General features: G+C 44.3%; 1 protein-coding gene across 1 annotated transcript; it reads right to left on the bottom strand.

Moving 5' to 3' along the window:
• Window positions 1–25,742: 25,742 nt before the first annotated feature.
• On the bottom strand, window positions 25,743–67,663 carry TRMT9B (tRNA methyltransferase 9B (putative)). Its single transcript, XM_045821171.1, has 6 exons — window positions 67,532–67,663; window positions 66,594–66,742; window positions 42,461–42,657; window positions 34,441–34,595; window positions 31,438–31,611; window positions 25,743–27,978 (listed from the first exon to the last, which is right to left on the bottom strand). The coding sequence occupies exons 4-6, from the start codon at window positions 34,592–34,594 to the stop codon at window positions 26,942–26,944; spliced, it is 1,365 nt and encodes a 454-aa protein (XP_045677127.1). The 5' UTR covers window position 34,595; window positions 42,461–42,657; window positions 66,594–66,742; window positions 67,532–67,663; the 3' UTR covers window positions 25,743–26,941.
• Window positions 67,664–134,917: the final 67,254 nt, after the last annotated feature.

The following is a 134,917-nucleotide window of genomic DNA, read 5'->3' as shown; positions in this document are numbered from 1 at the left end:
GCTCACTGACAAACAGCCACTTCCTTCGAGAAGCCTCTGCAGCTGGTGGATTTCCTCTTCGGCTTCTTTTGGCACTGGGACATATCTCCCTGCCCTCGTGTACGAAGCTGCACTGAATGTTGAGTGTTTGTTGGTTTGTTTTTTAGATTTTATTTAAAGGGAGAAAGAGAGAGAAAGAAACGTCCATGTGTGGTTGCTTCTCAACGCCAGCTGGGGCCCTGGCCTGAAACCCAGGCATGTGCCCTGACTGGGAATCGAACTGGCGACTATTTGATTTGCAGGGTGGTGCTCATTTCACTGAGCCATGTCTGCCAGGACAATGAAATTGTTGTTTCAACTGCTGCTCTCTCACCCAGTCTTTAAGTTCCTTGAGGGATAAGAGCATGTCTAATAAGGCAACCTGATATCAGCGTCTACAACCATGGTGCACAGCAGAGACTCAGTAAAGTTATAAAAGGAATGGATGAATGGATAAATAACATTTCCCGCCCTGGCTGGTGAGTGGTTGCGAATGAGATTTTGTGCACCGGCTTTGTAAGAGGGCGCCTGGGTTTTTAGCAGACTCCCGTCTCTCCCGGGTAGACAGAACCCCCGCTGATTTTCACAGCCATGTGTTAATGTGGGCTACTCCTCTCTGCGCTGGTGCTCTGGGCTGGGGAGTTCAGCTTGGGGCTGAGACCCCACACTCCTCCGGGACCTGTCCCTCTGGATTCTCTGCCCCTGCATGTGGTGCAGGGCCAGCCCTTTTCAAGTCTTTGACCTTCCTACCAGTCTCGGAGTGGCTTCTTCTGCAAATCCTCAGATATAAGATCTCTGTTCAGTTAGACTTCTGTTGGTTATTCAGATTGATTGTCTATATTTTAGTTGTAATTCCAGTTTGGTCCGGGGAGGAGATGAGTGTGACTTCCACCCGCTCCACCACCCTTTTGGATCTGCTTTTGCTTGTTATTATTACATGAAGTAAAACAAAGTTATACAACATTTTTATCTACTTTTATTTTTAATTGTGGATGTATATATGTGTGCATTTATATATATAAACATAAAATTTATCATCTTGCTTATCTTTAAGTGTATAATTCGATAGTGTTAAGTCCATTTAATTGTACAACCCACCTCCAGAACCCTTTCATCCTGAAAAACTAAAACTCTTTACAGTTAATCAACTTTAAATTACCTGCCCCTATTTCTTTCTCCCCTCAGCCCCTGGCAATAATCATTCTACCTTCTCTATGAATTTGACTGCTCTAGATAGCGCCTATAAGTGGAATCATGCTGTATTTGTCTTATTGTGACTGCCAGTTTCACGTCACATAATGTCCTTGTTTTGTCCATGTCGTAGCACGTGGAAGAATTTCATTACCTTTAAGGCTGAATGAGATCTCATTGTACATATATATCACAAGAAGGGCCAAGTTGTTTCACTTTCCCGAGTTTCATCTTTCTCTTCTTTAAAAGGCAAGACTTTTCCAGAACTGGCATTTTTTATTCTGAAAAGTGCACACATATGATGTATAGAATTGACTGTCCCCAGGAAAGCCTTCCCAATGTCCTCTCTGCTCTCAACAGGGACTTGTTCCCATTTCCGTCAGAGCAGTCACCCCGTGATATGGTCTCTGGTTCCCTGTTTCGATGAGCATGGCCTCAAAGTCGTGGGCTTACTCATCTTTGCAGTACCCACGGGCACAGTGCTCGGCATACTTGTTGAATAACGTTGCCAAACCCAAAAGATGTGTGTCTGTTACTCATCTTCTTAAGAGCAGTTACTCAAGAGAATCAACTGACCACTTCTTCTTGTGGCAGTCAGGTCCTGTCTCTTGCGTCGGGGACCCCACACTCTCTTGCCATTTCTCCTAGGTTCCTGGCTCTTCCTTTTCCTTCTCTTTTACAAAGTCCTCTCCATTCTCTACATGCCTTCTATTATTAGAAGTCTTGAGCCCTGGCTGGCATAGCTCAGTGGATTGAGCGCGGGCTGGGAACCAAAGTGTCCCAGGTTCGATTCCCAGCCAGGGTAAATTCCTGGGTTGCAGGCCATAACCCCCAGCAACCGCACATTGATGTTTCTCTCTCTCTCTCTCTCTCTCTCTCTCTCTCCCTCCCTCCCTTCCCTCTCTCTAAAAATAAATAAATAAAATCTTAAAAAAACCCAAAAACAAACAAACAAACAAACAAAAAAAAGAAGTCTTGAGCGCTCAGTCCCTTCTCATCCTTTTTCCTTCTATGACCTCATCTATTTCCAAAGCTTTAATTCCGGCCCATATACCGATTATTTCAAACGAGCCCATATATCTCTTCACAGCTCCAGACTCTGTGTCCAATAGCCTTATCACATGTGTTTCTGTTTGTCCTGCTAGGTCCACTCCACTCTTGTTGACCCTCTGCTCTGGTACTTTGACATTTATGGGCTTCTTCAACAGACTCCGACTTCCAGCTGGGCTTGGCCAGTAGAAGCTTCCAGCAGAAGATTGAAATCAGGAGGAGAGAGAGTGTGATAAATGTCTTTCCCAGTTCTCCTTCTTTGCGGTTTACCTCAGGTTGGCTGTATCTCTCCTGAAGGCCACGGCTGCTGTCAGAGGTCCCTCTCGCTCTAACTGATCTGCTCTTCATCTCTCTCGCTCGCTCACTCGCTGCCCCTTTCACTTGCTCCTGCAGGCCTAGTCATGGTAGTGCCTCCCCATTGTTACCAGCTTCAGGGTACTGCACCATCTCTCTTTGCTTTCCCTAAACTCTGCGCATACCTTTGTGAATGGGCCTTTTATTAAACAGTGCTCACATTATTCTGATTTCCTTCCAGGACTCTGACTCTTGGGTATCTGCCTTGCATCACCCCTTAGAATTCCCGTAGACACCAAAAACATATCATATTCAAAAGATCACTTTTGATTTTCCTGTAGGCTTCTTCTCCCCACTCTTTGCTCTCTCTGTGAACATTAGCACCACCAAGCCAGGTGCACGGGGCAGGCGCGTGGGGTTGTAGAGGAGTTCTCCATCTCCCTTACCCCGCTATCCTTCATCTTACTCTTTCCCTAGGTGGATAAGTTCAGCTCCACAAAGCTGGCTTCTTGTCATTCTTTAGATCGCAGCTTAATTGTTATCGTCTTTAAAAACCTCCCTTTATGCAACCCAAAAAGGGTCATCCGTTCCTTTATTCTCTCTACATGTAGCAGAGAATATCTACAATATCCCTGCTTAGTACACTTAGAAAGTGATGATCTGTGTTATTTGCGAGTTATGTCCCCTCGGTAGAAAAGGCTAATGAATGTAACTCTTAACACCATGTAACTTGGAGGCCGATAATCCCTGGGTTGAATCCAACCTGGTAGAATTAATCTTCGAAGTTCCAGCTCTGTATCCATGCTAACCTCTTTAAGGTAGAGAACCCTTCAAAGCCCCATGGAAAACAAGCCAATGACTTCATCTGTCTGTTCTATGTTGGTAGAAAAAACTTACATGACATCTAAGGTTTCATACGAGACCAATTCTATTTGCTACAAGTTCAATAATTTATCCTTGACTACACATTTGTATAGACTCTCATATAAAAGCAATTTTTAAAAGATGTAATATAGACCCTGGCTGGCGTAGCTCAGTGGATTGAGCTCGGGCTGCGAACCAAAGTGTCACAGGTTTGATTCCCAGTCAGGGCACATGCCTGGGTTGCAGGCCATGACCCCCAGCAACCACACATTGATGTTTCTCTCTCTCTCTCTCCCTCCCTTCCCTCTCTAAAAATAAATAAATAAATAAATCTTTTTTAAAAAGGTGTAATATAAATGCCTAAAATGGCAGATTTGTGACTTAATTACTTGGTTCAACCAGTGAAGTAAAAGTTCAAAAAACAAACAAAAACTTAAACTAAAGAAAATACTTCTAATGCAAACTGCCTTCTTTGTGTCAAAAGTCTTCATATGCATGGAGCCAGAAGACAAAAATAGATCTTTGTGTTATTAGAACTTAACAAAAATATTTTCCTCTTTTCTCCCTGCGGAACATCGCCTGAAAGAAACACCCATCGTGTTTGGTGTGTGGGGTTAGAGCTGAGGAATCACCGCGGTGTTAAGGTCTACTGTGTGCTGGCTTTATCACCTTTACACCTTGGAAATGAACCCAGAAAATGGAATCAGTACCCCATGTGATCTCTCTGGACAGAGGTTCGGGAAAATATATAGAGCTGGGGAAAGGGTAAAATGAGACAATAACGAGTCTGTTCCACAAACAGTTGAGTGTTACGGGCAAGGCACTGGTTTAGGTTCTGGGTGTTCAAAGTACAAAGGACGGGATTCCTTCTCCCCAGGAGATTATCATCTGATGTGAAACTGCCTTAAAAAATATAAAGCACTATAGAAGTGCTCGCTTCCTGTGATTATGTTTTACTCCATATACAGTAAGGGGGAATTCACAGCCATATGCAGAAAAGAAGTATAACGGATTGGATTGTGTTTCCTCGAATTCACAGATGGAAGTCCTCATCCCAGTGCCTCAGAATGTGGTTGTATTTGGAAATAGGATCTCTACAGAGGTGATCAAGTTAAAATTCTATCGTTAGGGTAGGTCTCTAACGTAATATAACAGGTCCTTAAAAGAGGAGGAAATTTTGAGACAGACCACATGAGCATGAAGACAGTTATCCATCACCTAGGGAGAAAGAACTGGAACAGACCCTTCCCAACACCCTGAGAAGGAACCGGCCCTGTGGATGTCTTCACTTCCGGCTTCTAGCCCCCACAACTGTGAGACAATCAATTTCTGTTGTTCAAGCCACTGAGTATGTCGTACTTGCTACAAACTACCAAGCAAACGTATACAACAGACTTGGGTGAAAAAAATAAGTAGCAGCCTGGTTGGTTTGGCTCAGTGGATTGAGCACTGCCCTGCTTATGAAAGGGTTGCAGGTTCGATTCCCAGTCAGGGCACATGCCTGGGTTTTGGGCCAGGTGCCCGGTAGGGGATATGTGAGAGGCAACCATGCATTGATGTTTCTCTCCCTCTGAATCAGGCTATAAAGCAGAGCAGTTGCTCTGTTCTCAGCCATGTAATTGATAACATTGTTGAAGAATAAGTGCTTTTTCCTCACATGATCACACATCCAGGTTTCAAAGTGGCAATGTTAAAGTGCCATCCTGCAAAACTAAAATGAAATCTATCAAAATGCCTTGGAATGTACTATTCTTTCCAGGCGCCCACACTGTCTCTTATGGAGGAAGTATCCTCACCAAATCCAGGCAGTTTATTGGTGAAGCCGCCCACCCATCTGCTGTCCTCCCGGTGTGGAGGTCGCGTGTTTGTCACGGCCACTGGACTCCTCCCACACACTGGACCTCTCTATTCTGGGAATCGGGCTGAGGAAAGTTTCCTCTTCCTTAACAGCAACTGCTGAGCATGCTCGCTTTGGTGAACAGTGTGAATGCACTCGGGTGTTCTCCGGGAAGCTCTCAGGATGCTTTGTTCTTTGGGTATGCAGAGCCAAAGAAAAATAACCAAAGGTGACGTCTCAGCTTTTTTCTATCTAACATTATCAACGCTTACTGTTCTCTTTGAAGGCCTGGGGTAGAAGGTTACAACACAGGATAAATTTTCATCTAAAAATAAGGGAGCTGATAGTACATGAGAGAAATTGTAGGTTGGTTAGGATGATACTGGTAGCTCTTTTATTTCTCTTCTCCATGCACCTGGTTCAGCTAAACAATCGAAACGGAAAAGTCAAAGGAACACATTTGAACAGTTTGGGTCTGGGCCACAAGTGTGCCTTCCATTGTGTTCACTTCATACTGGCTTTAAGCAACGGCATGTGTTAGATCAGATCTTTCTGCCTCGTCTTCTCCCGCATCTACCACGAGCTTCTGGTTCAGGCGGGGCTGATGGAGTGTCTAACAGGGCTCTCACAGGATACAAGGGGACACTCAAAGTGAGGGACTGAGCAGGCTCAATGAGACAAGAGAGCAAGCTCCATTTCAAAATGCTAGGAGGTAAATCAGCTGTTTGCAGAAACCGTGGAGCTGGAGCTGAGGGCCGAAGCTGGGTGAATGCTCGTGCTCCACGTAAGGACAGTTTGGCCAACAAATTAGACGGTGGTCCCATAGAACTGTAATGGGGCTGAGAACTTCCTCTCCCCTGGCGGCTGCCTAGCCCCGCCAAGTCCTAGGACAGCATGACACCGTTTTGTGCTGGTTTCAGTCTATCCGTGACGATGTTATCTGTTAGCTAGAAATGCCCGGGGCACCCACGCAGGCTGGTGACCTGCCCAAACATCTCCTTCTAAGCCAATGTGACAACAGGAGGGACCCTCGGAGTTCTTTTTTAAAAAAGATTTTATTTATTTTTAGAGAGGGGAAGGGAGAGAGAAAGAGAGGGAGAGAAGCATCAATGTGTGGTTGCCTCTCACATGCCCCACACTGGGGACCTGGCCCACAACCCAAGTATGTGCCCTACCAGCAACCCTTTGGTTCTCAGGCTGGCACTCACTCCACTGAAACACACCAGCCAGGGCGGGACCCTTGTAGTTCTTATCAGCATTGCAAGATGCCCTTCAGTAAGAACCATCAGGTAACTTTGAAGAAAAAAAATCAGGCACCTGGGAGCATGCAGCCAATTGGAGGTGGAGGGAGAGAGCCCGGGGTTCTGCTCTTACTGGAGTCAAGCTTGAGGGACCAGGGTTGAGGGGGGCTGGTTCTTTACTGGTGAATTTAAAACAGAGGGATGAGAATGTAAAGTACAGAGAAGAGAAAAACAACGAGTAGCCCAAATGGTCAGTTTTCAAAGTCAAGGTCTCTGAAGCAAAGGAACCTGGGTGGGGGGAGGTGGCCTGGCTCTCTAGCTCATCCTGTGGCTGCAGATGTTCATTCCAGGTGGCCTTCCTGGAAGTGGAGCTCTCTGAAGTCAAAGCCCAAGTCAGGCTCCTGCCTTACGCAAAGAAAAGCCAATGCCAAGGCTGACTCCCAGTTCCTCACACATCTGTGGTGACGCTGGTGTGACCAGGCCTGCTGCACTGCCCGTTGTGTCACAGTGTAATTACAGCAGTAGGCTGTGGCGCCTGCGTCTGTGCACGAGCTCCCGGGGGTGTTCACACGTGGAAATCGCCTAAGGAGGAATTTCTCAGAAAGTGTCCCATCCTTAAGCAGCATGTGACTGTGAAACTGACTTTAAATTCTACATAATATTCTACTCTATGTCCCTCATTTTAATTTGACTTAATTTTTTACTTTATAACCAACATTCTAGAGAACATTGTCGCACATCCTGATTTTGGGTCCACCTTGGTTATTTTTGGGTTGCTCATTTCATGTTCTTTATCCATTTCTTCCTTGAGGGTCCCATTGTTTTGATCACTAATTTGCATAATAAATATGTAAACCCTTTAAGATAAAAAAATGAAGAAGAATCTGGGACGAATGGGGATAAAGCGACCAGCGAGAACGCACCCCGTTCTTCCCAGCCTCACTTTACAGTGAAGGAAGTTACTGCCAAGCACAGTGGCCCCCGCCCACCTGTGGGGGCTTTCACCTTCCACAGTTTCAGTTGTCCCTGGTCAGCTGAGGTCTGAAAGTGTTCCATGGGCCATTCATACATGCACAATTCCTACGTTTTACATTGTGTGTCGTTCTGAGTAGTGTGAGGAAATCCAAAGCGGAGTTACTCCATCCCAAGGTGGGGCAGGGGGCAGCCGGATGTGACTCATCCCTTTGTCCAGGGTCTCCGTGCTGCAAACACTCGCTCCCCTCCCCCCACCAGTCACCTAGCAGCCTTCTCTGTTATCAGATGGCCTGTCACATTATCACAGTGCTTGTATTCCGGTCACCTCTCCCTTACTGAATAAACGCCCCCAAGCAGGAGAGTAGTGATGCCGGCCATTCAGATATGCCCGAGAGAAGCTGGAAAGCGCTTCCTGCAAGTGAAAAGGTGAGTGCAGTACAGTAAGATATTTTGGGAGGAGGAGAGAGAGGAGAGAGGGGGAGAAAGAGACTGCATTCACATAACTTATTGTAGTATATTGTTACAGTTGTTCTATTTTATTATTAGTTATTGTTGTTTTCTCTTACTGCGTCTAGCTTATAAATTAAACTTCACCATTGGTATGTATGTATGGGAGAGAACGTAGTCTATATGGGGTTCAGTCCTGTCCCTGGTTTCAGGCAGCCGCTGGGGCTGTTGGGACACATCCCTCAGGATAAGGCGGTACTACTGAATGTGGCTTTTGGCAGAATGGACAAAGGAAAACTGGATGACTCTGCTCAAGTTGTTTTTAATCTCTATGATTTTGTAAAATTGTATTTATTGATTTGAGAAAGAAAGAGAGAGAAACATCAATTTGTTGTTCTGCTTACTGTAAGTAACGAATGTGTAGCATTCATTGGTTGATTCTTATATGTGCCCTGACCGGGGATTGAACCCATAACCTTGATGTATCAGAATGATGTTCTAACTAAGTGACCTACCCAGCCAGGGCCTTTATGATTTCTTGCTAGCTTCTCCCAGCCTTGGCTGCTACCCACCCCCAAACCGAGCCTGCCCGTGGGCGGGCAAGGCTAGTTCCTCGTGCGTTACTGGTGGTGTAGGGCGAGGTTAGCAGCTGTGACCACCTTCCAGCTCCCTTGTGGCTCTGACTGGCCTTTTCCTTATTAAGATGTGTCGTTCCCCTGAAATGTGTCCAAGGGCCCCAGGAAAGGCTTGCTATGATTCATGCAGTTTTTAAATGTGAAAAATGTCCCTGTGATAGAAATGCAGAACCAACTTGTTAAGATTATATTGGTGGGGGGAGGGATCTACTTTTAGGAGACAAAATGGAGCCAAAACACACGTCCAAGTTCAAAAAGGACGGAACAACAGTGACGGGGATGGGGTAGGCAGGACAAGAGGGCTCAGACGCCCAGCACCACACCATGAAGCCTTTCCTGTATCTAATTAGTGAGATGCGTGTGACGAGATCCTGGAGACTGGCTAAATGTGGAATACAAATTTGGCTTCAAACCCTTTGCAGGCAACTTGAAAGGGGACCATAGAATAAGTGACATGATTAGGAAAGGGTGGTTACAGAAATGCTGTTGCTTTAAGAGGGGAAAAAAGAAAGGAAAATAGTGTTGTTCTTGGAATAGAGATAAGAGAAAAACCTGCCCTCCCACGACCCTTATCAGCGTCCCCACCCCAACTGCCTCCGGGAACATCACCAAGAAGACGCCTAGGCCAGCGACCCCCTCACCGTGAAAGCCTCAGCCATCCGCCAGGGCTGGGATGCTAGGGGCATAATCACACACCACAGTCACTCACTCCAGAATTTGATAATTTAATGAGAAGGGGGGATAGTCTGTGATTCTGTGGGCAGAGGGGGTTGCATGCATGGCCTCGGATGAGCACTTTGAGGGACGAGAGACTTTTCACATCTGAAACAGACTATTCGCAGTCTGTCTGAAGTGCAGGGCTCTGCATGGAGGCCTTCAGCCACTGGGGCGTGTCCCTTCTGAAACACATGAAGTGGCTCAAAGAGAAATGACCCATGAAAGGGATTTTTAAAAAGTGCACCTTTGTTGAGGTACCCATCATTCATTCTTATGGGAAAAGCGTGAAACCCATGAAACGAAATCCCAGCTTAGCGGAGCGTGCAGGAAAGAGCAGTAACTCAAAGGAAACAGATCCCAGGGGAGGAGAAGCCACAGGCTGAGGCCCAGACCAGCGCAGATCGCTCCCGGGACGGAGGAGAGCAGCAGGGAGGGAAGCGCTGGAAACTGGCCTGGGGGAGGCTGCGCCCGGCTACAGAGGACACATTTCTTCAGCACAGACAACAGCAGCGTGTTGCTAGGGTAAAGGGGAGAGGAAAACAAGGCAAGAATGTACTTATTGATTTATTTTTATGTTTTAGGGAGGAAGAGAGAGAGAGAGAGAAACATTGATTTTTTTTTTTGTTGTTCCACTTGTGGATGCATGCATCGGTTGCTTCCGGGGTGTGCCCAGACCGGAGATCGAACCCACAACATTGGCGTATTGGGATGATGATCTAGCCAAATGAGCTACCCGGCCAGGGCCACGGCAAGGATTAACTCTGCGAGAGAAACTTTCTGAGGCGAGCGGCACACGTCCTCCACGGCCAAGTATTTTTCCCACTAGGGCCTACAAGCCACTCTTTCTAGGTGTGTGTGATTTTTTTTTATTTGCTTGTTTTTGCCCTAGACGCCTGGATTCGGTGAGTACTGGAATTGATGAGAAATGTTATTGTATTCTAGAAGTGGCTCCGTCATACTCTGAAGCAGAAGTGACAGGCAGCTTCTGGATGTCAGCGTAAACGGGTATTGCAGCCAGGGTAATGAAAACACCTTAGCACAAATAACCGCAGTTCCATCCTTGCTCCCTGCGGCCTCTGGGCGGAACAAGCAGCAATTGGCAAGCTCGGCACGCCTGCACTGGCCCTCGTGGGGCAGGGGGGCATCTCATCCCGGCCCCAGCCGCTCTTCTTCAGCCTTGCCCCCAGGGCCTGGCTAACCCCGGACCACACAGGTGGGGTACTGCCCTCCCACAGGGGTAAGGCGCCACCATTTGAAAATCCCCCTTCTCCTCCCAGCTTTCCGGGGTGTTCCAAAGCTGCCCTGGCCGGATTCTGGTTCCCATCCCCACGCCCATTTCTGCCCGAGAACTGCCATCTTTCACACTCGGCGCACAGACTCGCCACCTCTCATCCGGGGGCCACCAGCCACGTGGTTTCATTCTTTATAACTGTGGTCCTTGTTTTTTGTCATCACAGGAACACAGTTGCTTCAGATTCTCTTGTACGGTAGTTTATTTACAAGTTTATTTTCTGTTCTTCCCCCTGGAGGAAAAAGGGGTCACAGAAGCAAGGACTTTGCTTGTTTTGTTGATGACTATATTTTCAGTGCTTAGAACGGTTTTTGACATATAATAGTTGTGGAATAAATTTTTTTATTGTTGGAAATAGAGGGTATAGCCGACTGTAAAGTAGGGAACTTGGGGCAATGGGACATTCTATCGAGTGCCGTGCTAGGGGAACTCAGGGTAGCCCGAGGCCCCTGGGACCCGGGCAGCCGGAGGAGGGCGCTGAAGAGCACGAAGCACGGTGGTTGGTTTTCTCGAGGAGAAACACCTGGCGGTTGAATTGCGGGGTAAACCAGTCCCCTCTTTTGTTCAAGGGACACCATTTGTTTTTTAAGATGGAAAGTTATTTTCTCAAAACCGAACAATGAGAGCTTGCCACCTCACGTAAACTGACTGACAGTGCCGGTGACGGACGCTGAAGTTCAAGAGGAGGAAATTAGGATGATGGCAAACCGTCCATCACCGAGAGCTTGACAGCTTCCTCCTCGGGACTCTTGTGATGCGACTGGTGGTGATACAATAATAACGTGATTTTCTGATGTTGTGTCATAATGTGTGTCAAAATTGGGAAGATATTTATAACTCCGTGAACCAATAGTTTCCAAATGTTACAAAATGCTGCATGGGTGAAAAATAGATCCATTCAAAAAGCCAAATAGATCAACTGACTTCAAGTAAGAGTTTAAGAAGTTTGTTGATAAATGTGCAGGTTCCACATTGTATTTAACTTCTAAGAAACTAATACTTACTGAGTTTCAGTGTAGTATCCAAGAATGTGTGCAATTAAAAAAACTATTAAAATACTCTTCCCCCACAGAGAGCTGATTTTTCTTTACAAACTGCAATCAAATCAAGATAATGCAACAGAGTGAGTGTGGAAGCAGAGGAAATATGAGGATCCCACTGTTTTCTGTGAAGCCAGACATTGCAGAGACTTGTAAAATGTAGATGCTATCAGTTTCCTCACTAAACTTTTCTTGTATTGGAAAATAATTATCTGTCATAACTGAGGTTAACAGGTAATGCATTATTATTGTTACTTTAAAACAAACACATAATCATTAAAAAATTTCTCAGTATTAATTTCTAATATGGTAAATATTGATAACCCACATTTTAATTTTTTTAAAAGATTTTATTTATTGGTTTTCAGAGAGCGGGGAGGAAGGGAGAGAAACATCAGTTGGTTGCCTCTTGCATGGCCCCTGGCCTGCAGCCCAGGCATGTGCCTTGACTGGGAATCAAACCAATGACCTTTCAGTTCATGGGCCAACATTCAAATCCACTGAGCCACACCAGCTGGGGCCATAACCCACACTTTAAAAAAAAACTACTTAGAAACCTTAGTTTTTAAGAACGTGAGCAGGTGTGGAGACCAACATGTTTGAAGAACCTCTGTTTAAATTAGTCTGAGGAGAACCCAGTGGTGGCTCCAAAGAAAAGGAAGCATTTTCTTCCCACTTTTCTCCTTCCTTGAGGCCTGGTCCACACTGATGACGTGAATTAGAAAATTAAACTGAAGGAAGGGAGCTGATATTTACAGATGCTTCTTTGTGCTGTAAGGAACCTACCCTCGCCTTAGCCTCAGAACTGTCCTGTGCAAAAACAGTTATTCAATCCCATTTGACAGCAGAGGCTCAGAGGAGTTAAGTATCTCTCCCAAGATCACACAGCTGACAAGTGGGTGGCAGAACCACGGGACTCTGCCCAGCACCTCCCATCAGACAAGAATACATCCGGCAGTTTTCTCAAATGTTTAGGCCCAAAATACTTTCCTCTCAAGTATAAGCACAATGGAGTAGAATCTGGCCTTCGTGGATGTGAATGTTGCCCGGTACGCCGCAGCGCCTCTCTCCCCAGCTGGCGGAGACGAGGCAACGGCAGCACGAAGTGGTTCCCAATTTCCTGCAAAGCTCTACGAACCAGCTGGGCCTCTCTTTAGACTTCTTGGAGTAATTCTTCTTCCCAAGGAAAAGGATTTTTTTTTCCTTCTGTTTTCGTTCTGGCATTCCTCGTGTGCGAGCATGGAACTGATTACTAAACAGGGTCAAACAGCTGGAGGTGCGCTTCCTGCGAAGGGGAATGGGCAGATTTCCAGCCCTGGGTTCGAGGCGTTATCTGCGGCCGCGGGCCCGACGCTGCCGTTTCGGATGGCTCCCTTCGGGTTCCTGTACTGCGAGGACGGTGTCTGTGGGTGCACACGGGCGCACGGATTTCCTTGGGGTTGGTGAGGGGTTTTCAGCCAGGCATGACAAGGGACTGCACGTGTTCACAGAAAGAGGGAGGACTGACTGCTCAGCTCGAACGCAGCGGGTCCAGGGCTTGTCTGCCGCTAACGATCGATCTGCGTGGGTCTCGGCAACATCCAGTTCTGGGCCCAATCCCGCTTCCTCACGGGGCTCCTTCCATCTCTGAAATTTTGTAGCTCTGAGTGATACTCCATGCCTCCCTCTCCAACTCCCCGCGCTTTATTGACCGGAACCATTTGTTTTCTTCATTCTGGTGTTACTGTCCACGTGTTCTTTGCTCTGTCCCATTTCCCCGTATTATTCTTAAATCGTAGCCTCTTGTGTTCAAGTTCTTCTAGATGTGGTTGTCCCCCACCAGCTCTTACTATTAAGCACCCATCCTCTCTAAAACAACATTACAGATGATCAACTTATTCTGAGTAAAGAAGATCCAGAATGTGTCCCCTTTTGTCCTGCGAAGGGAGTGTCGAGTGCAAGGAGATTGGATTATGTTGGGACCCACCCTCCGCCTGTAATATAGCCCAGAGACGCCGGGCTGGCAGCCACTTCTCTGGCTCTGCTCTATTTTTATTGAACTCAGTTCGATTTAAGTATGCAGGATAATGGCAGATTTAACTCATCTGCTTTCGTGTCCGAGTATGAACATTTAAAATGGGACCAGGACTTGAAACTAGTTCTCCCCACAGTTGGGCTGTCCCGCACCCTGCTGGCTTCCCGGATCCGCCACAAGTGGCTTAGCGCCACCTAGTGACGGGATGGGCTGATGCTTTGCTGCCTGATTCCTGCAAGGCTTGGTGAAGAGAGTTTGCCCATTGTGAAGTACCGGCAAATAGGGATTTAAACAAAATACTGGGGACATTTGCGGTAGATCACTTTGTACATTAAAAAGTTCAATTTTGTTATTAACCAGGCAAATGTGTGTAAGTTATAGAACCCCTGGGACCATGCAAAGAAGATTTATGGGTCTGTTTGCTTTAGATAGGGGTCATGTTCAGTTTTTAACTTTCCATCGCGGTTTTTGAGGATCCAAACGTTAGGTGTTGGTAAGTTTTGTCCTGTGGAAAATACTGGAAAGTTGTTTAATTTTTCTCAGCCCCAGTTTCTTCTTATCTCATCTGTCAAAGATAATCTCCGAGAACCCTTCCAACTCTTTAAAAGATTCCCATCAACTGCAAACACTGCAATTCTGTGATTAACTCGAGTGACTGTACATACTTTGAATCCATGATACTTTCCATCCTCTAAGAGGTTAATGCTACCAGGAGATAATAGAAATAATACCAGTAGTTTTCATCTATTGGGTACAGTTACATCTTTGGTATTGTTTTAAAAATTTTTCCTACAGACCACACCTGGCTGGTGTAGCTCAGTGGATTGAGTGCTGGCCTGAGAACCAAGGGTGGTGGGTTTGATTCCAGGTCACGGCACATGCCTGGGTTGTAGGCCAGGTCAGGCCCCCAGTAGGGGGTGTGCAAGAGGCAGCCACACACTGATCTTTCCTTCTCTCCTTCTCTTCCCCTCTCTCTAAAAATAAATAAATATAATATATTTTAAAAAAATTTTACTTACATGCATTAACCTTTTTTTAGTCTTTAAAAATTCTAGCTGACAAAACTCTGCAGCATAAATATTACTACGCTCGTTTTACAGATAAAGACTATAAGGCTACCACACCCTGCTCTCCACGTTTACAAACTACTAAAGCAGATAAAAGAGAAACAAGTGAGAAATATGCTAGTGTCGTTGTAATTCATCATAGCACCGTTTACAGCGTAGAGCACAGTTCGGGTTGACATGTTCCAACGACTCCAAATATTCAGGCTGCGTTAGAGGAGATAATTCCCTTATCTTTCACGTGTGCTTAAAGCTGATGTCACGGGCGATTATTAGAGAAGGAATTTAGAAACTACCTTTTCCAAGGACCCAGGGGGAAGCACATATATTAAGCTCTAATGTGGCATCCACACCTCTTTAGAATCAGGTCCTCGAAGGTGACCCCATGTCCCAGCTGTTGATATGAGGATGGCAGGTGGCAGAAGCCATCATCACCTTTGCAGGAACACCTCCAGGGTGACACGGTTCTACCTGTTTTTGGTGATTGGTGTGTTTGGATCTTCCTTTCAAAAACCGGGCAACCTTTCCCAAAGTGTGCTTTGTAGGGTGTTAACATATTTTATGTAGAAAACAAGCATCTATCCCGGCTGATGTAGCCCAGTGGATTGAGCGTAGGCCTACAAGCAAAGGGTGGAGGTTTGCTTCCCAGTCAGGACACATGCCTGGGTTGCAGGCCTGGTCCCCAGTAGGGGGCGTGCAAGAGGCAACCACACAGTGATGTTTCTCTTTTTCTTCCTCCCTTCCTCTCTCTCTAGAAATCAAATAAATTTAAAAAGAAAACAATTTATTTAAATTAATGCATAAAAAAGAAAAAAAGAAAACTGGGTCAAATAGTAGGGAACCCACTGGACTGAATAAAGTTCAATGGATTTCTTGGCTCCAGCCTAGGAGTTCTTGAAACGTTTTGTATATCAATGCCTACTTTTTATTTATTTTAGAAATTAAATGTACTTTAATATGTAAATCCAATAACCCCCAATAACTGGAGATAAAGCAAAAAGTGTAACTCTTCTAATGCTAGGAACCCTGCCGCCAAACTCCTGTTGATTTTTATGTGTGTTAATTTCCAGAAGACTCCTAGTGGCATCTCCTTGGTTCAGTGGGACAGCACCTGAATTCTGGTGACTGTTGTTACCAGTGGCTTTGATTAGTGATTAACCCCACACTGACCAGTTGGACTTTCCTATATTACAGAAATTAGCCATGAATTAGTTTATTTGAGGGCATACATTGTCTGATTAAGAAGTCGATTAATATCTAGGCTGCTCAACACTTTGGGAAGTTCTACGTCTTGACTTATGGAATCTCACTGTTTTAGACATAACATTGTCCCTATGTGCCGGGCACTTTATGCTTACTAAATTATTAACCCTCCCAGCAGCCCGATACGGCTAGAGCAGGAACTGAACATGCTGATCTGATGCTGGCCCCTCTGCCCTGTTCGGTTCAGTTGCCCTCAGCCCCTCTGGGGCAGAGGGCAGGGAGGAGGGGGTGCTGTGGGCTCCCTGACGGCTTGAGCACGGGGCGGGCTCTGTCCTGACTGATGAGAAGCTTCTCCTCCTTGGCGTTTTGTCTTCTCAGCCACTTCCTGGCCCTTCCTTCCCCTCACTCCCGTTCCTCTCTATTCTTGCCTGCAGCTCAGAGTTTCAGGCAGTCAGTTCTGTTGTTTGGATGCTCTGTGTGCTCGTCTACAGTCCGTGTGTGTGTGTGTGTGTGTGTGTGTGTGTGTAGGGTTGTTAGGTTGTGGTGAACCCTGCAGGAGGAAGGCGATGTGAAAACAGGCCTCTTCTTGGTCTGGCCTCAGGGTGGAGTAGCTGGAAGACAGTGAGACTTTTCTTCCTGCCAATGTTTATTGTTCCTTTGTCACACCAGGCTACAAAGATATCTCTCTCTTCATTTAGATTGCTTTCCAAAGCTCTCTTTTATTATCCTTACTTTGGTTTAGGCAAGGCCTCCGAAAGTGGGTGCAGTGTGTGTGTGAACCCAGGAAGGAGAAAGTGACATGGTAGTAGTGGGAACACATCTGCCACACAAATAAGTCATTGCAGTATGCTGTGATAAGCGGGTTACCTGTTGACTGTCTCACAGGCCACCAGAAAAACTTGTGGATTTGACAAAGTTGATTAGATCTACTGCACTGAGGAAGAACATCCATCACCTTGACAGTCTTACTGGTGTCTCCAAAAGGTACTTGGGGCAGGGTCTTCACGTGAGCCCAGGGCCTGGGCGGGATCCCCCTGGGCTGGGTTGCGAGGTGGGGTGAGGACCAGGCTGTGTTTTGCCCTCACTGCCTCCTCTAGATGGGTGGGTACAGTGAAGCCAGGGCACTGGGGCCGCTCTGGATGCCCCGCAGAGAGTCATGGTAAGTAAGCTGTTCAGTTGGTTCATGGTCTTGTCTTCTAAGAACAGGCACGTCCTGAAGCAAGCAGCCAGGTTATTTCTGTCTGGTCCTAATATTACCGAACACAGGCACAGGGCGTGTTGTTGGTTTCGGTTCTTGCATAGGACGAGCTAGGTGGCACAGAGCCGGGAGGAATGCACTCCTTCAAGGAGAGGGCGGGAGTGGGGGATGTCGGGCGAGGCTTCACAGAAGAGGAGGAGCTGGAGCGAGGGATCGAAGTGTGAACATGACTTTTTCAGAGATGCGAGTGGGGAGAGAAGCTGGAGTCTTTCTGCAGCTTTAATGTCCGTCCACAACGGCTGGGGATGTTGCTAACAGGCAGGTTCTGATTCTGTGGTTCCAGGTTCCCAGGTGAGGTGGGTGCTGCTGGTCAGCGGACCACACTTTGAGTGGTTAGGCCCCAGGCTGACTGAAGTGTGCAAGCATGACGTGTCCAGGTGTTTTCAGTGAACACCATCTGCAGGTTTGTGCAGAGAGTTGGGGGAGGGGGCAGTGAGGGTGGCCCGGCTATAAGGAGGCCTATGAGCCAGAGGAGGACTTGGGGCTCTGGGAGCCCGAGCTCCCAGCCACCCCTGCACACCAGAGCTGACTCAGAAGTGGAAGATCTGAGTGGGTCCTGCTCACTGCTAGGTCCTAGAAGCTCCAGAGGCTTTTCTCGTCTGCAGCTGGACCGAGAACCACTTCTGCCAGCAGAGAAGAGCCCTGGGAAGGTTTTTAAAGCAGGCTTGCAGGCTGGGTGATTGACAGCCACAGGGAGGGACAGGGGATGAAACGGCAGAGGAGGAGGCCCAAGTTCAGCCTAGTGGGGAGCTTGGGGAATTTTTCTTAGCTGCTGCATGAACGTGGATGAGGAAGCTGGACCTGAATGGATGAGATTGCCTGGCCCGGTGAGGAGAAAGCCAGGTTCTAGAAAGGTGCTTCTCTGGGCTTGAGATGTTTCCCAGGGATGCATGGCCTAGTGCACACTTCGTGTTCCTGGACTGCTGGAAATGCATGGGACCACCAACTTGTGCTGGGGCAGAGGTACCCGAGTGGGCCCAGTGAGGACGTAAGGGCAAGGATGATGAAAACCAGTGCAGACACTTCCCAGGTTTGCCCAGACCTGGCCTGGACCTGGTCTTAGTCTTTTAAGTGTATTTTTATTTTTTGTTTTTTTCCCTCTTTTCTCTCTCTCTCTCTTTGCTCAATCCCTTGGTGTAGGAGTTAGAACAATGGATAAAAAAACAAAACGACAAAATAAAATCTGTCTTCTTGACGCCCTACATTTTAGGGCAATAGAAACATATACAAGTAATGTGATATTTGAGGATGACAAGGGCTGTGGAGAAAAATGAAGCATGGGTGGGAAGCATGGGGTGTGTGTGTATTTGTGCGTGTGTAAGAATGTGGTGTGTGATTTTACGTGGGTTGATCGGGGAAACCACTTTGCGAACATGAAATCTGAGCGGAGGCTGAAAGGAAGAGAACATTGCTTATACTTCAGGGGACAGCAACAGCGAAGTCCCCGAGTCGCGAAATGTCTGAGGAATGGCAGGGGGGCAAAGGTTAAAGCTGAGGAAGGCGGGAAGCCAAGAAAGGGATGAGATTAGAGGGAAGTAGGGCCAGTGACGTAGGCCCTAGGAGGCCGCCGCCAGTGTTCTCGCGATGCTCAGGCGAGCACAGACAGGCCGCCCACCGTCCTGAGACCCGCTCACCCAGCGCCGGACCCCCCCACCCCGTGGACAGCCCCCTCTTTATGGCCCTGGAAAACATATATGTCATGGGGGCAGATGTGAAACTGGGGGGTTGGGTGGGGAGGTGGACAACCCAGCTGGGTGGTGGGGTGTACCTAGCGAAGAACACCCTGGGGATCTCCCATTGAGTTGGTCACCCCCCCCCCCCATTCAGTTTAGTTTTCGGCTCCCAGGGTTATTTCTGTCAAATTGCACAAGTAATATTTTGAAGTTGTTCAATTCTCTCCACGTTGCAACAGTCGATAGCCTTAAGTATTCCAAGGTAGCATTAGCAGCTAAAGATCCCAACTGCAGTCCCTTACGGTCTCTGAACATACTTAATAGTCCCAAAAGACCTGCGTTCACCAGTCCTCCACAGGTTACAGTCTGATCTCCTTTCACTTCAGTATAATTCTCTTCGTTATCGCCAAACTCCTTCTGACTCTGAAACATTTTGCCCTGGGCGATATAACAACTTGCTTTGACAGCCTCGCGTTGTCTCTGCACAACGAAATTTGTCTGAATTGCTACCCACGTACCAACTTGTTAGCGACCATCAGCATGGACTTCAAAGTCAGTATGGGTGAGTTCTGTAAAGACTTTAACCGGGAACTAGGGCAATGCTGACGTCACAGGTCAGCAGCGGCTTTCATTCTCCAGCAGGGGGCGCCCTCGTTCCACTTCCTGGGGAGGCCACCCGAGCACGGTTCCTCCGCGGGGGCTGCACAGTTTGTGGCAGGCTTCGCAGCCTCCCTGGCAGCCAGGTGGGGACGTGGGAGCCATTTTTCCGTTTTCTTCTCCCTGGCTCTACTCCCATTCCAGTGGGTTCTAGCTTGGCTCTGCATGCACCGGGCGTTCATTTCTAAACCTACTGTCCCTGCTCCTCAGTGTCTCCACCACCCTGCTGCAGCCACCTCTCAGTGCCCCCACCCACACCTTCGCTGGGTTCCGTAATCTTTCTGAAGCACCTGCTCAAAAAGCTTCAACTGTCCTTTTTGTCTAATTAATAGGAGAGAATAAAGGGAAAAATCGTGGGTGATTCAGGAAAGTTTTTAATTGCTAATATTGCGAGTAGCAATACCCTAAATTTAAAGGGTTGTAGGGTGGTGAAAAAGTTGAAAATCAAGGTGGAGCAGGAGAATTGGGGTGATTTCCCTTGAAGATGGGGGCTGAGCCGGTGGCTGCAGTGTGACAGAGACCTGGATGGGTGCAAAGGGCCACAGCTTCCCCAAGGAGCACAAACAATGTGGCATGGGGAAGAAAACAGTTTGGTGCTGGTTTGAGCAAATCCCTCCTACTTGGAGTCACCGGCAACTGAGGGCTCTGGCAGCTCAAACCCCTGGCGGTTTTGCACCGACGGAGCCTGGCCAGGGGTGCACCTTCGTGGGGGGACCTTCTGGGGACTCGGTGGGGAGTGACCGGTACAGTAATAAGGCAGTACTAAAGTTGACAGTTTACTTCTGATTCCAACCATGTAGAAAACTGTAAGACCTGCAAAAAGAAAATCTGTTAAGCAGATAGCTTTTAAGCTGAATTTCTGCTTAGATATTTAAAAAATGGAAGATGACCACAAAGATGGAAGTCTTAAAGACAACAACTAGTGTTTTTAAACGGACAGATCTTCTGCCAGCGAGCACACAGCACGAGACTGAGGTTTCACTGATTCTTTCCGAAAGACTGACACAGAGTCTATTTCGTTTGTTGTCGGTACTGTTCATTTTTGTCTCCCAAGCAGCCCCTGTGAGGGGCAAACGGATGCTCTGGGAGATGCTGGAGCTCCTCCCTCCCAGGGAATGGGTGGCAGGTGCGGTCAAGGCTGCACCATGCCAGGCCCCGTCATCTGCTGGGAGGCAGCCCTGCTGAGCTGTCAGAGCCACAGCAGAGCCCACGCCCCTCCCCCCAGCCCTGCTGCACACCCAGCTCCCACAGTGAGCTGGCAACCTGCAGGTGGAAAAGGTCAGCAAAGATAATGGATGCCCTGCGGCACACGTACACAGAAACGGTGTTCGTCAATGTTAGAACCGTATTTTCTCACACAGCCACCTTCAGATTGTCTGCTACATCTTTATTCATCTTAAAAAATGTTTTTGTCAATAATATTCCTTTATCAACCCATTAAAGACAGTCTATTATTAAATGGCTAGTTTGGTTCCCTTTAGACAAAGGTAACAATTCCGATATGGATTTGCCCGGTTCTGTGGATGGATAAGGAACGGGGACAGGCTGAACTGACAGAGGACGGCACCTGTCCTGTCTCGCTCCGAGTGGAGACGGAGGGCTACACTCTGCTCACCAAGTAACGTTTCTGAAAAGTGCAGTACATATAACTTCAATAAGCTATGTAATACATTTCATAAGCACACAAATTACACCACTTAAATAATTATTATTACAAAAAATATCCTAACATCATTGGTTGATGCAAATAAAATATCTTTAAATGTCACCACAGTAGAGATATTTTACATCAATTTGTGCTTTTGAAACTATTGCTAGCTTCTCCTGGGAAAAGCTAAAGTAACTATACACTGTAGGAAAACATGAAGAGTTTTTGTAGTTTTGATAAAAAAAATACATGTCAACACCAGAAAAGCCACCACAACATTTAACAATTATCTTTGAATTTCTGTAAAACAACAAAAATCAATTCAATGAAATCCAGTTCTATGGTAATCACTAATTTAGCGTTTTGACAAGAGGGTAAGAGGCCTGCCTTCTCTTGGTCAACAACAACAGCCAACACCAGCTGTCTAAGAATATATATAATTTACATCATACATATTTAAGAGAACATCTGAAGAAAATGTTCTCTTAACAGTTTTCATGTATATATTCAAAGTGTCTCAGAAATTCCACTGGGGTCTGTATCAGTGAGATTTAAGAAGTACCAGGGTTTGTATAAATAGAGTAGAAAAGCAGTCTTTTACTAATGTGCTAAATACATGAATTAAAAAAGTAATGGAAGCAGTATGATTAGCTCACTAGAGAAATGCCTATCATTCAACAAAATTCCCTGCCAGGCAGCCATAAATATTAACATAACTTCTTCAAGGAATTCAACCTTCAACACTGGCTACAGATGAATTGCTGGGACCCACTGTCTTTCCTCTCTGGTGGTAACATCCAAAGAAAAATAAATGTTCCACATAGAGAAAATAAATTGTTTCATGGGGATCCCTTAATAATTAATTGGGTTGGAGGAAACTTCACTTTTCTCAGCTTTAGTTGAAGAAAACACAAAGTATGTATATAATTGCCGAGTGAGGGATCCGTCGAATTGGTCATACAGATTCTATTACAGTTCAGATCCCACCTGGACAAAGTGGTTACTCCTGCATTCAGTGGGGAAGGCCCAGAGCTACAGGGGCCAGAATGTGTGTTAGAACTGAGACGACGCTCATCCCTACCAATGGTCATCACATACTGTGGGACCAGCGGGGAAGTCCAAATAGGGCGATTCGGTATTCTCTCTGTGCTTAGCTTTCTTAGGTTTCTGTGTCTGTGTTCTCCGTGCCATGCCTAACGCTTTCTGTTTGCATTATAATTTTAATTCTTGGTTGGTGAGAGTTCTTTTAAAAATACCCTCACTCCAGTTTTGTAGGTAATTGAGGTGGCAAATACAGACTCTCGAATACCAAACCATCACCAACTGAAATGTTGAATTAAGATTGGGATGGGAGGAGCTGAGCATTCTGGTTTGGGGGCTGCCGATGCTTCTGTAACCCCCTTCCATTCCTGTGGTTTTTCCCTCTGTTGGATGGGTGTATGATAGCACTTAATCTCACGTGACCTTTGACCTGACGGAATGAAGCCTGTTTTCTGCCCTTTTTCTTTGGAGAATGACTGCAGTGATGACATCTGAAACCCAAGTTTGTATCTAGGGAATGTGACAACTACCTGTCACGGTGTAATTCCTAACGAGTGCACTGTTTAAGACGGCAGATTGCAGGACAGAAAAAATTGCAGTGCCATTGCGAGAGATGAGGCAGAAAATAGCAGAGTCAGTTTATGAATGCCCTCCTAAGGAGTGTGAGTTCTGCTCTATCAGACACGTCATTTGCTGAACTGTGTTCCACAGAACGCTTGTGCCAGAGGATGTTAATATGTCTCGGGCAAACTTGGTAAATTCAGTCCAAGTTTACTTTATTTATGTCCAAGGCCTTAAATATGCTAACGTGCATTGTGACTTTCTAAGAAGGTGTTTTGTGTGTTGCTTTTCTCAAACTAAACAATATAACTTGGTGGTATGTATGTAACAAGCATGAAGACTGTGCCAGCTGGGCCCTTGGAGTTAATTCTAATCTTCTGTGTACACACGATACAGCTGATACTCGCTGCCTGACATCCTATGTCACCAGGAACTCGCAGGTTCCGTAAACAAGCAGGAGTGAAATGCCTGAACAGCCCTCAAGGTAATACGGGTTTTAAAGGATTGAAGATTTGGAGAAAAGTGACCACACAACATTTTGCAACCGAGACTATTGTTTTTTTCATTGAAGTCAAACTGAAACAGACTTGCAAATTTAAAAAATAAGTATAAAAGATGGGAAAAAATACGTCAGGGATGGCTATTATTGTCTAGCCACATAATCATTGCTTAACCTCGCTAAAGCTCATCTGTAAAAGGGATAACCACACCTTGGAAGGCTGTTATCATTTGTTTGGTCCTGTGACTGGGGTACCTGGGGTTGTGGCTGAGAGTGCGCCTGGGTGTCAGACTGCCTGGGCTCGAGTCTCAGCCCTGCCCCTTCCTACACCTGTGATACAGGCTCTAGACGTGATTGTGACGTTGGGAGATTTAAATTCTTTCTGCCTCGGTTTTTCTCATCTGCAAAATGGGAACATACGTATGCCTACCTCGGAGGGCTTCGGTGAGGTCTACAGGTAAAACCAGTGTTAGATATTTAGGAAAAGTTAGGCGCCGTTATTGATACAGTTCAAGTTTTCTCTGCAGTAGGAAAGAAAAGCTCCAGGCTGCCCTAATTAGCGCTTTCTAGACTACCACTGCTCTGCCAAAGATTATATCCCATCCCCCTGCCTCCTAAAGAGTGGGTGCTCACAGCTCAAGCACACTTTTTTTTCCTTTTAAAGGTTTTGTTTATTTTTTAGTGAGAGGGGAAAGGAAGGGGAAAGAGACGGGGAGAAACATGGACCTATTGCCTCTCCCACTCACCCCCAGCTGGGGACTTGGCCCAAAACCCAGGCAAGTGCCCTGACCGGGAATCAAACTTACGACCTTTTCGTTCGCAGGCCAGTGCTCAGTCCACTGAGCCACATCAGCTGGGGCCTCATACTTCACTTGCAAGCTTCCCCACGAAGTTCAACAGCTGCTGGGTTAGCCGCTCTGTCCTGCTTCAAACCCATTTATTTATTTATTTACGCCCCCCTCCCGCCCCCCAATGCTGATGCTGTTTGTGGCCATTAATGTGCCAGTACGTTGATGTTCCCAGCTAATTTAGAGTTGGATCATTTTCTCTCTGGATTACCTCCAGTCTTTGCCCATTTCATTGACACTTGGGTAAAATGCAGAGGAATTCTTGACATTCAGAATTTGGAAGGACACAGGAAGGCAAACTAGAGACATGAATTACACACCCTCCTGCTTCCGGATGAGTGATGAGAAAGGATGCTGCCACATGATGCTCCGAGACGTCTGCTGGATGGTTTGCTAGTTGCCACGACAGGCTGATGTCATTTCATCACTATTGTGACAATTTTAAAATAATTTAAATAGGCCTCTTGTGTGGTTCCCACCATGACATTACTTTGATTGCATCCTTCGTCTATGTTAACACACTTTTCCCAAGTCATTTGACTGTTTATATGGAATTCCTCAGGTAAGCCAGTGAGACATCAAGAAGTCAGCAAAGGCTTTCAAAAACATTCCCATAATCCCCCACACACTCCCCTCTACTTCACATCGTGGGACTCTTACGGGACAGCAAGTACAAGAGAAGGGACGGGAAAGACACTGTTTGAGCCAGCACTAATAATGGAGCCCCAAGTTTTCTAGTTACTTCAGATAAAGCAGCAAAATCCATAACCAGGTTAAGGCAGACTGAACACTCACAAATAGCCTGTGTACGTTTAAACTCACTTGTGACTTGTTTTTCCTTCTGAGGACAGTTTTAAAGGTGAGCAAGATTTTCAAGTGATCGAGATATTCATATAGGCTTTTCAATGGCTAGGCATATATATTGGAGATCTATGATATTTTGGGTATATATCCAAAGGCGGCAGTTAGATTTAAGAGTGCTTTTCACATAAATATAGCAAAAAGATGTTAACAACCATAGAATTAAATATTTGCATACAAATAAGGTCTGGATGCATAGAATTCTTGTGCCTAGCTGATGAAGAGAGACAACATACTCATGACTATCAACAACTGGACCTAAAATACCAAAACTCAGCAAACAACCAGAACAGGGCCTGGCTGGCATAGCTCAGTGGATTGAGCACGGGCTACGAACCCAAGCATTGCAGGTTCAATTCCCAGTCAGGGCACATGCCTGGGTTGCAGGCCATGGCCCCCAGCAACCGCACATTAATGTTTCTCTGTGTTTCTCTCTCTCTGTTTCTCTCTCTCTCTCTCTCTCCCTCCCTCCCTCCCCTCTCTAAAAATAAATAAATAAATAAAATCTTTGGAAAAAAATTAGAACAGGAACAGAATTAGAGAAATGGAGGGTTATCAGTGGGGTGGGGGAGGGGGAGAATGGGGAGAAAGGTTACAGGGAATAAGTAGCATAGCTGGTAGACATAAAATAGACAGGGGGCAGGTTAAGAATAGTATAGGACACAGAGAAGCCAAAGAACTTATATGTAGGACCCATGAACATGAACTAAGGGGCGTGGGGGATGCTGGAGGGTGGGGGGATGCACATGGAGGGGGGATGCAGGTGGAGGGGGGATAAATAGGAGAAAAAAATTGGGACAGCTGTAATAGCACAATCAATAAAATAAACTTACAAGAGAAAAAAAAGTGAGAGCTATTATGCAAAGTGAGAGTTTTTTTAAGTTACAGCCCTGTCCAGATTACGTGACAACGTCTCTCCCAAGAACCATGCCAGAGAGTATTTCATACAACTTGGGGCATGTGTGTGCAGAAGGCTGCTCATCCAGGCTACTTGCTGAAACCTGTTCTGGAGCGGTCTAGGAAACTGAGAGCTGTGTGAGTGGTAAGCTGCCAACAGAATGACCTCCAGCAGACTCCTAGCAGCAGGGCTGGGATTCAAGACGCATCTGACAAGAGGTTTCAGAGCGAGAAAACATCCACTCGTAACTAAAAGGCCATTAAGCCTTCATTGTAAGGGCTTCTCTGAGCATCTTTTCTTTCCAGCAATAAAACCACTTATACTTGTGGTTGAATGTCCTAATTTAAGAAATGGAAGACGCTAAATTAATTTTTAATTGACACCCCAATTCTACGCCTGTTTCCATCGTCCCTCTGATGCAAACTATGCACCAAACAACACAAGTCACGTCTCGTTTCCACCAGACGACCTCAGGAGCCAAAAAGGGGGTGAGGCAGGCTTATTTTAGAGCCAAAAGAGAGTTGTAAATATTGTTAATTTTCAGCTAACACGTCTTGTCTCTCTCTACGGTTTCTCACCTTTCTGAAGACTTTGAGGCAAGGCCTTGGCCACAAAATAACTGATTACAAGGTGCAATTTCCACCTGTTCAGTGAAAGAAGTTTACCTGTTTGCTGGCAAATAGATCTAAATTATAATCTGAGAAGCAGAAATTACCCCCCTAACTTTACAAAATGCTGTTTTCAGAAGGTACAGTTAAAAACAGACTCTTTTAAAATTAGTTTATAATACTAAAAAACAATATACATGTCATCTCGTAATAAGCTCATCTTTCAGCGGGAAAAAACCCAAACCGTGCTGAGGTTCACGTGTGTCTCTTCTTCAGAGCTCTCCTAGCAACCTGTAACCACAAACACCCTCAGAACCTTCAGATGCCTGCTTCTGTGTTTACCCAAAGATTAAAAAGATGACTTTTCATCGTCTCTACAGAAAAAAAGCATAAATGGGTAAAAAAAAAAAAAAGAGGAAATAAAGAAAAGTGGAAGCCAATTCAGGTAACCATCCCAGACCCGGCGGAAAGCACATGGTTCATCCGCGGAGTCGTCCGAAACGAGCCGTCAGTCGCGGCCCCCCTTCTTCTCCGCGATGACGCACCAGTTCCCGTGATCGTTCCCGGAGCTCAGGACGTGGAGCTCGGACACGCTCTCTGTCAGCAGGCCGCAGAGCTCGCCTTCTCGAAACACGTGGTAGTAGCGCATAAAGGCTCTGGAATCCCGAACGTCTGGCTGTCGGCCTTCCACAGAAATTGCGTCATCCGGGATGGAGTCTGTGGACCCGGCTGCAGAAATCCTTCTCAATATTTTACCAGCAGAAGGGCTCCCTTCTTGAACTAAGTCACCTGCGGCCACACGCTTCTCGTTAGTGTCGCTGCTACCCAGAAAACTCCCACGGCCATTTCTCCCAGCTTCCCCCTGATGGTCTCCATTTAGGTGTCTCCTTGTGCCTGGTGCTCTCAGCCACTCCAAATGTTTTTGAGAGGTTTCCAGAAACACGTCCTCATCTAAGTTCTGCTCTCTTGTTGCTAAGGGCTCTTGGCGATCCAGGTCTAGACTAGAGTGGCTGGAAGGCTGGACTGATACAGCACTAGCGGCCCGAGCTTCTGTGCTTTTCAAGGGTCTCGCGCTTTCAATTTGCTTCCTCAGAGTTGACTCGTCCAAAGATCTGGAGCAAAACCAGGAGCGAAAAGATTTTCCTAACGTGTTATAGAATCCATTTTCTTCCCCACCTCCCTTAGAAATACTTGCACAGCAGGTTCCAGCCGCAGCAGGTTCATAGTCCACGCTGCGGGACCGTTTCGAGCCGCATCGCTCCTTAAAACGAACGGAACAGCTACACACGGTGCAAGGAGGGTGGCAGGGGTGGCTCCTGTCCGGGCGTCCACACTGCTTCTCCCTCCCAGGCTGGCTGGGGTCGGACAGGAGCCGCGAGCACAGGGCCCTGTTCCACGGAACCAGCACGTCTTGCTTCTCGAAGTGCCGGTTCTTTTGCTCCATGGCCCAGACGTAAATCATCAGCTGGCCTCCAGGCACTAAGACTCGGGCCATTTCTTTTATTGCTCTGATTCTTCTTTGTTTTGTAGAAAAATGATGTATAACTGACAAAAGAAGAAACGAGATCTCAATGTGCATACGCGTACGTAAGCCTACGCATTTATGTACTCGTGTTGTCCATATAACGCTGATGTGATTTTGACATGTAGTGGAATCTTATTTCCTACAGGACAGGGCACATGGTGAAAATAGCACAGGCCTGGAGAGACATTATTTTTCAGTTTGACTCGGGTAATGAGCAGACAATGGATCTTGGGAAACTGTTTAACTTCTATGGATTTTAAGTCTCTTCATATGACACCTAGAATGAACAACGTGTAAAATCTCTTTCAGTTCCACAATCTTATGAGTTTTGTTAACCAGAGGATGACAATGTGAATTAATAAAAATTTGCAAGGGCGCACTAAGTTAGGTAAGTGTTCCTACTAGAATTCTATGAAGTAATTCATTGCTTTAATGAATGGTTGCTACTACCTCTAAAGCACTGATTAGTGCTCATAAAATTAATAAAGCAAATAGAAGTGGAGAAAAATGTTGAAGACTGTTTTTCTGTTTATAGGGTAAAAATAAGCCAGCCAAGCTCAAATGCAAAAATAAGCCAGCCAAACTCAAGTCCAAATGATGGCTTATCATTTTGCATAATGTTAATGTAATGTAAAATGGTTGTGTATATATTTTAAAAAGTCAACTTCCAGGTCATCCTTTTTACTTTCAATTCCTGCAAAGTCAGAGTCAAAGTCAAGCAGGATTGCCTTTGTCTAATTGGAACTTTTTATCATAAATAGCTAGAAAGTGTTTGTCTGCAGCACCTTGGGGAGTGTAATCACAGTACTATGCTAAGAGAAAACAAAGATTTATTTTTCCGCACACGGGCTCATCCCGTATCTCCGGTAGGAAGTCATTCAGAGGGAAATCTGGACACTGTCGCTCGTGCATGTGAGTTACGAGGGGGAGAGGGAGCCCGCTCCTGTAGCCCTCCCCCCACTCCAGCTATTGGTAGTGGTTTCAAACAAATACATTCCTGGAGTTTATACTTGGTACCGAGAGATGGTAACCATCTGAAGTGAGATCATTACATAAATTAAGCTGCCAAAGGAAGGTCACCCAACAGACACCGTTTGTGTTGCTCTCAGTCAGGGGTTTGTTCCCGGGAGCAGCACGCAAACCTGGGGACCAGGCAGAAGCGTTGGAAGCCTGAGCGTTGGAAGCCTGAGGCAGGAGGCTGATGTGAGTGCGAAGAGCAGGAACTGGCGTGTGCTGGCCTCCATCCATCGGTGGCTACCTGGCAACCTCTGACCAGTCGTTGCTTTAGTTCTCGAGGCTTTGGACTGTGCCCCTCAGTCCCACCCTCAAAGAAGGAGCCCTTTACGGAGTTAGTCTGAGAACATACGTTTCTCTGTTGAGCTGTAGATGTACAGAATCCATGAGTTTGGCGTAAAGCCGGGTTTCTCAGCCTCAGCACTGCTGACACTCGGGGGCGGAGCATCCTTCGTTGTGGGGCCCACCCACTGGATGAGAGTAGTGCACACACACGTGCTCAGTTGGGACGACGAGAAAAGCCTCCCAACACTGGCAAGTGTCCCCCGAGGGTGGGGACAACATAGCCCCAAGAGGAGAACCACTGACACAAAGTGAACAGTTGACACTATTTTAATACACTGGTGCAAGTTTTTTATACAATTTTTGTTGAATCATTCTTTTTATTTCTGGACTGTTCTAAAAGTAGAAAGAGTGTTTTGTAATCGGTCAGCACCACAGAGGAAATGTATAATTAGGTCTGATGCGTACCTCTCACATTATTATTAAGAGACATGGGAAAGCAAAAGCATGTTTCTTCACGTTAAGCAAAAAGAAACAACACACAGAATTCTAAATAGGAAAGTAAATGTGTATGAACATAGGAGATGGTCTACTGAAATTTCTTAGTTCTAAATGGGAAACTCAGCAGGAAAATAACTCCATCGGATTAATTTACAGCTACAGTTCATAAAGACATAGGCTGTGTTTCCACTCAAGGGAACAGTTTTAATCACAAGTCGAGAACCCGTACGCTCCATTTCCTCTGGGACAAGGCAGGGGACTTCAGCTGGAAGTGGGGACGTGCTGGGCCCCAGACACACGGAGCATTTCCCCAAAGTGGGGAAGCTGGTCGGTCTCCCTCGCCCAGGCCGGTGGCTCACTCAGCAGCCCAGCCCGGATGCAGGTGGCCTTGCAGACCCGGAACCTAATGTGAGCTCAAGACGGGCAAGGAGTCCTCTTCTCTGACCTCCCTCCAATTTCCAGGTTTTCAGGTGGAAACCAAAAACCAAAAATGTCCTTTGTACTCGAGATTTTAAGGATTGTCTGGTATCGCCTGATCCCACAAGGATCCCTCCTCTTAGTGCTGACAGCCAAAGTGAACTGAACAGTTTCAACTGCAAAGAAGTGGACTGACACATAGTGGGTTTCCATGGCAACCACCTCCTACCAGCCCTAACTAGTCCAGGGTTATGGCGTCCAGGCCGCGCTATACAAAGATACAGTCCCTATATAATGCTGAGTAAATCCGCTTCTCCTCTGTTTCAGGAGGGAACGAAGAGTTTCATGCTGTGTTTTTTTTATCGGGTCTGTCAGTTTTATATATGCTCACCTTGCTTTAATAAAGCTTGTTATGTTCAAATAGATTAATTTTTAAAGTGTGTTGGGGCAAATAATTTACTTTGTGAAAGATTTTTTGCTTTGCAAAAGAATTTGCCATACAATTCCTTTAAATAGCAAGTTTCCCAAGCATATTTAAAGATGACTAACATATTAAGGTTCAGGAATATGTGTCCTGAGTAAAATGAGCCTTACCTGTGTAAATTTCAGGCATAAAGTTTTGCTATTTTTTTAAAAAAAACTTTGGCATGTGTATTTTATGGGCCCATTGGCTGGGAGGATATGAGAAGCATATTTGCTTGATTTATGAGCAATCTCTGGCAGGTAGAGAGCTGAGAGGCCTTATAAAAACAATGCAATCTGGGGCCAGGTGGGGCTATCTTCCCCAGTGACTTGCATACCAGCAAGTGGCAGATTGGATGACGCATCCTTCCAGGTGGCATTAGTGCTACAGTATTCTGCTAACAAAGAGCACACTCATGGCCTAAAAAAGGTAATATGACTTATAAAGGTCTACTCCAGGTTGGAAGATCTGGCTACATTACAATATAACAAAGTATTCTTTTCAGTATGTAAAATTCCTCTAATGCTTTCTTACTCATCAGCAAAAGAAATTGCAATGAGTCATCAAAAAGAATACAATACCAGTTTGACAGTTTAACTAGTTTAAACAATTATATGTACTCCCGGAAGTACATCTGAGATTAGTCAACTAACTCACTGAGTTGCAATATTTTTTAAAATGAGATAAAAGGAATTGAACAGACCTTTCCACAAAGAGTGGGTATTGGGCCGTAAGAATGACCCCAACCACGTAACATTATATTCTCATGGTGAAGAGTGAGCGTGTGACCTGGCGGCCTTACCTCCTATGGAGATGATGGCATCGAAGCCCCGGTCCCTAAAGGGGAGATTGAGGTTGTCACACACCATGACTTCACACCCTCTCCTCCGGGCAATCTCTACCAACGGCCCACAGTAGTCACAGCCCAGGACGTGCACCTGGCTGTTCACTTTAAGATACTTTCCAGTCCCACAACCTGTAAAAGAAAAACTGTGTTACCTGCTGTCCTTAATGGAGACCGGGACACTGTCAGTTAGCCTGTCTCATGACAAGGACAGAAATTACTTTATACTAACTAACCAAGACAGAATGCAAGATGGGGTGAAGGGACACACAAAAGCAAAAGAAAAGCCTTCTACAGCTCTTACATATTTTCATGTAGAAGAGGGACATTATATCCACAGGAGGTAGCATGCTCACACACATACTGGCTGGCCCGTGGCAAGGAATGATAGGTCCCTGTATCCCAGGGACAGTGTCCAGTCTCTTCATGTAAGTGACTTCCACATACACATTTCATTTTGTGCAGATCTACACGTTACGGCATTGATTGTTGTGTGATCTCTCTAGACAGTCTTATTGCTTCCTGGTCACATAAAACAAACTACTGCCAAGAACTTTTAAATGGATATAAATAGAACAGGCTTTTCAAACATTTTAAAATTTATTTTGAATGAAAAAAGCCTATTGTCAGTGCTAGGTTTTCAATGGTCTCACATGACTAAGTACACAACTCTCATAAAGAACTATTTTTTTCTTAAAGAGACCATTCTTGACTTCCACTTTCCAGTGGCACAGACCCAAGTAATTCAGCATTTATCTGCCCAAAGATTTGGATCATTGGATCTCACTGATGTCACAGTGAAGAGGATTGTAACATGAGTGAGTAACATCTAGAAACAAAGCTCTCTGCCATGTAGTGCCTGGTATATTCTAGCACAGGCGTGCCCTCTAGTTCCTTTCCAGAGATATTTACAGATATCAACAAAGCTGATATTTGTACCTTCCAGAACTACCTATAGATTCTTATGCCTGATATTTTGAAAATATATGTACCAGTATTCAAAGATAATTAGTTTGTTGCTTCTGAAATACACCACACTTTTTAATAACTCCTTTTTAATAGGTGTTGCTTGAAATTATGAGCCACTCAAAGCATAATTAAGGTTCACTGATGCCAGCTGAGACAGAATGCCGAGCCTGGTCACCCACTCTCGTAAACGTGCAGGAAATAAATCAGAAGGTTTTCGGTACTGCAGCAAGCACCAGTACCCAAGCATCCGGTCCTTTGCAAAACCTCATTAAATGCCAACCTTTCGTGGTTCTGAAGGGAGAGAACAGAAAGCGTCTGTCTGCATGCTTATATTTCCTTCTATTTTGTATTCCGCACCACACACACTCTGTGCATGTCTGTACTTTTTGTTGGTGATTTCACTGTTTAAAATTCAGCACCGTGCTGAAGTGCTGCCCAGGGTTCCCAAGGGCAGGAAGACTGAGATGCTGGCCTCACGGCAGCACGTGTTGTAAATACACTTTGTTTGGGCATCATTACAGCTGTTGTCTGTGAGTTCACTGTTCACGAACCAACAATATATAGTAAATACAGTGTCTCTACACAGATACATACATGGAACAACGTTAGGTATTGACCAGTTTCCAAAAATATGAGCAGAGACCCACAGGGACCTAACCCTGTATTTTCCCTAGGGGCTATACTCAGGATTCACTGATTCACTGTCCATGGCAACTTTATAGAACACAAATACTGTGAATAATGACAATCAACTGCATTTTCTTTTATGATTTCTGACTTTTTTTGGTATCATACCTGGAAAGGCCTTTTGTCTCTGAGAGCATATTTTATTCTTTTATTGTTTTTATTTTACCTTCTTAATTATTCTATTATTCTTTTAATTTTATTATTTTAAGATAATCTAGATGTCATTGCCCCCTTAATGATTTCATTTTCTTACACTCACATTGGCGCCTCATTAGGAATTTTAGATGTAAGGCGTGAGAAAGTAGGCTGCGTACACACCGCTGCCCTAAAGCCAGGTGCTGAATGGCTCCTCCTCTTACCGACTGGTTTCAGATCCTGGGACTTTGCTTAGATTAGAGGCGGTAAGAGCTCCAAAGTCACTGTATTTTCCAAAACCAGATTTACTTTTAAAAACTGACATGGTAGAGATATTTTCAGACTCATCATTTCTCCATGAAATGCTCCCCTTCCCCAAATTCCACACTGCTTGCACCGTCTTTGATAAGCCAAATGCCCTGGGCACGTGTCTGTTTCCCTTACCAGCATGTAGAGTGAATGTCAAATGAGACAGAGTCTGTAACTACAGACTTATGACTCTTGTGGGCGTAATCATCATGCAATTGCTACAGAGTTGTTTTACGTGGGCAGGCCTCAAGTGGGAATCCCAGCATGGCTTAGGCCTTGGGCTTAGATCTACTGGGCTGCGGTTCACCACTCAATTTGGAAACAAACTGAGCCAAAATCTTCCAGGGAAGTCAGTGATTACAAAGACATGATCTACCTAAAGATAAGCTCTAATAATGAAACACCCACGGAATAGTTAAGGGGAAAAAATCCATGAGATTAATTAAGAGGTTATAGGAAATCTATAATTTCTGCATTTTCTGTGGAAGGCATGAAAGCCACTCAAGGTGCGCCACCAATCTTGTGTTTACAAATGTGAATATCTCTAAGTTTAAAATCGTCAGTTTCACAAGCAGTCATTTCCGTCCTGATTCAGTCAACCCATGCCAGGTCGATTTTGTGGAAGGATGTGGACAAAAGCCCTGAAAAGATCGCCACTGTCTAAATGCAGACCTGAGGACGTTTCCTACTTTCCGATTTGACCGTGCGAATTTCTGCTATCAAGAGAATGGGCTGGGTACTGGCAAGCCAAGGGCACCACTTCAGACTGCTGGCTCGAGCAAAAATGAACACTGGATCTGAACAGGAAAGACACGACAGTACGGAACGCATTTCACACTGCGCGCCGCAGGCCTGGGTTACCTATGTCAGCGATGAGGCTGCCGGGCTTCTGCTCCTGCAGGAACTGGCGCACGCGGGGCCAGGCTTTGCTCTGCAGGTCGCTGAAGTAGGGGGCGGTGCTCTCATACACGTCGTGCACGTGCTGCTTCTCCAGCCGGGCGGCTTCAGGGTCCATCCTGGGGAGACAGGGCCACCGCTGGGAGGTGAAGGAGGAGGCAGGTTGCCTAAAACGGGGAACCTACAGCTGCCAGAGGCTGTGCTGATCTTATACTTGACGAGAGAAAAACCGAACCTGTCATCTTCCCACAGGTGTCCAAAGACTAGAAAATGCTTAATTTTTACCTGCAAGTCTTCAGAAAATAATGGTTTGGGGAGGAGCTAGTCATTCTCATTTCCTGTGCGAGAGCCGGCCTCATTTGGGAAGCGTATACCAATGGTTCACTTGGATAAATCGTTCTGGTGCCAAACAGATGTTAAAAATTCATAATACGCCACTCACCGCTCCAATCAGTCACAAGGTCCTATTGATTCTACCTTTCTAATGTCCCTGGAACCCAACCATTTTCTATATTTGTACTGATTCTATTTTAGTAAAGGTACTTATTTCTTGCCTGAATTACTTCAGCAGCCTGTAAATAGGTGTTTTTTCGCCCTTCCATCCCTTTCTTCAATTCTGCCACAATTATTTTTATAAAACATAAATCTAATTGTATTGCTTCCTATCTTAGACTTCTTCAAAGGCATTCCATAGCGTGTCTGGTCCAGTTCAGGTACGCAGGAGGACATGCAAGTCTCTTTCTGATCTGGCCTCAACTTGCCTCTAGGGGCCATTGCTCGCCATCCACTGTGGGGAAGCTTTGTCTGCAGGGCCCCCCGTCCGCCATGGATGAGAATAAGTCTACCAAGACATGATCTGCTTGGGGAGGAAAGGTGGCCGATTTCTCACAGGAGAAGGGCCAAGAGCCTTTTCCTCAACGGCTTTTATTGGGTTCGTTTACACAGAAATCCAGGTAAAGCTCATTACTCATTGCTTGGAAGTAAGGATCAAATAACAAGGAACTCTGAGGGCCTATTTTGAGTCAGGGTCAGATAGCTAAAGAGCCATAAAACTTTGAGGAACAAACTTACTTATTCCTTGGACCCTTATTTATCATTTAATTGACAGCATTCTAAACGAAGCAGGTTTCACAGGATGTGAATATTCTTTCTTAGGCCTGATCGCCTGGGGAACCTGCCCTTTCCAGCACAGGGCTGCACCACCCTCCGTCATTGTTTCAGGCTTAGGTGGAGCAAGGGAAGTAAGGCAGCCAAGAGATTAGGAGATTTTCTTGCAGACAATGAGGACTCAGGCTTTGTCAAAGCTGAGGGGTGAGGGTCCATCACCTCCTTTTGCTGTAGCCCCCAAAGTCCTTCCTTGGAGGCCTCCCACATACTCTTGCCTGTCTTTAGGTTGTTCCCCCCTTGGGGAATCTTACCCGTCATTAGCTAACCAACCAAGCATTGGGGGCCAGTTATGGATGAAGTAAAAGGAGCAGAAGCTGACCTCCTCCTTCCAGGGAGATAAGCTTGTGTCTCCTTGGTGGCTTACGGTCGAAGGTCGTTCCCTCAGCCTTAGCCTTGGCAAGGGTTACAGCTTCTGATACCAGGCAGGGCGGTTCTCAACAATCCACCGCCAGCATCCACAGTTCTGCAGGTGCCACAAACGCCCCAGCAGCCGGGGACCTGCGCAGACACTGTGTTTGTCCCACTACCTTCTGTTCGTTCTCAGCACAAGCATCACCAGAAAGCCCTCCCTGACTTTCCATGCAGGACAAGGGCCACCAGAAAGGAACAGGAGAAGTACAAGAGCAGGTCTCAGAGGTCTCTGCTGTTTGGGGCTTAATCTTTTCATTATTCTCCTGTGGCCCGTGAGTGAGGAGTAGTCCAGGGAAGCAGCTAGGTGCTCAGACTGTGGCTCTTGACAAATCAGTATGAAAGTAAGTCCAATCATAGGAGAATCCATCTGGCCCTACAGGTGCAGATGGGTGAGTTCAGCCCTGCCCCTGGTGCTCCTGTTGCATCCCATGCACACCTCTGGAGACTATGGAAATACCCTGTTTCTCACCAAGGTTAGCATCCGATTCATTGCTGACTCTTGCTTAAAACAATCATTACTACAATTATCATCAAGTGCTAACACAGTAGTCTCTCCACATACAGTTTTGCTTTCTGACATTTACGTTACACGTGGTCAATGACAGTCTGAAAATATTAAATGGAAAATTCCAGAAATAAAGTTCTTAAGTTTTAAATTATTCACCATTTTGAGTGGTGTGGTAAAATCTGTTGCTGTCCTTCACATCCTGCCCAGGACATGAAACGTGCCTTGGCCCAGCACATGTACCTCCCTTCATCTCGTGACGCAGGTGTGATAGCATCTCACATCGTCATGAGAAGAAGGTGAGCACAGTGCAAGAAGATATTTAGAGAGAGAGGCCACATTCACATAGCTATTATTACAATATATTGTTACAACTGTTACATTTCATTACTGTTGTTATTAATCTCTTATTGTGCCTAATTTATAAATTAATCTTTATATGTATATGTATATGTGTGTGCGTGTGTGTGTGTGTGTGTGTAAACTTCTATCTGTATAGGAAAAACCATTGTACATCTAGTGTTTGGTATTATCAGCGGTTCCAGGCATCCACTGAGGTCACAGGGGACAACTGTATTCTAATTTCATCATTCCTTCTATTGCAAGAAAGAGCCTTTCAGGATTTACTCTTAAAACAAATTAGCAGTAACTTAAATTACCATGGACCAGCCCACAGTCCCAGCAAAAAATCTGGCAAACTCCTAACAGAGTACAAATCTCATTTGTGAAGCCTGTTAAAACTTCCACCCAAATTGAAACAGCTTATATTGCACCCTCAACTAGAATTTACAAAGTAAACATATGGCTGGCTCTAACTGCCTACACACGGAAAAAAACCAAAACACTGAGTGCTTTTCTTTTAAATCAAAATCTCAGGAGACTTAAGTCTGTTTAAATTTTTTCTCTTTAAGAAATCAATCAGGCAATACAATTTCAAGAACCCTAGAACAAATACATTTTACTTTATCGTACTTGCAAATGTTAAGTGGCAATCAACAAAAATTCAATTTCCTTCCATTTGGCTCTAACTACAAGCTCAGAATTTGTAGTATCTGACTGAACACCCCTCGGAGAATTTACTCTAAGTCCTCTCCCAAGTTGCCTGGCCTCTACCACAAACAAGTAACTTCAAAGAGCTATTTTAAAATGTGGGAACAATATAAACCCACTTTGTTTCTATTGTATTTTATAGTTAAGATAATACACTGCGGAATAAATAGCTGACCATGAAAATGACTTGTAGTTAGCACTATCCAATGTGACACTTCTGATACTCCATAGATTTAAGTTTCCTGCAATATTTTCCATGAGAATTATATAAATATAAGCAAATTCCTTGTGGATTCAGTAATGTAATTAAGCTAGTAAGACTCACACGGAAATAAAAGTGCAAGGTTCCAGGAGAAGCTAGGGAGACAGGGTTTGGTTTAGCCAGCTTTCTGATCTGTGTATAGTCAAATTCTAGGCCCTTGTAGCCAACGCCTTGTCGGTCAGTCATGTGAGAAGGGAAAATCATTTGAAAAATAAGGAGAAGTCACATAAAGTGATGCTCTGAAAATCTGGAGGCCCAATTTGGAGTTTATTTGAAGTGTAATAGAAAGAGGTTTTAAGTTGTTAGGTGAGTGGGGGAGCAACATGATTGGATTTACAATTTTCAAAGATCCCTCTAGGTATACCTAACTCTAAGTAGACTGGAGTACCTACTGTCTTTACTCGTTCAATCAAGTTCACCTTCTGCGTACTGACAATTTGTATCTTGCCCTCCTTGGGTGGGCATCAGGCGTGGCCCTGGCCAATCATGGTATCCCATATTCCTGGACACAGTCTTTGATTGCTTCAGTGGTCAGCAGGTGATGAAAGGTAAGCCAATCAGAGTCCTTCCTCAAGACAGCTCAGTGTAGAGCTAGAGAAATGTTGGCCTTTCCTCTGGCAGCACTGGGAAAGATGTAAGGGACAGGCTGCCAGTGGCCATCTGTCTTCCACATGGAAAATGCCTGCTTTTAGGTGGCAGAAAATGAAGTCAAGAGAAGCAAACAGAGAAGAGAGGCAAACGGAGAGGGAAAAACAACTGTGGCAGCATAGGGTCCTGCTTCCAGCGCCTGGGACTAGTCCTCGCCATCCTGGGAGCCCCTCCCTACCCTTCCCGGCTCAGAGAGTCAATACATCCCCCGTCCGCTTCTGCTGGCTGGAGTTCCGACCTTACCACCATGAGAGTCCTCTCCAGTCAGCCATACTCCTCATGTTTAGTGTTTTGTTTTTGTGTTATTATCTGTCTAGCCTCTATGCCTTTGAGTACAGAAGGAAGGGGAGAGAGTGACAAGAATCTAACGGAAGCAGTCGGTGGCTCAGTGTGCCTCCCATGGACAGAGGAACAAGGAGAAGGACATCAGAAAATGCTGCTTCTAACAGCAGGGTGGTCAGTAAGGAGACACGGATGTCTGGGGTTCCTGTGCTGGCATGCTCCCCCCGGCCTGCCCCACTTGACTCAGGCAAAGCCGTGTGGCTTGCTTTGGCGGTTAAATGTGACATAACAAGATGTGGATTACTCATAGGCAGAAGATGTATGAGCTAATGTGTGGCTCTCCAAGTGCCCCTGGGTTCCTGGAAGCATCCGCTTAGGTTCCTGAGTGACTGCTCTTGATGGACAGACAGCAGGGGCGTTTAAAGCCAAAAAAAGGAGGAAATGGGAATGAATTGCTCATCATAAGAAATGTGAAATATCTACATAATGAAAGGTGAAAACTATCAATCATATTATATTAGAATCTGCTAATTTGTTACTCTGAGTTTGTTCTATTTTCTCTTTATCAATATTAACATTTTCTATTTTAACCATATTATTTAAAAATTGAGAGAAAACTGAATACAGTTCTGTATTCCACATTTTCAAACTTAATTTGCAATGGTGAACCAAGAAAAAACTCTGCCTGCAGCCTTCTCCAATTTTCACAAACAAATGCAATCCCAACCCCTAAATTCTACAAGACTTGAAATGTTTCATAGTCTGTAAATGTACACACCTGGGAAACCATGAAGACAATTAAGATGGTGAACATAGCCATCACCCACGAAGTTTCCTTGACCCCCTGGTAGTTATCCTTCCCACCTCTCACTCTTTCTTAACGCCATGCTTCTGGGCAAGAAATGGGGGGGATGGGTGTGCATTGAGAACGACATCCAATCGTCACAATTTCAAAGGCAACTCTGATATCAGATGTGAATACAGCACAATGAAAACATCTTTAATGATCACTGAAAAGTTACACACACACACACACACACACACCCCACACCATGTACACGTAGTAAAAAGAGTCAGAGGAGCCAAAAATGCTTCCAGAGAAAAGATTTTCCCAGTGTCTCATCAAGGAGATGGACTGGACCCCCGAGACCCAGGAAACCCTGAGACAGCCTCATTTTGTCTCCTGCAGTGGCTTCTGGTCCCCAGGGAGGAGTCAGCCATGGCACAGGTCCTCAGGACAGTGCCGGGGAGTTCACGCAGAGACGGTGGTGGGGTCACAGCTCTGTCACTGGCGGGACTTCTCTTTTGTTTGTGATGGAAACTTCTCTTACATCATATCCTAAGTCTGTGCACCATGATTTTTCTCTACAGTCAGGCCTCCGTCTTTTGACTCAGCGGAAAACACACTTGTTTTTTAAATACTGTTCTCCAAGTGCCTATCAACTACGTTTGTGAATGAAAACTTCTTGTTATCAGGTAATAAATACAACAGCCCTTTTAGGGGGAAAGGGAGAACAACTACATGACTTTGGAGCAGGTTAAGATTTCTTAAACAAGTCACGTATGCACTGACTTTAAAAGCGAAAATAAAAAATTAGACTGTTAGACTTAGGGGGGTGAATATTCAACCCCCGAGGACGTGCTGCACGCCGCTGAAAGCACTCTGTGGGAGGTCTCCGGCGATAGAACGCTCCGCGTTGGCAGGGTCACCTGGGAGCCAATGCCAGCCCCGGAGAAGGTCGGAGTCGTTGGGATCTGCTGCCATCTTCCTCGTCACCTCTCCATCTTCCTGTCACCTCTCCATCTTTCTTTGTATCGCCACAACCTAGTATCGGAGCTGTTGTTACCATTTCCTGGTTGGTGTCTCGGTCCCCTTTGCCTTCTTCCCACCCCCACATTCGCCACCTCTGGCAAATCCATGCTGCTGCGAGTTCGCAACATCCTTCTCCATCAGTACTCGCTTACCTGGGTAGTAAAAGGTGCCTGGAGAGACCACAGCCATATGCGTTATTCCTGACTCGATGGCTGTAACTTACAATTTTCCCTCCATGAACCCAACGAAAGCAGTTTAGAATGTCTCCTTCCTGCTGGATAATTTCCCTCCCTGTCTATTTGATAATAACACTTCCTTGTTGGAAACCCATCAGGGGATCTCTACTATCTATGGGATAAAGTTTGCACCCCTCAATCCGTCATTCAAAACCCTCCAGGACCTGGAGGGTCCCGGTCTACCTCGCCAGCCTTGTATCCTGTGCCTAACGTGACTCGAACACTCCACCCAAAGAACCTACTCACCTTGCCCAGAGTAGGCCCCTCTACAGCTCCCCGCTGAGGTCTTTGCTGAAGCCAGCAAGCTGTTCGCTGTCACCTGAAATTCTCCCCCGTCACCTAGCCCCTCCAAAGTCTTCCCGGCCTTCAAAGTCTAGCATAGCTTCTCCCTCCCCCATAAAGACGTCATGGATAACTGGAGATAAAAATAATCTCTGCCAGTATTTCTGTATACTGCCCATGTATTATCTCCGTCCCTCCTAGGGCATTTCTGCTGATACCACCTTGAACTCTCAGCTGTGTATGTGTTCCCAACTAGATCAGAAGCTGCTGGAGGGCAGGCACTGGACACGGAGCAGTCACTCAGTGATTAGCCGACAAGCCAATGAGTCCGTGAGCTGTTTCCTCAGCATCCTCGGCAAGACACGCTGCTTTACTCCAGACAACCTGGTCCTCGAGTCTTAGGTTATAAACCATAAGCATGCTGCGGGGGCCGACCATCACTCCGAGGGAGGCAGGGCTCAGACAGGCTCCCCTAGTGCGCTCTGTAGTTCCTGATCTCCTGTTTCGGAGACATATCCTAGGTACGCGGTAGTCACAGTTTTATAACTAAAATCAAATATAAATCTCATTAATTGTGCTCCTATTATAAATGCCACAGAAGACACAGTGTTAAAAATGAGAGCACAAAACTCTGCTTTAAATTTTAAAGATGTACTTAAACTACAATTCTAGAGTAAAAATACAAGTCAGGAGAGTTTGAAGAATTTACTTATACTTAATCATAAAATACACAGGGTTTTTGTTTTTAGTTTTTAATATGTGATTCTTTAAACTTAACATCTACGCATTACTTTCAAGGACAAATTATACTTTAAGCTTTTGTATAATAAAAACTGTCATTTAACAATGCTTTTTAACTCCTAGAAAAGCATTTTGCACCTCGAAAAAAAAACTAAATCCAGTATATTATTGTAATTTTAACTTACTCTGTATGACTATTTTCAAATCCTTTTTTCCATCTAGTGCAAAAATAAATTCTAACTTCCTTTATTTATTTTTAATATTTAATTTTTTATTGTATTTTTTCCATTACCATTTACCCCCTTTACACCTCCTCTTCCTCCCATCCCCCATCACCACACTGTTGTCCGTGTCCATGGGTTCTTTCTCCTTTTTGCTCCATCCCTCCACTCCCCACCCCACACCCCCAGAGCTGTCCGCCTGCTCTCTATCTATGAGTCTGTCGCCCAGACTCACTGATATAAAATGACACTTTCTGTCATTGCCATAAAAACACAGGAGCTGGGACTAATCAGGTTCCCTGAACACGCACAGTGCCCCAAACCCCCACATTATTTAAACGGCAGTACTAGCTGAAAGCAGCTAACCTGAGTCATCTTGTGATTACAGGAAAATCACTTCTTGTCTTCGTGATTGATGGCAGTTTCCACTTTCAGAGAGTGACAGCTGGCGCTCATGACCTTCTCAACATGTAATGCACATGAAAAGTCGAAGCCTAAAATCAAATAGCGAGGTCCTTCACATGATGAGCCACTCTGCAGGAATCTTTACAGAAAATGCAGGCCTTATGAAGGAAAAAGAACAGTAGATGTCACTTTATATAATAAAAATACTGAACCAGCCACAGCCCAGGTTGATCTCTGGACCCATGCACATATTACCCAGAGAAGAAGCAATTAGAAAGAACTGTTACTATGTGGAGTGCGTGCCAGAACTGTAAGAGCAATTTCTGAATTGATCCCTAAGCTTTCTGTAACACGTACAGTACTTCTCCCCCAAAATGAAATCGAATGGTTTCATTTTGTTCTTGGAAAAATTACAAGCACAGAAAGTCAACTCAGAATACAGTGGCTTGATTAAGTGTACTACTTTTTAAAGATGGTATTACCAAATTACACTAAATCATTCCAGCTCCGCTCAGCACCTGTTCACGCTATCAGCTCCTCCATGTCACTCGGACGAGTGCTCCCATTCTTCTCGTCCACATTTATTTTTTCATTTTTCATAGTAGAGTGGGTCTGTCATGAAACCTGACAGACCCACTATCATAAAGCTCTTAGATACCAAAAAAAGAAAAGAAAAAAGACCTTGCATGCCCCAAAAGCACGTGGTTATGCAGAGGTCCTGGGGGTACAACGTGAGGTCTGCAGAGATGCCTGGTGGGTAGGAAGAGCCCATCCTGTAAAACCTCGGGCCAGATCCCTCATCTGTAAGGAAGGCAAGTGGACCCTAGTCTGATCACAGTGCTCAACTGTCTTTCTTGGACTTCTTATCATTTGTGTGGGCACCTCACTGCTACAAACTGTACCTCTTATTGCGATGTCTCTCAGTGAGACTTTGTACTGAGAGTACAATGACTCTCAGGATGGTGGGGTGCATGTGGCTTTCCCCAGCTTGCACCTCCATCCCTCCCCACCTCAGTCTGGGTCTCTATTTAAGAATCAATGACCTGGGTGTGCTTGAAAAAGCTCTCTGGTCTTTAGAACATGCACACTCCTTTACACTCCAGGCATTTCTCAATCACACGCACGTGTATGATCTGCACCACTGAAGAGCCACAAGGCTGACGTTTGGCGAAGAATATTTAAGAAGGGTTTTGAAGGAGCTATTAGTCAAAGGATCTCATTTTCCCTCACGCACTCTCAGAGCTTGCCCTCATCATAAAGCAGGTACATTTGTTTACTGAGCAAACATGCTCGTCCTGAAACGGAAGGCTGTCTATGTGCGATCACTCTTCCATGGCCAACCCAGGCATCCTGCTATCTCCAGCCAACTCGGCTGTCTGTGCACCTTTCCTTCAGGCATCAGTGCCTAAATGGACTGGCCGCCCTGAGAGGCCGGCATCCCAGCTGAAGCTCGGGCAACGGGAGAGGTGAGTCAGGTTAAGGTGGTGTGGGTGGCTCCAACCACAGGAAAGAGCACATGCAAAAAAGAACTTCAAGTGGATTAACAACAATAATAGCAAAACACAACACCCAAACATAGATTAATCATTTAGTATCAATCAGGTCACTATTAGCATTTAACATATATTAGATCTTGGAGTCTACCAAATCATTATATGAAATAGAAACTACTGTGTCCCTTATTTTACAGATAAGAAAATAAGGCAGAGAGTACATGAGTGACTTTCCAAGGTTATGTAGCTAGTAAGTGGCAGAGGTCAGATTTGAACCCAGAGAACTGAGTCCCGAGTTCACACTCTTAACTACACAGGTGGTTGGGAGGGAAGGAGGAAGGGCAGACAGTGGTGCCACAAGAGCCTGTAAGAGGAGGTGGGAGGCAGACCGCACAGGGCCTAGTTTAGCATTCTAAGAAGTTTTGATTTTATCCTGAACATCACGGGGAGCCACTGAATTATTTCAACAAGAGAAATGACAACATTTCATTTGGGTTTTAAAAATCTTCTCTGGCAATGGGGAAGACGGTTTTGCCTGGCCAGGTTCACAATGAAGACAGAGAAAGAACCTGGTTAAATACTTCAGATAAAGTATGATATTAAGCATGTTAGGACAAATACAAGAGATATTAAGGAGAAAGGATGAAATTAATAGGAATGGATGACTGATGAAGAGTTCAGGCTGAGCTCACCTGGGAGAGGACGTGGTGGTGATCGCAAGGCTGATACAGTAAGACGCACCACCGTCCCAAAACAAAGTGGTAGAGAGAATGAAAGGCAAACAGGAGGAAACGTTGGTAATGACCGTATGCAAACCTTGATAAACCCTTCCTCTGGAAGGCACGTGAATATATCAAATAAAGTTACTTAGGAGTTTTGCATCTGCAGGAAAGGGGATAAAGAAGGACGAGATACTGGTAACCGACTTCGAAATGCCACAGTGATCAGTAAACATATCTTACATAATGGCACGGCTCTTTGTATATACTCCTTGTGTTCTGTAATGCATTTAAGCGTTTTCCAGAGAGGGACAATGTATCTGTGGTCACTGAGTCTCGGCTTGGTGTTTCAATTTACGGATCACTCAGCAAATGTCTGCTGTATGAAGAGGCGAAGGAAGGAAGAGAACTGAAAAGCTGGCCCTCTAGATAGTATTCTCGTTCCCCATCAGAGGTGACACGCCAGAGAGAAGGTTCAGGGTTGATATGCTGTTTCTGTGGTATCTGAAGGACAACAGAGTAGGATGAATAGGAAGCCCAGGAGAACAAGCTGGACTGGAGATCATTTAAAAATCACCATCAACCTCACACTTGGCCGTTAGGGCCCTGGGAGTGGATTACGTGTAAAAAGATCGCGCAGAGTAAGAGAAGGAATGAGGTGAGAGCATCAAGGACCACCAATATCTAACCCCCGTACATGAGCACTAGAGGACAGGTAGCCATGTGTAGCTATTAGAGCTCTGCCATAATTAAATTAAATTCAAGAGACACGGACTGAGCGCAGACTGGGCAACAGCTGCTTTGGCAGCTAGGAGAGGGGCAGCAGATGGGTGGTCCCCACTCTCAAGAAGCTACAGCTCAATACAAGAGTAATGCAGAAGAATAATGACGAGAAAGCAAGGGTAGGTAGCAAGCATGTGATTTGCTGATGCAAAATTAGAGGTAGCAAGCAATATTAGCTTTTCTAATTTGGAGTGACACTTTGAGTATTATCCCTTCTAACTAATGTGGCAAGTGAAATAAGGGGCTGTTCTAATAAACATTCCCTCTGCTGCATGGAACTCCTTCATGATACACCAGAGAGACTATAGGAGAAGGGCTAGGGAAGGAACCTGGCATTTCTGAGAGAGAGCCTGTGTGCAGAACACACGCAAGGCTTCAACACAACGCAATACTCGTCTGCAGCACTGGACAATATGAGCCTCTCTGGATTCCCAACAGAGACCAACCGGTTACCCCGGAGTAAATGTATGTTGTAAGCAAGTGGGGAAAATGAGGGGAGTTGATCCTAAGGGAAAGGGACCAAATATTCCTCCCAAATACTTCACTTTTCCTGGAAATTTGAAGGACTCTGTGTCTATGTTAAATTCACTTAGGAGTAAGATATTATCTCCGAAATCTAAATGCAGGGAATGAAGGTGACACTGTCTTTGTGGGGGCTGTGTGCGCACATGTGCACGGTGATAGGAGGAAAATACAAAAAACAGAAGACCAGAGTTCCCAGTGCAGTATGAGTGATGAGCCTTGTTTACCGAAGGCGGCTCCTCCCCAGGCGAGGACTCAGCCCTGTCCATTGTGATCCGTTATAAGCCACTTGGAGTCTCTAGGTACCAGAGGGCCAGAAAAGAACAAGGCAATCTAATATATGGGATTCAAGATAAATAACAATACAACCCCAAGCATCCCACAGGCATTCGCTGTTGGAGTCACTTGACCAAACCAGCTCTCAGTCTGTGTTCAGATGAAGGTCACGGGGTCCCCAGCACAGCGGCTGGGAGAAGACTCTCTGTGAGCCCGAAGGGCAGCACCAGAGGGGAGGCAGGACACCACCGTCATCTTTTCTCTTAGGACAGAGGGCTCTGGTAGGTGGTGTGACAAGGAGTGCCACGGTCATTTTACTGTCCAGTGATTGTTCAAGAGGGATCTTTGACAGGGAGACCGTGGCAGTCCACTATGACTCTATCAAATATGTGATGATTTTCTACGAACGAAAGGGAGAAATGTGAGGATGAATTATTAGTGTAGTTTGGTGATTTTTAATTGGTGTGCCACAAAATTGTCTAAAACAAGCAATACCTCACTATTTAGTCAGGGGCACTGACCTCTTCTCCATTAGCTTGTCAAATAAAAAGAAATGATAGCAGCAACACAACAATAGCCACCAGTGCAAATGCCGGGTTGAATCATGAATATCTAGGTCATGTAGTAGAGTTGCATCTTATTGGTCATGTTGTATAATAAGGTTCTGTCTGATTGGTTAATTCTTGGTGCCAGAAATCCTTATATATAAGTATAGCCAGCTGATTTTTTAAAATCCTTTTTTAAAGATTTTATTTATTTTTAGAGAGAGAGGGGGAGAAAGAAAGAGAGAGAGAGAGAGAGAGAGAGAGAGAGAGAGAGAGAGAGAAACATCCATGTGCAAGAGAAAAATCAATTGGTTGCATCTTGCATGCCCCCAACCAGGGACCTGGCCCACAACCCAGGCGTGTGCTCCAGCCTGGACTCAACTCAGCGACCTCCCGGTTCACAGGCTGGCACTCAGTCCACTAGCCACATCAGCCATGGGAGCACCAGAGTTTTTAAAAAGTCACTTTGGAGCAAAAATGGTTGGTAATTACTATTATTTTTTTTGTAAATCAATCAAAAGTATACCTATTTTTTGTCAGATCAGCAAAATATATTTTTTGGTGTGCTGCAGAATTTTAGTAACTAGTTTATGTGTGGCTTGAGATGAAAAAGGTTGAAAACTGCCAGTGTAGTTCATAAAGTGTCTGTAATACAACGGGCCCGAAAGAGATGCTCATGGGGTTATTACTAAAAAAAAACCTGACTGTACATTTCGGGTTCAGGAAGTCCAGTAAAACCTGGACTGTCAGGTACCTCGTCCTACAGATCCCACCCGTGTCTCCCTCCTCTGGCGTGTCTCCCCACCACTTTCCCTGCGCCTCACCCCAAGGTTAGGTTCTCACCTTGTAGTCCAGAAGTTCCCACTCTTGTGGGTTTCATAGACCCAAACAATCTCAAAGGGACATTTGGAAAACTGGAAGGATCAGCTGACTCTTTACCTGAAAGCTAGACCATTGCGCGCGCGCGCACACACACACACACGTTTAAACCCTATTTATTGTCGCGATTGGTACACAGATAAATGCACAGTTTACCCCCACGATAGTTGGGAGGCCGTAATGTCTAACTTTAATAAAGCAGTCCTTTAAAATGGAATAAAATTTAGCTTTATAAAAATATGGATTAAACTCTCTTTAATTTTCTCATCCCACTACAGACTGATGAACACATTGTCACAAACCAAGCCTGGAATGAAGAACTGAGTTTGGGGTAAATTTTATGTTATGTATATTTTAGTACAATTAAAAAAAACAGATTTCAACTTCTGCAGGCCTGTTGGGGTATTCTAGCAAATTTCAGAACGTGAGAGTAATTGCCACCTAACGTCTGGGGGACCGTGCCTGTTGCTACGCTAGAGTCCCTCCGCGCCTTTCTCCACACCGCTTTGTATTGTGGGCGGAGGGCTCTGTAAACGATTCCTCTTTGCCAAGGGGTTCTGCACTCGTGGCCCATGAAAGGGAGCCTGGAAGGCCAGAGGAGGGAGAAGGGACCAAGCCTTCCTGGTTGCTTCCGTTTCTGCCTGTTACCTGGCAACCACCCTTACCCCAGGCAGCGGCATCAGTTTCCGGTAGTAATTCCTAAGTTTCTTCCACTTTCCCAGAAACATCCTTTTGCACAGCCCTATGAGATACCTGCACTGGCCAAGCAGCACTGCAGCCAGGAGATCTGTGTCCCAACACATATGAGCTCCCCAGCCATCCATACTAGCCAGCCAGCGTCCCCTTCTCAAATGTCTGGGGCCCTCGGAGTCCCCAGAGTCTGGGTCCCAGTTCTGGGACTCCTGCTCTGAGACTCCTGCTCTGAGCATCTAGGTTCTCATACCCCGCTCCCCTCTCTTTGTTGCCCCAACACAGGTGGCAATTGCAGTTGCCTTTGTTGTCCATTCTCACTTGTTCCCTCTTCTGTTTATCCAACTCCGTACATACGTACATATGTTTCCTCTGTCAACATAACTGGGGTGGCTTCCACTTTCCTGACCGTATGCAGACGAGCACTGTAATATTTTTGCACTGCTCTGCAAGAGATGAAGACAGGAAAGAATTGCATTTCCACATCCTGCCACGGCTGTTTATTGTCTGTCTCCCCCAGCCAGCTGGTGAACACCCTGACATCAGGCCTTTCGGGGTCACTGATGCACGCACCCACCACTGTGAACAGAGCCTGGCACACAGCAGGGGCCCAATCACCTTCATTAGGTAAATGAATAGGAAGTATTTAAACTCAAAAAAACAAGTTTGGCCATGAAAACATGCTTGTAATATATAAAGGCTATCACCATGTGCAAATATATCCAGAAGGAAAGTGCGTAGCTGAACTTTGAAAAGCTCTTTCTGAAATTCTTACCAATATCCACTTTCGTTTTTCTTCCCCTCCTTTCTTGTTTAATAATTGTTCTCAGTGGAGGTTTCTCCATATTTTTCTTATGCATTTTGGCATGAGAGTTACATAATAATTTGTATTATGATTTACAAGAAATATATGTTTTGTCTTTGTGCACTGTTCCTGCCATAACAGCTCCCAAACCCTTATAATATCCCATATAAGAGCCATAAGGGCATCATCCCCTGTTCTATACTCAGTTTCCCCTCAGTTCCTGAAATAGCTCCAGAGCATAAATGTGAAAAGGGTATCTTTTGCTATTAATAAATGACAAGTCTCTTTTCACTGCACTTGACTTTATGTCGATGCAGTGACCTTTATAAAGCCTCTAAGGAGGTTGCTGGCGGCCAACCTCCTGATGAGAGGGTTGGACGGACAGGCCCATGCCCAGATGGCCAGAGAGGGCCTGGAGGCTAAGTTCAAATGCAAATCAATGCTTTACTCAATCGTGCCTCCATAAAAACCCAAGAGGACGGGGTTTGGGGAGGTTCCAGGCTGAGGGACAAGAATACATCCCTATGTCGGGAAGCTGGTACACATCCAACTCCACGGGGACAGAAGCTTGGGACCTGGGAGAGCCCAGGACTTGCACTATGCACCTCTTACATCTGGCTGTTCCTGAGTTCTACCTGTTCAAAATAAACCAGTGATTCCATAAATAAAACGTTTTCTTGAGCTCTCTGTGAGCTGCTCTACAGGTTAACAGAACCCAAGGTGGGGGGCGTGGGAACACACGGTTGGTCAGAACGTCAGCAGTTTGGTCGGAAGCCCAGGTGGTAAAACAAGAGTTATGACTAGTGACTGAAGGGAGGAGGCCATCTTCTGGGACGAAGCCCTTAACTTGCAATATTGTTTGCAGCAGAAATGAGGCTCTTCCATGAGGTCGCAAGGAGGGCATTCCAAGGACGCACACATGGGAGACTGTGGTGTGGCAAAAGGGTCTATTCCAGTAGAAATGGAAGCTGCCCCCTGGGTTTCCAATTTCCCATCTCTCTCTGTCCCACCATAGGAAATCAGGGCCGGTAACAGAGTCCATGTCCAGAGATCCCGCGCCGTAAGAAAGCATCTGGCTTTCAGTCCAGTTCAGTCCGGCATCTGGCTCATTTGCTTGTGCACCTGGCTGCAATGCACTGCCATGCTGAGGTATTCGGGCTCCTGCCTGGAGCCTCGCTGGAGTCCATGTGGCCACTGGCTGCTAAGGCCCCATGGCTATGGAGAGAGATGCGCAAGTGCACAGGGTGAGTGAGGGTCACAAAAAGAGAAAGAGAGAGAGAGAGAAAGAGCTCTTTGTACTCCTGGGGTTGAAACCAGAAGCTTAGGTTTGGGACGGACCAAGTGCTTTTTCAAATTGGCCAATGAACTTCCCAAGTTTTTGTGGGTTTTGAACAGTTCCATCCCCCAGTTAGACTGACAGGACTCTATGGTCCAGCACCTCCCCCTGTACCTCCCAACAACCCAGTGCTGGGGGTGGGATGGGAGTAGCGTTATTCCTCTTGGCAGAGCAATGCTGTTATCCCCTGGGGGTAAAGCTGTAGCTTCCTGGAGAAGCAACAGGCTTGTGCTCCCCAGCTTATTGAACTCGATGTCTAAATCCCTTTGCTCCCCTTTCCTTTATTAACAATAGCTAAATACCGACAGTAACAGGATTTCAGGCTACTTCCAGGGAGATGGTGCCAGGACTGAGTAAAATTGTGGGACACCCAACTGGTGCTGCAAAATTGCCTAATGTGTATAAACCCCCGCACGTCTGGTGATCAGACTGTCAGGAGTGAAGGAGTGAGTACCGAGAGTAGACACACAGGAGTGTGTTTATTTACAGTCAGCCAATAAAATACACAATTTGAACATTGAAACGCCAATAAAATATATTTAAACCTCACAAATAAAACTTCAATAGTAGGACTCAGAGCATTGTCTGTGATCAAAAAAACACTATACTGGGACAACGACACCTGGGTCCAGGTTTGTCACTGGCAGTGTGACCATGGGCGAGTCACTTAGCTTCTCTAGGTAACTGTTACTTTCTCTTAGGGATAACGAAGGTACCCACCCCTCTTAAGGCTCTGATTTCACATAAAAGTGTGCTGTAGCATCCCCAAAGCACCACGTCACTTCGAAGCACTAACGGTCTACGTCAGACCTGAATTTCTCCTATCACAGCCCCTGAAGCCACCGCTCTGCACAGACTGAGCCTGGACAAGCGTGAAGTGACAGACAGTAAGCAGTCTAATGAAGAGTTTGGTGCCAGCTCCTACTTCGAGTTCTAAATGAAATTATAATTTTCTGCAGCTAATACTTTTAAAACTTGGCTGGGTATTTATTTTCAAGGCCCTCATCGGTGGTGTGATATTACCATCCACAGCTGCACTAAACGTCTAACACATTGTCTCACATCGCAGAGGTGAGAAAAGACCAGGTCAGGGCAGCCAGCTCTTCTCTTTCACTGACATCTAAAGGCATAAGGCAGCCCCAGAAGGGTCAGCACAGAAGCCCGATGGTGGAGTGCAGGCTGGCCTGGGAGGGGGCCCTGCACCCCAGGCAGAGCCACGAGGGTGAGCTGGAACAACGTGACCACAGGAGGTGGCGTGCACCTGCCACAAACATTCTCTTCACTGTTATGTGTGATGGAGCACACAGAGCAATAGAAAAGTCGATCAAATGCCACTTTAGAATTAAAGAGAACACAGGGGAAACAGGCTTAGGTAAGAAACAGAGCTCAGAATCAGAAGTTCAAGGGCAGTGAAAGAACAGACTGCCATGTTTAGTAATAAAAGATGTTTACAAAAGCGAACAGAATAAATTTGGGATTTTTTTTTGGTTATTGTTTTCATATGATTTTGCTCACAGAAGCAAAATATGGCATATATATGTATACACACAAAAAATGTGTATGCGTGTTGTATATACACTTGCATATATGAAAATACAGTTTTCTTACTGGGAAGAAAACCAAGTATTGTTGGAGTTATCACCAGTAAAGAGTTGAACAGAGTGAACACCAGTAAAGAGTTAAAGGGAAGGAATGTTCATTATCAACGAGGGAGTCTAGGACCTCAAATGCTTCTATATACATTGTGTGTGTGTGTGTGTGTGTGTGTGTGTGTGTGTGTGTGTGTGTGTGTGTTTATTTACTTATCAATAACACAAAATCCTGCAAGCCCATGTGAGCAGAAGAGCACGGCATGGTCAGAGAGCACAGGAGTGCGGGTGTAATCAGCGGAGGCAGGACTTTGGTTTCACGTGAGCACATAAGTAGGAGCGTCTCTGTGGTGACCTCTGAGTCTGCAGACCTGCTGCCTCTCTCCGTGACGCTGGTCTGGCCCGCCGGTGTGGTTAAGAAGTGCCACAATGTAGACCCATCACAGCTCAGTGATTCTCATAACTGGAAGAGACCTGATGAGAGAGATGGAGGTGCACTTCTGGGGCCACCTTCTGCACTCCCCGTCCTCACCTTACATTAAAGAGACAGGAAACTGGGGAGGTCTGTCCACTCTGTTCCCCTTTCCGACCTCCTCCTCACCCAGCAGGCTGCACCCCAGCAAAGTCACACATTTCTGCAGGCTTCTACGCTCCCTGAGTACATATGTCTTTTGTGATTTGGGTAGCATCTCATTTAAAATAGGAATTCATCAATATTGCTGTCTTTTTTTTTAAGAAGCTGTATTACAAGGTCCTTCAGCCACTGCAATGGCAATGGCAAAATTTAGCTTGTAACAATGTTTCAAAACAAGTTTTTAAAACTTTTTAAATATTTTATTTATTTATTTCTAGAGAGGAAGGGAGGGAAAGGAGGAGAGAAACATTAACGTATGGTTGCCTCTCACATGCTCCCTACTGGGGACCTGGTCCACAACATAGGTATGTGCTCTGACTGGGAATCGAACCAGCCACCCTTTGGTTTGGAAGCCAGCACTCAATCCACTGAGCAACACCAGCCAGGGCTCAAATTTGTTAATAGCTTAGACGCAGTTATTACTCTCATATTGACAATCACTATGCAGTAAAGACAATGTTCTGAAAAATGTACTTAATACTCTTCTGGCATGCTAAGTGGATTAATGGTTGTAATTCTACTATGGGAGTGACAGCTTCCATACTTAATGAGAAAAATCGAAAACTCAGGAGGCTTTCCCTTCCCTAGAAATTAGCAGCATTAAAGAGCCACTGTAATTAGAAAGGATTCACTTAGTGCATTACTGGAGAAAATTAAAATACTCCAGAAGGAGGTGGTGTGAGTTGGTCAAATGCTAACAGGAAAGAAGTCATTTTAATGTCAACTCTCTCACAAGTAAAACACAGGAAATGGTTTCCCCAGGGTCCTAGAGTTAAGCAGTATATAAGCATAAAACCCAGAGAACATCTCTGCTTCCCATTTTGACATTTTGGGTACATTACAAAAAGTTTATTTTCATACTACCTAGCATTTCATTACCTATACTTCTCATACCTCTGGAGTATTAATCATTGAGGGCGATACTGGTGATGAATGCTATCTGATTATAAAATTCCTTTGGATTATAATCTCATGATGTGAAAATTGAAGAGGACACTGTAAAATGTAAACAGGGTACTGGAAGTATTGTAAACTCTATTTTTTGTGCCTCCAGTCTTTGGCCCCTCCCCACTGCGTGCAGCTCCTGGACAAACAGGTGAAGCCCATCTCCAAGGGGATCAGTCCCTCGGTCACAAGCTCTAGAAGCCAGACTGCTCTCTGAGCTCCCGCTGCATGCAGTGGGTGGATGGTATTAGTGTGTGCCACCTCTTGTATCAGTCAGAGAATTCCTATTCTAAATAAATGGGCACTGAACTCAAAATTTAGACTTTAGACTTCCAGTCAAGATGAAGGCATAGGTAAACACAGCTTGCCTACTTCACACAACCACAGCAAAAAGTACAACTAAACTACAAAATAATTATCACCCAGAACTGTCAGAACACTGACCGGTATGGAGGTCTGACAACCCAGGAATTAAAGAAGGCACATTCATTCACACCAGTAGGAGGGGCTGAGATGCAGGGACATAGAATAGGCAGGTTCCACACCCACGAGTGGTGGATATAAATCAGGAGAGAGAGATCTCAGAAGCAAGGAGTCCTAGCCCCACACCAGACCACACAGCCCAGGGTTCCTCTGCCAGAAAGGAAAGTTCCCATAACTTCTGGCTATAAAAACCAGTGGGGGTTAGGGCAGAGGAAGAAACTTCAGGATTCTCAGGTGTCTCCTCTTAAAGGGCTCGCAGTGGACTTAGGACTTACTCAGACTCACTCCCTCTGGGCTCCAGCACCAACGCAGCAACTTGAAAGAAAAAGTGGCATACAGGGAGAAACTGAAGTGTCTAGTGTCAGGACAAGTGTCAGGGGACAGCTTGCTCCTAGAGAAAACTGCACAGGTAAGGCAGAGGCCATTGTTCCCATTCTGAGTCCTTCCCACACAGAGACACAAAGCAGTGGCACCATATCTGAGACTCCATCACCTGGCTCACACGGGTTGCTCTGCCCTGGCGATTATGTAAGGCTCCGCCCCATCCAAGTTACAGGTGTGCTTTTTTACATTACGCCATGATACTTAGACAGGGAGACAAAGCAGCTCTACCTAATACATAGAAACAAACACAGGGAGGCTGCCAAAGTGAGGAGACCAAGAAATATGGCTCAAATGAAAGAACAGAATAAAACTCTAGAAAAAGAACTAAACAAAATGGAAATGCAGAGTTCAAAACACTGGTTATTAGGATGCTCAAGGAATTCATTGGGTACTTCAACAGCATAAAAAAGAACCAGGCAGAAATAAAGGTTACACTAAATGAAATAAAAAAAAATTTACAGGGAATCAACAGTGGAATGATGAAGCTGAGAATCAAATCAATGATTTGGAACATAAGGAAGAAAACAACATTCAATCAGAACAGCAAGAAGAAAAAAGAATTTAAAACATGAGGAGAGGGTAAGGAGCCTCTGGGACAACTTCAAATGCACCAACATTCAAATCACAGGGGTATTGGAAGGAGAAGAGAAAGAGCAAGAAATTGAAAACCTACTTGAAAATATATTGAAAGAAAACTTCCCTAATATGGTGAAGGAAATAGACATGTAAGTCCAGGTAGCACAGAGTCCCAAGCAAGGTGGGCGCAAAGAGAACCACATCAGGACACATCATAATTAAAATGTCAAAGGTTAAAGATAAAGAGAGAGCTCTGGTTGGTGTGGCTCAGTGGTCTGAGTGCCAGCCTGCAAACCAAGGGTCACTGGTTCAATTCCCAATCAAGGGCACATGCCTGGGTTATGTGCCAGGTTCTCGGTTGGGGGTATATAAAAGGCAACCACACATTACTGTTTCTCTCTCTCTCTTTCTCCCTCCCTTCCCCTTTCTCTAAAAATAAATAAGTAAAATCTTTAAAAAGCGAGAGAGAGAGACACTTAAAAGCTGCAAGAGAAGAGCAAATAGTTCCCTACAAAGGAGTTCCCATAAGACTGTCAGCTGATTTCTCAAAGGAAACTTTGCAGGCTAGAAGGGACTGGCAAGAAGTACTCAAAGTGATGAAAAGCAAGGACCTACAACCCAGATTACTATCCAGCAAAGCTATCATTTAGAATGGAAGGGCAGATAAAGTGCTTCCCAGATAAGGTAAAGCTAAAGGAGTTCATCGTCACCAAGCCATTTTATGTGAAAGATTAAAGGGACTTATTTAAGAAAAAGATCAAAACTATAAACATCAAAATGGCAATAAATTCACAACTACCAACAACTGAATCTAATAACAAACTAAGCAAACAAGCAGAACAGAAACAGGATCATAGATATGGTGATCATTGAGAAGGTTATCAGTTGGGAGGGGGGAAGGTAGAATGGGGGAAAAGGTACAGGGATTAGTAGTACAAATAGGTGGTTACAGAATAGGCAGGGGGATGTTAAGGACAATATAGGAAATGGAGCAGCCAGAGAACTTACAAGCATGGCCCATGAACATGAACTAAAGAAGGGGGGATTGCTGGAGGGAGTGGGAGATGCTGGGTGGAGGGAGGCAAAGAGAGAAAAATTGGGACAACTGTAATAGCATAATCAATAAAATATATTAATAAATTTAGATCAACTTGGATAAAAGCCTGTGTCACATAATTTACTATTAGAAAAAGCAGAGGTTGATCCTTTTTAGTACCAAGGTATTATTTATTTTAATTACTTTTACGGAAATCTTTCTAACCTGTACCACATACTTTTTACATCTTTCTCAATTGCCTATAATGAAGACAGTTTTACTGATAACATAGGAGCTAATTATGACAAAGTATTACAGAACAGCGATGCTCCCCAGGTCTAACAGCGCATCTGCACCCCACTCACCAGCACTAGGTTTGGGGTGCCCCGCCTACAGTGGCAACCACTTCTTACTCTGTCGCCGGTAAGCTCTTCTACTGTCAAACTTGCTGCTTTTGGTTGGCTTTGAGCTTTAAAAAATTCAGACAACTAAATCTTTTGGAATCCTACCTAAAATAGGAGGACAAGGACTGCCAGGTCATCAGAGGGGTCAGCTTTGGATAGACCAGTGTGGTGCCTCCTGCACCGAACACCCTTAGGCCTCTGGGCTCTGAGCTGGGATCTGGATGCTGGAGAAGGCTTGCGGCACCTGTGACCTCCCTTAAGTCCTTGGGCACTGGCCCTCTGCCCACCTTTGTTTTTAAAGCAGAGCTCCCAACACCATCTCCTTGTTGTTGTGTGTACTTCAGCGCTACCTGTGTGCCATTCATCCTGAGCTCCTAGAAGCTTGGATCTTGTAATCCCCTCCACTGTCTGCAGCAACGCACACCTGATTAATACCTACAGAAAACCACTTCGGGGGAGGCTTGGAATGTGTACATCATGTGCAGAGCTTTCAATTCCAAGTGCCACAATTATGAATGCTGCACAGAAGTAGGAAATACAGCAGTTGAAAGAATGGTCTCATTTGCAGACAGCTTGCATGTATTTTATCAGAATATGCTTGACATTTTAAGCTTTCTTGTGGCAGTAAATTGTACTTCTCCTAGCAGCAGGAGTTATTAAGTCTGTGCCCAGAATAAACCAGACTGTTTTGAAAAGTTTAATTATTTCAGTTTTCATACTCCCTTTTATGACTGTGCTTGTTTTTTCAGAGCTAAGCCTATAAGGAGACATAGTCTATTATTTCTAATTTAAAGTGATAGATAGCATTTTTTAACATTCACAGGGTTTCATCATAATCTAGTAAAAATTAGTGTAAACAATTCAAAAATAGGACAAAATATTTAACTGGAAGCTCCTATGAAAGATGGAAATACTTCTTGGTGATGGCTTGTTAAGGTTAAGATTTTCAAGAATACAATACTTAATGGAATCTAGGTCTTCATGAGCTGAATGTATATGTTGTCCTCGAAATCCCTGTGTTGAACTCTAACCCCTACTGTGACTGTATTTGGAGATAAGGCCTATAAGGAGGTAAGGTCACCCTAAGGTCATAAGGGTGCGGCTCTGATCCAATAGGATTAGTGTCCTTTTAAGAAGAACCCCCAGCCAGCTCTCTCTGTGTGCCCACAGAGGGGGGCTCACGTGAGGACACTGAGAGAAGGTGGCCACCTGCAAGCTAGCAAGAGGGCTTCTACCAGAAACCAGATGGGCTGGCACCTTGGTCTGGGACTCGCAGCCTCCAGAACTGTAGGAAAATAAATTTCTCCTGTTTCAGACACCCAGCCTGAGGTCTTTGGTTATGGCAGCCCATGTGGACAAAGATGCCATCTGTCTTGTAACACACACAGTTATTTTACTGAGAAAGTCAGAGATTTGCTAACAGCTATATGGCGGACCCTAATTCCAATGATGAAATATTAAAAAATGAACACAATATTTTTGAAAAATAATTCTTAAATAACAAAAACGATTAATATAACAATCCTGATGAGTTTTTTAAAGTAGCTTTCACCTTAGCAAAGCCAAAGAGCCTGTTTCCTTCATCTTTGCTGGACGGCCTCCTACACTGTTACAAAAGGAGAGCTTCACACAGGGAGAAACAGTCAGAAATAGGCAAACGGATAGAAAACCAAGACTTAACCTTCCATTGTTTACGCTGTGCACTCAACTCCATTTCCCAAGGAAGCCTGAGCTATGGGCACATGTATTGATAAAGAGCACCCTACCAGGCTACCCCTGCTCCTACTTCACTGGGAAATTTCTTCAGTTTCCCTCCTTCCACCCTTGAGCTGATACACCTCTCTCGCTTCAGAATCATCAGAGTCCTTCCAAAGCCTAGCATCTCTCCTCTGTTGAGCTCTTTCCTGGAGCATCAGCTTGTCCTCTCTCTCCCCATCCTTAGCCTCTCTGCACATGGTCTCCACCCCTCAATCAGCAGAAATCGAGTTTCTTCTCCTTAAACAGAACCAGAAAACCACACACAGATAGATTCAGGCCATTCCAGGACCCTGCTCCTGCCCTCTAGCTTTAGACTCCTCTTTCTTTTTCAAGGGAGGGGAGGCGTAAGCCTTGCCCACCTCCTCCGCCTCCACTCTCCTCCGTGAAAAGTGCCACACAACCTCACCCTACGCTATGGGGGTTTCCCTGCCACATGCTTCTATCACCAAGTTTCACAGCGATGACACCCTTGAGAAAAACAATTATTGAATTCCACAGGATGGTTATTTTGCTGGCACCTCTGGGACTGACCATAAGCACATGGACCAGAATCTACCCTTTCTAAAGCTGTTCGTCATCCAGCAAGCAAAAAGGTCGAACAGCTCTTGTGCCTCTCAGGTGAAGGATGAATGATGGGAAGAAGGCACAAAAGGCGGGTGGCTGCCGGGGGCCATGGGCCGGCAGGAAGTAGCATCACGCTGAGCCGTGGGGCCAAGGAGCAAAGCAGCTGTGTGTGAGGCACGTTTAAGCGCCACGCCACATTGGAGTAAACCAATGCCACTGGCTTCATTCATAAATAGTTGAGAGCCAACAAGTAAAGGAAAGAAAACTATATCATCAGTTTCTTAAGGTCTAAGGACTAGACTCCATATAAACTAATTCTACAAGCCCAGAGGTCCCCCAGGTCACAACGCAGCTTAAACAAACAGACCCGGGAGAACGGGAGTTAGCCAGGCACAGCGTGACCCAAAGTAGTTGTCACACAAAGTATCAAAGAAGCAATATAAATACTTTAGGGATGACTATTTGCCTAGAATAAAAAATTTCCACATCAAAATACAACATTATTTTTCTCTATTTTTAAAATTATTCAATTAGTCTTCAATTTTCTGTTTGAATGACTAAATCACCATACGCAGCACACTGGGAACAACTCAAAACACCAAACTGAGTGGTCAGAAGTTTTTAAACAGTCAGGCACATGGTCGTCCTGGACGTTTTTCAGAACTGCATAAATCACTGCATTGCCACCTGCATTCAAAAACACTTTATGATTCATCAGGGGCCTGCATTTTCTCAAGTTATTCTAATAATAAACTCAACGCCCTGTAGAATGTTATGGGCTCTGATGTTTTTTAGTTATCATTGTTGCTTTTTAATTTATTTGCTCACAATTCGGTAGGTCAGAAGTTTGACATCACATGCCTGGGTTTTCGGCTCAGGGTGGAACAGGGCTGAAGCCGAGATGATCGCCCAGGCTGAGCCGCGAGCGTGATGCTCTGAGCGAACAACCACTTCCAGGCCCGTTCTTGGAACCGCATTCAACCTCTTGTGGTCGCTGGAACGAGGTCCCCGAACAGGACCGAAGTCTCCCCTTCCTGCTGGCACCCTGAACGTTTTTCAAATGTTACTGGTTACTGTCTGAACATTGACTAACGCACCAAAGAAGAGTCCTCTTTTCTTACAGACTCGTCATTTCCTGAAACACAAAAACCCTCCAACTTTCAACAAGCTCACGAGTCACGATTTCTCTGGGGAAAAGGAACCAGATAAAAGACATAGTCCTAGACAGGTGCCAGTTTTTGCCTCTTCCGGCTGCCTTTTCGTTGTTGTTGAAAATACCAGCAGATACTCTTTGACATCAGAAATGTTTACGCTTCCATTAGCTGCACCTTTGACCCCCCCACGACAGCATACACCACTTTCCCTTTGAAAAGGCCACCGTTCTCCACACTCCTGATGGAAGTCCCACAGCACCGTACCCTTTGCTGCCATCTCCCTGGGCCACCAGCCCCTCGAGGGCAGAGCCGGGAGCCTGGCACCAACCCCAGAAGGAAGCACACAAGAGGCTCCACTTCTCGAGTCAGTGAACAAACCAATTGTTCAGTGATGTTCAAACACTAGTCTTGCTCGGTTCTCCTCAAATTTTTCTTTAAAACATATACAAAACAAACCAACCCACCCACCCATGCCCTCTCTACCCACTCTAATTCGGCACATTGCTGATCTAACCAGAGAGTGACTACAGATTTGGATGTTTTTCTCAATACACTTGGCAAATCAAAGGATCGTTTTGACTTTTGATCCATAAAAGGAGTTGTGTACTATAATGTAATCTTCAACTAAACTCCATACAGTGTAGCTAAAGACAAGGATTCAATACTTCCGTAATCCAGAGGGAGGGATACCCAGCTTCCTCTCCTGGATGTTTGCTTGAATGCGGATGAAAGAGGGGGCGGGGGAGATGCTGACGTTAGAGTTCATTGATGCTACTATGGCACAGTGAGACTAACACTACTCACTTTCCTTTACTGTCACTCCAATAAAAGCACAAGGCTAGACTCAGACAGTCCCCTCCCGAGAACATACCGTAAATGGGTTTAGGAGCAACAGCCCGGTAGGGACTTGAGACAGAAAACAGTGGATGTGCCTTGAAGCTGTTTTTATTCTGATGTGTCTATTTTTGGTGGTTTGGGGCGGAGTGGCTAAATTCGTGGTTGTCACTACTGGATCCAAAAGAACATAATCCTATTATAGTGGTTTCTCCCAGGCGACATCTATAATTCTGCATTTAGATGTTTTCATCACCTGCCAGAGAAGATATCTGAATGGAGCCTCACCTTTTGAAATGGAAAAATCAATTTAAAAATGCATCCGTAACAGACTGACACATTCACTAAGTAACTTCATTTGTTCCAGCTACTCTTCTCTCATTTTGTAGCTCCAAGTATCAGACACAAATATACAATGAATTCATTCAATAATCAAGCCTAATGCCTAGATGTGCTAATGTAATTTCTGAGTACAAATGATCATTGATTACTTAGCAATAGTAGAGATCCAATCATATCTATTTTAAGTGTTTGAAAAAAAGAAGATTGTGACAAGCGCTAGGGTACAAAATAAGTGATTAGTGAATTCAAGCCGATGCCTATTTTAATCTCCAATTAACAGGTCATTCCCATCTTTGTAACTCTTTTAAAAAGCACCATTAAAGTTACAGAGCAAAAAAACAACTTGGTAGAGACACAGATACTTCATCTGATAAGAGAGCAAGCCGGCCAGGGGTTATTGTTGCTCTGGACACTGTGTTCTTTGTACTGTAGACCATTCAGTGGGTAAGCTACTGGGGAGAACCCTCGTAAAAATCATTTGCCTGACATTTTACTTTGACTACTAAACCAAAACAAAGGAATATTGTTTCACATTCAAATAGAACCACATGCAGAGACAGCAGTTGGTAATTTGTAGTTATTTATTTGCATGATGTTTTCCAGCAACTTCAACTGTAATGACTATACCATCCATCTGTTTAATACGGAAATTGGTTAGCAACTAGATCCTTTTTTTTTTTATTCTTACAATATGTCACCTACCTGCTTTGAATGAAATATTCTAGCTAAGTCTCTAAGTGTTAGACATGACAGTGTCATTCAGCATCCATTCCAGTTTCCTTCAACTGTGTATTCCTCTATCTCTAAGGCAAGAAAGCTATAAACTACACTCCCCAGACTCCCTTGCAGCTAGGGGTGTGGGCACAGATTAGGTTCTGCCCGTGAAATGAGCTAGATGAAAAGCGAGGGGGCAGGTGTGTCAGGAGGACGTTTGCTGGTGTGTTTCTGTCATTGGGAGCACTGTTCAGTCACTGGCTTCCTGCGCACAGTGGCACTTTGCAGCAGCTTCTCTGATCACGGGAACCCAGCTCAGACCCTGCTCTTGAAGTCAGCAGCTCCGGTGGCAGCCCTGATTCCTAGTCTCCAGAAGGTGGCAATGGTGGCAGCCACCCTGGGGGCCAGTTCAGCAGTCCTGTGTGGGAGTCATCCTTTGAGCTCAGCCTGGATCCTCTCCTCTCCCTTAAGTTGTGACCTTCCCTTCCAACCTTCTTGTGAGCACCTGATTTCCATAGTAAAGCCCTTATGCAAAAAGTAGCTAGGGTAGTTTCTGTCATCAGCAACCTCACTGACACAAGAAAGGAAGGGGGGAGAAGAGCGCATTCAGTGCACAAGACAGCAGGCAATGCGTGGGGAGAACCTCGAAGCGGGAAAGGGGTGTACCTATCTGTCACACATGATCACACCTTCAGGAACAGAAACAAGGTCACAGGCTAAACTATGCAGAGCTACCCAACTCGGGGCCAACACTCTTTAGGGCCTGGAGTTGAGGCCAAAGCCTAATTATAAAGGCTTGAGAAATAATCGTCAGGAGCTCTGGAGAGAGAGAGGGAAAAAGCACTGAAGGAAAAACGGCAAAGAAGGGAGAGAAGAAAGGAAAAGAAGGGAAGTGAGAAGGGAACATGGAATAACCCAGTGACTAAAACCACACACGGCGAACAGGTTCAGAAAACAGCCCCTCGCCTGGCCTTGCCTGGGTGTTTCCTGATGGCAATCCACCTTGGTGGGTGGGCGGGCGGGGGGTGGGGGGTGCCCGCAGGGCCTGCGTCCCAGTGTCCCTGAGCTGGGCTCAGGGGTCCTCAGCGGCAGACTGTACAAGTGCATCAGTCCCTGCAGCTCTTGAATAGGCACACAGAGTCAGAAGAATCAATTTACTCATTGTCTGTAGGATAGCTCTCCAGCTATGCTACAGAGATAGCCTATCCATACTCGGTTTTCAAGTCAGACAACTAGTAATGCAAGGAGCTGACAGTCAATTATGGTAAGTACTGGTTTAGGTTCTGGCCAGCTTAAAAAAAAATGACTGCAAATACCTTTTTTTAATAATTCAATAGGATAGTCTGAAAAATAAACCTAAGGTAAGATGTTTACACAAAGGAATTAAGAGGTCTCCTGAGACTGTAATTCTTAACACAGAAAAAAAGAAAAAGCGTGTCACGGCCCAGGCCTGTGGTTCCTGCCTCACTGACACACTGTCTCCTTCTTCAAAGATACGGCTCTTTCTCCACAGCCTTCCCCACCAGCGTGAGACCCCCACCCCGTAGTTCCCACGCACAGTCAGTCTGCAGGCGCTGCTCACTGGGCCTCAACCGCGCTTCCTCCCCGAGGGACCTTCCCTCACAACCCCAGGATCACTTCCATGAGCGAGCACTCCTGACCTCCCTCCCTCCTGCCGAGCACACAGCACACCTACGGTCATGGCTAACCTGGGTGTATCACCAGCTGACCTGCGGTCCCCCAGAGGTCAGCGCTGTCTGTCCTGCAGTTGCATCCTGAAGGCTCAGCATGGTGCCCTGGGTGCCTCGGGAACACTGAGCCAAACGACGGAAAACCTGAGTGAGAGCGGCTGCCGCTCCATCCCACAGTCCCCACACCCCATCTCTAAATAATGACCGGTGCTCTCTAGCTTTTCTCAGTGTCCACAGGAAAGTGAGGGATTATTAGCTTGCCACGAGGGCCATCCTTCGCAGGCCATTAACAGAAACTAGTTAATGAAATGTTTAAATGCTATCTTAGAATTTCAGCGGGTCATCTCCTCCCTCCTCCTAGGATCTCCTCCTTATCTCCACAACCACCACAGCTAACTTGTGTCACTAGGTGAGCAAAGGCCTGTCTGAAGTGGAGGCCAGGCCAGTTGGACAGTGGGAGCCTCCAGCTCCCAAAGGCCGCTGAAGCCATGCCGTGTATCAGAAGCATCCAGGGAAACCATGCTGTGTACCAGAAGAGCACAGTAGACCAAGACAAGGCGATGACTCATTTACTGTCAATTACGCAGCAGCCCCTTGGCAGCCCCCAGGAAATGACACTGAAGTCTACAGGTTTCTCTTTCCTACAGGCAGCTTGGGCTGACAGCATATTCAGCATTTTACATCATCATTTTTATGGATTTTATGGACTTATTTTTTTAGACAGAGGGGAAGGGAGGGAGAGAAACATCAGTGTGTGGTTGCCTCTCAAGAGCCCCCCTGGGGACCTGGCCCGTAACCCAGGCATGTGCCCTGATTGGGAACCAAACTGGCGATGCTTTGGTTCGCAGGCTAGTGGTCAGTCCACTGAGCCACACCAGCCACAGCTACACCAACTCTTCCATTGATGAGTCACAAGCAGCCACCTTACAAAGTATCATCATCCTCATTTCACAGAGGAAGAAATGGCTCAGGGCTGCGATTCACACCAGGTGATGGAGTGCCAACTCTAAATTCCTTCCCTTCTGTGGTTAGAAGTCTCTCCAGGAGGGAGGGAAGTACCCCAAATGAATGAAGTCAACTCCCTTTGGAGACCTCTTAGCCTGAGGTCTGTGCTGTATACGCTTATGACATTAAGAGATGAGAGAGGAATCACAGGAGCTGAAGGACACCCAACTGGTCATTTAGCACCTCTGTGCTTTCAGCCCTACCAGGGACCGAACAGGGTGAGAACCAGGCTTGCTTTTCAGTCCCTTCAGTCTGTCCAGAGACCAACCCCCGTATCTTCATGCTGTCACACGCTGCTCTCAAAATGCTTCCCCACTTACCTACCAGTGAAAACACGAGATGGCACAGACAGGCTCTGCCAGCCTCGTCTCGATAGGCAACACCAAGGGCTACATTACAATGAGAGCTTCCCTCAGTTCCTATTCAAAATGTAAACCAGCACATCCATATGCACTAAACACAAGGACTTAGTTGCATTTCCCCCTACATTAAGATCCTGTATGTTGCCAAGCTCGACCGGCCCTTTGTGCCTTCTCCAAAGCAGGGATAGAGCCTTTATCAGAATGTTTCCGATTTTGGAAACTAACTTTCTAAAGGTGCATAGGAATTCTTTACGAGTGAAATGCATGTAAATATTCACATATTTATGTATCAGAAATACTATAGCCCTGGCTCGTGGGGCTCAGTGGCTTGAGTGCTAGCCTGAGAACCAAAGGGTCAGCAGTTTGATTCCCGGTCTAGGGCACAAGCCTGGGTTGTGGGCCAGGTCCCCAGTAGGGGGCGCACAAGAAGCAACCACACATTGATGCTTCTCTCCCTCTCTTCCTCCCTCCCTTCCCCTCTCTAAAAATAAATAAATAAAATCTTTTAAAAAAAGAACAAAGAAAGCTCTAAAATGTAATACCTTCTCTCAGCCCTCTCAATCACTACAAGATGCGGCTGTAGAAGCACACATAAACAGATTCAGGGCTGATTGGGACTGGCCCCTGCCCCTCCGTTTCAAGGCAGAGTGAACTATGCAGATAACCTTTTCAGTTTCACATTCCTCCGATGAATAAAACTGTGTTAAAGCCTTTGATCTACCTCATGGTGTTTTAGCTAAATTAAGACACACACACACACACAAGGACAAATCATTTCCCAAGAACATCATTATAGGAATTGAATCTTTTCCAGAAACAGGATTTTTTTTTGAATCAGGAGAAGAATTTATAGAGACTGCCTTTCTCAAATCTGGCCAAATGCTTTCCTAAAGCAGCAGCTCTCTGGAGCAGCTTCCTCAGCGAGGAGACCCCTCCCAACTGGCCAGCCCCCTTAGGTCTGTGCCCCCTCCCCTCTGAGCCTCCCTCATCCACAGGGGAGTCCAGTAGGCTGTTAGGTGTCAACGACAGAAAAACCTCCAGTTCTCAGTTCTTGCTTCCAGAAACTTCCAAACAAGTTAACCATTTATTAACCAGTAACGTCATCCAAGGATTCCATAGGTTCATGAGTCACATGAATTATAGTACTTTTAGCAGCTGAAAGAAGGGGTTAAATGCCAATCATTACCTGTAACATTGCTAATAATCTTACCCTTAAAATTATATAAATGTATTCTGGCTCTTGTGGACCTTTATAGCCTGACGCTCTTTCTACATAAAGCATTGCATGCTTATAACATTTATCACCAAGAGCCGAGGTAATACTAAAAAACATACATGTAGCAAATATACAACTCCTACCATCCCATTTTGATATACCTCCTTAAACTGTTTTTTTGTCATCTGCTGTATTTCAGTAAGTTCTTTCAGATCAACTAAAAAATATTCTGACGAACTTTCTAACTTAAAGTTCTCTCTAGTTCACCTCCTGTGCTAGTTAATCAATTTCCAAATGATAGCTTCTACAGGGAAAGATACACATGCACTCCCCGAAAACACAAATTCATTTTCACCTTTAAGACACTAAGCGTGTCCCCTGCAGCTCGGAGCTCTGATTTCTGCGGTGTACATCTGAAGCACATTCCGCAGTCCTCTCTGCATGGCAGGCTCGCCTGTTTTGGTCCTGTCCAAGTGTTCAAGGTAAACAGGTCACCCTCGGCGACTGGAATGACAAAAGCACAGGAACTCACCCTGGCGGTCAGACTTCAATTGCGGGCGCGCGCGCGCGCGCGCCGCGACCTGTCGCGCCCCCTCCTCGGTGTCCCCGGAGGGAGGGCAAGCGCAGAGCTGGCTGAACAGGGCTGGACTAGGCGCTTCCCGCCGCTCCCCTCTGCAGACCATTGTTAGAACGACGGTCGCGGAGCTTTCTGCACTGTGTGGGGGCGGGAAGCTCCACCCAACTGAATAGTTGCAATGCTTTCTCGGAGCCGGGAGGGAAAAAGCTGCTTTTCCATCAGAGCCGGAGGCTATACCAGGTGTAACTTCCACCTCTTGACCTATTTGAGAGTGTGAGAACGAAAGCAATGGGAAAAAAATCACGGAAGGCGCGCGAGGTAGCTAGACGCCCGGGGCGCTGGTGCCCGAATGGGGGCGCGCTTGAGCCCAAGCGCGTGTAGGGGGGTTCCAGAGAGAAGTTAGTGCCAGGGTCCTGGAGGGAGGCCTCCGGGGCCGCGGATCAGCAGGTTGAGCTGGGGCCCGGGGGTGGGGGGGGTTGCTGGGGAGGAGACCAGGGGAGGGCAGGGTCGTGGCCCCTCCGTAAGCTCCTCCTCACGCCACCGCCTGATCCTGGCTGGCCCCGCCCCCTCCGGGCGCGCCCAGCGCGGGAAGCGAGGCTCCTAGGGCTGGGGGGCCTCCGGGGGGCAGCTGCGACAGCAGCTAGGCGACCGCTGCAGCCCCAGGAGCGCGTTTCTCCGCCCCCATCGCCATCCCAGCCTCCCCGACCCATTCTCACCTCTCCGTAGGTGGCGCTAGCGCTCGAGTAGTCCGGGGACCGAGGCCGCGGACAGCCTGGGGGGCGGGAGCCACTGTGCGTGGAGGGGCAGCGGGCGTGGATGGGCAGCAGAGCCCGAAGACTGTCGCCTCCCTGCTTAGTCAGTTGGAACGCCCCGCCCAAACGTGCCCGGGAAGTGAGGCTCTGCCGCGGGATGGGGGTGACCTCCCTGCCTCCTCCCCTTGCTCTTCTCCTCTGTCCCTTACTGGCGTGGCCCGTCCTACGTGGGTGAGGACTCTGAGGCGGGTACACCTGGCCCGCCTGGAGAGCAGCAACGCAGTACCTGGGGTGACAATAACGCGATTCTTTAACGCGTCTTTTCTCGTTCGATCCTTGCAACCACCTACTCCAAGGCAAATATCCCCAGCTGGGGACATTGGATAACTGGACATCAAAGGGGTTAAGTCCAAGGTGCCACCGCTTAGACCGTGCAGACCTTTTCACTAAAACAGGATGCTTAATATGTTAAGAGTTTTGCGAAGCTTTTCCCATCAAAGTAGCATCTGTCAGGAGGAGGGATGGAACTCAGGTTAGAAGGTTCTACTTAAAAGTGGGCACGGACACACCCACTACTTCCATAAGAGCGGGGTTAACTACTTTCTGCCAGGTCCTTCCCATGATGATCTTCGACCTCTATTATTAAACAACTCAGTAACCATCAGGGGCCTGTGTACTGGAAAAGATTCTAATTGAAAAGTTAGCACATTTAGAAACTGTTCCGCTGCCTTTTGGTGAGAGGTTGATGCTCCCGTCTCCATGGGATGGGGGCCCTTCACGTTAGGTTGCTTTCCCAGGCGTGTGTGGGGGGCCAGCCATAACGGTATGTCTCACATAGACACTGGTGAACTGAGAGTGGGTGGAGGTCAGCTTGCATAGGTTGTGATTCTGGAATAGTTTTCTAGCTCCACAGTATACTGGCACCTTTAGTATATAGGGAACTTTTGCTTGGGCATCTTTACCACCATGCCCAGGGTAATCCAACTGACATTTCCTTTTTCTATAAATGTCTCTTTTTTTGCATTTAAGAAGAAAAGCAAAAAGTCATGAGCCCAGTTTTACATGTTCTTTTGGGGCTGAATGCCAGCCCACAGAAGTGCCACCGCTCACTTTTGCTTCCATTTGGTGGAGCTAAAACAACCACCTGTCCTTGGACACAGGCTGCGTACGGGATACTGCAGTGTCCCTTTGCCCCCCTTCTAACAGTGCAATAGGCGGCAAAGCACATCTAAATAAGTATCTTGCGGTGTCTGGTACATACATAAAAGGTGCCTAGTATGTATTTGTTGAGTGAATGAGATCTTGACAGAATGTGATAAATACAAAAGTAGTTTGTTTTAAATGCTACAGGAAAACATAAAAGTAATCAGTTATTGGCAGGGTGGTCAGGGAAGGCATCCTGGAGGGGGTGGCAAGTATCAAATTGTGATGTGAAGAACAGGCTAAGGAATGGAAGTGAGAAAGTGTGTCTGCTGTCCTTTCAGGATATGCAGAGACAGAGGTTCTCCACCTTTCGTAGGTAACAGGCCCCTGTGAGAATCAGAGAGGAGCTTTGGCACTCTCCTGTATTAAAAAACAAATGCAAAAATATGTGCATATGTTTTCTGAGGTTTCACAGACTTGCTGAAGCAGATCCGTGGAATCCCTAGAAGTGTGTGGACTTGAGTTACCGTTTCCTTGTTTGGAAGCATGGCCCCTCACAGAATGTGGGTGATGGCCGAGGGGATGGAAAGAAGAGGGCGCTGTAAAGAACAGGTGTGCGCTCGGAAGCATCATAGTCCTTCCTCAACGCCAGACCTTGTAACATTTTTGTTCCTTTTGTACGCGAGAATTTCACTTTCATCTCTCAACAAAAGGGGAGGGGAGACATAGGTAAAATATGACTGTCAGACATTGGCGGTCACTAAAGCTAAGTGGGTACATGGGGGTTAAAGGATTGTTATCTCCTTCCTTGTGATGTTTGACAATTTTCATGGAAAAATTTTTAAATAATCTTTACTCACCGGTAGACATAACCAATCCTATGACATTTCTTAACTTAGCTTGTTAGGACATTTTTTTTATTTAAAAAAGAAAACAGGGGACAAAACAATAACAAGTATGCTAGTGATGTCACACGTAAGTTATTAACAGTAAGTGCATTCTCTATAGAAATGGTAGGTTTTTCTTTTATAGTTAATATGATGCATGTTAGCAATGGTTTCAACAAGTGTCCTTCTGTTTCTTTGTAAACTTACCCTTCACTTCATATTGCTAAGTTAAATTAGTTCCTTTATATTTCTATATATTTATATACTATATAACATTGTATTGCTATATATAATTATGCAATAATACATAATATGTATGTATGATTATTATTGTGTTGTTTGGTCAACTCAGTTCATTTATGAACTTCCTGTGTCTAGTACACAGCTCTTGGGGAGCAGGCCATGGTTCTCTGAGTACTTGTCCTGCGCCCTTCTGAGAAAGGCAGCGACAGTGGTCCCTGACACATCAGGTGCCATACTACCCACCTTGGCACCCAATGGTGCCATGGAACTAACTCGACCAGTGATTCCTGACCACCAGAAGGAGCTGTCTGGTTTGTCCTGTGGCCGGCAAGGCAGCAGCTGGAAGAATGCTGCCAGGCAGGCATATGCGGCACTGGATGGAGATGGTAAGTACCAATCAGATTTTTTCCCAGTGTTTCCCAGGCAAAGTCTGGATCTGAACCCAGGCAGCGAGTGCTCCAGAGCTGGTGTTCTTAACCACTCCATTCACTGCTTCAGAAGAAGCAAAGACAGTCAGAGTGAGCCACATGCTCGACACACTGTAGTTGCTATGGGTGCCTTGACGACTGCGGGGCTCACCCTACCGTATGACCTGGGGCTGCTGTGTTTCCATGTTGATCTTCCAGTGCCTTCTGAATTGCTCACAGCTATAGACACTATTGCTTGCTCTTCCTTACTTCCTCCTGTCGTTGTATAACAAAGCCGTATCCGTGTAGATAACCCATTTGTTTTCTTTATAACCTGAACAAGCACAACCACAGGGTAACCTGCGGATTGCTGATAGCAGCCCCGTGACAGGGGGGAGAGCTGTAACTGTCCCGTCTCTCCTTTTGGGGTCTTCTTTCCTCTTAATAAGACATAAGAGATACTTTCTTAGTCATGCTATCTGAAAATGCATTTTTTACAAATCAAATCACATTTTCCAGTTGATGTGTTTAGTAAAATAAATATTTTCCCACCAAAACAATATATTTCTCTTTAAGCCATTATGGAAAATCACATCCAGAATTAAGCAGCTATGATCTTTAAACATTTATTTACCAGAAATATGGAAGAAAAGAGCATCAAAAAATACTAAAACCAAATTATTTCATGTCCCTTCTGCTTGAGGTCCATAACCAGATCTTTGTTGCTTATTAAATGCCCCAAATGCCATAGAATAGGATACAGCCCACTCACAGCCTGGCCCTAACCCACCTCTGTGCTCAAGGAAAATCATAAGATTTCTACTGCTAACATAGCCCTAAACTTTATACCTGTAGTTTATTAAATTATGGGATTTATGTAGAAATTCAGGTAAGCTGTTTCCCTAAGAGCTTTTGACCATTTTCTCATTTATTTTGTCCTCATTGCCTATCACAGTTCTTGGCACTTAGAGCTCAATGCATATTTTGATTTCATGAGTTGAGATGTATTACTATTACTCTCAAAATGTGCAGCAAGATGCTTATGTAACTATTTCATTCATTTTGACTTTGACTATCCACTACAAAAGCCCTGGTCTAAGTATTGGCTATTTGACTACTTGGGGTACTTATCTATTCTTACTACAACGAAGACTTTGAAAGATATTGCTGTATTTTTAACCACATATCCCCCCCTTTCAAAGTCATTCCACAATTTTTGAGTAATTTTAACTAGTTCAGCATGATAGTATCGCGGCGCATTTACCTACTCCACCAGGCATCCCTTGAATGACTATTCTGTGCCAGGCACTGTGCCGGGCACTGTGCTAGGGAAACAACGGTGGGCAAAACAAACAAAACGCCTGCCCTCCTGGACCTCACGGTATAGTGCAGTGATGGACATCAATCAACCAACCACACCTGCCGTACCTAAAATGGGTCATTCCAAACGGAAACGAGCGTCTCGAAGGAAAGTCACAGAATGTCCTGAGAGTTCACGTGTCCCCTGTCTCTCCTAGAGGGGACGCAGGAGTGATCTTTGTCAGTCCTCAGTTTAGTCCAGAGCCAGGCCTAGGGAGGTGTTTGGTAAGTTTTGTTGAAGGAACACGTGCATCTACTTCTGATGTACGAGTGCGTGGCCCTTCCCGTATTGCGCAGCACGCACTGAATAAAACACAGGCCTGTATTCCCTCAAACGCTGACCTCAGCACATGGCCACCTTCCGCTGTTTGCCTTTGTTTCTGTGACCACAGTCCATGGGTCACCCATGTCCAAATGCATCCTGTTTTCTTTGCCAGCGTGACAACACTTAACTTATTATCCTAATTGCATTAGCAAGAACATTCTTTATTTTATAGCAAAAGTTATCATACACACTAATACTTTGCTGTTACTTTACCAGCACAAGTCCATTGTCTCTTTTCCTTATAGTTCGTAACCTTTGCTGAAGATACAAAAGAACATTGTTCTTTTGTCACGTGGGAAACTGTGTCACTCTGCACTGTCCCCTATGTCATTGTCTTACTTCCTGTCCTTCTACAGCTATTTGGGTATTGCTCCTGCACCCTTTCCCCTCGATTCCGGCCGTGTCGCTCTTTCATCGTGCTCTACTTCGGATCCTGTCGTTTTTGGGGTCAGCTTTCTGCTGGATCAGGAAGTGACACATGCGTCCTGGTTTATTTTCTCTCTTTTTTGGTGGTGTTATTACATAATTCTTTCTCATGAAGCACTCTCAGATAAGAATCTCAGGTCTGATTCTTTTGGTATGTGTTGTTTGCTTTTGGCTTGGAATGAGCAGGGAATGGAAAATATGGATTATTTGTCATGATAGGGATTGAGAAAGACTAAAAAATAAACTCCGATAATAAAGAATGTGTCATATAAAAAAAAAAAACCAACATCTAGGATGTAGAAAAATACAGAGCCATTATTTTGAAGACAATTTAATGACCTGGAAAACAATATGCTATGTGAAAATGCTTTTTGATCATTATTTTGTAAATATTTTATATTTTGTAAATATTTTATATTTACAAAATAATATAAATATATATATAAACAAGCAATATATTGATATCTATCAATATATATAGGGGAAATAGTTGATAAGTATTCCAAAATGTTAGCACTGGTTTTCTCCGAGTGATAGAATTTTTATTTTTATATTCTTCTATATATTTATTTTAGTTTTTAGAAAAAGGGAAAGGGGTAGAGAGAGAGTGGGAGAGAGAGAGGGAAACATTGATGTGTGAGAGAAACATCCATCGGTTGCCTCTTTCTGCCCCCAATGCAACCCAAGCATGTGCCTTGACTGGGAATCAAATTGGCGACCTTTTGGTTTGTAGGCGGGTGGTCAACCCACTGTGCCACACCACCCAGGGCTTTTCTAAATATTCTTAAGAGAAAGATGTGTAGTTTGGGAGCAAAGCTTGTCCCTATTTGTAGGCACAACTCTGTCCTCAGGGACTTTATGGATATTACATGCCTGCTCTTACCAACCAACTGCGTGAATAGCGCTGTCAACTTGTGGAAAGCCCTCTTGTTCCTATTTTTTAAAATAGAATTTTAAATTCTCAAGAGCAGGATAGAAGTAAGTCCAGCTGTGTTAATACACAAGCCACAGTTATCAGAGCTTTTCTTTACCAAAAAACCTTCCCAGCTATGGCACTGGCACAGCCATAGGCGCCCCATCTCGTAGTGTAGCTAAATGACTTGCTGTATTTGCATCATGTCTGTCGGGTGAAGTCAAAGAGTCTGCTCCTTGGCTGGGCGTCGTGATTGCATCTACCTACTGGGAATGGTAGCCTTGAGTTAATGTAAAAGTCGGCTCTAGGAAAAACAGAGAAGTAGATTCCCTGTGTGTGAGTGTGTGAGTACACACATGTGTACTCGTCTCTCTTTCATGTGTATGTGTGTGTGTGTGCGGTTACTAGAGATTTGAAATTCTGGGGAAAACGAAGGATGAATTTTGAAGTGGTTGTTATTGTTTTTCTCCAATGACACTTTAGGAACTTTGCGGAGCACACCTTTTGAAAAAAAATAGAATGCATTAGTACTAAAGATTAGGTACTAACATATTACCAGAAGTTAACTTGCTGTAAAAAATAATTTCAGAAAACTGTGCAATAAGAAAATTTTGTTAGAAAACGATGTATTTGCAATTGTCAGAATATAATTCTTATCTTTCCAGAACAAGCAAGAAAATACCGGTCTACAATAGCGCTACTATCAGAGTTCTAATAATTCCAGTGCTTTGACCTGATCCCAAACAAGACCTCTGGATCCTAGAACTCTGGATGCCGACACGTGAAGGACAGGAGTTAGATGATCACTGAGGTCCCTCACAGTTCTTGAAATAAAAACCACTTTTGCTTGGATGGAGAAAGTTCTAAAACAAAGGAGGGATTTGTGCCTTCTTTATCTCACTCTTTTGCGATCTAAAGATTGAAAAGGAGCTCCCTGTTTTCCGAGGTGGATTTCAACGGGTTGGTTGTGGAATTAACAGTTGGTAGTAGCTTCTATTTAAGTCTCGTGAAGAATTTAGGAAGAACGTGTGATATGTTAGAGGAAGGAGACTTATTCTGAGAGGCTCCAGAGGGCAGGCTTGGACCAGCGAAAGCAAGTTCTGGGGAACAATGTCTAGACTCATCAGAAGGAGAAGATGTCTATTGTTGAAACTGCCCGAAAGCAGAGCTCCTTCAAGACGTATAGGTTTGTTGGTTTGTTTCTTTGTTTTAATTTTGTCTCTGGACAGGGGGAGGAAGAGGCCAGCTGACTTATCCTGACATTTACAGAGACCAGCCATCCTGCCATGCAGAGCGGGTCACGCCTCAGAGACACCTCCCAGTCGTCCAGGGCTGGGACCCTTCGATGTGGTGTTGACCAAGGATGTTGAGGAAGGGCGGAACCCAAAGAGTGCTGGACAAAGAATGAGGCTGCTATCTGCACAACACGGCCTTTGAAGCTCTTGTTTCTCTTTCCTTCTCCAGATGGTCTCATCTCTGTGTTATGGGGACAAAACTGGTTATGTTTGGGTATAGTAGTCAAGCCCAGATATAAACTAGTGTGACAAAGATTGATTTCATCCAATTATTCGAGGAGTTCAGCTGAGACCAGGGCGGGGACTATGCCTCAGAGACCATGAGAAACCTGGGCACGGATAATCAGGTACGATGGCACCTTGGTTGGATGTGAGATTGTACTCGTACCTGCTGACTTGGAATGTGTACTTCCTTTTGCCCACTTAACATGAAAGAAGAAAAGGAAATAAAATATGTAAATAAAGATAACCAGTAGGAAGGTAACTAAAAGCATACAAAAATTTAACTGAGCCCTGGCTGGTGTGCCTCAGAGGATTGAGTGCCTGCCTGTGTGCCAACCAAGGGGTCTCCAGTTGGATTCCCAGTCAGGGCCCACGTCTGGCCAGTAGGGGGAGCATGAGAGGCAACTACACCTGGATGTTTCTCTCCCTCCCTCCCTTCCCCTCTAAAAATAAATAAATAAAGTCTTTAAAAAATGTTAACTGAGCAATGAAAACAGTCACAAAAGGCCAGATAATGGTGTTTTGGTTTTGGAGAGTTCTTTTTTTGTCTAAAAGCAAAATAAACAGCCATCATCTAACAAAAATAACAAATCAGGAGAAAACATCTTCCTAAGGGAAAGATTGCAAGTGAAATGCCCAGAGGTGGAAGTCACTGCCCAGGGGCAGACAGGTAGGCATGTCTGTGGACCATTGGTACCGTTAATGCAGGAGAAAACCCATGCATCGTGTTAGACAATGGCTCTTTCGTTCTCCCAGGCAAAAGCTTTTCACGTTTTCTATTCCGACCACATAAGGCAAGTGCAATGTAATGCAGGTAGCCTTTTCTCGTGGGCTCAATTTTATCTGATGGGAAGTGAAATCAGTATAACTCGAAGAGAACAACTTAAGAGCACGTCAGGCACCGTTTCCCTGTATCCAAACTGAATACATATTAAAAGAATTTTTTTTACTCAAGGGTTAACTTGACTTGAGAAAATGTTCATGCAAAAGAGAAAGCCATCTTACCTGAAAATAAAAATGAACACTTTTTTAAAAAATACAATTTCTTTCTAAATTCATAAGCTATAGTACATGTACAAATTAGGTATATTTTAGCTCCAGCTTTCAAGAAAGTCTGAATTGTTTGGAGTGCTAGAGTTGTGTATCTCTAGTTGTCGTTAGAAATTATTTGACATTATTCCAACGTGTACTGATTCAGTATCCAGGTACATGCTAGAGATAGAAGGAGAAAAACAAGCATTTGAAAAGACATTTTAGCTCTTTGCTATTTACTGAGAGAGAAAAAAATCTAGGAGAAGAAAAACAAACTATTTGCTGCTCAGCACTTTACTTTTCAGTGTTGCTGGACAATTATTCTAACAAGAGTAAAGTGAGGCATTGCCTCAGGAAGGTCTTCTTGTGATTTTGAGGGAATAGCATGAGAGAATCACGTCACGTTCAGACAGCCATTGTGTGTGCATACAAATCCAAGAGGTATAAGGAATTTATGAGATCAAGAGTACATATGAAAGAAACAAATGTTTGGGCTAAAAATATCTGAAATTTCAAAACTGTGCAAAAAAAGAAAAAACTCCACACTTTTTCCACTTAAAGACACCACCATTAACATTTTGGCGCCTCTCCTCTCTGTGTCAATCTACTTCATATTTTTAAAGTCAAAATTGGGATGACATGATAGTATATTCATTTTTACTTTACACTGTATTCTCATGCAACATATCATGCTGTTAAGTCATCTCCAAAAACACTGACTCTTTTAACATCATCATAGTATTTCATTTAAAAAAATATTTATCGTGGGCCAGGTGTTAGACGCACTACAATGATGCATTAACTCGTGTAATTCTCAGGAGAGCCTGAAGCAGAATTATTATTATGGTTGTTATTATCCTTTTTTTAAAAAAATGGAAAAACTGAGCTTAAGGGAGATTAAATAACCTGCCCAAAGCCAATAAATGATGAGGTTATAACTTAAAACGATTTAGTTCGGACTTGACTGCCGGTGTTCTTAATGGCCGGGAGATCCGTACTTGTCAGGAGATCAAGTGCCTTCCTTCGGAGGCCTCACCGAATAAATCACCATGACAGCTGCGGGAGCGGCCTCTTCCCTCTGACAGCAACTGCCTCTCTCCATTCAAGGGCTTTTCTTCTCCTCAGCTCTGACTTTCTCAAGGGCAATCCTGTGCATTTTTCTCTGTGCCTGGGGAACACTTGAAGCCTACCTTGTAACTCCTTAAGGACATCCAGAGAACATTCTCTCTGCTTCGTTTCCATAGTAATGTTATAGGAAGTACAAACCAAAGCCGTGCGAGGTGTTGCTCTATATTTTGGCACTGACCATAGCTATATTGTGTTGTTTCTCTCAACATGTGTACGTCCTGATTCCCGAACCTTCCACATGGTCTATCGTTTATTGCATTTCCGGAGTCTAACACATCCTCTTACAAAATAGTGATTTAACATTTATTTGCAGTATGCATGATGACAGTGGTTATGTTCAGTGTGTCAGTGGTTAACTATTAAATACTTGAATGTCATACAATAGTTCTCTTAAATGATTAAGCATTTGTAGATAATCTAGTCTCTGGGGCAGAAATAATGCTAAGTGATCAACAAACCAGGTCTATTTACCTCCCTGGCCCCCTGGGAGACTAAACAGCCAAGACTCTTTGGCAGTTTAGTGGGACCCTGTCTGTGTGTCTCAGTTCTTTCTGGCTGATAGAATGTGGGCTGAAGTGATGTATGTGATGTCTGCCCTTCCAGTCTCAGTCCTTACTGCCTACAACCTCTTCTGTGACATGATTTCTCTCTCTGTCTCTCTGCCCCACCCCCACACAGAGTTTGCATGAAAGACAGGTCTATTAGAATGATAGCACCATGAATCTCCGTGTAGAAGGCCACCTACTGAATACTAAATTTCACTGTGATGCGATGTGAGCTATGGAGATGCTATGCGATGGAGATTTGGGTTGGGTTTTCTTTTTTAAATTTTAGCACCTATATCCTATTGTGCTCACGGTGTGCTAAGTTTCAGGCGTGCCTTAGGCACTATGCATAGACCTCTACAGTCATGCATCTCTTCCTTCTGCTTTTTCAACCTGACGTTTCCCCCTTCCATGTCTTTACCTACTAACCCCTACATGTGACTCAGCTCTAATGTCCCTTGTACGAAGCTTTGTCTCCTACCATAGGCAGAATAAATCTGCTCTGCTCTAAACTGCTGTAGAAGTTTATTTCCTCCTTACACTTTCCTAGGTGACTGCTGGTCACCACTGTATCCCTAGTCTCGGCCCAATGGTCGGCATTTATTAGCACTCAGTAATACTTGTCAACAAACAAATGAGAATGAATAAATGAATGAATGGATGGATGCATGAGTGCATTTCAATTCTCCCACAGGCGTAATAACTTCTGTGTGTGCAGGACCGTGTCTCATTCATCTTCCTACTTCCCAGGGGTGGGCACAGAACTTGGCAGGGGGGAGACACTCACAAGTATGTTCATGGAATGGCTAATGTGCTGTTAGTGATAATGGAGAGAAGGACAATTGTTTTTAGAATAAATGCTCATCAGAGTTTTAGAATTCTTCCGATACTGAGTCTCTTTCACAGACGGGAAATTCAAATTTAAATTTGACCTAAATTCCTTTTGCTGCAGTTCCAAGTCTCCCATAATTCCTAGTCCCCCTCCAGTTGGAGCACTCGGAAGCAGGAAGGGGTGTGGCTCTCATAAGCTAGTTCTGTCGGATTGATGTAGCTACAGAAGAGATGGCCACGATTCAACCACTCTAAATCAATACTGCTGCATTTTTTTTTCAGGAAAGATGGGGTTTTTAGAGTCTTCTATCATATGTTCCTTTCCCCTGTGATTTCTCTAATCCATCACAAATTCATGCCAGTGTGGAGATGGAAAAACAGGAATATGATACTTTGGGGAGAAATTAGCGAGGTGGCAATTGTACATGCTGAGTCTATTCCTGAAGGCTCGGTCATTAGTCCTACAAATAGAAGAGAAAACATAAAATATTTATTTCCCAATTGTAAAATGAAGAAACGTGTTACCATGTGAGTAAGGAAGGTGATAGAAATCGCGTGGCTGTTGAATCCTGTGGTGTGGTGTGGTTTCAGGCGCCACTCCTGGAAGTTCAGCCTGGAATCCTTCTCTTCACTTCTTCATGGCAACGTTTTGTGAACTGTGCGTACCTTGTAACAAATTCCCTTTGTCTCAAGCTAGCTGGAGTGAATTTTATTGTTGGCAGTTAAAAACCTTAACCAAAACAGGATTGAATGTATTTTCACCCGGATCTGCCTCAACATTTTAAGCAGTCTTTCCCTACTTATTTGAAATGCTACTACCATAGTAATTCTCCATATTTACGTTGTAAAGCTCAATTTTTGCACTTTTCTGTCCCATTGGTTTATTTATCTGCCCTATACCCCGCACTGCACAGTGATAATTGCTATAGTTTTATATTATGTTTTAGTATCTTATATAATGTTTATATTTATGTTTATATTATGTTTAGGATATCACTTTTCATTGATCTACTTATTGAAAATTTATTTTGTTATTCACGCACATTTTCTTTTTAAAATGAACTTCAGAACTACTTGGTTGAATTGCACCAGAAAAAAATATTAGTGTTATAATTTAATCAGCATTAGACTTATATTTTAATTTGATAAAATGCTTTAAATGGTGGTTTTTAAACGTTTTAATCTCTGAATCCTGTTTCACTCTTAAAAATTAGAGGGCTTCAGAGAACTTTCATTTACATGAGATACATCTATCAATACCATGTCAGAAATTAAAACCTAAAATTTAGAAATATCTGTTAATTCATCAACAACAACCATAAGATGCATTGTATTTGAACATATGTAACATATTTATGATGAAAAATAACTATAATGTCCAACCAATACTGAGAAGAGTAACATCATTTTACATTTTTGCAAATCTCTTTAATGCTTGTCTTCACATAATGCAAGAGAGTTGGGTTCCTACAGCTGCTTCTGAAATCTGCTGGGATGTGCCGCTTTGAGTGACGCACTGGGGGAAATACTGGCCTCGCACAGATGTGTAGGTGAAAGAGGAAAGAGTGTTTTAATAGCTTTTTCAGATAAGTGTGGGTATTTTCCTTTGATAATACCTACAACCTGATGAGCTTTACTTTCATAGAGGGTGGTGGTAAAAATGTGGAATCTGAAATCTTATCAATGAGATTTTTGTTCATGGATTCATTAAAATCTCTTGTTCGGTCTTGCACTTCTAATAGATCTTCTACTCTGCATTTCATAACATGGAGTATTGGTCATTTGGCAAATATTGGTCCACTGAGTTATGATGATATTCCAAATAGTAACGCATTTCATTATACAAAATTTAAAAATCCATTCATTAGTATCTCCATTCATTAGCATTTCTTGTCAGAAAAGTTATTAAGTATTAGAAAACCAACAAGCTTATTATGGTGAATATAAGTTCTTCAAATTTGGGGGGTTATTTTTTAGATTTTATTTATTAATTTTTAGAGAGAGAAGGGGAGGGAGGAAGAAAGAGAGGAAGAGAAACACTGATTGGTTGCCTCTGCCACGCCCCCAACTGGAGACTTGGCCCACAACCCAGGCATGAGCCCTGTCCGAGAATCGAACCAGCAACCTTTCGGTTCACAGGGTGGCACTCAGTCCACTGAGCCACACCAGCTAGGGCACAGTCTTTAAATAAAGCTTAAATTTTATCATTAGCAATAAAAAGGGTCAGTTGTTTTCTTTGGAGTAACAGGCACAATTCATTCCACTTTCAAGAACATGTTTGCCAAACACCTATGTCTGAATAAACATAGTTTCGTGCCATTTGTTCTTCCAGGTAAAGGTGGTGTTCCATGGGAGAAGTAGACGAACTAAGGGGGAAAAGTCCACTACGCTCTAGACACCTGGAAGAAGAAGATGATTCAGCAAAAGAAACAGAGAACGGCCGCAGCGAGGCAGGCAGTGTTGAGGTTTTCCCACCAGAGACGCCAGGAACAGCTGCAACGGAACAAAGCTGAGTGTATTGCTCACTGCAAAAGGGGGACACACACCGTGGGGAACCGTGGATGTCTCAGTCAGGGGGTGTTAGAATGACTCTGCTAGAAAGTTTGGACTTGCGTTGTTGGTAGGTGACTTTGGGGAGAGAGAAGCAGGGCTCCGGTCTGGATTGCATGCTGTCAGGGAGAGAAGAAAATTCTGCATTTGGATTTCTGAGTGAATCCGTGGAGAATAAGGCAGACTGGAGTGAAGATAAAGCTGTAATTGATAAAGAAGTAGCAGTTCCTCGGATCGGCCAGGATAGGGAGATACTTGCCATTTTTGTAGGTTTGGGCAATGTTCACATGTAGGACTGTGTTCAGATAACATTATGAAGCAGTATCGGTGTTTTGTTTTGATGCCTAGGGGTCACAGAGCAACCTCGTCTGAGGTCGGCGTTCTTTGAAATTGTTTGCATTGCAGAAGAGAACACCAGGACCCAGCCTTGCGTGCAGGGCCAGCTCCCGGCCACCTCCGGGCCTGACCCGGAGCATCAGGCCGGCTTCCGATGTTGTGACCTGCTTTCTTCTCTCTCAGAGCAAACCAAGAGAGTGTGATGTCATCAAAGCCAAGATATCACAATGATTCAAGAAGGGAAGAGTGATCAATACTTTAAAACACTGCCAAGAGGCCCGATTAGATGGAATCGAGAAATTCCTACGGGATTGTCAAGATTGAGTTGTTTGGAGACCTTGACAAAAATGTGGAAAGTTGATTGGATTAAAACTTTTTGAAAATCTGAGTTCCAGTTTCAGCTATTTAAAAAAAACAACGACAACAACTAGCTTTTTGACCTTGGAAACTCAATCCACATTTCTGAATCATAGCTTCCTGTGTGTAGAACAATGCGGTTGACCTTGGCAGTTCCAAAGTCTCTGGGGAAGACAGTGTGATCGAGTCTGTGCTGTAGAACAGTGGTTCTCAACCTTGAGCGTGAAGAAGCTGCACTTGAAGGGCATGTGAAAAATGAAGGTTGCTGGGTCCCACCCAAGTTTTGATGCAGTGGGTCTGAGAATTTGCATTTCTAACAGGTTCCCATGCAAGGCGGCTGCTGCTGGCCCAGGAGCCACATCAGTGAGCCCCTGGGATTGACCCCAGAGGAAAGGGACTCACTCTATCATTGCTCCGACCGACCGTGGAGCATCATGCAGCGGGGAACCTCCAGCACGAAACTTCGCAAACCACCTTGACACGTTCGATCAGTCACAGCACCTTCTCCACGCACTGCACACATCTTCCTTTTGCGTTCCAGTAGTGTTTTCCCTTTCTTGAAATAATAAAGCATAATATGTCGAAAATGTTGCGTATTTCCTTCCATCTTCAATATTAAAATACACAAAGATTTGCCAATTTTTATATATTTTTTAAAGATTTTATTTATTTGTTTTTAGAGAGGGAAGGGGGAGAGAGAGAGATCAATGTGCAGTTGCTGGGGGCTGTGGCCTGCAACCCAGGCATGTACCCTGACTGGGAATCGAACCTGCAACACTTTGGTTCACAGCCTGCACTCAATCCACTGAGCTACACCAGCCAGGTTGGTAGTTTTTTTAAATGAACACTGATATGACAGCTGTCACAACACAATGTAACAAAATTGTTTTGAATGGAGTTTAAGACAATTAAGCACTACTAGAGCCATCTTATTAAAAACAACAACAACAACAACGAACTTTTTGGCCAGCCCGATATGTTTGTCTTAAGCAGAGGAGTGTTGCTCTAACATCTCTGATATATCCCACACTTCCACCCCATCTCAAGATCAGTGAACACCCTCAGGTGATCGGAATTTGTGCTGCCTAGGTAGCACTTCAAGGACTTTAAAGGGAAAAGGCATTTCGCTCGCATCATATGACAGGCTAGTAAGACTCTTCCTTTATGAGGGTTTGGAGAATGAAAAGAGATCTGAAATGTGACATGCCTAGCTCAGTGCCTGACACATAGTATGTGGTCAATAAAAGCCAGTGCTTACTCTTCCCAACTCTCGGATCTATTTTTGTGATTTATGGTTTTATCTTTTTCTGCTTTCAGGATAATTGTGGAAAATACCTAACCCACAATGAGAGAGCGGTCTTACTCATCCTGCTGGTCCTTGTCCTCTCAACCTAGTGGATGAGGACTCACCAGCGCTTCCTGATTGCTTGTGTGGGTCACCTTGAAATCCAAGCCCAAGGGAATAAGCTGATAGACCCTAGGACAGTGAAGATGGTCTAAAAGGCTATTTTGCTGGATATTCATTTCCACCTCACTGTCCTTATCAGCCAGGTCCTACCCTCCAGCAAAAGATTAAAAAGCCTAAACTTAATGTTCTCGCTTAAATGTAATGTTCCCAGAGACTTCCAACCTGACAGCAGTAGAATATTTAAGTCTATTAGTTGTGCGGTTCCAGGAATTTCACAGAGATGCCCTTGTCAGATGACTTCCAGCAAGGACAGGCCAAAATGCATTTGTCTCGTCTGTCTGTGAAGCCCTCACGTGGAAGCAGTTCTTTGGAAGGATTCAGTGTAGGGGGAGATCCTTTTTCTAAATCCTCATCACCCAGCGCTTAGCTAATGACACTGGAAGCCCTCCCTTGCCAACAGAGACGGAAGATAACTATTGATCCAGGGTACTGACAGTGCTTGGCAGGACTCAGCCCATGCGACTCAGACGCTGGGGTGGATTTTTATTACTTATTTATTTTTAAATTTTTTAAAATTTTTACATTTAATAGTTTTCAAAAACTTAGTGGCGGGACATTGGTTAATAAAATGATGTAGGTTTCGGGTGTCAATTCTATACCACATCTCCCATCTGTACACTGTATTGTGTGCTCACCCCAAGTCAAGTCTCCTCCCATCACCATTTATCCCCCTTTAACCTCCCCTACCTCCCCCACCTCACTTTCCCTCTGATTATCACCATACTGTTGCCTGGGCCCAGGAGGGCTTGGTCTTCTTTCTTCTTTTTTTGCCTAATCCCTTCACCTTTTCCACTCGGCCCCCGCCCCTCCCCCACCTCCACCCTGACAGCTGTCAAGCTGTTCCCAGGTTCCCCTTGGACATGAAGGGCTCTGCCTCATTCATTTTCTAGTCCCCAGAACCCGCAGCACAGCGTCTTACACATGGTGGGAAGAACTCAACAAATAGTGGAGCATAAGGAAGAAACCAAATACTTACTAGGTCCAAAATTTGCAGTCCACAGAAGTCGTTTACAGTTTGGGTGAAAGACATTTGCATTCAGGTCTTAGCATTGCAGGAAGCTAGCTGAGGCTCTCTGTGCAAAAGCACTCAGACCGCTCCTCCCCCTGAACCTTCTCACAGGAGAGTAGAGTCTTCGCAGAGACTGCTTCGCTAAATCCAAAACACGGTTCTAGGTTCAGGGCTACATACCCCAGTTTCTACATATCACCTTCAAATTTAATACGCTCCTCTCTGTGTCCAGGGTCCACAGATTTGGGACCAAGGAGCATGGGCTTTTGGCATTTTCTTAGTAAGGACACTCTCAGCCCAGTCAACATGCTCCTCGGCCCATCAACCAGACTGCACATGTACAAACGGGCCTCCCAGGACACATCGTGAGCAAGCGGAGGAGTCAGGATCATCCAGGGACAGCAGACCTCTAGGATTTCACGTTGCTGTTCATTTTCATCCAAGGGCTGAATTAAGTGAGTCATAACTTCAGCTACATAAATCAATAGATATGACGGCTCATAAATCCCCCTGAGTTCGGGTTTTTTTCTTTATTTACTCCCTCCCTCTCTCCTTTCCTGTCCTCCCTCCCTCCCTTCCTTCCTTCCTTTTGTCATCTGTAGACAGTATTCCTATGCTGTGCCAGGAACTGTATACATACATTCAGCGGGATCATAACCTCCTTGTTTCTCTGATGCAATTTTTTCATTAGCAGATGACACAGTATTCCTGGTTGATTTCTCTGACCAAGATTTGTATTAAGTTAATAGAAGAGATTAAATCAGGGAAATGGAAAAGATTTGTAATCTCTTTAATGCAATTACTCATTTCTAAACCTAATTACTGTGACAAGCCTGAGTCATCTTGGTCCTCCGATAGCAATGTCTTGTACTAGGGATGACCCACCTCTGGGCAAAGAGGGAATGTCGGTAGTGCTTTCAGGCGCTGACCTCAGCAGAGTGGCCTCAGGGAAAGCAGGTTGACTGCCTACAGGTGCGCATCAGCAGTAAGCACTGAAGAGACGAAGGAAGGTGTCGGAGTCTTTCCTTCCTTTCCCCGTACTCTCTGTCCACGGGTAGGCAGATATATATTGGTGAGGAGAGTCCCCAGCTGATACATGAAAACTTTCACGCCAGAGACCAACCATCCAGGCTAGAAGAACCATCTCAGAAGGGATGCCCTCGTGTTAGAGGGGGATGAGGTCTGGAGGAAGTAGGATGGGCAGCCCCTCTGGGGAGGGGTGGTCATCGGCCCCAGGTAGCGGAGCCTCCCCAGAGGATGCCTTCCTGCCCGAAAACTCTCTTTGATCTGCTCATGTTTTGGTCAGTCTGCACAAGGACATTTTAAATGCAAGTCGCTACGGGAGTCTATACTCATTGATGCATCAGCGGGACTTTAATCATTTAATTTCTCAATATAATGAGGCATTGGAGTTATGGCATTTTGTCAGGTTATGAAATTAACCACCAGAAACACTGTGAAATAGAAGACTGATAATGATGGTTATTTCAGGGGGATGGAAAGAGGTGGGGAGACTCTAACTTCCACTCTAGAAATCTGATTTGTTTTTCCTACCATGTGCTGGTATCATTGCAATGAAAACAAAAGAACTAGTTTAAAATGTCTTTAAAAGGCCACACCTGTCATTAAAAGTGTCAGTAAACTGCCGTACATCTACACCGTACAATAGGTTCCAGCCATCGGAAAGGGTGAGGTGAGGAGACCTGCAGTTCTGATGAAAAGGGATTCCAGAGGTGAGGCTGATGAAAAAAAATAGCGCCAGTACCACATGGAGAATAGATATCACTGGTGTAGAAAACACCACCACCGACAAAAAACATACACGTGTCCATGCAGAGTGCCCTTCCTTCCAGGTTTGCCAGGATAGCCTTGGTTTGTGCCTTTGTTTCACACGTATGATTATTAATAGTACCCCCTTCCACTTTTCAGAGTGGCCCAAGTTGGCTGATGAATTCTGTGGTGCCCTGTCCCAGCTGTGCACGCCTGTGTTTGTACGAGTGCAGAGGGCTCACTCCAGACTGTGCTCTGGATGAAGGTAGAAGGGAAGGACTTCCCATCTTCGCTGTATTTCTGAGTGGAATTTTACAGTGAGCATGCATTATTTTGTTTTGTTTTGGTTTCGAAATTGTTTCAGAGAGCAGTCCAGAAATAATTCAGGAATACATTCTCATAAAAATTCAAAAAACTAGACGCAAAGCAAAGCTACCCTTGATCATCTCTTCCACTGCAGTGTCTACTCCAGAAACAGATTCTGTAGTCTCACAGACAAAGATAAAGTTTCAAAAGTAAATGGGATGAATTTGTATTTTAAACTTGACTTTAGTCAAGAACTATGTCTGCACATCTAGCCACTTTCTTTTTAACCATTGCATACTATTCCACAATGCTATGAGCTGAATTTTGTCCCCCCAAAATCCATATGTTGAAGTTCTAACCCTCAGTGCCTCAGAATGTGACTTATTTGGAGATTGAGCCTTAAAAAAGGTAACCAAGTTTAAACGAGGTCATTGTGGACGGGTCCTAATTCAATGTGACTGGTCTCCTGAAAAGAAAAGATTAGGACACAGACAGACACAGAAGAAGGACATATGAGAACAGAGCGCCATCCACAAAGTGAGGAGGGAGGCCTCCGAACTTGACTCTGCTGAAACCTTGATCTTGGACTTCCAGCCTCCAGAACTGTGAGAAAATCAATTTGTCATTTAAGCCACCCAGTAAGTGGTACTTAGTTATGGCAGTCCTAGCCAATGGATACGCATAGTAACAACATACCACAATTTATCAAACCATTGCCCTGTTGATGGACATTTAAATTGTTTCTTTTTTCTTTTTTTTCCAGCTATTACAAATAATGCTATAATGAGACTTGTACACTGTTCTTTGTATACAGATACAAGAATTTCTTTCTGTGAACATGTGCGAGATTTTCTCTTTAATAAATATCAAGAATGGAATTGCTGGATTAAAAGAATATGCATCTTTACAATCTCTTTAAATGGCCCACAAAAATGTTTATAATAATTTTTCTCATCAATGTGAATATTGTACCATATTTTCTGAAAAACCTTTTTATCTCCAAAATTCTAAGGATTCTAAACTGCAAGGGGCGGAGTGCCTCCTGCAAAGCACCATACAGTTCTCGTCTTTATTCTGCCCTGATTAACATTTTTATCTACGATTTGAATAAGTACATTTTTAGCAATTATGCAGTTGAACAAATTTGGGAGACATGGCTAAGTAACAGATGGTTGGCAAAAATCTGGAAACAAAAACAATGAATTAGCCAATACTTTGACTAAATAAAGATTGTTGTGGGAACTTAGAATATAGGTTGTAACGTGGTTTTCCGACAAAGCCCTCACGCCTATCTGGTCAATTTCTGAGGGGCAGGTTACCCCACTCCCACTTGGTGGGGCTCCCAGAGGGGCTGAGCAGGAGCCCCACCCCCTCTGTCCTAGGGGCAGGCAGAGAGAGAGCCCCAATCTCCCCCCACTCTCCCCTCCGCAGTGTCCCCAATCCATGGTTGTTATCTCACATTTCTGCATGGCCTCCCCTGGAACCCACATCTTTTACAAATGATCTCAACAAGGCGCTGTTCTAAAATACTTCAGTATTACTTTTTCTAAGATGGATACTCAAGGTTCCTGGCCTCTAGGCTACTTCCTGCTGTGAAGAGATGTTGCAGCTGTAATTCAAGTCCCAAACCAGTCGGCCTTCAGATGGGCAGGTGATTCTGGTGCGACTGGGCGAACCACATGAGCCCCAGGTCAGAGAGGGGAAAGAGAGAGGCGCCCTTCAGCTGGCCTAAAAGAGAGCAAAGCTCCATTCTGTGAACTGCTTGGGGTTGGGGAGGGCTGTGTGGGAGAAGCCTGAAAGGGACCTGCAGTTGCTGAGAGCTGTGGACATCAGTTGTGCAAGGGCTGAGAACTGGATCTTGCCAGCAATAAGAGTGACCTCGCCCTGGCTTGTGTGGCTCAGTGGGTGAGCGCTGGCCTGCAAATCGAAGAGTCACTGGTTCGATTCCCGGCCAGGTCACATGCCTGGTTTGGGTTCTCACACATTGATGTTTCGCTCCCTCTCTTTCCTTTTCTCCAAAAATGAAGAAATTAATTTAAAAAAAACCAGTGAGCTTGTGTTCGACCTCCCCCAGAACAAAGTGGAGGAGAGACAACTGACTCACCTCACTTTATGTGAGGCCACAATTATATGAAAGCCCCTGAAATTTGAGGGTTGAGTGGCTGATGTGGCAGAGCTGAGCCATTGCCTAGTTTAGGCTGTCAGACACTGAAAACTTGAACGTGGTCCATAAAAATCTGCTGGCTACAAACATGCAACTGAAATTTTACTTGAAAGAAGTCATTCAAGAATCTCTGCAGTGATTTTCTCAAGTGAAGCCATGTTGCTAAAATGTAAATGCTAAACCAATGCTACAGACACTCAAGATGATAATTAAAGTAATCGGAAGGAAATTCGTTCCCCACGCACAGACATAATTTTATCCAAGAAGTAGGTTGCAGCCCCTCCCGTATTCTCTCAGAGCTCTTAATTATAGAGATTACCAGCTCAAGAAACAGGAGGTTAAACATCTGCTTCCTAAAATGAAGCCAAAATCTCGAGACAAATAGGCTGAATCATACGAAAAGTAAGGGATGAGAAGCAGATCCACCAGCAGCTCACACTTGTTCTAATAAGAAGCTTTGTATCCAGGGCTTCGTGGAGAGGCGCCCGGGTGGGGGGCAAGGGCGCCTTTAAGAGGGGCGTCCTGGTGCTGCTATAGCCACTCCACTCAGAACCCTTGTCTCTCCTCGCACACACAGTGGGCCGAGGGAGTGTGGGGAGGCTGCGTTTTAACTTTGTCTTCTCTTGGCTCCCCTCCGTCTGCTCTGATGCTTGAAATGTTAGTATTTACCACGTTGGTAACAAAATCAATAAAAGTTAAAGGTCTTTCTATTTTGGAAAGCCGTTATTAAAGTGCCTACATCCCCGCGTGTGAGTTGCACACCGCCCGTTTGGACAGTTAGCTGAGATAGAAGACCCAACAGGAATGGAGCGAACAAGAGGTGGAGGGCCCAGAGGGACAGGGACGTTGGGGATGACGAGGTCCAATCCTTTCACCGTCCTGCCCTGGAGCCGAGGTGAGCTAGTGATGCACTACCTGCCGCGGGAGGGGTCCGCTCAGCCGCCCCATCCGTCTCGGCCACACGCTCCTTCTGACTTACCGAGGGGTCCCACTGTCATCACGGAGCTCAGAAATGGTGGCCAGTCAGGAGCAGAGAGCTCCCTGTCCAGACTTGCTCCATCTGTGCTGAAGAATACAAACGGGCCTGGGGAGGGCGACTCTGAAGGTCTGCCCCCACATGCAAGCGCCCTGCTCACGCCGCCTGGGAAAGCATCCCCCAGCAGCGCAACAAAATGTCCTGGGAGTGACCAGCTTCCGCTGGTCGGGTCCTTAGACGGTGGTGGCGGGACAACCTGTCACTTCACGCTGGACGTCCCCTGGCTTTCCTCTTCCTGTTTCTGAAATTCAAAGTTCTTTGTGGACACGCCCATTTCAAGGAGAAAAAATATTATTAAATGGTTTATGGAGTGTCAAAGTGTGCATTAGCATTATCAGAGCTTCATATCGGTAGAGACTGAGGGTTGAGCACCCCCATGGAGGGCTATCCAGAAAAGAGAGGGAGTGGGAATTTCATGAGTCTTCACAAAGAATCTGGAGAGCTGGTTTAAACCAGTAATCTGAGTTGGGAAGGAGACGTGTCTTCGCTGGATGGGAAAGTCTCAGCCGACGAAATTCAGAGGTGTCACAGAAGCCTGTTTTAGAAACGTAGTCCGTCGGGGAGCAAAGCTTAGAACAAGAAGGAAGCTTCCTGGGAACTGTGGAATGCAACAGTGATGGTTCATTGTAGTCGCACTGTAATTGGCAAAACTGCCCTAGAATAAAATGTGGAAACGATGGACTTTACTGCTGAACATTCGTCAGGCAAACTAACGAGGAGGATATGGATAGGAATTCCAGGGACTAGAGCCAAAGAAACCTCCACCCACAGGTTTTAATGATGCATACGTTTTAAATTGCGCGCCCTTTGAGTCTCGGGATGAAATCCCAGGGTTCTGCTCCATCCTGCCCTGGGTGGGACTCGTCCCCTTTCCTGCCTCCCCACGCAGTAGACGCACCCGCGGCCTTGACCTCGCAGTAGGCGTGCCCCGGATCAGGTAGACTGTCGCAGTATCGCCGTGCCTGTATCCCAGTCGCCCTTATTTTTCTCAATAACGGCCCCAAAGCGCGAGAGTGGTGATGCTGGCCGATGGGGCATGCCGAAGAGAAGCCCGGAAGCGCTGCTTCGAAGTGAGAAGGTGCAAGGTCTGTGCTTGTCGAGGCGTTTTATCACCGCACATCGCCACAAGAAGGGGAAGGACCCTGCAATGTTTTAAGAGAGAGACTACATTCACGTCACTTTTATTTCAGTATATTGTTACAATTGATCTATTTTATAATAGTTGTTTTTGGTAATCTCTTATTGTACCTAGTTTATATATTAAGTATCATAGGCATGTGTGTGTAGGGGAAAAGCAGTGTATATGGGGTTTATTTAATATTATCTGTGGTTTCAGGAGTCCACTGGGGATCTTGGACCCTGTCCCCTCCGATAAGCAGGACTAGTGTATTCCCTGCAGGCTCTGAGCTACAGGGGTGGTCCCCGGACACCTGGCACCCCGTCCTGGGGAAACTAAGGCAGGAGAACATTGCCCCTTGGGGTGCACAGGCCCTGTGGAGGAGGCTGGCTGTCCTGTGGAGGTCTTGGCCATTTCTAAGAATGGCTCGTCCAGAGGGCGGCAGGCCCTGCCCAGCCAGGAAAGATTTTAAGATCTCAAAACACCATACAAATATTAACAAATACAAACAGTGCAAAGTCAAACAACACATTATCATACAAATGAAACACCGACGATTTCGTCCACACCCTCCCCCTTAGGCACCTCCTTCTCTGAAGTTGGTGCTCTGGTGTGTACTCCCCCACACCTTTCTCTGTGCAAACATACGCAAACAGGTTGGCTTGAGTGCAGGATGTTTTTAATGGACGTGGATTCACGTTCTGCGCACCTCTCTGCTACCGATGCTTTCACTTGACTACATCTTATGAACAGCCCTGCGCGTTAATACTTGGAGCTATCACTCATTACTGTTAATAGATGCTTAATATTCTATAGCATGGATATTTTAAGTTACTCAGCCATTCTTTATAGACATGTAGGTTATTTTCAGTTTTTTAAAGATAACTACACATATGTTTTAGTAAATATCCTGGCGCATAAACCCTCATGTCACAATGCTTTTATTTCTCAGTGGGATTGTTGGGTCCATTGTAAGTGTTAATAGAAATGATAGTCACAGATTTCTATTTCAATATGTGATCATTGAAATTGATATTGGCACTGGATGTCATAAATGTTTTAATTTTTATAAATCTGATAGGTGATAATATTTTCATTATTTTTATAATTTACATTTCTGTTTACTGGTAACTCTGAGCATCTTAGACAAAGAGCTTCTTTATTAAATTTTAGGAAAACACTAAGCGCCCTCTTTTTCTCTTGGTCCCTTAGGAAGGTTTGTTTTCCTGAGGCAGCTGGTAGACTTCGCACATGCCTCACAGAAGTGCAAATCCTTGCTCTTTTTCCCTAGTGTCTGTGTTACACATCTCCTGCCTCCTGGAATCGCATGAAGTCAAACTCTGGCCAGTTTCAAATTCACTTGACTGAGGCAGTGCACGGATATTTTAAAAATTCTGTTTGTTACTATCTCATTTGGGGAGATAATGAAAAGAAAATGGCTGTCAGCTACTTCCTCCTGAAGGTTCTAACTTAATTCTCCTTCAGGAATTAACGTGACACTGAAGACATGCAGCTAGTGAATACACTTTGGTTTAAAACCATCATTTTCTGCTGTCACTGAGACCTGATGGCTGAATGCCCTGTGCTCCTCCTGGTGTTGCTAAACCTCGGCCTGCTGGCGGGATGAATCAGAGAACAACAGTAACTGAGCCCAGGTTTCTCTGAGTGAGTTTAAGGTAAATAAACGTGTGAGGGCTAAGCCCTAATTTTTGACAGAGTGGCCTCAGCAGGGAGATTGGCGAGGTGGTGGTGGCCTTCTTTTAGTGGCCAGAAGTGGCCTTCTTTTAGTGGCCCAAGATCAGTGTAAGCAGACCATGCTGAAGTGGTTGATTAGTCAGACTCTCTAGAGGAACAGGGCCAAGGAGATCTCTCTCTCTCTCTTTCTCTCTCTCTCAAGGAATCAATCTCTCTCATTGAGGGGCTGACAAGTCTCCTATTTGTCGGGCAAGCCAGCAGGCTGGAAACCCAGGCAGAATTTCTGTGTTGCAGGCGGGCGGCAGAGCGCCTTTCTCTCCAGGAACCTATGTCTTGGCTCGTAAGGCCTTCGGTGGACGGGATGAGGCCCATTGCATTACCGTGGATAAACTGCTTCACTTAAAATCAAGTGATTGTACATGTTAATCATATCTTAAAAAAATACCTGTACAGCAATATCAGGACTAGTATTTATTTGACTAAGGAACGTTTATACGTAGTTAGAAAACTACAACCCACCTGCTCTTTCTTAGGACAGGTTGCAACACATAAAACCCACCCAAGAAGCTGAACCTGTTGTGGCGGCAGCTTGGGCACAACTTCCATGCATTTCCTGATGATGCTGTTTTCCAGGAGAGGTTGACTTACACGATTTCTTTCTAAGCTAAGTGACAGCACACATGAATGTGACATAGAACCTGGCTTCTGGGGAATACATGCAAATAAATAGCAAATCCTCTTGTGAAACCAGTGCTGGAATATTATTACAGGCTTGAATGGCCTCGAGTCCTACGGTCAAATCTCAAAAGAACCAATGACTGGAGGGAGAGCCTCGCAGAGAAAAAGGGAATAACACAAAAACGGCAGCACCAACAGCACAAACCTTATTTGTAGCACCATTTCCTGCTGTCATGAGACCATTTATTTTAAAAATAAATATCTTACCAGGATGACAGAAACAATTTTTCAAGTTGTAAGGAACATCTTGTTATAAACACTTTGTACCCGCTGTGGGATGAAAACAATGGGAGATGCAGTGAAATCCTCTCAAGGGTGGGGTTTCCCATGTGACGTCTGGAAGTATCACATATCTGCATTAACTTAAATGCATGAAAATATCAGTATCTGCTGACCTTGATTTTAGAAATGACCAGTAATGGCTGTTTAAGAAGTGCAGATGTCAAGAAAAGTATTTTCAATAATAAAGATATTCCCATTTGGACAAAGAAAAAGAGAACTCTACCAGGGCCTTCTCTGAACAAGGTGCTCTGTGTGAACCACAGTTTTAATTTTAAAAGTGAAACACTTAATTAATCACATGTTCTTGATTCCCTCCTCAGATCACTGTGAATACCTGCGGTGGGCCAGGCACTTTTGGAAACGGGGGGGGGGGGGGCCCACAAGTGAGCAAATGCACAATCCCCGCAGTCACGGAGCTCACATTCTATTTGGCGGTGGGGGCAGAGACAACACGTGATAGGTTTATGTAGTGTGTTGGAAGGTGAAAGGAGCTGGAGAGTTCGGGGTGCTTTTTAAGCACAGAAGTTGGAGGAGGAAGCAAAGAGTTGACACCGGAGCCAAGACTTGAAGGGCAGAGGTAGCCATGCGAGTGCCCGGGGAAGCGTGCTCCCAGCAAAGGCAGCAGCAAGCGCCGAGAGCAGAGGAGAAAAGCCCTGAGAGGCCAGGGAGGGCAGCTCATGTCCTGCAGTGCCTGGGGGCCACGGTCAGAACACAGGCTTTTCCTTCAGGGGAAACTGGAGGCCATCGGAAGGGTGACTTGATCTGACTTTTATTTTATTTTATTTATTTTTTTAAAGATTTTATTTATTTATTTTTGGAAAAGGAAGGGAGGGAAGGAGGGGGGAGAGAGAGAGAGAGAAACATCAATGTGCGGTTGCTGGGGGTCATGGCCTGCAACCCAGGCATGTACCCTGACTGGGAATCGAACCTGCGACATTTTGGTTTGCAGCCCGCCCTCAATCCACTGAGCTACACCAGCCAGACTTGACTTTTATTTTAGAAAAGTCACTCAGGCGGCTGTGTAGCACGCAGAGGCCAAGGAGCAGACCCAGGTGACCAGCCGAGAAGCTGTTGAGATGACACCGAGGAGAGGTGCAGTGGCTCAGGCTGGGGAGAAGCATGGGGGAATGCGGGTGCTCAGGCCCTGGAAGTACCGTTGACACCCATTTCCCCAGGCCTCCGGTCTGACACATTGCCCTGCTGCTTCTAACATTAATAAATTAGCAGCAGAGTGAATCACTTCTGCAAAACTATTCAGAGACTCATCATCAAAGGCAGTATGACCTTCCTTTAAACAGAAGAAATGCGTGAACGAACTGTGCATGACCAGATCTGTAGCAGGTGCTCCGAGTGAGGTCTGCTAGCACGTCATCGACTGGAGCACAGACTCAGCGTTTATAACAAACAGTAAGAGGCTTTAGATAGTAATGTTCGGGAGAAGAAGAAAAGTGTATTGACTCGTTGTTGACAACTCTGACTTTACTTTCTCTAAGACTGGTTGCATTTGCAGCCATTGCAACCCTAATGATAGTATTGGAAATGTTTTTATATGCAGAAATCTTATTTTTCAAATTGTTTCATTTTTAACTATTGATAGGGGACTCAAGACGTGGAAAATTTTAGCTTAAGGTAAAAAGCTGTAAGTCTAGCAAGTAATGTGTATGTTAAGCTTTTGTTCCAGAAACTACAGATAAGGCCCATCCTGGTTCCCGAGAAAAACAGCCGACCTCCTGGGGCACTGGCTAGAGATTATCACCTGGGGACCTGTTGGAGGCATCTGGACCTTTTGTGTGACCACCCCTCACCCCACCTTGGGAATTGCTAACTGCCAAGAACAGAAAGGCTGCAGCTTCACTCACCTAATCCTCCCTGAATTTCAAAGCCCTCACCGCACCTTGTTTGTCCTCCCCCACCCCCTTATAAAAGATCTGGCCAGGAAAGGGAAGGCAAGATGGTTTGTTAGGGTATAAACCTGCCATCTTCTCAGATCACTGGCCATCTGAAAAAAGCACCCATAAAAGATTCAATCGCCGTCATTGCTTATTGGATTTGGCAGTGACAGTCAGCCCAAACCCCGGTATCTTTTTCGGTTACACTATGTTATTAAGCTACAGTGCATTAGCTCTAAAAAATCAGTTAAAAGTGTGTTTTGATCCTTTCTTGTTTTTTGTTTTGTAGGTTGGATGTTAGGTTGTGACTTATCCTTGTTTATGGTCTAATATCAGGATTCCTAGGATATGGTGAGCTTGCTAATGATGCTAATTAAATACATAGTTTTTGGTTTTCATTTTTTAACACTGATCCTCCACCTTGATGTTGAATTGCTCATTATACCCTGGAGCCCAGAAATAGGTTCTTTTTTATACATCGATTGTGACCACTTAGCATTGAGAAGTAGCGTGGGTTTAGATCCCTTTAGACATTTTATGTGCAACTGTACAAAAAAAAACCACAACTAAAATAACCAGGACTCAGAGGGAGTTTTTATAGAGCAGAAATAATGAGCCTGATTCTCTGACTCACACGTCACAGATGGAGCGCACAGCCAGGTTAGCTGGAGAGAAAGGAAGGTAGAAAACAACTTTCCTTTGCCTACCAGCTGGGGGCAGGTGGCCTCCTGTTCTTTCTGTCCCTGGAGCCTGCTGTGTATCTGACAACTGCGCTGCCCCCTAAGGCTCTGGCTCCCACTTGCCAGCCTGGCTGTTCAGAGAAGCTTTTGTAATGCAGTGCAGAGGGCTCCGGGGGTCTGCAGGGTCCCATTTCCCTGCCAGCAGGTAGGAGGGGCTTTTCTGAGCTCCTGGACCCCAGCAGTACCATTGTGACAATTATTTCCAACAAGAGGGCAAGTGGGAAAGCTCAGGCTCCCTCCCCTACTTAACTGAGACCGAGGGGTGTTAGAGCAAAGGAAAAACTCCCCATGGCCGCCTGATGAAATCTCCTGGATGTTATGCCTCCCCTCTGGAGACATTCACCCACCCCAGGGTATGGGAGCTGGAAGCAAATCAGGGAATTCATTTATCAACAAACATTTCCAGGGTGACTCCTCTCAGCCGAAGACAGTAGTGAGCCCTGGGAATAGGGAGATACAAGACACGACTCTCTTTCCTTCGAGGAGCTCAAAGGATAGCGGGATGTGGCGGGCCAGGGCCAAGCCTTCCATAGGCCTGATGAGCAGAACACAGAATTGCCTTATCGGGTCATAGGGTAGGGCCTGGAGTGCCAGGCTAATGTTAAAAGGCAAGTTCATGAACTTCCTACCAAGCTCATGATGGATGATTTCCTCTTCCTCACCTAAGACTCCTCCTGGGACACCTGTGTGAGCACTGAGTACGGTGGTGGGAGGGGAGGTTCATATCTAGATCTGTTACACAACCCCATTGCCGGCTTGAAAGAAAACAAAAGTGAAAACAACTCAAATCTTAATTGTCATTCTTTCCCACTTTTGATCTCAGGCCAGCCATTTTATTTATTGCCTGGTGCAGCTCATTATGGGGCCAGTGGGGCTGGCCAGAGTGACTTGTGCTGTAGCAGGGAGTGAAAGGAGTGGGGACAGGTCAGCTCTCCCAGCCTCCACGGAGGCCTGATTCCAGCCCAGAGCAGCGGGACTCTGCACCACATTTTGGAAAGGGATTAAGGTCAAAGACCTGCTGCGGCAACCTAGCTTCTCTGTTGGCCATTACCCAATGGAACCAAAACACAGACGGATTTGGAAAAGGTTTGGGTGGAGGAGATCATCGTTCAATAGTTGGGAACAGAGGCCTAAGCTTAAGTGCTGGTGGTGGCAGTGACCCCGGCCCCTTCCTGAGCATCGTCCCAACTACCATGCTGTCACTGCCATTCCCTGGAATCCCAGGGGTCCCTCTCCCATTCATTTTGTAGGAAGGTTCCTAGAAAGGGGAGTCCCATCTGTGATGGCCACCCCACCGAGGACTAGCACTAATGGAGGCAGGTAGCAGGCAGCTAATGCAGACTTGGAGGGGACTGTTCACCACACTGTAACCAGCTTATGCTCGGAGCCTGGTGAGAAGCTCCGTCATAGTGGACATACTGCTGCGACCAGAGCCTGGAGCTGGTTGGTCATGAACAGAGGTCTGGCCTTGGGAAGAAGCCTGAACCCTCTGCTAGTGCAAAAAGCACAGATGGTAGCCACAGAAATGTCATCTAAGCTGAATCAAATGAAGGTGCTGAAGAAGTTCAAGGCTAAGGAGAATGTGCCCCTCCTCCCTGGGGGCACAGATGCAAAATGAGCCTGAGCTAAGGAACCCTGGGCCTCCTACTTGTCCCCTGGAAGTGGGTGGCCAGTGACAGTATGGGCAGAGCACCTTACCCTCCTGTCCCCACTGAAGGGAGCAGGGGTAGACAGACACGTGCCTCACCTGGTACAAGGCAGCCGTTGAGTGCTGGCACGGCTCCTCCCAGAGAGGGAGACTGAGCTGGTGGCTTTGAGCTCTCTAAACCACAGGATTTCTCTCCCCCACCCCTCCGGGGCATAGGAGGGATTGTCTCTGTCCCTTCAGGTGCACCTCACTGATAATGAATGAGGTTGCAGGGAGCTGTTGTCTGCTATTTTATTGTACTTTGTTCTGAATATCCTTTGCATTTTGCTGGACCTCAAACCTGGCCTGGAGTTTTGAGGTCTGGTGGAGCACACAGGGGAAACGGTATATAGAGCGGATGGCTATTCGGTGTGGTAAGAGCTGGGTCAGAGAGTCATTCGTACTTTATGGAAGCACACAGCAGTGACACCAAACCCAGCCCGTGGTGGGCGACCCCCGAGAAGTTACTCAAGAGAAGGTTGCTGGGGATGGGTGTGCAGGAGAAAGACATTCCAAGCAGAAGGGACAGTGTGGGTAGAAGTGTGGAGTTCAGGGAACCAATGGCTGAGCTGTGCAGTCTTTATTTTTAAATTTGGTAATGCATCCCGAATCTTTCGGGGAGCGATTCTGCAGAGAGCTGTCTATTAACACATTCAGCCAGCCACTCAACGGACATTTATTGAATGCCCACAGTGTGCAAGGCAAAAGGCCTTTAAAGATGCATAAGGCTTGTTCTCTGTCCTCAAAGAGCTCACAGTTTAGCAAATATAATTTATGAAGAGACAGGTGTTGTGATAGAGGTTAGTACAAAATGTTACAGGAACATGAAGAATGGAGTGATTACTTTGGGGATGAAGCAGGTCAGAAAGGCTTTCCAGGGGGGTTTGAAATTATTCAGTCAAACGGGAAAGGACCATTTGTATTGCCAAGATGTTTAAGTATGTCCATACTTATTTTAGTTTGCTGTGTTTGTGAAAATGCTTCAGCAGTTGAGATGCTTATAAATTAGATGCTAATTAATGATGTGAAAATGATGCAGGGAAGAGATCCAGATTTATTTTAGGAGAGCAGAGTAGAATCAAGCTCCTTAGTAAAGTCAAGTTATGCAAATAAATCTAACTAACTGCCTTTATAAGAAATTAGAAATGTTATTTAAATATATTAAGTATATTCTGACATAGTGAAGAGTTATAATACCAAATGATTTTCTGGTTTAATTAATTATTATTTAAATAATATATATATTTAACATCATGCATCTGCAGTTCTCTTTTTGAAATAGTTTTCTCCTCAATATTAATGTTTTTCTTTTCTGGTGCATAAATACAGTGTATTTGCTATAACACAATTTCTCAAACTTGATGGTCCCATACTCTGTTTTCCTTCCTATTCTTGCTTTAAAAAGTATTTTTATTGAGTTATCACATACATGCCTGTGCAAATTTTAAGTGTATAATTCAATTAATTGTTATATGTGTATATATTCATGCAACTACCATTCAGATTAAAATATAAAATATTTCCAGAGTCTTCAAAGGCTCCCACATTCCCCCATCCAATTTCTGATCCTATCATTATTGATTCATCTTGCCTGTTCTTGAACGTTATATAAATGTGACCATACACGACATATTCTTTAGAGTCTGTCTGCTTTTGCTCAGCATTATGTCTCTGAGACTGAGCCATGTCAGATGTAATTTGCTTTTTTTCACCAAGGGGTTGTTATGTTCTATTTATGAATATACAATAACTTACCTGTTCCTGTTGAAGACATGTTTCAAGTTTTGGACTGTTATAAATTAGTCTCACAGATATCTTTTGAAGGACACACACTCACCGCTAGCAGGGGTGTCCAACCCGCAGCCCAGCCCAGGGTGGTGATGAAGGTGGCCCAACACAAAATCACAAATTTACTTAAAATCTTTTTTCCACTCATCAGTTTTCCTTAGTGTTTGTGTATTTACTGTGTGGCCTAAGACAGCTCTTCTTCTTCTGGTGTGGCCCAGAGACGCCGGAAGAGTGGACACCCCTGCCAGGGTAAACAAGAGTGGCCGTTACTGGCATATAGGGAGGAGTACGCGGAACTTTAGCAGATACCATTACAGTTCTCCAAGAGTGAGACGAGAAAATCAATTTACTTGAAAGCACTGGAGCAAATCCCTGGTCTACCCCACTGTATCTGCCCAGTTTGAAACACCCATGCCTCCTTGACCTGCTTTTCATCGTCGCCACTCCAGCGCGCACACACACACACACACACACACACACACACAGAAGATCCTAGTCCAAGGGCAGGTTGGGGTCTCAGTTATCCATTCTGTGTTGTACTGTTCCTTGCTCTTCCTAAATACATGTCATTGCACATCTCACTTCGCTTGGAGCAGGGCCGAAGGTCAAGAGGCAAGGAGCCCGATAACGCTGTATTTTGAACAATTAGAGACCCCCAGGGGTTTTAGTTCAGTAACTAAGACAGACGAAATGGAGTCCAGGTGAGTTGCCCTCCTTCACGTCTAGTTCACGAGGACCCTGGTTTCTGTGGGGGACTAGATTTCTAGGATGCTTTTTTCTGTTGGACTTTTTCTGAAACTTTATAACTGATCGTTGAACAGCATCCTCAGCAGAGCAGTTCTGGTAAGTAATTTACATCTATTTGCAAAAGAAAAATGAAGAAGTACAGAGAGAACAATTTGAGCTGAAGATTTAGATATTCATCCAACAAAAAACCTTTTCATTATTGCTAACATAATGTGTTAGACTCATCGACTCTGCCAAGTTCTTTTTATTTTTATTTCTTTCCCAAAGGGTTACGCTTCCTTTTTTTCACACCATATCAGACATATTTCTTACCTTGAGGTTATTTCTCAATAAGTTTAAATTTGTAAGACATTTTTATTATATAGGAAAGAATTGAGATTTTTTTTAAAAGTTTGAGTCTCTCCATCAGGGGAAAGGAAAGAGGAAGGAAGTAGAAAAGGGAGAGAATGTTTGTGTATTACCTTGATTGGTATAAGGATTCAGTACAGGAGGGGAAAAAAGACATTTTCGAGAAAATTACACTTATGATAGGCCTTTCTCCACTGAGTATTGAAAAAGTACAGATTTTCTTATGGCCTAATATAGTCTAGATCTGGGGTATTCGAAGCAATGGTACTGAAGGTCTCTGATTACTTCCCCGTGTGAGGGCATTTATTAGTCTTACTACAATCGCTTTGTTCAAAATGTGTTTTAACTAACTATATTCCTCTTGCCCTATATCTGGTATTATCTTTTAAGAGTCTCAAATTAAAATCTCAATACTGTTGCCAGTATTACCAGCAAATACCTGATGTTTCAAAGGTAATTACCGTCAAGGTTCAGGTGGGTAGAAAAAGTAAAGCTTGCCTTTAACTAGGCTCATTTTTATTTAATTGTGCAACTCCTGACGTTTGCTGTGATTCACTGGGTCTCCCAGGATATTTACAGAAGACACAGGGGAGGACTTGTTTCACCTGCTTGTAGGTGAAATCAAAAGCCATGTATTCAACTGAAAGTTCCACAATTTCCCTTTGAAAAAGTTTTTTGCATTGTTTTGAAATTTTTCTTTGCCAGATCTAATGTTCTGCCTTGTGGTTAATGTTTTCATGAAAGCCTCTGAATTTGTTCATTGTTCTGTTTTTTATTAATTAGCTTTGTTTCCACAATTGCCAGCTCTTCTAAGTTTGGTGCTACTTTTTCATCATACTGATTTTTCTGAAACATCAGGTGATTTTAGTTGTTTTTCTATGTTTATTTCTGCTTCAAGGTGAAGGGGGTGGGGGCAAATGACTGGAAAAGACTTGTCCCCCGGTGGGTGGTTGCTGGTGCTAAGGTACCTGTGGGATTCATCAAACTCTCAACTTTTAACATTTGATAATATTCTAATATTTTCATTGTTCCATCAGTTTGCCATCTGTCTTGGAGCAGGTAGAACTTGACATTCTTAATAAGAGAAAATATTCCACTTGCGGATGAGGCTGGCTTTAGAGATACGAGTTTGCCCTAAATGAGCCCAGCAGACTGCTAGTATTTCAGACTGATAAAGGACTCTCTACTCAAATAAGACAGGAAATGCTGCCCTGGAGATCCACCTCAAAGTTTCCTAGACATCCTACAATTAATAAAGGAAACAAAAACACAAAGAAAATCTAGTCTTCATAAAACCCACTTGCGCCAAATTCATTTAATCACAGAACACTTTCTTTGCATAATAGCTGTAAAAACCTGGTGTTGCCCAAGCTCACTTTGGGAAATGTTGATTTAATGAATCCATGGACATCATAAGAAGGGGATTTGTGTTGTTGAGCACCCTCTAGATTCCAGGCACCGTTTTATGCAACTGATATCCCTTAACACAGTTAAGAGAAGAGTCAGCCCCCAGAGGGGGTTATTAAGGTCCTGATTTTATATATGAGGTGCAGTCATTGTGTAAAACAGTATGGAGAGTCCTCAAAAATATAAAAAATAGAGATGCCCTATGACGCAGCAATTCTACTTATGGGTGTTTTTCCAAAGAAACCAAAACACTAATTTGAAAAGATGTGTGCACCCTTGTTTATTGCAGCATCATTTACAATAGACAAGATATGGAAGCAACCTAAGCATCCATCGGTAGACGATTAGATAAAGAAGATGAGATACATATATACAATGGAATGTTACTTGGCCATAGAAAGAAGGAAGTACTGCCATTTGCAACAACACTGGTGGCCCTAGAGGGTATTATGCTAAGTGAAATAAGCCAGACAGAGAAAGGCAAACACCACATGATTGCACTGATGTGTAGAATCTAAAAAACAAGACAAAACAAACAAAAAACAGAAACAGACTCATACAAAGATACAGAGAACAAACAAATAGTTGTCAGAGGGGGTGGGGTGAAGGATGGATGAAAATGGTGAAGGATAGTAAGAGATCCAAACTCCCAGTTATAAAATAAGGCATGGGGTTGTAGCATTTAGCCCAGGAGAAATAGTCAACAATACTGTAACACCATTGTATGGTGGCAGATGGTTACTAGACTTGTCGTGGTGATCACACCATAAGGTATTAAGTGTTGAATCACTATCTTGTACACCTGAAACTACTATGATATCATAGGTCAACTATAATTTTTTTTAAAAGGTTTTTTAGAAAAGTAACTGCCATGAACACACAACTTTAGGTTGTACAGGATTTTTAGCCAGTGTCTAAAACCCAGGGCCCTTTCCTCTACAAAACTTAAAATTTACTAACAGTGAAAACAAAACAACATCAAGTATTTGTAACACTTTCAACTCTGTTCTGAAGGTGGGGGTGTTTCATAGGCTAGATCCATGGAATTTTCTCGACAGCTTTTTCACAAATGAAACAATGAACCTGCCTTCTCGTGTACCCTGCCACCAGTTATGAGACCCAAGAGATAAATCCTTCTTTTCACAGCAAAACTAAGCTGAGCGGCTATACCAAGTAACGAAGATGGAGAATGAAGAATACCTCTGTGGAAAATCAGAGTTGATGAGCTGGACTGAACACTGTTAAATTGAAACTAATGCTGAGAGTGCTGTACGTCTCATGAGATTCATTCTGGAGACAAATGTGCTAGAAGCTCAGCCTTTAAAAGAAATGTACAGACTTTTATGAACCAGCTTCCAGGGGGCAGTTGGATCGAAATAAAAATGGACTCCCGGGCTTGCTTGGGTTAACTTCTGAACAGCTAGATCCCGATTTACCCTTTATTCCTAAGACTGAAAATAAAATTTACTATCGGCCATCTTTTTTACTCCATCTGAAATGATTCAGCCTTTTGCTTGCTAGCTTCTCCAGATTTTGAGGAAACTCTTAATCTTTAACTGATGAATCATTGCTCACATTAATATTAAAGGAAGTATCCATATAGAAATGAATCTGGAATCGAGGCTGTGTAGATACTTGTGGAAGTCCACATACAGAAAGAGAAACGTGTGGTTAGATGGGTGACTAAGGGGGCCGCCGGGATCAGAGATGACAGTGACAGAAGACCCATTCGGAGAAAGTTCACTTCCTGCCAACCCCTGAGGGATGAGTGGGGACCAGAGGCACCTGGTGGGCTGGCGGTGAGGTGGTCTGTGGTGAAACACTGACATGTGGCTGGAAAGCATGAGACCCCAGACTCCCTGAGTAACCATTCTCCCAGCAGCCAGGGAACCCGGTCCCCTTCTCAGAGAGCAGTGTCCCTTCCCCAGCGGCGGCTTTAGGGGGAAAGTAGCAGCCACTCAGGCAGGACTGGTCCCCGAAGAGCCACAATACCATGAAGGCCCCAAACCAGACACGGCAGCAAGGGATGGCAATGAGGGGGACAAGAGCCAGGGTAGCTCATTCTGGAATGCACAGGAGAAGAGCCCCTGAAAACTTCCAGAAAGAGCTGGTAAGATTCTTGAGGGTGGCTGATTACCAGCCATCAGTCCGTTTGACACCACACAGGAAGCTGATGAGGTTCACTGGAAAGCAAAGTATTACATGGTGATCAAATCTTGGTTGTACGGATTTTACTGACTATTGTTTGTGTCTTTCCAGCTCCCCCAGTTCTGGAAGAAAATTTTCTCCACCTGACCATGGCTGTGGGCACATGACTCACACTTGGCCAAATGGAGCGGGTCATGCCCACACGTCACTATGACTGGTACCAGTATGAGCACATACACTAAGACCAAACTGATTAGAATATATCCTTGAACTTGTATGAGTCTGGATTCAAATAAACAGTGACACATGTTTACAATATAATTGAGAACATTTTTAAAAGATTTTATTTATTTATTTTTAGAGAGTGGGGAAGGGAGGAAGAGAAAGAGAGAAACATCAATGTGTGGTTGCCTCTTGCGCGCCCCCTACTGGGGACCTGGCCCGGCAACCCAGGCATGTGCCCTGACTGGGAATCCGAACCATGACCCTTTGGTTCACAGGCCCAGCTCAACCCACTGAGCTACACCAGCCAGGGCTAATTGGAGAATTTTAAATGCCAACTGCATGTTTAATGATAATATTAGAAAATTACAATGAATATTTTAGATGTGATGATAGTGTTGTCCTGATCCACTAGATGTACATACTGAAATATTTATGAATGAAATGACTTGAAATCTAGCATTTGAATCAAAATAATCAAAACAATTCAAGGGGATGAGGGGACATGAAACAAAATCATCCACGTTGAAGCAAGATGATAGACACGTTGGGATGGTGACGCTGTTCTCTATTTCTATAAATGTTTGTCATTTTTCATAATTACAAAAGAAAAGACATTGCTCATGGTTTATCCCCTGAAGCTGGAGGAGAGCATTTCTGTTTCCTCCGAGATCACAAACCTCTTCTCCATCGCTGGAGAAGGACCATCTGTAGGAAAGGACCAGACTGTTTCCCAGGGAGCGAGGGAAGGTAAATGAACAACGAGAGAGAGGGTGCCGGTGTGTGTGGTGGTTTTGCAAGACTTTATTTCTTCACAGGGAGAGGTGGTCACAAATGAAGCTGATCACATGATCCCTTTGCTTAAAATGTCTATTTGTGCAAGAAATTTGTGTATCCATGGATAGAAGACAATGCCAGAAGACATATACTATATTTGATATATTGTATATACATGCATATGTAAAATGTTGTGTTTAAGTCTTTAATCCGTCTGGACTTTATTTCAGAACATGGTGAGAGGTATGTCATTTTCCCCCCCAAAATAATTATCCCAGCACCATTTATTGAATAAGTTAAAATTTCCTCCCCAATCTGATATGCCACTTTAAGGAAGCCCCAAATACTCAGATCTAGACAATCTATGTTCGTTTGGTCTGTGTGTTTTAGCACGTTTCACTGTGTTAATTGTGCTGTATAGTATAATACAAAATCTGAAAGTTAAGTTCTCTCTTGTAAAAGTTATGCTCATTTTCTAGGATTTAAACTCCTTCCTGCTATTTTATTATTTCAGATAAAATTTAGAATAGTCCTGCCAGTTTCTTAAAAGTTTAATTGAAATGTAGGTTGTACTTGTACCACATCTACGTATTGTCTGGAGGGGGATTTGAAGGTTTAAAATGACTATGAATGGTTTAATAAGCTTTCAGAAGATCACAAAGTCTCTATGTAGGCCTGTATAAGAGAACTTAAAATGAATAGTACGTCTGACTTTTTAAAAGAACCATTGTGACATTTTAAGATTCTCAGTTCTTAATTTGATGTTTCTACTCCATTATTTGTACAAGGTTCTCCTTTATTTCCAATAGCATGGATACTGCAGAGTTTTTCCACTTTATTTGACTAGTTTTTATCTGTATTTATTCCTAATGCATGTTTAAGTTTCTAAGAAATTTTATCAAAGCCAGGTCCCATATTTTTCACTCGATTCAAGGCGTTCGTCCAAGAGAAGGCAAGGGTGTATGTTTGGGAATTAGGCTCCCCCTGCTGGTGAGTTTAGCACCTTACAATGCACCTTTTCCTGTCTTTTAAAATCCAATTGTTTTTGCAGCATCTTGGACCTAAGACATTGAGGACCTAAGTGCTTGTTAGATGGTCTGCATGGCTAAGATTTATCGACGTAAAATTTTTAAAAACAATATAATTAATTCTAAAGTGTACAGGAACCAAGAAAGAGGAGACATCACTGGTATGCTGGTAAATGTTTAACAATCAGTTCTCTGTAAATCACGCATCTGTAGCATTTGCCAACTTTTGTGGCATAAATACTTCCACTGTGGCTCATTTCAAGTTAATGACATGAACTCACTGAGGATGGGGTTGGGAAGAGAAGCTCATGATTGGCTCTGACCAGCCGGCTCCAATACATCACTGGCTGAGGGTGTGGGAAGGCTTGAGCTGGGTTTGTATATTGCATAGGATACGTGAGAGGCAACGGTGTGCAGTAAAAACAAAAGTGCTTTAAAGTTTGATCCAAATTTAAATCCCACTCCACTGCTGTGTAGTTTTGAGCGCTGTGTTCTTTGAATTTAAGTGTTTCTGCCTCTAAAATAAGTTCACAATACCTACCTTGCAAAATTATTATAAAAATTAAATTGGGCAATGAATATAAATCACCTGACCAGACCACGTATTTCTAATGGCAAGTTAACGGTCCACATACATGCACAGGGAGGAGGACCATCTGGATGAGGAGATGAGCTAACCAGACACAGACATGTTGGTCAGGTTTTGCTGGGTTTTTTGTTCTTTAGATTCTGCATGTAAGTGAAATAATATGGTATCAGACCCACAGATACAGAAAACAAACCGATGGTTGCCAGAGGGGAGGGGGGCTGAGGGGGGGCTGGGTGAGAAAGGTGAAGGGATTAAGAAGTGCAATTGGTAGTTACAGAATAGTCACAGGGATGTAAATCAGAGCTTAGGGAATATAGTAGATAATATTGTAGTAACTATGAGAAAGTATGGTACCTAGTGGGTACTTGAAACACTATGTTAATAAGCCTGAAAGCAATATAAAACAACACTGAATGTCCATTGTAACTGAAAAAGAAAACAAAAGCCAGCGTTCGTCATGTACTGGAACAGGGGCCGCTCCACTGAACAGGCATTCCTGTCCTCGGACCTCAGAGCTTCTAGGCTAGGGAGAGCGGTCTGCGTGGCTGGCGCTGAGGAAGACATGCTGCCTCTAATGAGAGGTGCACATTGGAAGAGTATGGAACAGTAACAGATAAATAATACTGTCTTTGGTTTGGGTTTTCTCCATAAAAGGCAAGCAAGGGACAACTGATTGTCAAACAATGGAGAACACGTATTCTCGGGATGTCTGGTCCTGGCCCAGTGACAGAAGGAACCAGACACACCTGCCTTCCTGTCACTCATGCTGCGGGGGCGGATTAATTTCTGGTCCTGACGTTCAGTGGGGGAGGAGCCTTTTGAACGTTCTCGCTCTGTGCGGGCCTCTCGTTCCAACTCCCCACGTGACAAAGACCCGCGGCTTCACTAATTTCCTGTCCGTGTAGGTGTTGAAAGGGACGCCCCGACAACCAAGGAGAAGCGGTCCCCTGGGTTACCGAGGGGAACCGCCCATCCCCGGGCAGCCGGAGCATCACCGCTGTCTTCCGTTCTAGCATCACCTTTGAATTGGATCAACATTTAAAAATAAAAATAAATAAAGGTATGTCTCTTAGCTATCACTCCTCAAGGTTTTAGTGGGAGGATTAGCGGCCTATCTGCTCCACGGTAGTAAGGACTCAATAGCTGTCCAACAGGTCCCTCGGGCCCCCAATCCTATATGCCAAACAGTCCCCAACTCTACCAACGTAACTCCCCATTGTGAGCCCTCCTGAAACCTTGTTCCCCACTCAACTCCCAAACTCCCCCAAATCTTCAACCTAGTCCCTCCAGGCCTATCCAAAAGTCCCATCCAAGTCCCATCCAAGTCCCCTTCCTCGGGCCAAACCAGCGAGCACTCACCCTGTTTAAGAACCCACGATTCAAATACCCATGGTGTGTCAAAAGCCACAAGAGTAGATTTTTAAAAATTCAAACAAGAATAAAGGAGGAATAAACAAATCATGATCTTCACCAAAAATTTTTAAATGGCTTAAAAAACTCCTTTCCATATGGTTCTGTTTAAATCCTCCCACACTGTTTCTAATATTTAAAGAAAAACTTAAACCTAAAAGCTTCAGTAATTAAGAACAAAGCAACACCCCCAAATATCATTGCAAATGAAAAAAAAATTGATGGCTTACTATAAAGTCTCTTACCGTGAGAACATCTGTGATGGTTCATTTTATGTATCAGTTTGGCTAGGCTATGGTTCCCAATGGTTTTTGTCCAACACTAATGTAGATGACGCTGTATTTTTTACATGTGATTGACATTTGAATCAGCAGACCTTGGGTAAAGCCGGTTGCCTTCCATACTGTGGGTGGGCCTCGTGCCATCAGTTGAAGGTTTCAGAACACAAACTGAGATTTCCCAAAACAGAAGAAGTTCTTCTAAGGGACGGCACTCTGGAAAACTTAATGGAGTGTTACCTGTGGCCCGGCAGAATTTGAACTCAAGACCGCAACATCAAATCTTGCCTCAATTTCAAGCCTGCTGGCCAGCCCTGCAGAGTTTGGACTTGCAGCCCCCCACAATCATGTGAGATGATTTCTTAAAATAAATCAGTTCTCCTCACCCCCCCACCTCATGGACTTAAACTTCTAGAGAACCATAAGGGGTGACTGCACAGGTGTATCATGAGAAATTGGGAGGTTTTAATGCACCTTAGTAAATGGTACACTAAAATATATTTCACATTATTGCACAGTGATGAAAACACCAAGAAGCTTGAGGGTATTCATTGTGTGTATGAATACTATTGTGCTGTTAAAAGACAAAGATAAAATGTGGATGCAGACATCTTTTCTTTAACTGAAAATTATCAGCTCATGATATGTGTCTGTTATAAAAACTGTATGTGATTCTAAGAACTATTTGACTCAGGACAAGGCCCGGGCAGTAATTGGAAAGTTAGAAATCAAAGAAAATGGACTTACAATGTTAAATACGTGTCCTGTCAAAGACTCAGATGTGGTGGTTTGCGCTGTGGCATGTTGGAAATGAATCTTGAAAATGGTGGGCCTCGCTGGACCCCATAGCGTGTGACCCCACACAGAAATAAGCCGTGCATGGTTTCAAATGTGTACAAGAGCCTGTTCCTGTACCACAAGTACATTGGTGCCTCAGACTTAACCAGAATGAGCTTGGGATGGAATGAACGGGCCTGAGCACGTGTCAGGGTATCGAGGCGTCCACAGCGGCTGCCCTGTAGACTTTCTGTGCGGTGCCTATAAGTTCAAAATGCTGTGACAGGTACTTCATTGTGAGACTGCTGTTCTGGTCATGTGGATCATTGCACATCCATATCAGCAATTCTTACCATATTTACCCCTGAATGTTCTTCAGACAAAGCTGGGGGCAGTTCACTACGAGTTCTCCTGGGTGGTTTCCAAAGGAGACCATATATCTCCTCCTCTATGCTGCTGAAAACTACAGTCTTTTTCAAGCCGAAGACATCATTCAAGTGTCCTTTAAGTTCCAAAGGTCACGCAGTGACAAAGCTGTTTTGAAGGTGCCGGTGTCCCATGCAGCCTTTGAGGGTGTATCTCTAACATATTCCTTCCAGCCATTGTCCACAGCGCACACACCTCATCAGCGACTGCAAGTCCAACCAATAAATTGGATAAATTTTTATTGTTTTTAAAGCAGACATTTTTTTTTCATTGAAAAAAGTTTTTAAGGAAAAATTTAGAGAGCAAGTTTTAGAAAATACAGGTGAAATCTCTTTAAGGAAAAAAAGCTAGTTTATTGGTATATCCTGATTGTTTGTTTTAATTGGAAACTGAGCTTGGCAGGTTTTAAAAAGTGTTTAGCAAAATTTTGCCTTTGGATCTTGGGATGCTATTTTTGTGGCTTATTTTATTTGAACACGTTGTTTATTTGTTTAGAAGTTGAGGCTAGAGAACTTTAAACAAAATCAAACTTCTAAAAAGGCCCTCTACTTATTTTTTTTTCCTACTTCAGGTCCAGAAATGTGGTGGAAGATTTCTATTAAAAACCATTTCTTTATTTACCTTTGGACTTTAGTTAGTTTGTTTTTAATTGGAAACTGAAGTGGGGGATATAACTTTTTTTAAAGCCATGTCTAAATTTTACAGCAGACTTTCTTTGCTATTTTTATTCTTTATGTTTGAAAATTCCTGCTTTCTTAGCCTTTGTTCATTGCTTTGCTTTATATTGGAAACTACGGCATGGAAGCCTGAAACATTATCACATATTGGAAAGCTTTGAAAAGACACAAAAATTGTACAACCGGGCTTTAAGTTGCATATTGCTGTTATTTTTATTTTACTTTAAAACTTTTAATTTCATGTTGTGTATTTATACTGTATGGTATTTCAGTGTGATTGGTGGCTAAATTCATTCATTCTTTCTTCATTTTATTTAACACATACTTACTGGACTCCTCCTCTTTGCCAGGCACACTCCCCTGGGCTTGGGAGTACACTAGTAAAGAAAACCAGGTCCCTGGCCCCATGATGCTTGAACTCCAGTGGGTGCTCGGTAGGAAATTCTGCTTGGGAGCGGGGCTGGGTTTGTGTCTGGGCTGTACTGAGGGGCTGAGGGCCTGAGAGTCAGCGTGCGGGTGGAGCTCGAGTTGGTGGTGACAGTGGTGGTGGGTGGTGGTTGTCGAGTTGGGGGAAGGGAACATCACCAGGAAGAATGGGCTAGAAACGGGAGACTAAGGGAGAGAGAGTGGAGGCTGGGTTTGGGGAGTTGGACCAGGGACACACCAGGAGCTCCACATACCAGGACAGCTCCAGAAAAAAAGGTTTCAAGACTTTAGTCTGTGCAAGATTTCAGACTAGGAGCTTTGGGGTGTAGAGAGAAGACTCAGCTCTGGCCCTGGTCTCACAGAGTTAGCCCTGGATCGGAGGCAGACACATGGGAAGGTAGAGTACCCGTATGTACCAGAGGGAATCAGAAGTTCATTTCAACACTTTAAGAGGTATCACAGATCCCCACATACCAGACTCACTCTGAATACATGGCAGTGATAACAGCATGCTAGAGACCTAGCTGTCGTTCTTACCACTCACTGTGTGAGCGCTTACTTGGTCCTAGGCATCATGGGAAATGTTGTTCAAGGGTAACAGCTGCTCCCTAGTCCTTGGTTTTCTCTGGGTTTGTGTTTGGTTTTTTGCTATGAGCCTCCATCCCTCATCATGTGCAAAGACTTACACAGTCTACAGTATTTTGGCAGCTTTCTGAGTGTGTATGTGCAAGGGGGTGGAGGGATGAGGGGTGGGAGCCACGTCCTGCCTCCTCTCCCGAGAGTCTTTCTCCCGGGTAGGTTTTCAGTGGCCCCTCCCAGCTGTCCACAGTGGTGCTCTTCCTGCCCTCTTTATCCCAATCTCGAAACTCCTCCCTTCTCCTCCAGTCCTTCAAACATCACTCCCACACATGCGCTGCAGCAACAAATTTTTCTGAAAGTCAGAGGGGGAAAAGAGGCATTAAATACAGAACAGAGTAGAAAACAGCCTAAGGATGAATATCTCACAGCTAATACTTCCTTCTCTCCAAAGATCTCTTTCATTTACTCTTTCTCTCTGGATTTTAGGCTCCTCAACCTTATGGCCCTTTCCCCCTGGACTGCAGATGCCTGGATTCCAAATAGTTTACTAAGCAGATAAAATCAGTTCTCTGTGAATTCAGCCCTTTTTCGGGACCCGGACTTGTGGGGGAGGGAATGAGGAAAGGAGTTTTGCCTTTCAGGCCCAAAGGGCACATCAAGATATTTTCTAAACAAAAGAGCAATCCTCTCCTTAAGAAGTATCCTGTCCTGACCAAGGACTCAAATGGAAGCAATCTCAAAATAGCATTCTTGCTCTCCCACACTTCATACGCATCTACGTATACACCTGGAACAGGAAATTATCGCCCCCATTTTACAGGTGAAAAAACTGGGGCTTAAGAAGATTATTGTACCTCGTTCACCCAGTGGGTAAGAGACAAAGTTGAAGTCCATACCTGTATCTACTGACTCTAAAGCCATTTCCACTTGACTAACCTATTTAAATGTCTCTGGTAGAGAAGGCAAGGGCTGCCAGCATTCACAAAAAGTGAGATGCTGTAGCAGGTAGAGGAGAGGATACTTCAGTTGGAAGAAGAGACACGTAAGTGAGAACTAGTCAAGATGTAATGCTATAAAGATTAGGACTCAGGGGCAGTAGCAGGCAAAGGGGGACAGGAAGAATTAAAAATGGCTTCACATTTTCTAGTCTGGGTGACACGTATCTTTCATGCATTGAACTAATAGATACTGATATGCCAGGCACCATATATGTCGGGCACAGTGCCATAGGTTGGGGACAGCAGCAGGAATGGGGAAGTCAGGGAGGAGGAAGAGGCCTCTGCAGTCACACGGGAAGAGTTTGTGGTAAGGAGACACTTCCCCTCGTAATGACCAGCAGGCAGCAGGAAATACCCAGCTCATTTGCCTGAGAGGTGGAGGCGCACGGGGAACAGCAGGGGGCAGTATGGACTCGGAAGTTACAGTGAAGAGCTGGACCAGCTGCCTATCCTCTCCTATTTTGCATCTGAATCAGATGAAAACACAACACCATTATTCCTAAGGGACTACTTTTAAAATTTCATAGTAATATTAACTCATTACATGTTAATTTAAACATGTATGAGCAAACTTTCCGTTTCGGGAAAGGGTTGTTTGTTTTAGTCGAAGGACATGTGTATCCATGTTGCTTAGCTTCTACATCATGTAATTTATCAAAAAATCTATCAGCAGTATGCATATGATCGGGGGCCACAGCCTTTGGACTGGACACGTATTCCAAATATTATTAAACTGTACATTACTGTGTTCAGAGCTGATAAGCTAACAGTTACCCATATTGGCGGGGATGAAAATACTGTAAGTGTGAGAACCCTGGGGTTACACCACTGCTAAATGAGGCGAATATTTTGTTGCATAATTAGCACATTATATTCCCGTGTGTCTCATGTAAGTCTGTTTCTGTCGTTAGCACGATCCTTCTGCTTTGCATCTCATCCCACCCCACCTCCCCTGACATTAATAACCCCTTTGTTCTCGGGTTGTTTCATCTTTCTTACAATCGGTTCTCTACCTTCTCACTTCAAGTACTCACGAGTCTCCACCGTGAGCTGTTCCCGGGGGAGGAACCCACGGGAAGCTCCCTGAGCCAGCATGGTGAAGCCAGAGCCTCGCTGGACAGGAAGCAAGTGCCCTCGTTCCTCCCGCTGGAGTTCTGTAGGTGCTTTAGAAAGATGTCGTCGGTAAGTAGTGCCAAATTCGCACGGTGGGTACGATGGCTTGTAAGTCCGCGATCTGTGTTTTGCTGTATAGAGTTATTCTAAGTTGTAAGACAAACTGTCCGTTCCCACTGTGAATTTGGTTCTTTTCAATGAATCCATCTGTGGTTCTTATGGAATTCTAAATCAGTGAAATTCTTTAGCACTGATCCATGGAAAACTAAAGTGGTGAGATCCAACAATGTAAAAAACAAACAAACAAAAGTTAAAAGGAGCTTATTATGTTGTGAACAATCCACCCGTGGAAACATGTGTTCCTGGTATTTGGTAGAATTCAAGAAGGCAGAAGAAGAAGTGGTATGTGTAACACGTGGGGAGAAGAACAATCCAGAGGAAGCATCACACAGAAACGGAGACAGAGGAAATCTGAGGAACTGTTCCTGGTTACAGGGACGTGACGACTGCATGTGATGTAGGAACTTGGATCGGATTCCGCACAAGGAAGTAAAGGAAATTGTTAGTTTAATGGACAAAAATAAATAATGGACTATACTTATTGCATCAATGCTACATTTCCTAAATCTGGTCATTGTACTGTGGTTAGTAAGAAAAAATTCTTGTTCCTAGGAGACAGGCAGAAATGATTAAGGAGAAAGGAGTAATATGTCTGCAACTTGTCACCAGATAATTCAGAAAAAATATAGAAAAAAGTGAAAAACCAAGAATTGTAAACTGTTAACACATGTTGAATCCAGGCAAAGTTAAAAGGTAAATGGACGTTCTTTGTACTACTCATGAACTTGTCCATATGTTTACAAGTACTTTAAAAGTAATAATAATATGAGTAATAACCGTTTAGAGAAACTGGACCTGAAGCTTCACATTAATTACATTTTTTGGCTTCAGAATAGACCAATGCAGTTGCAAGTTTTGTCTTATCTTCTATGATAGCTCTGGAACAAATGTGTCAGGCTCTGCATCTAAGGTTTACATTAAATGTCTTTTGTTTTGATTATTTCCATATTTATTATCTAATGTGCAATTGATGTTTTCTCACATTCAACTTGTCAGTGCAGCAGCGCAAAGACCCCTTCCCTCTGAGCCACCGGGGGTTTCCTCGCTGTCCCAGACCCTGTCGGTGGGTGGCAGGGCAGGGCGTGTGCCTGCCTGTGCCTCCAGTCTGGCTCTACTCCTTTACTGCTTCTCTGTATACTGAAAAAGCACATGTTCACCCTGATGCTACCAGTTCTAACCCAACAGCACTGGGTTTGTGTCGTTTCCCCCTTTCTAACAGTGAGAAGCATCTCCCCGTGCTGTTGATAGATCTGCTTATCTGGTCAAGTCCCCAGCAGGAAAACGATCTCTGACGGTGGCCACCACCACACCCCCGAGGGAACCTGCCTCACCACCTCTGGGCCTCAGCACCCAAAGGTTTGGCTGCCTCCTCTGCCTCTCCAGGCACGCCCCCCCCCCATGCTCCTCCAGCTCCGAGTCCCCACGCCGCCACCTTCCCACAGGGACTCCCTCCTCGCCCGGCCCAGGGCTGGGGGTTCGTTCTTCTTCTAGCACCCTCTGTTCGTTGGTGACCATTCTTTAAGAAATAAGAGGAAAATAAAATTCACATGGATAAACTCTGCAGCTGAAAACACAGCGATGTGTTTATAAGCTTAAGTGAAGCAGACTTGAAGGCAACTGTTTAACTATCAACATAACGACCCATTGAGCTCTAAGTTCTCTGTATCACGTGACATTCACCCAAGCAGAGGTAGACAGCTTGAGGTATGGAAGCCAAGACAACAGAATCTGTTCTTCCCCCCTCCCCAAGGTTACGGAATGGTTTCCGAGCTTCCCAGATGACATCGGGAATGCAGGAATGTGCCGAAAGCCTGTTCCGTCTTAAGGAAGTCGTCTGTTGGCTCCGTGCTCATTCTTGCACACGCAGTCAGATGTGCTGGATCCTTTCTTCCACTGGAGGGCCCAGTGTTTTTACCTGAACCACTGGGCCCCCGGCATCTCCTGGCACAGTAGTGACAGGAGCCGTCTTTGTCTCTGCTCTGTCCCCTGCCCCTTAACCCCGGGTGGATGAGGCCATTGGCGTGGCTCCTCCCCGACCTCCACTCCCACCTCTGAGTCGAGGTCTGAACTCCCAGCTCTTCAGCAGGGGCAGCGTGGCCCGCAGAAAAGGCAGCTGGGCTTTGGAGGCGGTCACACACACGGTTCAAAACATTGAGGTCAAACTCAGTGTTTTCATCGAGAGAACAGCATCGAAGGCTGTATCTATTCTGTTAAACTTCTGTGCGGGTTTGGGATAGCATAATTGTAGTGAGGAAAATAACTGGGCAATTATATATGTTCTTTTTTTTTTTTTTGCTTGTTTTTTTACTTCTGTCTTTCCTAATACATGGCCCTGGTCCCGGGACACTCAAGACGCACCACAGCCTGAGGGAGGGGGACTAGGGTTTCTATAAAAAGAGCACAAAGCAAAACTAACAACAAGGAAATGACAGGTCGTGTTCAGTTTCTGTCATTTAAACTATGGTTTAGTTTAAATGAAGCAAAACATTTAGAGCTTTAAGAAAAACATTAGAAATGTAGCTTAGATGAAGCCAAACAAAGCCTTTCAGGAGAGGCTTTTACCGCAAGAAAGGATGGGCTAAGTTCATTTATATTTTTCTTTAACTTCGAGTTGGAAACAAGGGGCAAACCGAGCAGAAGGGCCGGAGAGAAACCTGCCCTTTCTCAGCCCTGGGAGGATTGCGTGGAGAAGCCTGGGAATGAAAGACAGAGAGGAGAGTGTGACAGCCAGTGAGATGCACCCTGGTCCTCCTCTCTGAAATGTGTCGTGTAAGATGAGGGCTGCACTCTTTTCTTGCTCTTGTCTGCATCTCAGGGAGGAGAACACTTTTAAGCAGCCACATCCCAGCTGAGAAGGTCCATCTAAACCAACTTGGAGGTGCCACATAGTCAAGTTCACAGACAGCTCAGCATGCAGCTTCCCAGGTTATGCTCCACTCCCATGAGAGGAGGGCACTGTGTTGAGGGCCCTTATCCTGCTATGGGGTTGCTAAGATAAGGCAAAATGACCCCTAGCCAAAGCTAGGGGGGGCTCCCTGGCCAGGCGACCATGTGGAGGATAAGAGGCAGAGCCAGGAGTGAGCAGGTGGTGGGAGATGAGACCACTGGTGAGAGCTGACAGGTGTTGCCCAGAAGCATGGCTCCAAAGAACAACCCAGAACAACAGCCCCAGACAGTAGGTTTGGAAGCAGCTGATCAGGCAGCCTCACTCTAGGAAACGACAGAGGCTGCCGGACCGTACACTCCAGAATCAACGCAAGACCAGAGTACCCCGTTCTCCAGCCAACTCAGGAAGTTGAGTGGCCACCCTCATCACCTTCTGCACCAGCGAGACTGTCTCAGGGAGAAGGCAGAGAGAGAGGAGGAGTGACCCCAGAGGCAGAAGATTCTTACTGAAATGAGAATTTTCTTTTTAATCCAAGAAGATAGTTTTATTCTATAGGTTGGATTAAGTTTAAAACTACATCAGATATTTGTTTTGTTTCATCTCCTCAGAGAGTGGGGGAAGGGGCCAGCCTGTAGAAAAGGTTTTAAACCTGGTCACAGGCTAAACCCGCTACAAGGCAGACCTTGCTTGTTCGCATGGTGCTTTTAGACCTAATGCAGCACCAGTGAATTCCACCGACATATGCAGCCAGGGAGCTGAAGTCAGGGCCCGAACACAGCCAAGCCACAGTCCAAGAGGGGCTGTTAACATCGCCTCTGTCACGGGCTCCCTCCGCCAACAGTGGCAGTGTGCCCCATGGCCAAGGGTGGGAGTCTAGGGGGAGCCGTGGGTTCCATTTCCATGTTTGGTGATCAGGCCCAGCAAATAATCTTCTCCATTTTTAAAAGGCACAGTGTTAAGAGTGCTGAACTTCATGAAAATAACAGAGAACCTATTGGATACTTTCTGCAACCCCCATGGTGGGCAAGGAAACCAGCCACGCCCTCTCCCTGACTTGCAGCAGGTGACAACAGGGACACTCTCTCTGTGCTCTAGCCAAGTAGAGACTCGTTTGTTAAGCAGAGGCCTGCATGCTTTTGAATGTGCAGAACTTGGACTAAAAGGGAGGGGGGATGGGGAGGGGAACACAAAGCAAAACATAAAAGGAAAATGTCTGGGCCTAAATGGTACTTTGCACCCCCGGAACTGTGATCATAAAATACCAGTGCTTCAGCTTGGGAAGCTACTTTGCCAAAACCAGTGCCTTTAAATATGGTTGGAACAGAATTTGTGCTTAATTTGAAATGAAACTGCTTAGAAGCATGTATGTTTTATTAACCAACAAGGCCAAATTGCTCACTAGCGTGAGCTGCGTTCCCACCCAGGCTGGGCAGGTGCGAAAGCCGGCATCAAAAGAGCCCTGATTCTGGAGGGGATGGAGGGGTTCTCCTGCTGGAAGGCGCCTTCTTGGTTAATTAACTGGTGTTAGGAAGAAAACGTCCGCCATGGCTTCTAAAAGAAAGCATTATTATGGATGCATTATGTCCTAAAAACATCTAATACCCTGTGTTCCGGTCTCAAACACGCCATCTGGAGCAGCTCCTTGGAGAAAATTATAGCGAATTAATGGGAATATAAAAAATGGTCTCACTTAATTTATTAAAAAAGATAAACCTCTCTGGCTGAAAAAATAGCCTCTCAAGCGTCATTTGTGAGGCATGCTTGTACAGACAACAAATGTGGATGAGGAAGAGTCATAAGACTTATGTCTCTCATTAGGACCGTCCCTAACATTTGTATTGTCAGAAGCCGCAAACTAGAGATAACTTTTTAAATTAAAAAAAAAAGCAGCTAAAAATCTTTTAAAGTGAGGATTTTAAAACTACCTATCGACTTCTAAGTCTCATACTTCTTCTCTTTATTTTCTGACTTAAACAAGTTCTGATGAATTAATCATTTTGTCCAAAGGCAGATCCATTTTTAATTTTTTAAGGCATCTCCATACTGCTTTCCACAGTGGCTGCACCAGCCTGCATTCCCACCAACAGTGGGTTCCCCTGTCTCCACATCCTCGCCAGCACTTGTGTGTTAACTTATTGATGAGAGCCATTCTGACGGGTGTGAGGTGACATCTCGTTGTGGTTTTGATTTGCATCTCTCAGACGATCAGTGATGTTGAGGAGCTTTGCCTGTGTCTATTGGCCATCTGTATTGCCCTCTTTAGAGAAGTGTCTCTTCAGATCCTTTGTCCACTTTTTAATTGGGTTGTTTGTTTTTTGGTGTTGAGTTTTGTAAGTTCTTTACAAATTTTGGGTATTACCTCTTTATCAGACGTATTGGCAAATGTGTTCTCCCATTCTGTGGGTTTTCTTTTTATTTTGTTGATGTTTTTCTTTGCTGTGCAAAAATGTTTTGGTTTGACATGGTCCCTTTTGTTTCCCTCTCCTGGGGAGATATATCTAATCAAATATTGATATGAGCGATGTCTGAGATTTTGCTGCCAATATTTTTTCCCACAATTTTTATGGTTTCAGGTCTAACATTTAACTCTCTAATCCATTTTGAATTTATTTTTGTAGAAGAAGGTGGCGTAGCTTCATTTCTCCGCATGTATCTGTCCAATTTTTCTGACACCACTCTGAAGGAATGCAAAACACTAATTCGAAAGAACATGAGCACTCCTCTGTTTACGGCAGCATTCCTTGCAATTGCAAAGATAGGGAAGCAGCCCAAGTGTCCATCAGTAGATGAGTGGATAAAACAACTATGGGACATTTACACAGTGGAATTCTACTTGGCCGTAAAAAAAAAGGAGAAAATTTTACCCTTTGTGACAGCATGGATGGACCTGGAGAGCATTATACTAAGTGAAATGAGCCAGTCAGAGAAAGACAAATACCATATGATTTCACTCATGTGTGGAATCTAATGAACAAACTGAACTAACAGGGAAAATAGAGACAGACTCATAGATAGAGAGCAGGGTGATAGCTAAGGGGGGAGGATTAGAGGGTGGAAGGATTGAGCAAAAAGGAAAAAAAGGACTCATGGACACGGACAACAGTGTGGTTATTGTGGGAGGGGGAAGTAGGGTATAAGAGGACTAAATGGTAATTAAAAAGTACAATAAACACAAAAATAAATATATAGATATTCTCCATTAAGTGGGGGAGGGGAGAATTGATCACTTGTTTATAAAGTCCCAGATATGTAAACTTTCATTTCAATAACCTTGTTTCAAAAGCCTTCTCCTGCTTTCTACCCATTAGATTAAGATGAGAAGAAAGATCAGAATGCTTAAGAAATGCTTCTCAAAAATGGGCGATGGTGAGCACACCTGCCACTGAGTGACTGCTTGCCAGATGCTACAAAAGGCCTGGTAGAAAGGGAGGAAAAATTGCTTGTCTTACAAAGATCATTTCAGCTGTCTCGTGGGCTATTGTGAAGCCGACAACAGCAGGGTCATTTGGGACCAAGAAGGATAAAATATGGTAGCTTCACGGTCAACGCTCTCCATTTTTCAAGACATAGAAATTGATTGTGGCATGATTCACTTCTGGCTTTGCTAACAGAACTGCTTGCCATTTTCTGTTTGAGAAGAAGCATTCACCATGCTGAATCCTAGAGCTTTCTTAAAAAAAAAGAGCAGTTCTAACCCAAGACTTACAATTCGAATGCATAGACTTTTGCAGCTTTATTTAGAGGTCTCTTAGAGTAAATAAGTGGGCTTTAGAATGTTCAGTTGTTAAGAAAACAGTGATGCAAGACCAAAGCATTTTAAACCCCATTTGGAGGAATGATTGACATGCGCAAACCATACACATTTACGTGTGCAACTTGATGAAGTGGGAGATAAGTACACACCCGTGAAACCGTCACCGCACTCTGTGCCGGAAACATACCTATCACCTCCAAAAGTCTCCTCCCACCCTCTTATTGTTGTGTATGTGTGTGATAAGAACACTAAATATAACATCTACCCTCTTAGAAAATTTTAAGTATACAATACAGTATTGTTAACTATAGGTTCCATGGTGTACAGTAAATCTCTAGGATCATTGCATTTGTATAATCAAAACTTTGTACCTTTTGACTATAGTATCCCCTCCCCCTTCCCTCTCCCTCCTGGGGCCTGGCAACCACCATTCTTCTCTCTGCTGCTGTGAGTTTGAACATTTTAGATTCCTTGTATAAGTAAGACCAAAGCATCTTTTAAAGTTGCTGATTGTGTGATAGCAAGTTGGAAAAAAATATCTAGATAAAACAGAAAACACAAAGATCATTGTAAAGCCAATATATTTTGGTACAACCAAATTCAATGGTTTAGGTGAAAATAAGTGTGCACATTCTGTCCAAACTAAACATTTCATCCAATTTTTTAAAAAATGTAGTTGAAACTCTTCTCTAGACCCGTAAGGAATGCCTATAAGAGAAGGCTATGTACTTCTTTACCTTTTCTGGGTCATATTTGGGGAACTGATCCTGTCTAAGGGGGAAATCCTATCTCGCTGATTTGTAGTGTGGGGTCATAGTAACCCAGCAGCTCCCAGCTGGACTCCATAGGGCCGTCAACACAGTGCTTGTTCGCCCTGGCATACCTCCAGTTCCTTTACGTCAGCCACATGCAGAGTGCCCGGTCCTCCCCGCTCCCATGTCTGGGCAACTCATGCACTGACCCCTATGTGACAGCTTTGTACCACAGCACACAGCACTCATAGTCACCCAGAGGGGGGTCTTTTAAGGACGTGGGATACTATTCAGTGCAAAACGCACTTTGATATCTCCCAAGATTAAATGCTCCTTTACCACTACCTGACTTCAAAGTCCTAAGCACCCGAGAGCTTCCATGATCTGGCCTGAGCGTCCCTCTCCAGACTGTCCGCAGCAGCACCCCTCACGCTAGGCAGTGTATCTGCACGGCTGGAATACTGCAGGCTTTGTTTGTTTATTTTGCTTAATATCCCACATTTTTGTGTGCTTTATTTGCAAAAATTTCCTTCTTACCCACTTTTGACTATTTAGATCCTATCCACTCTTCTCCTTCCCCTCCTCCTTCTCCTTTCCTACAATATTTTTCTTTCTTTTTTAAATTAAATTTAGTGGTTAATAACATTATAAAAATTTCAACATTATAATTCAACATCTATGTACTCTGCTGTGTGCTCACCACCTGAAGCCCAGCTTCCTTGTGTTACCATATATTTGACCCCCTTCATCCGAGCTGCATTTAAATGGTATGTCCCCTGTGAAGCCTTTCCTGCTTTCCATCAGTCCCCTGCATTCTGAGAGCAGCTAGCTAAGGCAACTTCAGCAGAGATACCTCATCATATTCCAGTATGTTTGTTATTTCTACGCAACTCTCATCTTCCCTTATAGTCACGTGAACAAAAATAGCAGCTACCATTGTTTTGGGGGCTCACTATGTGACAGGGAGCAGTGCACGCTAGAACTTTGTTCCTCACGACAGCTCTGTAAAGCAAGCATTACGACCCCTGTTTTACAAATGAGCAAACTGAGGCTTAGAGAGCTCAGAGCAGTGTGGGCCAAGATCGCAAAGCTAGCAAGTGGTGACCCTGGGGTTCAACAAGATCTCAGTCCAAGTCCAGAGCCCATTGTCTTAGCCATTGCCCCATTTCTAGAACCAGGATCCTTTAAAAGGAGATGGGGGAAACTCACATTGACCAAACACCTACATTGTACCTGGCTTTGGAGCAGAAACTTTCATGTGTATTATTTCATTTATCTGTGAGTTGCGTGGTATAATCCACATTTTGCAGTTGAGAAGAGTAAGGTTCACCACAGATATATTTTCTGAAAGGTAACTAAGTAAAATAAGACATTTGCAGTGCATATAACTGGTGAGATAGAGAGATAGATACATAGATAGAGATATATCAAGAAAACGTGAAAAATAATAGCTACTCTGTAGGAAAGTGGGCAAAAGACACAGACAGACAATTCAGCAAAGAAGAAACCAAAATGATCAAAACCAAGAGCAGTGACACTCAGCCTTACTAGAACGAAGGGAAATATAAATTAAAGCGATGAGATATTTTTTCACACCCATCAAATTGACAAAAATTAAAATGCCTGACCTGTTGAGATAATAGGAAGTTTCACATACTGAAAGTGGGAATTAACACTGGTATAGTCATTTTGGAGGGAAATTTTATAACGCCTACATGTTCTAGCAATTTTACTTCTATGTATGTGCTCTAGAGAAACTGTTCCAAAGATAAATACAGGTATGTTCACCTTAGCATAGCTCAGGGAATGGACAAATTGTGCTGTGCAATATTATAGAATATTTTATTGAGTTAAAAAAATAATCTACATGTATTAAAAATAGATGAGTCTTGATAACATAATATCGAAAAAACAAATTGCAAAAGTATGCTATTTATGTAAAATTTAAAACACACAAAAATAACAAATAATGTTTATGGATAATATGTAATAAAATCTATGTAGACTACATGTAGTAAAAGTATAAAAACACACTAAAAGTGAATTTTCTAAGTCACAAGGGCAGTATAAAATCTCTCTTTAAAATGATGGCACCAATTTTATTTTTTCATTTACAAAATATAAGACCTCTTATTACTCCAACATTTGGGGTTTTCAGGCATTTTAATTTTTGTCAATTTGTTGGGTGTGAAATGGCATCTCATTTCACATGTATTTCCCTTCATTTCAGCAAGGTTGAGCATCGCTCCATGTGGTTACCTCTAGGGAAGGAGGCAGGGGAGTGAGATTAGTACTTACGTCAGTTTCCATCTCTGAATAACAAATTTCCATACATTGAAGAGCTTAAACCAGTTCGCATGTATTTGTCTCACAGGTTTTGCAGGTTTCCAGTCCAGGCGTGGCCCAGGGGGGTTCTCCGGTCTTGGGCTCACAGGCTGAAGTCAAAGTGTTGACTAGACTGGCCCATGTTCTCATTCAGAAGTGCTGCTAGATAAGAATCCTCTTGCAGGTCCCCTTGGGTCATTGGAAGAACTGATTTCCATGCAGCTGTAAGAGTCATGGCAGCTTGTTTTTCAAGGCCAACAGCAAGGAGAGAGACTTCATTCTGAGAGTCTCTGATCACCAGCCCCTTTCGGAAGGGGCTGCCTGATTAGATTGGGCCCCCAAAAGATAATCTTTTTCTTAGTAAAATTATACTCAACTGATTAGGGACTGTAATTACATCTATAAAATCCCTTAACTCTTACCATATAATGTAACCTAATCCAAAGTGACATCTCATCATCTTTGCCACATTCTGTTAGTTAGAAACAAGTCTTAGGTTCTGTGACTCAAAGGGAGGGGAAAGTGTGGGTCATTGAATATAATCCTAGGTGGTGCCCACCACAGGGCTAGAGCCTTAATTCTGTCTAGAATGTTCTCTCTCCAAAAACAGATTCTGTATTTTAATACTGGTTCAATCTCGTTGCGTACACAGATATGTTATATATCCATCATGTGGCTTTTCTTTACCATTGAAATTGTTCAAAATGTAAGCAACAAAGTTTTTTTTTAAATTAATAAGCAAAATCACCAAGAAGTAACAGTGCAAAAGACCAATAACAAAGGAACAAAAGAGGAGGCTGCGTAGGGAGGTCAGGCTGGAAGGCATCATTGCATTGTCTGAACCCCTGATTCTGAGGGCCCCAAAGCACTGTCCTGATGGCTAATTGACCTGTGCTAAAAAGCAGCGGGCCTGTGGATCCACAGTCTGGCCTTCATGTCCAGCGAGCACAATGCACCTGTGCTGCACTTCCATTTGATGAAACGAGAGACGAGTCCCTCTGGCTCCCAAGTGTTGATGTTAGTGCTTTGTCAGCATCTGGCTTCTTCCCAAAGCTGCCATCTAAGAGTCGCTGCATATCTAAGAAAACCAGAACCAACAATCGTTCAAGACATTTTGGGTCTCATTCCTGCCAAGAGAAAATTAACCCTAGCTCCAGTTACTTGCTGACAGGTTGACAGAAATTGATGGTCTCAAACAACCGTGGATTAAGTGTATGACCCAAGCTCTAAAATGCATTTACTTTACTGAGAGTGAGCAAAGCGTAACGAGTTTCAACAAGATCTGAGCAGACTCAACTTTTGAATTATTTAAGCATAGTTTGGTGCCACGAGAAAACCCCATAGAGTGGTTTAAGCAACGCAGAGTATAGAGGGTCTGTGTACATTTTTATGCAGCGAAGGAGGCATCAGCCCTTTTCTAGAAAAGTAAGGAATGATGAAGGTATCACTACCTGATTTAATGTTTCCAGGCTCTCTCTTCCTGGACCCCTCCTACTTATTTTTAACTGGTTTGTTATTTTATTTGCATTTAATTTACGTTGTTTTGTTTTTGTTTATCTCTTTCAGAAAAATCTCTTGAAAACAAGCAGAACAATTGGAAGCTTCTTCTGTTAACCACTTATCTCAACGTTTTTTTTTTGCACCACCCCTACGGAGGTTAGGGCCTCAGAGCCTTCCATCTGTAGGCATAAATGGGGCCCCTGAGGAAGTCACACCATGTGGGCCTCTCTGTCGATTTCTGCATGAGACAGGTTTTGTTTGAACAAGGCTGTCCCGATTGGGCAACAGGACTGCAATGGAGCACCCTGCTGGCAGGGGGAGGGCTGTGTAAAGGAAGGTGTAGTCTGACCTGCTGAGACTTAGTGCCCCTTAAAGAGTTAATGCATTCATCGTACGTCTGTGAGCTTCAGGTACTTTGCTCTATGTGCACAGGTACTTCTTTTTTTGTGCAGGTGTCTGCTGAGTTATTGCCCTAATGCTACTATAATCGTGATCTATTACTCTGTGATAGATCCCCTCAAAATTTAGCAGTGTGAAACCATAAACCTTTAACATCACATATAGTTTCTAAGGTTTGGGAATCCAGGAGCAGCTTAGTCGGGAAGTTCTGTCTCGGGGTCTCTCAGGAGGCTCTGATCAGGTGTTGGCCAGGGCTGCCGTCCCATCTGAGGGCTTGACTGGGGCTGGGTGATCACTTCCAAGATGGCAGATTCCTCTTACAGCTGTTGGCAGGAGGGCTTAGTTCCTTGGTATATGAGCCTGTCTACAGGCTGTTGAGCATCTTCATGGCATGGCATCTGGCTTCCCCTGGAGCAAGAGATCTAAGAAAGACGGCAAGGCAAAACCATACTGTGTTTTTACCACCTAGCTTCAGAAGTGATGTGACGTCGCTTCTGCAGTATTCTCTTGGGTGCTCAGATCAATTCTGACATGACATACAGGGTATGACTCCCGGAGGCAGAAATCATTGGAGGCTCTCTTGCAGGCAGGCCACCGGAACCACCCAAAATAGTGGACTTTTGATACTTGTTTCAATTTTCTTCCTCCCTTGTTTCATGGGCCCTTTTGCCTACTGCATTAAAGTTTTTATTGTTTTTAGAATTTAAAAAAATGAAAATGTATAAATAGTGCTGAACTTTATGTGTGGCACCTCCAAAAGTATGTTCACTTTAAGTAAGAGATTTCTTTTCAGGGTGATGAAAATATTCTGGAATTAGATAGTGGTGATGGTCATGCAACAGGAATATACTAAAAATGATTGAATGCTAAAAATGATAGTATGCTTTAAAATGTTCAAATACGTTATGTAAATTTATCTCAATAAAAAATAATTTAAAGAAGGCTTGAAAAGCATGATATCAGGTTTGCTGATCCAAAAAGACTTATGGTTGCTTTTAGCTCTTTATATTCTGTTTTTTTGTCTCATTAAAACTTAGGTTATGATTAATCCACAGACTATCAGGTTCTGGGAAAATTGATTTAAGGAGCGACCACTCCTTGAAGGTTGGGGACACCTGGAAGTAAAACTAAGCCCTGAAGCAGGGTAATGACAATTTTTTTCAGTGTGCCATTGACACGCATTCCTGTGACCCCATTCACACAGTCCTTCCCCCAGGAAATGCATGCAGCATACTTTAGTCTGGTGTCACAAACGTTATCAACAGATTCGTGTATTCTTGGAGCAGGTCCCCCAAGACCATCTGTCAGGGCATTCTTTGAATGATTTGCAATTTCACGTGGCAGTTGTTTTCCATTACATTGCATTGTGTTGTCAGTGACTTGGAGAGGCTCCAATTTTTCTTCTCACATTTAATACCATTTGTGGTTATGAGACGTGAGTCTGCCAAAGCTTCTTGATCAGTTTATTGCGGTCACGCATGCGTCATCCTCAGTAATCAGGAACACAAAGTCAACGACCACAAGCACTGATTGTCTTTGCTGTGCCAGACATCGTGCAGATTACATCACTTAACATTGAGCAACTGTCCTGAATAGCTGTTAGTCGTGAGCCTTAAATTGGCTACACGGCTTTCACAGAGGTCATACAATCAGTTAAATATGTATCACCCAAAATAAGATGCTTAAACCCTCATCTGTCTGCTCTGAAATAATTCAATAAATCATAATCAAATTGACTGAAGTTAATGGAACTGAACTCATCCAACTGAAAATATACAGAGACTTTGTGCTAGCTGAAACTCTCTAATAAGCCATTGTACTGTAAGTTGAAATGGCACAAGCACTTAGAAGAAGGAGGGAAAGAAATACCTAAAACTGCCCTACACCACAGTTTGCAGTCATTTAACCTAGTAAGAGAGGCTCTGGGGAACAGCGACTCAAGGTGGGCGAGTTTGGAATGCTGCTAATGGAAAAATATCAATTGCAGTGAATCAACTTAAAGGAAGACTGAAGTTTAGTAGTAAATAGTGAAAAAATTTTTCTTAACATTTAATATTAAAAAATAACCAGAGGAATAATAAATATAAAGGTACCTTATCTTATATTTAACAAAATTTTGGTTTTTATTGCCTCTGTGTGCCAATTATTTGAATGAAGAAATTGAATAAAGGAAGTATTTATTACAGGTTTTTGGAACATTGCTTTTCTGACAAAAATGTAGGATAGTCTGATTATACAGTTTGCATCTTATGCCTATATGTGCAATGTGATCATACAGAGGATTGTTTTGCTTAAAATTTCGAGGACTCCATCGATATTTCATAGGTCACATTTAACACTTCCACATGGAAATCATATTGTGTCATCATTGACTTTCTCGTCTTCAGTTGTAAACTGATCTTTCTCTGTCTGATTCTCATTACCGATGGATACCTTTATGGTTCAAGCAGTTCCCCAAGATCTCTTCTACTGGGTCATCTTTTGCAGGATTTGTGATTCCCCTTTGTGATCAATTTCCATGATGCTGCATCGTGTCATCGGGTATTTGCAACAGTGGAAAAGAAAATCAGAGACAATCAGCCAACAAATTATGTCCTATGCCATCCCCTCCCCTTGGTGCTCCCTCTTCAAGTTGAGAAGTAACTGATTCTAAATTTTTATGAAAATACAAAGAACCAAGAATAAATAAGACAATCTGGAGGATAAACAAAGTTAGAGGACTTAACAGAACCTTATATCAAGACTTATTTTAAAACACTGTGGTTTTGGCACATGAAACAGAATAGGGAGTCCAGAAAGAGACACGTGCCAATACAGTTTGATTTAAAATGACAGTTACTCTCCACTGCAATAGGATAAGACAGTCTTTTAAACCAATGGTCTATGGAAATCTGTATGGAAAAATCAGATGGTATCTGGGTACCTATGTAAAAAAAAATAAACCTTAATTTTGACCCTCATCTCATACATCTCAATATACAAAAATTGATTCCAGAGGCACCGTAGATTTAAATATGAAAGAACAATATAGTTTTTTAGAAGACAACATAGGAGACTATCTTTGTGACCTTGGGGTTGGCAAATATGTTTAATGGTCCACCAAAACGATAAAGAGAAAGACTGATAAAGGGACTACACTAAAATTATGATCTAAAAGACATTAGTAAGGGAAGGAAAGTCAAACTACAAATGGACAGATGGATATTTGACCTAAACATATAGAAGAAAATATAACATCAGATATAAGACATATATCTAACAAAGACTATATAAGATTATATAAGAAACTCCTACAAAGCAATAAGAAAAATGTCCCAAAGATATAAAAGAATGGACACTCTCCCAAGGGAATATCCAAATGGCTAACAAACATTCAACAAGGTGATCAGCATCATTAGTCACTGGGGAAATGCAAACCAAAAAAAATGAGACACCACTACAGATGAAACATAAATGACTAAAATGAAAGGAAAAGAAAAGGACTTAGGACAAAATACTAGTTTACACCAGGACCAACTAATATCTTGTATACACACTGCTGATGGGAGTGTAAGTGGGAAACTGGCCCATCCTACTAAAACCGGTTATACCTTCTGGCCAGTGGTTTGCGGATCAACGTTTAACACTGTCCATGTGTAATTCCAACACAAATGCTGAATGGTGTTTTTGTTTATATTAACGAATGAGACAAAAAATGAAACAAAAGGACATATTTTGGAACTTTATTCATTTGCCCATTATGCGAGCAATTCTTTGCCAAATCATATAATAGTTTTCAAATATTTGAAAAATATTTTCTCAATTTTTTAATGCTACTTACAATGTAACGGCTATAGGTAAGACACAATTTTATGTTTAATTTGCATTTTTAATGTTTTCTCCATCTTACTTAAGTCTCAATAACCCTTCAAACACTAAAGCATATCCCTATTCTTTAACAACTGCCGATGTCCATGGTGTAAATGCTACCACCATAACCAATGCAATGCGATCTACACGATGTGTCTGAGTGCAGAGCTGACAGGAGATGCGCGGCAGCACGGCATTATATAGTATTTCTACTCCACAGATATAACAAATGCAAATGGGCTTGAGAGCACAGACAAGAGCAAAACGTAGTAAACAATTAGGAAGTGAAGGGTTTGAACATTGACTACTATTATTTTAAACAACTAATTTATTTGTGAATTTCTATAACTTAACTTTTTATAATGGCTATGCCTAACAACTGGGTTGCAAGTTTCCTAAAGATTTAACAGTGGGTTCTTATAAGCCTGTGCAAGTCTGTGCCAGCACCACAGTTTATGACCCAGAAGTTACACTTCCTGACGCCCATGGAAACATGTACGTGTTCTCTAAAAGACGTGCACAACAGCTTTCATTGCAGCAGTATTCCTATTAGCCAAATATGAGAAACAACCCAGAGGCCCACCCAAGACAGAATAGAAAAATAAATTGTTGAATTTTCATACCACAGAATATGAGTCAGTAGTAACTGAAGAAATCACTGCTTCAGCAGTCTCAGCAAACAGAAGGGTAACCCGGGTACATGAAGTATATCCCATCTGATTCCACTGGCATGTGTTGTTTGAAAAGGCCAAATTAATCCATAGTAATAAAAATCAGAGAAGTTTTTCTTTTCTGGGGTGGAGTAAGGTACAGAGTGACTGGGAGGTAGCCTTGGAGGGGCTTCTGGAGTTCCGGTAAAACTCGCCTCCTTTTTCTAATTGTGGCCCCCTGCGTGAGTTCACCGCAGATAATGTCACCAAGCTATGCCTTTAATGCTGGTACATCTGTCTGTTATAGTTCATAAGAAAGTTTACATTCAAAAAAATCATCTAGGGAGTGATAGTTCTCGCTGCACATGCCCTCCAACAGAGAATGTTATGTGTTATCCCCTCCTTCCAAGGAAATGAGCTGATGTTAAGATGAGGTATTAGATAAAGACGAGGAGCTGCTTATCACCGAGTCTCTGGATGAAAGGGAATATTCCTGGGAGCATCCTTCCCCGACAGTGAAAAATGCTCTGTTATAAGGACCTTTTCTGCTCCAGGAAAAAAGTGTATGAGAAGTGAGATCATATTAAATTAAAGTTCAGGCGAGGTGATAGAAACCATCAAGGAAGAGTCAGGGATGTAATTTCTCTTGATGTCCTCAGGGATGCAGAGAGCATGGGAAAGCCCCCGGGGGCTTAGCACAGCATCAGCAAGGGCGGATTCCTTCAACAAACGCACGAGAGCGTTCTGTCTCCTTGTGTCGAATATTCTGATCTTTCAGGAACGGGGATTCTGCCCAGATTTTGCCTTCAAGCTCTGGATTGTGAGAGCATTCTGCCCTGGCGGAGGGTTTGTTTGTGTGTGGGGGTTTTGTTTTTAATATATAAATCATTCTCTGTAGTGTTTTGGTTGTGTTTACTTATAGTGCTAAGAACAAAGTCTCGTTTAGCATCATCATTAAAATGATATAGGACACTGGGCCATGTTAAAGAAGTCAATCTGCCAACTGCATTTTAAACAGTGGAATATTGTACAGGAAATTCTAGAAGGTCAGAGTTAAAAGGCATTTGGGTTTAAGTGGAAGTAGAACAAAGAGTTTGGAAGACTGCCTCGTTTTATAATGGCCATTAAAAGAGAGTCACGTGATCAGCATTACCCCCCCCATGATCCACCCTTTTCTCAACATTTAACTACCAGCCATCCTTTCCTCAAAATCCCAGTCTCCCGTGTTTCAAAAGATTCTGTATATCAAGAAAATGCACACTATAAATAATTTATTTGTATTTATTCAAAAAGGTATATGATTGGGAGCAACTTAAAAATGAGGAAGAAAAATCACCTTGTTCCACTAATGTTAGACAAATAAAACACGTAGTTTTCCTTAACAAATGGTCTAAAAGCATTTCCTGCTGAGATTTGCTGAGTGTTTCCCATCACACTCCACAGAAAACTAGCCCGTGACCTACTCCTTGGAAAGGAGATAGTCCAGCAAGTTCAGGAAGCACAGCATTCTCTTTCCCCAAGGGGTTCCCTCGCACGCTTGCACATTAAATCCTCTCAGGGATATCAGAGTCAAAAACAGACAAGAATGTTTGAGCTAATATTGCATTTCTCCAAATTACTTGATCATGAAACTCCTTTTTCTTATAATAGTCATCAATATCTAGAAATAATAATATCTAGGAATCTAATACCTAGCATCTCCTAATAATATCTAGCATCTCCTCTCTCTCCCCCCCCTTCTCTCTCTCTCTCTCCCTCTCTCTCTCCTCCCCCAGCTTTATTGTGGTATAATTGATCTCTCATCAATTTTTAAATGTTCAGACTCAGAGCTTGATTATCTGACATTAATACTCTGTGCACTGAGGCCCTGATGCCCCTAAAACCACCCAAATAGGATTATACTATATGGGGTTTTACAAAATCAAAGTAATGAGAAATAATCAAATTATTTCTCATTCTTTGAAAAATAATAGGCTGGCATCTCTGAATCTCACCAAATACACCGAAGTTTACCTAATGCAAAAGAAACTTTGAACTATTTCCAATGCTACGTGTAACATTGCCTTACCAGAGTCACACATACGGGGATTCACTGAATTACGGACAGTGAGGGGTGGGTTCGGGGCCGCAGGGCCTACGTAATCTGTGGAACCCTCTAAGGAAAAGGATACAGAATGACCCTGAGCACACAATGCCAAGTTTCCTCTTCAAACTCCCAGCAAGTGAGGTTTCCTGAAACTTAAGCCTTTGTTAGCTTCCGAAAATCCACCTCTGCTTAGCATACGGTTGGCTACATGAAATAAAAAAGAAACTGAGATCCACAGTGGCTTCAGCCAGATAGGAATGCATTTCCCTGTCATGTAATAGTCCAGAGGCTCCTTCCCTGATGTTACTCCACATCCCTGTGGGCTGTCTGTGGCACCACGTGCCTGGTCCAGGCAGCAGGATCCAGGGAGGGCTGAAGAGTGGGTGTGCCCCGGACTTTGGGGACACGCTCTGCAAAGTGCATCTAGAGCATCTTCTTACAAGGCTTTGGCCAGAATTTAGTTACATGGCCTCCTTTAGCTGCTGGGGAACTTGAGAAAGGAAGTCTCTATTCCAGGTGGTCAGGTACCTCAGGTAAATGTCAAGGGTTTTATTATTGTAGAAGAAGAGGGAAATCAGTGTTTGGGCAGCTAGCATTTTCTCTCTCTCTCTCTCTCCCCAACCCCCTTCTCTCTCTCTCTCTCTCCCTCCCTCTCTCCTCTCCCAGCTTTATTGTGGTATAATTGATCTCTCATCAATTTTTAAATGTTCAGACTCAGAGCTTGATTATCTGACATTAATACTTTGTGCACTGAGGCCCTGATGCCCCTAAAACCATCCAAATAGGATTATACTATATGGGGTTTTACAAAATCAAAGGTTTTTTAGAAGAAAATAGAGTAGAAAGATCCATGGTCTGCAGGGGTTCCCACCCTCTCTGTAAGGAAGATACTTGTCACTCATTTCCCTGTGAAGGGTCTGAAGTCATGACAGCGCCCAGGCAAGGGACAGGCCTGGGGAGCCAAGAGCAGACCCCATGGAGCTGCTGCCAATGCCGCCCTTCTGCCCCCAGCCCAGGATGGAGGGAAGAAGGAACGTGATTCACTAGAGGAAGGTTTAAAACAATGTCTGTACTTGGATTGTCTGGAGGAGAGAAATGAAGTGGAGGGTGATCTGGGAAATTAGAGTAGGTTGATTTCTGACTTTCTGAACTCTCTATTCTTATTAACAGCCTGGTCTTTCTGCTCCAGAGCCTGTCAATGCTTCAGCCAGCAGCGGAAGGTTCAGAAACCCTCTTTAGGTGGTTGTTTGGCAGGCCGGCCGTGGCCCTAGCCTGTTGGGGTTGGAACCGCACTCGCAGAAGTGCACCCCTGGAACAAAGGAGCCCTTTTGGTTACTTCCAGATCTGAAAAAAATCCCTGCCTTTAAAGATGGGGTAGAGATAATACGATGCCAACTTCCTATACTCCCAATTTTTCTAATTTTATTTTTCCCAAACTGAGCCTCAATGGCATGTGGTTGAAACTAATAGGCACTTATAAAAGGGGCCTGTCTGCTCCTCAGAGGTGTTTAGACTTGATTCCAAGCCGGATGTGGAATAAGCCTGCCCTGCTAAAGCCGAAAGGCACAGGATACGGCCTATAAAGAATCATCGTCACCTCAATTATGAATGACGTGTCAATGTACTCTGTTTGTTTGTTGAGTCTGTTAAACTGCCTCAATGAGGAAAGTGTTCTAGAATAGAAAAATTAGGTTAAATCTAAAGAAAATAATTCTTAGCCAGTGGAGGAAAAACAATTGGCAAGGTCTGAACTTCTGGCAATGGCTAAGCGAAGTTAGGATACATAATTAATAGGTTACGTAATACTTTGTTCAAATGAAGCACTGTTTTTGAAATATCCAATATAAATATATAAAAAATATAAAGCGAGGTCACCTGATATTTTGAATAAGTTAACACATGCATGGTTCTACAATCCCGATTAGTTATTTACATGATGCCTTTTTTATTAATGATTCGGGATGATATGAGCTGATACAGAGTGAAGTCCACTTCGGCCCATGTAAGTCTGCCCCATCGATCAGAGGTGTGCTGTTTGTGCGCGTTGTCCAGGGCACTGGGGAGGGGATAGGAGGGCACAACAACAAGTGGTGGTTGCTGCTGCTGTGGCAAGTGAACCATCCAGCAGGCAGAGATAACCCAGGTCCACAAATGAGTATAACTTACCATATTTTGTAACCGATACTAAAATACAGCCACAAGCAGTAATAGTAAGCTCTTTTTGTGGTGACCTACTGTGTGCCAGACATTATATTTTAATTTACTTGATGTGGTTTACTAAGACATGACAACTCCTTATATAACATATAAAGAAACCACGTAAGAGAAAGAGGTAGTTAACATGCTCAAGGCCAAAGCTAAAAATCTGGGGAGCAAAGCTTTGAGCCTCAGACTGCCAGATCCTTGCTCTGTACGATGGACGTTGGGCACACCGATGAGGGCTTGTTGATTTCTGGTTTGGGCGATTGCTGACTGTCTTGTGGAAGTGGTATCTGAGGTCTTAAAGGATCTGTAAGTTCATAACAGAGTGATGGGAAGAAATAAAGTAATCAAAGACATGAAGTACAGAGGCTGTTTAAGGAACTCAAAAGGAGTCTAATTGGTGGCAGCCAGGTGAGTAGAGGGAGACAGAATGGAGATGCTGAAGCTACATGGGAGTCAAGCAGAAGTGCCGCGGTGACAATTCATGGAGTGAATTGTGCCCAGGGCAAAATTCCCAGCTCTGTGGCTGGTTTCCTCTGGACAATAGAGATCAAATAGAATCCCAAACTCACTTTCCAGTTCTGTGTCTGTGCCTCCTTGTCTGGGAGCCTTTTGTCCTGGCTTCCCACTTCCCATCTCTGTCCCTGAGGGAAGTGCGCACTCGCCTCCTGCCCATCCCCAGTCCTCCAACTAGCTCCGGTCCAAAGCAGAACCAATGGTCTCCTGGTTGGAGAGAGCATGAGACTCTCCCTGGGCTCCGTTAGAATGGCTGTGTGTAGAAGGACAAGCCATGTGAGTGGCTCTGCTGCAGTTTCCTGTGTCCACGTGGTTGGTCCCGCACTTCCGGCCGAGGACCCTGAAGAGGCCTGCTGTCTGGCAGTGAGAACATCTCACATATCCTTCTTAATGTCTTCTGGATGCAAAGTGGACTCCTTGATCATCTTAGACTCAGGGACAGGGAAGCAGGAAGCTTTCCTTAGACTTCCTTACTTAAACCTTGTTCTACAACTCTGCTCTGCATTGGGATTATTGAGTCCTTGCCCAGCTATTAATAAAGTGGCAACTTGTTTTTCTGTTGGATTCTGTTCTTTGTGAGTCTGGATTTCTTGGTTGGATTTCCATGAAAGAGGGGAAAGGGAAGGAAGGAGAGGGTGAGGAGAGGAGAGGAGAGAGGAACTGGAATGGAAA

This window comes from Phyllostomus hastatus, unplaced genomic scaffold, assembly GCF_019186645.2.
Source record: "Phyllostomus hastatus isolate PE091 unplaced genomic scaffold, TTU_PhHast_1.1 phas_scaffold_46, whole genome shotgun sequence".
Classification (NCBI taxonomy): Eukaryota; Metazoa; Chordata; class Mammalia; order Chiroptera; family Phyllostomidae; genus Phyllostomus; species Phyllostomus hastatus.
Note: the sequence above shows the minus strand (reverse complement) of the source record. Positions and strands in the feature narration are given on the sequence as shown.

What these genes read in the sequence shown, in the direction of transcription:
- TRMT9B (XM_045821171.1), bottom strand. Translation starts at nt 34,594, where the DNA reads ATGGACCCTGAAGCCGCCCGGCTGGAGAAGCAGCACGTGCACGACGTG. An exon ending in CAGCCTCATCGCTGACATAG is followed by an intron (nt 31,612 to 34,440) that starts GTAACCCAGGCC and finishes TTTCTTTTACAG; the next exon opens with GTTGTGGGACTGGAAAGTAT. An exon ending in TGCCATCATCTCCATAGGAG is followed by an intron (nt 27,979 to 31,437) that starts GTAAGGCCGCCA and finishes TTCTTTTGTCAG; the next exon opens with TTATACATCATTTTTCTACA.